The sequence below is a fragment of the Prinia subflava genome, chromosome 5, assembly GCF_021018805.1.
Source record: "Prinia subflava isolate CZ2003 ecotype Zambia chromosome 5, Cam_Psub_1.2, whole genome shotgun sequence".
Lineage (NCBI taxonomy): Eukaryota > Metazoa > Chordata > Aves > Passeriformes > Cisticolidae > Prinia > Prinia subflava.
The window spans coordinates 1,808,883-1,949,382 of record NC_086251.1 but is presented as its reverse complement, the minus strand read 5'-3'; the positions used below and the strand labels follow the sequence as shown (position 1 = coordinate 1,949,382).

Below are 140,500 nucleotides of genomic sequence, written 5' to 3'. Positions count from 1 at the left end.
GGCTCTGCACTTTCTGCAGGCCGACAGGTCTCATGGAGCTCCTCTGGCTCAGGCTGGGCTCCCATCTGGACTTCAGGGCTTTCCCTGGCCACGTCAAGGCTCAGGGTTGTGCCCTTCAAGTCCGTGAGCCCAAGGGAGCTGGGAGACCTGTCCGTGGGCTCTGCACCTTCTGCAGGCCGACAGGTCTCACTGAGCCTCTGCGAGGGATGGAGGCTGTCAGAGATAGCCGAGGCTCCTGGCAGGATGGAGGGTCTCTGACAGCCTGCACCTCCTGCGTGGATGGCGGGTCTCCGCTGCCGTGCCATCCTCGCAGGGGTTGAGGCGCTCCCAGGGATGGAGAGTCTTGCTGGGAGCAGCCTCTTGCAGGGACGGAGGCTTGTGGAGGATCTGAAGGAGCCGCAGCAGGGCAGGTGGCCTCGCTTCCCCAGCTCCTCCAGTCCTTCCCACAGTGCCTGCCACATCCCCGCGTAGAGCGGCACACGTGTCCCGGTGCCAGCCCAGAGCAGCAGCATCAATTCCTGCAGCTCGCGGGCCACTGCCGTGCAGCGGCGGCAGCTGCAGGCGCTGTGCGTGGGGCTGGCGGGAGCGCGTGGCCGCTCGCGAGAGGTGGCCCGAGGCCCGGGGGACCTGGGAGCCGCGGGGGCTCCTCGCTTCCTCCGGGAGCCTCTGGGCCGAACGCGGGAGCGCTTGCTCCTCGTCGCTGTCCGTGTCTGCCGCCGCCGTGGCTGCCAGTGGCCCATGGCCCAGCAGACAGCCACGGCGGCCAGCAGCAGGACAAGTGCAGTCAGCAGGACACCGCCGTCACCCATGGCTCCGGCACGTCCCATGGCAACCGCACTGGCGGCTGCGGGGGCTGGCCCGGCTTATATAGGAGTGGCGGGTGATGTCACAGTGCTGTGGCCAGGACACCGTGTGACATCACAGCCCTGCCTCACACCGGCGCGAGGCCCCTTTGTGCCGTCACTGCCCCACCCGCCTGACCCCAGTGCTCCCCAGTGCCACAGGATGGAGAACGGGCTCCCTGGGGGCACTTTTGGGCTGTGTGGGGCAGAGTGGGTGGAACATTCTTGTCTAAGTGGTACACAGGGATGGGGACGGGAATGGTGATGGTGTCACCTCCTTGCTGACAGAGCAAGGGACATGGATTGTCCGGTGGGACACTGCAAAGTCCTTGCGGAGAGCAAGCCCTGCTCAGCTACATCCAAACCATGTGTGCTATCCACCACATGCCCATCCTGAATCCAAACCCAGCTCTGTGCCACTTACTGGGAAGAAAATGGATCCTATCCCATTGAAAACCAGTACATCCGCCAGTTCTTCACCCAGCACACCCTTTCCCTGCTCATCTCACACCTGGACAACTGCTCCAGGATTCTGTGAGGGACAGGATCAAAACTCCTCTGAAAATCCTGGAACTGAACCTGCATTCCCTTCCCATCAGCCATGAGCCGGGTGACCCTATGGCAGCGGGACAATCCATCAGACAGACAGGAATTTCCCTCTGTTATCTCACGCTGCCCATGGCTGATGCTGGCACTGTCCTTCCATCACTTCCCAGTAGTGCCAAGTATGACTTTCTCCACCATTTTTCCTGCTATCAAGATTAGATTAACAGGGCTGGAGTTTCCTGGAAAGTCCAAGCCCTTCCTTTCAAGTCAGGTACAACTGGAGAAATGGAGCCAGCATGGCCCTCCTCGTCTTTCAGGAGTTTGGATAGATGTTGTGGGTTAGGTTTCTTTCCTTTTGTTCCTCTACTTACAGAATTTTTTCCCATAAGTTGATAGGAAACACTAAAAACTTGCTACTTAAGAAAACAAAAGAAGTGACCAAGCTCAGGGGAGGAGGGTATCTGGTTGCCCTTCTTTTACCTGGGGGTTTCTCTCTAAGGAGCAAAGATACCACAAGAATTGGTCAGGTAAAAGCTGGGGCTGGGCCAGCTGCTTGCTCGCTCTCTCTCGCCCAAGGGGAAAGTGCCTGCGGCCGAGAAGGGGTCACTGGGTTCCGGGTTCTCTTTGCTGTTCACACCATAGATGTTGTTTGTTTGCTTTATTATACATTCTAGTAAAGAACTGTTATTCCTATTCTCATATCTTTGCCTGACAGCTCCTTAATTTCACAATTACAGTAATTCAGAGGGAGAGGGTTTACATTTTCCATTCCAAGAGAATCTCCTGCCTTCCTCAGCAGACACCTGTCCTTCAAAATAAGACAGCAGATGATTTAGGGGCTTCCTGCTGGGATATGTTGGGAGAAATCCCATCCAACGCTACAGCCTCATGGATATTGTCCTGGTCCAAGTTGTCCCCAGAAATCCCAAATGGAAGATCACTGTCCCTCGCACCAGTGTGCCTCCCCCACTGGAGGGAGTCCGCCCCTGGACACCCTTCAGCACCCAGAGAAGCCGGTGGTACTTGGCAGAGCCAGAGTCTGTGGGACAAGGACACTGGGAACAGCTAAAAGCAGAGAGGGTGTCCAGAGAGCCGAATTCCCACAGGATTCTGCCTCCCTGAGTAGGTCAGTCTGTCCTGAGAGGATGCTTGGGCATGGCTTTGGGCATCGGGGTCGTGCTGGCCCTGGTGGGCTGCACAGCCACAGAGGGCTGAGCTGAGTGTCAGACACCCACAGAGAGTTGGGAGAGACTGTGGACAGGACAGGGGACCCCAGTGAGCTCCCCAGTGCCAACGTGGTGGCCACACCAGTCCTTCCAGTGGCCCCACAACTGGTCTCCCAGTTGCTTCAGTGCCTGGAGGGATCCCTCAACCCCGACAAGGTGCCAAACCCCAGCATCCAGCTGGCCATGCAGCTGTTGGGGGCTATGGCCACTGAGGGTCCATCCATAAGTGGCTCCTGCAGGAGGTCAGAGAGGAGGCGGTGAGGAGAGCCCAGCAAGGCAGGGAGGGGAGGAGATGAGGGAGCAGGGGAGGGAAGGCGCTCGGCCCGGGAGGAGCAGGCACTGCAGGCCTGGCACTGCTGCCTCTCAGCGTGTCCTGCATGGGCAAGGTGGTGCCAGGTGCCTTCCCACCAGGGGCCACAACTTTCCTCTTGTCCCCAAAGCCATGACCTTGGGACAGATGGCTCTGCACATCCTTGCCCTCCTCTTCTGCCAACACGGTCCAGGAAAAATACTTCCACTACCACAACTGGTAAATGTGGGGGACAGGTTTGAAATGCACGAATTTCTGTTTGTTCCTAATTGCAATTGTAATTTACTGGGAAGGGATTTGATGGCTGAACTGGGAGTGTAAATTATTATTGTGAAAGCTGATAAGGAAGCTATCGCCATTGTAACTTTGTGTCAAACATCTGAGAAGGCCTAGGGGGAAGTAAACCGAGAAGTGTGGGCAGTCCCACAGAAATGTGGAAAATTAGATATGGAACCTCTCCAAATCACTTTGAAGCCACCAGGACAAGTGGTGTCTAAAAAGCAATATTTCAAGGAAGGGAGGGAAGGGGTTACAGCCTGTTACTGAGATCCTGTTAAAGGCGGGTCTTTTGGAGCCACAAATGTCTCTGCTATCCCTGCCAGGTAAGAGCCTGGCAGAATTTTGAAATGTTAAAAAGCAGATGAACTGAGACTCCTGCCCTAGCCCTCCCACACAGGGAAAAAGAACTTGAATTTTATGTGGATATTGAACAGGAGCGTGCCAAAGGAATTCTAGTGCAAGAACACCAAGGGGCTGTACTTGAAGAGCAATGGCCCATTTTTCTAAAATGTTAAACCCCTCAGTGAAGTGTAGCCCCATTGTTTGCAAAATTGTGGGGCCACAGCTTTAATTGTGACTGAGGACAGCAGGAGGATCTAGTATCCTTAAAGCTTCACACCAAATTATGTATTTGTTGACCAAAGGAGCCTCTCCTGGAATGGAAGGATTTAGAATTAAGAAGCAGGGAAGGGTTTAACCCTACCTCCTGTTTAACTGGTCCCAGGGGAGGAGACCTGAAGGAAACTCATGGCTGGATTCAGGTAATAGATCTCCAGATGCCAAGGAGATATTCAATTATCCCCCTTGGGATTAATGTTCGGGATTTTGCTTTTTCTGGAGCAGTAAATTAGGATGTTGATGGAGATGTCTGGTTCTGTTCACAACAAGGCAGCCATTTGGTGCAGCCCATGAACACAGCATTGGAGTCCATGCAGCTGTAGGACAGATCCTTGTGTTTTCTTTGCCTGTCCCACTCCACCCTGCCACCAGCTCCCGCTGGGCACTGAGGGAGTTCCCGGCTGAGCAAGGGCAGCGTGAACACGCAGGAGCTCCAGGATCCGCTCCCTGTGCACTGCCCGGGATGGGGCTGCCCTGGGCCTTGGCATGGACACAGGGTCCCCCTTCTCTGCTCGGTGTCACCCTCCTGCCACAGCCTCGCTCAGTTCGATTCGCGTTCCTCCTGTGAGAGACACTCTCCAGACAGATCCTGCTTCTCATTCCTTGGACCCACAGCACTGTTTTCCTGGATTTTAGCCACGGCCTCCCCTGTGGAAGAGACAGGGATATGCAGGAGTTTGTTGGGCTGCCCCCACCATCGTTAATGGTTTCAGGCCCCTAAGAGCTCTTGTGTCTCCCTTTCCCCACCAATATCCCTCTGTCCCTTCTTTCCCGACGGTTCCCCTCAGCAGAGCCGAGCCTTTTCCCGCTCTTTTTCTCCTCAGCGCTGGCCCCGCCCCCTCAGAGAAGAGCCCTCACAGCGCCGCCGAGCTGAGACCAGCTCCGCGCTCTCCCCTCCTAATTAATGCCTTAGTTTCTCCTTCGTTAATATCTCACTAATTAACACCCTGGCGGCCAAGAGCAGGGGGCTGTAGGAGCCCTGGCTGCGAGGGGCAGGGCAGAGATGCCCAGTGTAGTCCCCCAGTTCAGGGCAGGGCACCGTGACTTGCCGGGAAAGATGCTCCGTCCAAGCCCACACCCTCACGAAAGGGAGAGGGGGAAAGCAGGGTGCCAGGGACACAAAACCCCTCAAGAGTTCCCCAGCTGTGTGTTCTCCCAACCGCCCCACCCCTTCCAGCTCCATGCCACATTTACAGGAGCTCAGAAAGAGAAAAATAGAAATAAGCTCCACAGCAAATTCCTGGAAGAAAAAAATCCATCAATGGCCACAGGAGGCTCCTGTGGCTTCATTGTGAAAATCGGGGCTGTGGGGAACACGGCACAGAGTGTCAAAACACAGAGCTGGACACTAATCCCTCCTGGATCTCCTTGGCACCCCTGTCCTAGGCAAGGATGGTTCTGGATATCCTCCTGGATCTGTCCCAGGAAGCTCTCTGCTCTCTGGTGCAGGGGATGAGGGGTAGAGGTGGCCCTGTCACACTCATCCCACTCATTTCCCCCTGCGCTGGCTTTGTCCCTTGAGTATCACTTTGTAGGATATCCAGCCTTTTTCCCATGGGGAAGGTCCTTGGCAGCACCCATGGCATAACCAAGCTTTATGGGGGGCTGGCAGCACTGCTGAGGGAAGGGCTGCTCCTGGTGACCTGGAACTTGGCTCCTGCTGTGTGCCAGGGCTTTTCTGCCTGCTGGGCTCAGCCATGACCTCCCCCAGCTCCTTCCAGACACCATCCGCTGTGGACACGGCCCCCGCTGCCATCCCTTGGCCACGGGCCTCGTGGCTCATGCCAGACCCTTCTTCCTCCCCAGGGAACCTCCTCCCAGTAAGGGCAGAGCCCCCCATAGCCCAGGACTCTCCAGCTCAGCCCCCCAGAGCCAGGCTGCCGGCTGAGCTCCACGTGCCCCAAGACAGGCGGGGATTAGTGGCAGTCTTGGCCACAGTGACCCCAAATAAATGGAGTTTCAAACCTCTGACAAGAGGAAAAGGGCAAGTAAGACCTGAGCTCAGAGCATGAGGAGAGCAGGTTTCAGACTGCTCAGGGAACTGGGAAGCAAGGTCCCCGAGGAAAATGTTTTTGAAGGTGCTGGGGTACATCAGTGTTGCTCACTTTTGAAATATCACCTCCAAAGGGCACGGGTGCAGGTGATTCCCCAATGTCAGCAGGCAAGCAGGTGAGGCAGAAGGCTGGCTTGCCTGAACAGGCACCTTCTCTGGGAAATAGGATGGAAAAGGAAGCCGTGTGCCCAGTGGAAAGCAGGTCACAGATGCTTCTTGCCACTGAAGGGAGAAATCTGGTGTGCTGAAAGCACAGCTGGAGAGGAAGGTGGCCAGAAATGTGAGGCACAATAAAACCGGTGTTTTCAAATACATTAAAGGGAAAAATCATTGTAAAGGTAACATTGTCCCCTACCAGGATGTGGATGGTCACCTCACAAACAGGGGCAGAGACAGGGTACAGGTGTTTAATGCATTCTTTGCCTCTGTCTTCAACACTCATCCCTCCCTTCCCAGTGGAAAGCAGTGCATTGTACCAAGGGACACAGCAGAGTTTTGGAAGAGGGCAAGCCCTGCTCAGCAGAAACCAAACCACCCCTGTTAGATTCACAGCATTCCTATCCAAGCCCAACACAGGCCAGCTTCTTGGAAGAAAGGAACCCTATCCCAGTCAAAACCAGAGCGGTGGGAGCACCATGAGCGGTCTTTGGCAAATCCTGATTTATTTAGAACAGAGGCACTGCAGAAGTCAGAGAGCTGCAAACAAAAAACTGTTCCAGCCCTCGACCACCATTTCAGGAGAGCTCCCCAGAGACAGAGGAACTTCCTTTCTGTCTGGAGGGTCTTCCCAGGCAGAGAGGAGTGGGTATTGCCAGTTGGTAACGCTGCAGGGTCCTGGGAGCTGTGGACTTGACATGGCTGGCACCAGCACTCTTCCTGACGTGCCACCACTTGCTGCAGGAAAGGATCCATTGGAACAGGCTGACCTCTGGTTCTTACTTCCAGGCTTTTTCTGGCCATGGCCATCTTCAGGGATGAGCCAGTTCTGCCGATCCCTGAGGCGGGTGGGGCAGTGACGGCACAAAGGGGCCTCGCGCCGGTGTGAGGCAGGGCTGTGATGTCACACGGTGTCCTGGCCACAGCACTGTGACATCACCCGCCACTCCTATATAAGCCGGGCCAGCCCCCGCAGCCGCCAGTGCGGTTGCCATGGGACGTGCCGGAGCCATGGGTGACGGCGGTGTCCTGCTGACTGCACTTGTCCTGCTGCTGGCCGCCGTGGCTGTCTGCTGGGCCATGGGCCACTGGCAGCCACGGCGGCGGCAGACACGGACAGCGACGAGGAGCAAGCGCTCCCGCGTTCGGCCCAGAGGCTCCCGGAGGAAGCGAGGAGCCCCCGCGGCTCCCAGGTCCCCCGGGCCTTGGGCCACCTCTCGCGAGCGGCCACGCGCTCCCGCCAGCCCCACGCACGGCGCCTGCAGCTGCCGCCGCTGCACGGCAGTGGCCCGCGAGCTGCAGGAACTGATGCTGCTGCTCTGGGCTGGCACCGGGACACGTGTGCCGCTCTACACGGGGATGTGGCAGGCACTGTGGGAAGGACTGGAGGAGCTGGGGAAGCGAGGCCACCTGCCCTGCTGCGGCTCCTTCAGATCCTCCACAAGCCTCCGTCCCTGCAAGAGGCTGCTCCCAGCAAGACTCTCCATCCCTGGGAGCGCCTCAACCCCTGCGAGGATGGCACAGCAGCGGAGACCCGCCATCCACGCAGGAGGTGCAGGCTGTCAGAGACCCTCCATCCTGCCAGGAGCCTCGGCTATCTCTGACAGCCTCCATCCCTCGCAGAGGCTCAGTGAGACCTGTCGGCCTGCAGAAGGTGCAGAGCCCACGGACAGGTCTCCCAGCTCCCTTGGGCTCACGGACTTGAAGGGCACAACCCTGAGCCTTGACGTGGCCAGGGAAAGCCCTGAAGTCCAGATGGGAGCCCAGCCTGAGCCAGAGGAGCTCCATGAGACCTGTCGGCCTGCAGAAAGTGCAGAGCCCACGGACAGGTCTCCCAGCTCCCTTGGGCTCATGGACTTGAAGGGCACAACCCTGAGCCTTGACGTGGCCAGGGAAAGCCCTGAAGTCCAGATGGGAGCCCAGCCCGAGGCAAGGGAGCTTTCCCAGGAGCGGCTGGCGGAGCAGCCAGTGTCCTGGCACCAGCAGGTGTCATCCCGCAGGTCCCAGGACGCTGTGGTGGCTGTGCCAGCTGGCAACAGCCCCAGCCTGGTGGTGGAGCCCATCCTTGAGACACCAAGGGGACTCCTCCACCTCCAGGAAGCTGCCGCACCACAGGCCTCGACTGCCTCGAAGGCCTTTGTAAGAGGAGGTGAGAGGTCCTGAGGAGCTGTCAGAGGCTCCCCCGGGGCTCCTGACGGGCATGCCCAGGCCAGGCCGGGGCCCCTGAGAGCGGCCTCGTCCCTGGCTGCTTCCAGCGCCTTTGATGCCACGGCTTCAACACTCCCTCTCTGCTTTGCAGCTGCTCCTGGGACGCCCCCGGGCGAAGCCTCGGGCTGTAGCCCCGGCGGGCCACACGAGCCGAGCGCGGCCCACGACGCCGGGGATAGCGACGGTGCCGCCCCGCCCCGCTGCCCTGCGGCTCCCGCAGCCGCCTCCGCGCCCTGCCCCGGCCCGGCCGTGCCGCTCGCCAGCCCCGGGGCTGCCGGGCGGGGGCCGCTGCCCGGCGCACAGCACGAAGCAGGTCAGAGCAGCGGGGCCCGCGGCGGCTCGGCCCGCTTCACTCGCGGCACTCGGGGGGTTCCTGTGCCAAGGCTGACGGCTCGCTCTCGGCCGCAGGGCGAAAGAAGGAGCTGCAGGAGCTGTACCAGCTGGGCCCGCAGCTGGGCAGCGGCGGCTTCGGCACCGTTTTCTCGGGCGTCCGCCTCTCGGACGGGAGGCCGGTGAGTGAGCGGGAAGGCCGGGCGTGCGGGGAGGGGCAGCGGGGGGCAGGGGCAGGCCTTGAGCTCAGCCCCCCGTCTCGACGGCTCGCAGGTGGCCATCAAACGCGTGGCCCGGGAGAGCGTCCTGCAGTGGGTCGAGCTGGTGAGTGAGCGGGGCCGGCGGCGCAGGGCGGGGTGTGCCCCAGGCGTCCCCCGGGCAGGAGGAATCCCCATCACCAGGGAGGCTGCCCGAGGGGCCACTGGGGCATCCCAGGCAGGGCTCGGCGCAGCCACAGGGCAGCGTCAGGCCCGCTGGAGGCTGTGTCTCCTCCTCACAGCCCGACGGCACCCGCGTTCCGATGGAGATCGCGCTCATGGAGAAGGTGGGCTCCGGCTGCCGCTACATCATCCAGCTGCTGGACTGGTTTGAGCTGCCCGACGGCTTCGCGCTGGTGATGGAGCGTCCGGAGCGGTCGCGGGATCTCCTGCAGCTCCTGCGGGAGCACGGGTTCCTGAGCGAGGAGGTGGCGCGCTGGCTGTTCTGGCAGGTGCTGTACGCCGTGCAGCACTGCGCGGCCTGCGGCGTCCTGCACCGGGACATCAAGCCGGAGAACCTCCTCGTGGACCCGGAGCGCGGAGACCTGAGGCTGATTGACTTCGGCTGCGGCACCTTCCTCCAGCAGCGAGCCTTCACGCGATTTGCCGGTGAGCCGAGAGCCGCAGCCGGGCCCTGCTGCCGGTGCCGGGCACTGCACGGCCCCGTTCCCTCCTCGGCCGTGGGGGGCGGCGTTCAGGCGGCTGCCGCCTGCCCTGCGGCACGGGGCGGACGCCGTGTCCCAGGAGCCGCTGCCGGCCCTGCCCGCACAGGGGCGCCGCCAAAGCCGGGCCCCGGCCGCTGGGCTCGGCAGGCCCGCGAGGGCTGGGGCTGCCCCGTCGGCCTTCTCTGCCTTGCAGAACGGGTTCTTGGCTTTGGCCGGAGGGCGCGGAGCGGCCTCGGGGGGGAAGTTGTGGCCGGCGGTGCAGCCCCTGCCTCTGGCAGGAGGCTGGCGCCAGGCTCTGGAAGGCAGCAGCCTGCGGCTGGACAGCGCTGCCTGTGTCCCCTAGGAACACGGGCGTACAGCCCGCCCGAGTGGGTGGCCATGGGCTGCTACCGCGGCGATTCGGCCACCGTGTGGTCCCTGGGCGTGCTGCTGTACGAAATGGTGTGCGGGAGCCTCCCCTTCACGGACGACCGCGCCATCGTGCAGGGGCAGCTCTTCTTCGGGACGCAGGTCCCTCCAGGTTGGTAGCCGGCCTCAGAAGGCGGCTTTGGCAGACGGCAGCGCGCAGCCCGGCGCGGCCCTCCCGCGGCTCCGCGGCCCCTGCCCTCAAGGGCCGGCCGCGGGCAGGAGGCGGCCCGTGCCGCCGGGCTCCGTGGGGCACACGCCGCCTGAAGGAGGGGGCCGTGTCCCGCCGGGCCGCCCTCCCGCACGGGGCCCCGGCGCTCTGAGCCCGGCGCGGCTCTGAGCACACGGAGCGCGGCCCGGGCCCTGCGGGCGTCGGGGCGCGCCGGGCAGGAGCCTTCTGCCAGTGACCGCCGCTTTCTGCCTCCTCTCCGCAGAGTGCCAGCATCTCATCTGCTGGTGTCTGTCCAAGCACCCCGCGGACAGGCCACAGCTGGAGGAGATCTTGCGCCACCCTTGGCTGTGGGGCTGGCGGTTTTGATGCCTTGCCAGAGCCTCTGCAGCACCCAGGTACCCAGGCCCAGGCAGGACTCAATAAAAAAAACCACCAAACCAACCACAAACCGAAAAATAAAACAACCACCAACCCATTCTGGGCTGTCAGGTCTGGTGCTATTTCGGCCCATTTCCACTCCTAGCCGAGCCCCAATGTCCCCTCATAATGACCGCCAGCTTGAGGGAAGAGCCGCCATTTTAGGGCATGCCGTGAGGGGCAAGCAGTCACCCCACAAAGAATTGGGGATAATCTGGGAAAATACCCACACATCTCAAACACCCACAAGCTTCCCGAGTGAGGAGGGACCCTGGCAACTCCCAGAGTGACACCAGCTCATCTGGACACTTTTGAAACATCACCTCCAAAGGGCACGGGTGCAGGTGATTCCCCAGTGTCAGCAGGCAAGCAGGTGAGGCAGAAGGCTGGCTTGCCTGAACAGGCACCTTCTCTGGGAAATAGGATGGAAAAGGAAGCCGTGTGCCCAGTGGAAAGCAGGTCACAGATGCTTCTTGCCACTGAAGGGAGAAATCTGGTGTGCTGAAAGCACAGCTGGAGATGAAGGTGGCCAGAAATGTGAGGCACAATAAAACCAATGTTTTCAAATACATTAAAGGGGAAAAAAAGTCATTGTAAAAGTAACATTGTCCCCTACCAGGATGTGGATGGTCACCTCACAAACAGGGGCAGAGACAGGGTACAGGTGTTTAATGCATTCTTTGCCTCTGTCTTCAACACTCATCCCTCCCTTCCCAGTGGAAAGCAGTGCATTGTACCAAGGGGCACAGCAGAGTTTTGGAAGAGGGCAAGCCCTGCTCAGCAGAAACCAAACCACCCCTGTTAGATTCACAGCATTCCTATCCAAGCCCAACACAGGCCAGCTTCTTGGAAGAAAGGAACCCTATCCCAGTCAAAACCAGAGCGGTGGGAGCACCATAAGCGGTCTTTGGCAAATCCTGATTTATTTAGAACAGAGGCAACTGCAGAAGTCAGAGAGCTGCAAACAAAAAACTGTTCCAGCCCTCGACCACCATTTCAGGAGAGCTCCCCAGAGACAGAGGAACTTCCTTTCTGTCTGGAGGGTCTTCCCAGGCAGAGAGGAGTGGGTATTGCCAGTTGGTAACGCTGCAGGGTCCTGGGAGCTGTGGACTTGACATGGCTGGCACCAGCACTCTTCCTGACGTGCCACCACTTGCTGCAGGAAAGGATCCATTGGAACAGGCTGACCTCTGGTTCTTACTTCCAGGCTTTTTCTGGCCATGGCCATCTTCAGGGATGAGCCAGTTCTGCCGATCCCTGAGGCGGGTGGGGCAGTGACGGCACAAAGGGGCCTCGCGCCGGTGTGAGGCAGGGCTGTGATGTCACACGGTGTCCTGGCCACAGCACTGTGACATCACCCGCCACTCCTATATAAGCCGGGCCAGCCCCCGCAGCCGCCAGTGCGGTTGCCACGGGACGTGCCGGAGCCATGGGTGACGGCGGTGTCCTGCTGACTGCACTTGTCCTGCTGCTGGCCGCCGTGGCTGTCTGCTGGGCCATGGGCCACTGGCAGCCACGGCGGCGGCAGACACGGACAGCGACGAGGAGCAAGCGCTCCCGCGTTCGGCCCAGAGGCTCCCGGAGGAAGCGAGGAGCCCCCGCGGCTCCCAGGTCCCCCGGGCCTCGGGCCACCTCTCGCGAGCGGCCACGCGCTCCCGCCAGCCCCACGCACAGCGCCTGCAGCTGCCGCCGCTGCACGGCAGTGGCCCGCGAGCTGCAGGAATTGATGCTGCTGCTCTGGGCTGGCACCGGGACACGTGTGCCGCTCTACGCGGGGATGTGGCAGGCACTGTGGGAAGGACTGGAGGAGCTGGGGAAGCGAGGCCACCTGCCCTGCTGCGGCTCCTTCAGATCCTCCACAAGCCTCCGTCCCTGCAAGAGGCTGCTCCCAGCAAGACTCTCCATCCCTGGGAGCGCCTCAACCCCTGCGAGGATGGCACGGCAGCGGAGACCCGCCATCCACGCAGGAGGTGCAGGCTGTCAGAGACCCTCCATCCTGCCAGGAGCCTCGGCTATCTCTGACAGCCTCCATCCCTCGCAGAGGCTCAGTGAGACCTGTCGGCCTGCAGAAGGTGCAGAGCCCACGGACAGGTCTCCCAGCTCCCTTGGGCTCACGGACTTGAAGGGCACAACCCTGAGCCTTGACGTGGCCAGGGAAAGCCCTGAAGTCCAGATGGGAGCCCAGCCTGAGCCAGAGGAGCTCCATGAGACCTGTCGGCCTGCAGAAAGTGCAGAGCCCACGGACAGGTCTCCCAGCTCCCTTGGGCTCATGGACTTGAAGGGCACAACCCTGAGCCTTGACGTGGCCAGGGAAAGCCCTGAAGTCCAGATGGGAGCCCAGCCCGAGGCAAGGGAGCTTTCCCAGGAGCGGCTGGCGGAGCAGCCAGTGTCCTGGCACCAGCAGGTGTCATCCCGCAGGTCCCAGGACGCTGTGGTGGCTGTGCCAGCTGGCAACAGCCCCAGCCTGGTGGTGGAGCCCATCCTTGAGACACCAAGGGGACTCCTCCACCTCCAGGGAGCTGCCGCACCACAGGCCTCGACTGCCTCGAAGGCCTTTGTAAGAGGAGGTGAGAGGTCCTGAGGAGCTGTCAGAGGCTCCCCCGGGGCTCCTGACGGGCATGCCCAGGCCAGGCCGGGGCCCCTGAGAGCGGCCTCGTCCCTGGCTGCTTCCAGCGCCTTTGATGCCACGGCTTCAACACTCCCTCTCTGCTTTGCAGCTGCTCCTGGGACGCCCCCGGGCGAAGCCTCGGGCTGTAGCCCCGGCGGGCCACACGAGCCGAGCGCGGCCCACGACGCCGGGGATAGCGACGGTGCCGCCCCGCCCCGCTGCCCTGCGGCTCCCGCGGCCGCCTCCGCGCCCTGCCCCGGCCCGGCCGTGCCGCTCGCCAGCCCCGGGGCTGCCGGGCGGGGGCCGCTGCCCGGCGCACAGCACGAAGCAGGTCAGAGCAGCGGGGCCCGCGGCGGCTCGGCCCGCTTCACTCGCGGCACTCGGGGGGTTCCTGTGCCAAGGCTGACGGCTCGCTCTCGGCCGCAGGGCGAAAGAAGGAGCTGCAGGAGCTGTACCAGCTGGGCCCGCAGCTGGGCAGCGGCGGCTTCGGCACCGTTTTCTCGGGCGTCCGCCTCTCGGACGGGAGGCCGGTGAGTGAGCGGGAAGGCCGGGCGTGCGGGGAGGGGCAGCGGGGGGCAGGGGCAGGCCTTGAGCTCAGCCCCCCGTCTCGACGGCTCGCAGGTGGCCATCAAACGCGTGGCCCGGGAGAGCGTCCTGCAGTGGGTCGAGCTGGTGAGTGAGCGGGGCCGGCGGCGCAGGGCGGGGTGTGCCCCAGGCGTCCCCCGGGCAGGAGGAATCCCCATCACCAGGGAGGCTGCCCGAGGGGCCACTGGGGCATCCCAGGCAGGGCTCGGCGCAGCCACAGGGCAGCGTCAGGCCCGCTGGAGGCTGTGTCTCCTCCTCACAGCCCGACGGCACCCGCGTTCCGATGGAGATCGCGCTCATGGAGAAGGTGGGCTCCGGCTGCCGCTACATCATCCAGCTGCTGGACTGGTTTGAGCTGCCCGACGGCTTCGCGCTGGTGATGGAGCGTCCGGAGCGGTCGCGGGATCTCCTGCAGCTCCTGCGGGAGCACGGGTTCCTGAGCGAGGAGGTGGCGCGCTGGCTGTTCTGGCAGGTGCTGTACGCCGTGCAGCACTGCGCGGCCTGCGGCGTCCTGCACCGGGACATCAAGCCGGAGAACCTCCTCGTGGACCCGGAGCGCGGAGACCTGAGGCTGATTGACTTCGGCTGCGGCACCTTCCTCCAGCAGCGAGCCTTCACGCGATTTGCCGGTGAGCCGAGAGCCGCAGCCGGGCCCTGCTGCCGGTGCCGGGCACTGCACGGCCCCGTTCCCTCCTCGGCCGTGGGGGGCGGCGTTCAGGCGGCTGCCGCCTGCCCTGCGGCACGGGGCGGACGCCGTGTCCCAGGAGCCGCTGCCGGCCCTGCCCGCACAGGGGCGCCGCCAAAGCCGGGCCCCGGCCGCTGGGCTCGGCAGGCCCGCGAGGGCTGGGGCTGCCCCGTCGGCCTTCTCTGCCTTGCAGAACGGGTTCTTGGCTTTGGCCGGAGGGCGCGGAGCGGCCTCGGGGGGGAAGTTGTGGCCGGCGGTGCAGCCCCTGCCTCTGGCAGGAGGCTGGCGCCAGGCTCTGGAAGGCAGCAGCCTGCGGCTGGACAGCGCTGCCTGTGTCCCCTAGGAACACGGGCGTACAGCCCGCCCGAGTGGGTGGCCATGGGCTGCTACCGCGGCGATTCGGCCACCGTGTGGTCCCTGGGCGTGCTGCTGTACGAAATGGTGTGCGGGAGCCTCCCCTTCACGGACGACCGCGCCATCGTGCAGGGGCAGCTCTTCTTCGGGACGCAGGTCCCTCCAGGTTGGTAGCCGGCCTCAGAAGGCGGCTTTGGCAGACGGCAGCGCGCAGCCCGGCGCGGCCCTCCCGCGGCTCCGCGGCCCCTGCCCTCAAGGGCCGGCCGCGGGCAGGAGGCGGCCCGTGCCGCCGGGCTCCGTGGGGCACACGCCGCCTGAAGGAGGGGGCCGTGTCCCGCCGGGCCGCCCTCCCGCACGGGGCCCCGGCGCTCTGAGCCCGGCGCGGCTCTGAGCACACGGAGCGCGGCCCGGGCCCTGCGGGCGTCGGGGCGCGCCGGGCAGGAGCCTTCTGCCAGTGACCGCCGCTTTCTGCCTCCTCTCCGCAGAGTGCCAGCATCTCATCTGCTGGTGTCTGTCCAAGCACCCCGCGGACAGGCCACAGCTGGAGGAGATCTTGCGCCACCCTTGGCTGTGGGGCTGGCGGTTTTGATGCCTTGCCAGAGCCTCTGCAGCACCCAGGTACCCAGGCCCAGGCAGGACTCAATAAAAAAAACCACCAAACCAACCACAAACCGAAAAATAAAACAACCACCAACCCATTCTGGGCTGTCAGGTCTGGTGCTATTTCGGCCCATTTCCACTCCTAGCCGAGCCCCAATGTCCCCTCATAATGACCGCCAGCTTGAGGGAAGAGCCGCCATTTTAGGGCATGCCGTGAGGGGCAAGCAGTCACCCCACAAAGAATTGGGGATAATCTGGGAAAATACCCACACATCTCAAACACCCACAAGCTTCCCGAGTGAGGAGGGACCCTGGCAACTCCCAGAGTGACACCAGCTCATCTGGACACTTTTGAAACATCACCTCCAAAGGGCACGGGTGCAGGTGATTCCCCAGTGTCAGCAGGCAAGCAGGTGAGGCAGAAGGCTGGCTTGCCTGAACAGGCACCTTCTCTGGGAAATAGGATGGAAAAGGAAGCCGTGTGCCCAGTGGAAAGCAGGTCACAGATGCTTCTTGCCACTGAAGGGAGAAATCTGGTGTGCTGAAAGCACAGCTGGAGATGAAGGTGGCCAGAAATGTGAGGCACAATAAAACCAATGTTTTCAAATACATTAAAGGGGAAAAAAAGTCATTGTAAAAGTAACATTGTCCCCTACCAGGATGTGGATGGTCACCTCACAAACAGGGGCAGAGACAGGGTACAGGTGTTTAATGCATTCTTTGCCTCTGTCTTCAACACTCATCCCTCCCTTCCCAGTGGAAAGCAGTGCATTGTACCAAGGGGCACAGCAGAGTTTTGGAAGAGGGCAAGCCCTGCTCAGCAGAAACCAAACCACCCCTGTTAGATTCACAGCATTCCTATCCAAGCCCAACACAGGCCAGCTTCTTGGAAGAAAGGAACCCTATCCCAGTCAAAACCAGAGCGGTGGGAGCACCATAAGCGGTCTTTGGCAAATCCTGATTTATTTAGAACAGAGGCAACTGCAGAAGTCAGAGAGCTGCAAACAAAAAACTGTTCCAGCCCTCGACCACCATTTCAGGAGAGCTCCCCAGAGACAGAGGAACTTCCTTTCTGTCTGGAGGGTCTTCCCAGGCAGAGAGGAGTGGGTATTGCCAGTTGGTAACGCTGCAGGGTCCTGGGAGCTGTGGACTTGACATGGCTGGCACCAGCACTCTTCCTGACGTGCCACCACTTGCTGCAGGAAAGGATCCATTGGAACAGGCTGACCTCTGGTTCTTACTTCCAGGCTTTTTCTGGCCATGGCCATCTTCAGGGATGAGCCAGTTCTGCCGATCCCTGAGGCGGGTGGGGCAGTGACGGCACAAAGGGGCCTCGCGCCGGTGTGAGGCAGGGCTGTGATGTCACACGGTGTCCTGGCCACAGCACTGTGACATCACCCGCCACTCCTATATAAGCCGGGCCAGCCCCCGCAGCCGCCAGTGCGGTTGCCACGGGACGTGCCGGAGCCATGGGTGACGGCGGTGTCCTGCTGACTGCACTTGTCCTGCTGCTGGCCGCCGTGGCTGTCTGCTGGGCCATGGGCCACTGGCAGCCACGGCGGCGGCAGACACGGACAGCGACGAGGAGCAAGCGCTCCCGCGTTCGGCCCAGAGGCTCCCGGAGGAAGCGAGGAGCCCCCGCGGCTCCCAGGTCCCCCGGGCCTCGGGCCACCTCTCGCGAGCGGCCACGCGCTCCCGCCAGCCCCACGCACAGCGCCTGCAGCTGCCGCCGCTGCACGGCAGTGGCCCGCGAGCTGCAGGAATTGATGCTGCTGCTCTGGGCTGGCACCGGGACACGTGTGCCGCTCTACGCGGGGATGTGGCAGGCACTGTGGGAAGGACTGGAGGAGCTGGGGAAGCGAGGCCACCTGCCCTGCTGCGGCTCCTTCAGATCCTCCACAAGCCTCCGTCCCTGCAAGAGGCTGCTCCCAGCAAGACTCTCCATCCCTGGGAGCGCCTCAACCCCTGCGAGGATGGCACGGCAGCGGAGACCCGCCATCCACGCAGGAGGTGCAGGCTGTCAGAGACCCTCCATCCTGCCAGGAGCCTCGGCTATCTCTGACAGCCTCCATCCCTCGCAGAGGCTCAGTGAGACCTGTCGGCCTGCAGAAGGTGCAGAGCCCACGGACAGGTCTCCCAGCTCCCTTGGGCTCACGGACTTGAAGGGCACAACCCTGAGCCTTGACGTGGCCAGGGAAAGCCCTGAAGTCCAGATGGGAGCCCAGCCTGAGCCAGAGGAGCTCCATGAGACCTGTCGGCCTGCAGAAAGTGCAGAGCCCACGGACAGGTCTCCCAGCTCCCTTGGGCTCATGGACTTGAAGGGCACAACCCTGAGCCTTGACGTGGCCAGGGAAAGCCCTGAAGTCCAGATGGGAGCCCAGCCCGAGGCAAGGGAGCTTTCCCAGGAGCGGCTGGCGGAGCAGCCAGTGTCCTGGCACCAGCAGGTGTCATCCCGCAGGTCCCAGGACGCTGTGGTGGCTGTGCCAGCTGGCAACAGCCCCAGCCTGGTGGTGGAGCCCATCCTTGAGACACCAAGGGGACTCCTCCACCTCCAGGGAGCTGCCGCACCACAGGCCTCGACTGCCTCGAAGGCCTTTGTAAGAGGAGGTGAGAGGTCCTGAGGAGCTGTCAGAGGCTCCCCCGGGGCTCCTGACGGGCATGCCCAGGCCAGGCCGGGGCCCCTGAGAGCGGCCTCGTCCCTGGCTGCTTCCAGCGCCTTTGATGCCACGGCTTCAACACTCCCTCTCTGCTTTGCAGCTGCTCCTGGGACGCCCCCGGGCGAAGCCTCGGGCTGTAGCCCCGGCGGGCCACACGAGCCGAGCGCGGCCCACGACGCCGGGGATAGCGACGGTGCCGCCCCGCCCCGCTGCCCTGCGGCTCCCGCGGCCGCCTCCGCGCCCTGCCCCGGCCCGGCCGTGCCGCTCGCCAGCCCCGGGGCTGCCGGGCGGGGGCCGCTGCCCGGCGCACAGCACGAAGCAGGTCAGAGCAGCGGGGCCCGCGGCGGCTCGGCCCGCTTCACTCGCGGCACTCGGGGGGTTCCTGTGCCAAGGCTGACGGCTCGCTCTCGGCCGCAGGGCGAAAGAAGGAGCTGCAGGAGCTGTACCAGCTGGGCCCGCAGCTGGGCAGCGGCGGCTTCGGCACCGTTTTCTCGGGCGTCCGCCTCTCGGACGGGAGGCCGGTGAGTGAGCGGGAAGGCCGGGCGTGCGGGGAGGGGCAGCGGGGGGCAGGGGCAGGCCTTGAGCTCAGCCCCCCGTCTCGACGGCTCGCAGGTGGCCATCAAACGCGTGGCCCGGGAGAGCGTCCTGCAGTGGGTCGAGCTGGTGAGTGAGCGGGGCCGGCGGCGCAGGGCGGGGTGTGCCCCAGGCGTCCCCCGGGCAGGAGGAATCCCCATCACCAGGGAGGCTGCCCGAGGGGCCACTGGGGCATCCCAGGCAGGGCTCGGCGCAGCCACAGGGCAGCGTCAGGCCCGCTGGAGGCTGTGTCTCCTCCTCACAGCCCGACGGCACCCGCGTTCCGATGGAGATCGCGCTCATGGAGAAGGTGGGCTCCGGCTGCCGCTACATCATCCAGCTGCTGGACTGGTTTGAGCTGCCCGACGGCTTCGCGCTGGTGATGGAGCGTCCGGAGCGGTCGCGGGATCTCCTGCAGCTCCTGCGGGAGCACGGGTTCCTGAGCGAGGAGGTGGCGCGCTGGCTGTTCTGGCAGGTGCTGTACGCCGTGCAGCACTGCGCGGCCTGCGGCGTCCTGCACCGGGACATCAAGCCGGAGAACCTCCTCGTGGACCCGGAGCGCGGAGACCTGAGGCTGATTGACTTCGGCTGCGGCACCTTCCTCCAGCAGCGAGCCTTCACGCGATTTGCCGGTGAGCCGAGAGCCGCAGCCGGGCCCTGCTGCCGGTGCCGGGCACTGCACGGCCCCGTTCCCTCCTCGGCCGTGGGGGGCGGCGTTCAGGCGGCTGCCGCCTGCCCTGCGGCACGGGGCGGACGCCGTGTCCCAGGAGCCGCTGCCGGCCCTGCCCGCACAGGGGCGCCGCCAAAGCCGGGCCCCGGCCGCTGGGCTCGGCAGGCCCGCGAGGGCTGGGGCTGCCCCGTCGGCCTTCTCTGCCTTGCAGAACGGGTTCTTGGCTTTGGCCGGAGGGCGCGGAGCGGCCTCGGGGGGGAAGTTGTGGCCGGCGGTGCAGCCCCTGCCTCTGGCAGGAGGCTGGCGCCAGGCTCTGGAAGGCAGCAGCCTGCGGCTGGACAGCGCTGCCTGTGTCCCCTAGGAACACGGGCGTACAGCCCGCCCGAGTGGGTGGCCATGGGCTGCTACCGCGGCGATTCGGCCACCGTGTGGTCCCTGGGCGTGCTGCTGTACGAAATGGTGTGCGGGAGCCTCCCCTTCACGGACGACCGCGCCATCGTGCAGGGGCAGCTCTTCTTCGGGACGCAGGTCCCTCCAGGTTGGTAGCCGGCCTCAGAAGGCGGCTTTGGCAGACGGCAGCGCGCAGCCCGGCGCGGCCCTCCCGCGGCTCCGCGGCCCCTGCCCTCAAGGGCCGGCCGCGGGCAGGAGGCGGCCCGTGCCGCCGGGCTCCGTGGGGCACACGCCGCCTGAAGGAGGGGGCCGTGTCCCGCCGGGCCGCCCTCCCGCACGGGGCCCCGGCGCTCTGAGCCCGGCGCGGCTCTGAGCACACGGAGCGCGGCCCGGGCCCTGCGGGCGTCGGGGCGCGCCGGGCAGGAGCCTTCTGCCAGTGACCGCCGCTTTCTGCCTCCTCTCCGCAGAGTGCCAGCATCTCATCTGCTGGTGTCTGTCCAAGCACCCCGCGGACAGGCCACAGCTGGAGGAGATCTTGCGCCACCCTTGGCTGTGGGGCTGGCGGTTTTGATGCCTTGCCAGAGCCTCTGCAGCACCCAGGTACCCAGGCCCAGGCAGGACTCAATAAAAAAAACCACCAAACCAACCACAAACCGAAAAATAAAACAACCACCAACCCATTCTGGGCTGTCAGGTCTGGTGCTATTTCGGCCCATTTCCACTCCTAGCCGAGCCCCAATGTCCCCTCATAATGACCGCCAGCTTGAGGGAAGAGCCGCCATTTTAGGGCATGCCGTGAGGGGCAAGCAGTCACCCCACAAAGAATTGGGGATAATCTGGGAAAATACCCACACATCTCAAACACCCACAAGCTTCCCGAGTGAGGAGGGACCCTGGCAACTCCCAGAGTGACACCAGCTCATCTGGACACTTTTGAAACATCACCTCCAAAGGGCACGGGTGCAGGTGATTCCCCAGTGTCAGCAGGCAAGCAGGTGAGGCAGAAGGCTGGCTTGCCTGAACAGGCACCTTCTCTGGGAAATAGGATGGAAAAGGAAGCCGTGTGCCCAGTGGAAAGCAGGTCACAGATGCTTCTTGCCACTGAAGGGAGAAATCTGGTGTGCTGAAAGCACAGCTGGAGATGAAGGTGGCCAGAAATGTGAGGCACAATAAAACCAATGTTTTCAAATACATTAAAGGGGAAAAAAAGTCATTGTAAAAGTAACATTGTCCCCTACCAGGATGTGGATGGTCACCTCACAAACAGGGGCAGAGACAGGGTACAGGTGTTTAATGCATTCTTTGCCTCTGTCTTCAACACTCATCCCTCCCTTCCCAGTGGAAAGCAGTGCATTGTACCAAGGGACACAGCAGAGTTTTGGAAGAGGGCAAGCCCTGCTCAGCAGAAACCAAACCACCCCTGTTAGATTCACAGCATTCCTATCCAAGCCCAACACAGGCCAGCTTCTTGGAAGAAAGGAACCCTATCCCAGTCAAAACCAGAGCGGTGGGAGCACCATAAGCGGTCTTTGGCAAATCCTGATTTATTTAGAACAGAGGCAACTGCAGAAGTCAGAGAGCTGCAAACAAAAAACTGTTCCAGCCCTCGACCACCATTTCAGGAGAGCTCCCCAGAGACAGAGGAACTTCCTTTCTGTCTGGAGGGTCTTCCCAGGCAGAGAGGAGTGGGTATTGCCAGTTGGTAACGCTGCAGGGTCCTGGGAGCTGTGGACTTGACATGGCTGGCACCAGCACTCTTCCTGACGTGCCACCACTTGCTGCAGGAAAGGATCCATTGGAACAGGCTGACCTCTGGTTCTTACTTCCAGGCTTTTTCTGGCCATGGCCATCTTCAGGGATGAGCCAGTTCTGCCGATCCCTGAGGCGGGTGGGGCAGTGACGGCACAAAGGGGCCTCGCGCCGGTGTGAGGCAGGGCTGTGATGTCACACGGTGTCCTGGCCACAGCACTGTGACATCACCCGCCACTCCTATATAAGCCGGGCCAGCCCCCGCAGCCGCCAGTGCGGTTGCCATGGGACGTGCCGGAGCCATGGGTGACGGCGGTGTCCTGCTGACTGCACTTGTCCTGCTGCTGGCCGCCGTGGCTGTCTGCTGGGCCATGGGCCACTGGCAGCCACGGCGGCGGCAGACACGGACAGCGACGAGGAGCAAGCGCTCCCGCGTTCGGCCCAGAGGCTCCCGGAGGAAGCGAGGAGCCCCCGCGGCTCCCAGGTCCCCCGGGCCTCGGGCCACCTCTCGCGAGCGGCCACGCGCTCCCGCCAGCCCCACGCACAGCGCCTGCAGCTGCCGCCGCTGCACGGCAGTGGCCCGCGAGCTGCAGGAACTGATGCTGCTGCTCTGGGCTGGCACCGGGACACGTGTGCCGCTCTACGCGGGGATGTGGCAGGCACTGTGGGAAGGACTGGAGGAGCTGGGGAAGCGAGGCCACCTGCCCTGCTGCGGCTCCTTCAGATCCTCCACAAGCCTCCGTCCCTGCAAGAGGCTGCTCCCAGCAAGACTCTCCATCCCTGGGAGCGCCTCAACCCCTGCGAGGATGGCACGGCAGCGGAGACCCGCCATCCACGCAGGAGGTGCAGGCTGTCAGAGACCCTCCATCCTGCCAGGAGCCTCGGCTATCTCTGACAGCCTCCATCCCTCGCAGAGGCTCAGTGAGACCTGTCGGCCTGCAGAAGGTGCAGAGCCCACGGACAGGTCTCCCAGCTCCCTTGGGCTCACGGACTTGAAGGGCACAACCCTGAGCCTTGACGTGGCCAGGGAAAGCCCTGAAGTCCAGATGGGAGCCCAGCCTGAGCCAGAGGAGCTCCATGAGACCTGTCGGCCTGCAGAAAGTGCAGAGCCCACGGACAGGTCTCCCAGCTCCCTTGGGCTCATGGACTTGAAGGGCACAACCCTGAGCCTTGACGTGGCCAGGGAAAGCCCTGAAGTCCAGATGGGAGCCCAGCCCGAGGCAAGGGAGCTTTCCCAGGAGCGGCTGGCGGAGCAGCCAGTGTCCTGGCACCAGCAGGTGTCATCCCGCAGGTCCCAGGACGCTGTGGTGGCTGTGCCAGCTGGCAACAGCCCCAGCCTGGTGGTGGAGCCCATCCTTGAGACACCAAGGGGACTCCTCCACCTCCAGGAAGCTGCCGCACCACAGGCCTCGACTGCCTCGAAGGCCTTTGTAAGAGGAGGTGAGAGGTCCTGAGGAGCTGTCAGAGGCTCCCCCGGGGCTCCTGACGGGCATGCCCAGGCCAGGCCGGGGCCCCTGAGAGCGGCCTCGTCCCTGGCTGCTTCCAGCGCCTTTGATGCCACGGCTTCAACACTCCCTCTCTGCTTTGCAGCTGCTCCTGGGACGCCCCCGGGCGAAGCCTCGGGCTGTAGCCCCGGCGGGCCACACGAGCCGAGCGCGGCCCACGACGCCGGGGATAGCGACGGTGCCGCCCCGCCCCGCTGCCCTGCGGCTCCCGCGGCCGCCTCCGCGCCCTGCCCCGGCCCGGCCGTGCCGCTCGCCAGCCCCGGGGCTGCCGGGCGGGGGCCGCTGCCCGGCGCACAGCACGAAGCAGGTCAGAGCAGCGGGGCCCGCGGCGGCTCGGCCCGCTTCACTCGCGGCACTCGGGGGGTTCCTGTGCCAAGGCTGACGGCTCGCTCTCGGCCGCAGGGCGAAAGAAGGAGCTGCAGGAGCTGTACCAGCTGGGCCCGCAGCTGGGCAGCGGCGGCTTCGGCACCGTTTTCTCGGGCGTCCGCCTCTCGGACGGGAGGCCGGTGAGTGAGCGGGAAGGCCGGGCGTGCGGGGAGGGGCAGCGGGGGGCAGGGGCAGGCCTTGAGCTCAGCCCCCCGTCTCGACGGCTCGCAGGTGGCCATCAAACGCGTGGCCCGGGAGAGCGTCCTGCAGTGGGTCGAGCTGGTGAGTGAGCGGGGCCGGCGGCGCAGGGCGGGGTGTGCCCCAGGCGTCCCCCGGGCAGGAGGAATCCCCATCACCAGGGAGGCTGCCCGAGGGGCCACTGGGGCATCCCAGGCAGGGCTCGGCGCAGCCACAGGGCAGCGTCAGGCCCGCTGGAGGCTGTGTCTCCTCCTCACAGCCCGACGGCACCCGCGTTCCGATGGAGATCGCGCTCATGGAGAAGGTGGGCTCCGGCTGCCGCTACATCATCCAGCTGCTGGACTGGTTTGAGCTGCCCGACGGCTTCGCGCTGGTGATGGAGCGTCCGGAGCGGTCGCGGGATCTCCTGCAGCTCCTGCGGGAGCACGGGTTCCTGAGCGAGGAGGTGGCGCGCTGGCTGTTCTGGCAGGTGCTGTACGCCGTGCAGCACTGCACGGCCTGCGGCGTCCTGCACCGGGACATCAAGCCGGAGAACCTCCTCGTGGACCCGGAGCGCGGAGACCTGAGGCTGATTGACTTCGGCTGCGGCACCTTCCTCCAGGAGCGAGCCTTCACGCGATTTGCCGGTGAGCCGAGAGCCGCAGCCGGGCCCTGCTGCCGGTGCCGGGCACTGCACGGCCCCGTTCCCTCCTCGGCCGTGGGGGGCGGCGTTCAGGCGGCTGCCGCCTGCCCTGCGGCACGGGGCGGACGCCGTGTCCCAGGAGCCGCTGCCGGCCCTGCCCGCACAGGGGCGCCGCCAAAGCCGGGCCCCGGCCGCTGGGCTCGGCAGGCCCGCGAGGGCTGGGGCTGCCCCGTCGGCCTTCTCTGCCTTGCAGAACGGGTTCTTGGCTTTGGCCGGAGGGCGCGGAGCGGCCTCGGGGGGGAAGTTGTGGCCGGCGGTGCAGCCCCTGCCTCTGGCAGGAGGCTGGCGCCAGGCTCTGAAAGGCAGCAGCCTGCGGCTGGACAGCGCTGCCTGTGTCCCCTAGGAACACGGGCGTACAGCCCGCCCGAGTGGGTGGCCATGGGCTGCTACCGCGGCGATTCGGCCACCGTGTGGTCCCTGGGCGTGCTGCTGTACGAAATGGTGTGCGGGAGCCTCCCCTTCACGGACGACCGCGCCATCGTGCAGGGGCAGCTCTTCTTCGGGACGCAGGTCCCTCCAGGTTGGTAGCCGGCCTCAGAAGGCGGCTTTGGCAGACGGCAGCGCGCAGCCCGGCGCGGCCCTCCCGCGGCTCCGCGGCCCCTGCCCTCAAGGGCCGGCCGCGGGCAGGAGGCGGCCCGTGCCGCCGGGCTCCGTGGGGCACACGCCGCCTGAAGGAGGGGGCCGTGTCCCGCCGGGCCGCCCTCCCGCACGGGGCCCCGGCGCTCTGGGCCCGGCGCGGCTCTGAGCACACGGAGCGCGGCCCGGGCCCTGCGGGCGTCGGGGCGCGCCGGGCAGGAGCCTTCTGCCAGTGACCGCCGCTTTCTGCCTCCTCTCCGCAGAGTGCCAGCATCTCATCTGCTGGTGTCTGTCCAAGCACCCCGCGGACAGGCCACATCTGGAGGAGATCTTGCGCCACCCTTGGCTGTGGGGCTGGCGGTTTTGATGCCTTGCCAGAGCCTCTGCAGCACCCAGGTACCCAGGCCCAGGCAGGACTCAATAAAAAAAACCACCAAACCAACCACAAACCGAAAAATAAAACAACCACCAACCCATTCTGGGCTGTCAGATGTGGTCCTTGTCAGCAGCTTCAGCTGAAGAAATGCCTTGGGAAAAGGGTAATCACAGTGTTCTCCTCAGGCTTTTGATGTCTTTCCTGCGGGATGGTGCTTGTGTGTGTCCAAGCACAGGCTGTAGTACAGGCAGGAACGGCTTTAACAAGCCAAGAAATGCAACAGCGAAACAACAGCTGCCATTTCAAGCTGCCACAACGGTGTCTCCCGAATGGAAACGAGGGCTGTGTTTGAATGGGAAGGCCCAGTGGGTGGCAGGAACAGAGATGTAGCTCCTCTCCAAAGCTGTGAGAACAGTCAGATGTGGCAAAACTTCATTTCAGGTTGAGCTCTAACAAAACTCTTCCTCTTTCCTTATTGTAGTAATGATTCTCCAGTCACTCCATACTACTTTATGGGGATGGAGCTGTTGCAGCATAGACTTATTAGGTATTTTTTCTGGTTTAGATTTATACTATGGTAAGATGATAAAACATGTACATTATCTTGGACTGCAAAATATTTTTACATTTTAAAGGAAAAATATATTACAAAAATTTTGGGTAATATCATTAATAAAACCAGTTTCATTACCTGTCCAGTAGCCATAAAGTAGATCTGTATCCATCATCTAAAAATAAAGCAAGCTGTTGATTTGACACACACATTTAGACTTTTTTCATCGTGTATGAAAGAAAGTAGAAAAAAGATGCTATTAGAGTTTTATTGTCAACTGCCCATCACTTTAACCTTGAGTGAAGACTCTGCATATTGAAGAGAACCAATTTAGCCAATGCAGCTCTAGATTAGCACATGATCAGAAATTAGACTGCTAATTAGAAGCAGAAAATATTTTGGTTGCCACTGTGAGGCACCAGCACCTTGTCCTGCTGTCACTCCCCCTGTCACAATGAAACTGGAACCGAGCAATCCCATCCCATTGCAGCCATCCTTATGGTGCAGAGGTGGAGCCCTGACCTCAGAAATGCCGTTTGAGGCAGAGGTGCTCCGTGTGTGAAGGCATCCTCCCTGCCCAGAGGTGCTGCAAGCTCCCCTCTGCCCACTCCATTCCATCTGTAAACTGAACACTGACAATCCATAAACGTTACACAGCGCTGGGATAGCTGTAGTTACTGGAAGAGTTTGCTGTGTTTCCCCATTATGTTTTATTTAACCCAAATTACATAAGTACCATTTTGAAAATATTGAAACTTATATATTTGAATTTTGCAGCATACTGCAAAGATTGCATAGGTGATCTTCACACTCGATAGGTGATATTGACCACAGAGTATCAATAAATGGGAAATATCAAGACCAAAGTTAATCCAATATACACCTCCAAAAATACTTTTTTGTTTGTTTTTGTTTTGAATTCTGGAAGAAACAAATTTAACAGCCCTGCCCTGCATGCAGCGAAGTGACCCAGGCATGAAGATGAGCAAGCTGATGGTCCTTCAGCTTCCAGTTTTCAAGGGTCACATTAGTGGGACACTGCTTGGAGCACTGCTCACACAGTGCTTATGTTAGGATAAGGTTTACAGAATAGATGATGGGTTTTTTATTGGTATGGAAGGGGCAATTTCTTCCACAAAAGATCCAAGATTACTCAGGGAACAGAAGGGACCACACTGTGCTGTGCAAGGCTACCATGATTTAAGAGTGCAGATTATCTTGCAATATTTAAATAACCTTGGCATTAACAGCAATGGGGCAGTGCAATTTCCAAGGCTACATCAGAAAAGGATGAGTGTAGATCTAGCTCTGAAACAAAGCCCAGCTATGAGATACATTTGTTTTCTAGGTCTGCAGAGAGCCTTTTCCTCCTGCCCAGATCATCCTCTCCAGGATGACTGCAACACAACTCATCCAAACCTGCCATGAAGATCAGTGCATTCAGCTGCTTCTTCAAAACATCCATTTACACTTTTCTACTTACTCTAAAGGCTAACAGCATATTTATATGCAATTAATGATAATTATAATTATGATTATAATTATAATTTTTAAAAAGTGGTTTAGCTTGAACGTAATACCAAGCTTGTTACAAACTGCATAGTTCATATTATGATCCCTCTTTCTTTTTATTTGGTTCACCTTGAAAAACACAGTTCTAAGGAGATCTTGAAATTAAACTTTTTGAGGAGCTCCTTTTGTATCCTTTAGTCACTCTGAAAGATAACCATGTAATAAAGAAAAGAAATAGCTGAAGGAAAATTAGCAGTATTTTATTTGTCCTTGACCTAAGAATTTAGAACCTTTAATTTTTACAGACATGATTTTGTACAAAATCCAGGGAATGAAGTTTTCCACCCACACTAAAGAAGGGGATGTGGCCTTACCCACAGCTGCCGTCCCTCCAAGGCTGTAACTGCTCTGCCAGGGGTTTATCCTGGCCATGCTCCGAGGTGCTCCAGCACATCCCCACGCACAGGCACTGATGTTTCAAGGGTACCTGCTGAGCACTGCCTTATCCACAGCCACAGAGGCTTCAGGGTTATCCTTGGGCCACAATCCCTTCCTGGGCACGGGCATAAGCACGGGCACAGCTGCTCTGAGAGGTTCCTGCCCTGCCAGGGGCTCACTGCCAGCCCCTGCTGCCTGGGGCTGTCCTGTTCCCATGTGGGCTCCTCCAGGGCTCACAGCTCCCTCCACTCGAGCTCACGCTGGATTCAGCAGCGCTGAAACAGCAGCGCTGCCCGGGCCCCTGCCAGCCCAGCTGTGCCACCAGGGCTGTCACCCGTGTCCCCACGCACTGCACAGGGAGAGGAGAAGCCCTACAGCCAGCAGCAAAATCCAAAGGGAATCCCTAAGGAGCAAGCACAGGAGCCTGACAGCTCAACAGCACCCACAGCTCTAAATCCAACCCAGCACATTCCAGCCAAGGCTGCTGTTATCTCAAACCCTTTGAGAGGCACCACAGAGGACTGCCATGGCTGAACCCCAGCTGCCAACCCAGCCCCACACAGCTGCCTGCTCACTGCCCCACCGTGGGATGGGGGCGGGATCAGGAAAGGGAGAAAACTCATGGGTTGAGATAAACACAGTTTAATAGGTAAAGGAAAAACTGCACACAAGCAAAGCAAAAGAAGGGATCTGTACTCCCCATGTGCCACCTGCAGGCAGATGCTCAGCCATCTCCAGGAATGCAGGGCTCTATCACACATAATGGTGACTTGGAATGACAAAAACCATCTCCTGACATCCCCCACTTGGTTCTTCCTCCAGCTTTATGTGCTGAGCACGATGCCGCATGGCCTGGATATTCCTTGGGTCACTTGGGGTCTGCTGTCCTGCCCCTGTGCCCTCCCAGCTCCTTGTGCCCCTGGAGGATGGGAGGAGATGCAGAGGAGGCCTTGATGCTGTGTAAACACTGCTCAGCAATAGTGGAAACATCCCTGTGTTATCAACACTGTCTCAGCTCAAATCCAAAACTAGGCCCACAGCAGCTACTATGAAAAAAATTAACTCTACCCCAGTGCAAGCAGCACAGCTCGGTAGCTTCACAAAGTCTGGTTTCAGTATCAAAATAATACTCAGTTGGTCACATTCCCTATTGTCAGGTGCTGAAAATTGCACTAATTTGTAACAATTTTCACTTTTGTTTTTGATTATAACAGTTATTTCAGGCCAGATTCTGCAGTTCAGTATCTCCACTGTTCATCTCTTGACAAGCAACCAACAATCAAACCTCCATTGGTGTTGCTCACAATTGTAGGTTCTGATGGTCACAAGCAACTGCATCAGAAAACTTCCTTCCTAAAGAGATGACAGAACTGTTTTTCTTCTCTCCTGAAGCACTGCAAACTGCTCCCAGAACCCTGCTGCTATCAAGGGTAAGGCCACCTCCCAGCTTTGGGATTTCTCAGGAGTCTCAACACACGCATCTTTTCTTAAGCTCCAAGTTCATTTGGAAATGGGGAGATTCAGAGGGGTATTCCAATTAAAAAAACCTTCTAAAAACGGGGCAGTTCAGTGCCTCACTTCAGTGACTTTAGACACGGCACACCAGCACGTTTCTCCTTGTCCCTTTGCCTGTTAGCCTCAGAACACGCCGGGCAGGAGGCGGTAGGGCACGGCGGCCGTGTAGCGCCGCCAGTCCTTGCCGTACTTGCTGCCGCAGCGGTGCTCGTCCCTGCCGCAGCGGTGCGTCAGCAGGATGGCCATGTAGATGATGTAGAAGTAGGGCAGGATGTGCTGGAAGCCGCAGGCCAGGCAGTAGGCCAGCGAGCCCATCAGGTCTCCCGTGTAGTTGAAGTGGCGCGCCCAGCCCCAGAAGCCCGAGGTGAGCAGCTTGCTGTAGTACTTGGCGCCGTCCACAGACGTGTAGGAGCACTCGATGTACCGCGGCTTCTTCCCCCAGATCCGGCAGTTGCCGTCGGTGCGACGGAACAGATCCTTCTGGTGGTTGGTGGCTCTGAAGATGTAATAACCCAGCAAGCCCAGCAGCAAGACCCCCAGGGCGTGAGCTGTGCACAGCTGGACAGGATGGTAAACCAGATACAGACCCTGCGGAGCACAAAAACAAGCAGCCCTTTACTTCCAGCTCAGTAAGCCAATTCCTTGACTACAGTGACCCACAACAGAGCAGAAGGAGGAGCAGAAAAATCTACTGCCATGGTAGAACTGCACAAAACTTTCAGAAGACTCTGCGTCCTAGAGTTTCCTTCTCTATTTCTCTCTCCAAAACTGCACTTCTTTGTGAAACAAGGATGCAAACAGGACAGAATGAAAAACCCAAGCGACAAAACCCAAACAAACCACCACTAAACCAAAAGACCCTCAACAAGCAGGAATAAAAAGGAAGGAAACTGAAAGGATTTAGAAAAGCAAGCAGACACAATGGACAGCGACAGAAAGAGGCACAAAAGAACAGCAGGAGAGGAAAAGATGCCAAATTCATGCACAGACGGGAAGCCTTCCTGCAAGAGAACTGGTACAAAGAATGGTGCACTGATTTCTCAACAGTGGAACTACATAGAAACATTTAAGGTACAAATTAAATTGCTAGAAAGAATATTTCTGGAAGGTTTCATTCCTGTTAGCCCAAATACACAATGTACCCATTTTTACCTGCAAGGTATAGAGGTAAGGCAACCAAACACAGTCTCCCCAGCCCAAATACCATCCGAAATGATCGTGGCAGATGTCAATGGTTTTCAGGTACCAGGCTTCATTCCAAAAGAAGTCCACAACATAAATACCCTGCAAAGCAGTAATATTTTCACATTAATAACACAGCACTGTCACCAGTTACCCTGTTTAACAGCATCAGCTTAATGTCTGTGCTGCCTTGTGATGTGATCTCAAAATTCCTTTGGCGTTCTCATGCTAGCACTTCAAAGCCAGACATTTCTGAACATGGTTAAAAGAACTATCACACAAATACAACCTAGCTGGATGCACAACATCTACCTCTCTAGACAGATAAAGCAGTAGTAGGATGACTAAGGCAAGTGTACAACCCAAGGACAAACCCTGGGGAAGTGAACTCACAGCTGACCACCCTGATCTCTTCAGCTTGGAGTCACAGGGTTACAAAGAGGAGGGACAGAGCTTCAGGGAATAAATCCAAACAAGTCCCATCGCTGAAGGAGCTTGTTTCAGACCAGGACAAGATGCCTCAGTTTCATTTCCATGGAAGGAGTTTTATTCCTATTTTCATGCTAATTTATTTCCAGACTGGTTTCTTAATTTGCTCCTTGGAACTTACCTGGAGGACATTGACAAGGATCATGGAGTTTGTCACTTCACCGTACAGCTCCCGTTGTTTGGCAGCAAAGGAAAGGTTGATCAGAGTCCAGGCCACAATCCCAGGGCGCCCATTGAAGAACAGCTTGAAATCAAACCACTTCCCTATCCGAGGGTTAAACTCAATCCCCATCATGTAGTCATAGAAGAAGTTTCCAGTGAATTTGCTGTAAAACATGAAAAAAATTAGAAATGTAAAGGGTTATACACAAATACAGGTAATTGCTACTGTAACAGTTCAGATTCATTTGATGTAGTAATAATAAAAACCATAAAACTGTGTAACGTTGTGCAAGGTAACACAAACTGACCCGACTGAAGTATTAGATTAATGGACATAAATTGTAGAATTTCAGAGGTTTACTCTTGGAAACACCTCTGAACAGTCTAACTGTTTTTAGGATGGGTGTATGTGTGACCCTGAGGCTGCCAGTCCCATGGTGTGCAGCATGAAACACAGGCAGTGGTGCTGGTGAAGCAAAGAACCGCTGCTGTGCACTGGCCTAGCTCCCTGTGCCAGTGAAATATACTCTGTCACACAATGGAGATATCTGATTTTTATTGAACTCTTTTCATCTCTCACACTTAGTACTCTCTCATGACTGAAATTCACATACCAGTCTTTGGCGTTGGTAGGGAAAAGGTAGCCTTTAATCATTGCAAACGTGGACACTGCGTATCCCAAGATATTGGCACACCACAGGAGAGGAATCCAGTTGTCAAAAATGATGGTAGGTGAGAAGAAGTGGAAGAAAGAAGCATTTGCAAACCAAAGCACATGGGTAATGATCCAGGCCTGAAGTCCATTGATTTCATATTTATTCACAACACCTAAATATGAAGAAAAATGGAGAGTTAGTGACCCTGCATTAATACAGCTTTTCATTAATATGGGGATGCACAGAATACACAAAAGCTCAATTAAGTGTTCATGAAGTGACCTCTCCCACCTAATCCTCCCAATTAAATACCCTGAGGCACTTTTCTGAGTGTACCCATTAGGCTTTGTTAGGCTGAGCTTTTCTCCTCACAAAGCTGAATTCAGACTTTCCCCAAAACTGACTCGAGCAACAAGCCACAAGTATCAGTTCACATCACACATTCTGTCCCTTGGCTTAACAGAGCTTGAGCAGGTAAAACTAGCTTGTCAAATATCAGCAACAGTCCACGGACAATTTTAAGTGCCAAAATTATCAACCAGTACTTTTCCACTGATGGTGTGGTGCCTACCAGACCAACAATTTTACTAATTATAAGAGATAGAAATGCTATCACTTACTCTAAACGATGACCAAGATTGCTTTCTGGTTTTGTTTGAGCTGAACATGTGAGGAAGGTGAGAGCATTTATGTCCACGTTTCCTCTGGCTACACATGGGTTGTTAAACACCCAAACCCCAGAAATGCTGCAATTTCAGAAGATTGCATGGTGTGCATGTATTCCAAGGAAGACCTTACCAGCAGGGGTGATAGCACCTTCTTGTACCCCTCCCACATAGCCAGGGAGAAATTTATGGCAGAAATCAGGAATGGCCATGTACAAAAACACCTACAAGAGAGAGAGTGTATTCACAATAAATACAGACAACACAAAACCCCTCAAAACACTATCCCTGACATACTTATACCAAATATAAGATCTCTGTTAAGTTTCCAGTAAGTACTGGGGAAGCAAATATAGCAATTTTTAGCTGTTGTTATTTTAGACTAGTAATACATCTAAGCTATTCTACAGCTCTAAAGATGTATTTCAGGTAAGGCTGTCATCCTTTTTTGGTGGGGAGGCAGGACAGTTGGTAACTACATTCAGGTCCTCATTCTTTATTTTGATCTATTTCCTGTGTATTAATTTAAAACAAATGGGCATTGTTGTTACATAGCTGCTTTTTCTTAAAAACCTCATTAAGGAATGTGTCACACAGAGAATATTTGTGTGTATTTCCATCATACTTATTTTCTAGGCTGCATTTGGATTCCAAAAGGCCTTAGAAATTGTGAAACATTGAAGAGTCAGTGCAACACTGCACCATCCTTTGTGCAAAAGGATTCACCCACAGCCGTGTGAGAAAGCAGACCCTGCACCCAGAACTGAACCGTGTACCTGGAAAGCCACCCAGAGGGAATAGATGGCAGCAGCCTGAGCGGTCAGCATGGGAGTCCTGTCCCAGATGTCAGACAGATGTTTCTTCCCCGTCAGCAGGTCCAGGAGGGGGTCAGTCAGGGAGCACTGGTACTGGGCACACGACATGATGAAGTAATACACAATCAGGGGTGCGAACATGAGCAGGAAAAGGATGCTCGCCAAGGAAAACCAGTCCACCTCCCTGCAATCCAAAACAGAGCATTTTGTTCCCTCAGGTTTCAGAGAGAGGAGGTACATCAGAGAATTTTTTCAGTGGATCTTCTAGACTTAACTGGATGAAAACTGAAAATGTGTTCAGGGCATGGACATGTCTGGGGATCAAACAACCATAAAAACTCAGAATAAGCTTTGCCACAAACTGCTCTAAAACTATGCTAGTTGATCAGAGCAAGAGATTAGACAAAAGCTCCCCTCCAAAAAACAGATTATTATTACAGACTTCACGTTTTTGACGGCAATCATGGCTCTAACTGCTGGAGTATTCCATTGGAAGTGCTAAAGGAATCCCAAGAACATTATGCAAAGCTTGGAAACTTGGAAAAGACAGAGCTTGGACAGGCATATGTTGAACTGTGCCATTGTTGCTGTTCCTAGCTGCAGTGCAATGCCCTGCTAATACCTGTCCAGCCCTTTGAGAATGGGGACATGAGTCATGAATCTTGCCACAGCAGCACCTGTCAGCTGGGAATGCCACAGATGCCAGGATGTCTGTTTTCCAAACCTCAGGAAATATTTCTTTCCTTGAAGGAACCAGAAATGTTACCAATTTTTATGATTTGCCTTTCTTTTTTGCGAGGAGTGTGTTTTAACCAAAAGATGTGGCAAACTGTCAGCCTTCAAAAACTTGCAGGACTCTTCTTCAGCACCTGTCGCTACAGCAAATTACCCATGAGCTTTCCAGAGCAGGGCAACACAAAAGTTCCCTTCCACAACAGAGGGAAGTTTAAAAGGAACACAGCATCTCTAAGGGTAAGAATGAAGCAATTGGAAATACTTAGGGTCATCAGCTTCTCTCACCATGCTCTTCCCCACTGGCCTTGAGATGGTTTACTACCATTTTGCATGTTTTGGTGTTTTCTTTCTTCAGCAAGTTTTTTCTCCTGATGGGCTGCCATGATGTCCTGGAGGAAAGAAAACAGGAATCCTATTACTCCAGCTGGTTCTCAGTAAGCCTTATGCTTCTGCAAGAGAATCACAAATAGAAGTTACTAAAATTGATTATATAGCCTTCAGACAACATGAAATTTGGGGGAGGAGACAAAGCCAAAAATGTTCACCAATTAATTCCCTATGAACTTACAATCAGTGAAACGTAATCAAAACACTGATATCAAAGGAATCTGTTAAACTTCTTGCTAACTGGAAATTTCTTTTAAGATGCGTAGATAATGTATAGCTTATTACTTACATGTAGATGTAAAAGGAAAAAAAAGTTTCATCACATTCTCATAAACCTTTGTAACTAAACTGCCTTTCTTAATTTGAGAAATTGCTAGTGCTGTAACATTATCAGTACCAGACCTTGTCTATTGGATACTTTTGCCCAGAGTCCTTGCTCCATAAATGTCATTTACACCATAGAAAACAAGATATAGTCATACCTACGTCAAAAATCAGTGAGAATGGAGAATGATTTACTTGGCACCACCTAATTCTCTCTGTGGAACATGCACTGTAGCTTTCTTTCAGACTCATCAAACGCTTCCTATGTTAAAGACCATCATCCTAAGACCTGAACAATGGACTGACTTCCCGGCTCTAAGTGCCTCATCAAGGCGAACCTGATGCATTATCTGGACATTGAGCCTGGCCAGACCCTCTGCATCCACCCCCCCCGGGCAACCTGTTCCAACGCCTGACCACCCAACAGCGAAAATAATATTTTCTTGCATCTAATCCGAATCTCCACCACCTCGCCTAAAGGTTTTCAGAAGCGATCTGAGGAGAAGGCGGCTCGTCGCTCCCCTTTGCCCACACGGCTGGCTCCCTTCCAGGCCCGATGCCAGACACGACAAGGAAGGAACGCACCCACCTGGGGGTCCGGGGCCGCTCTGTCCCGCCGGGGGTCACTGACAGCGGATCACTTTCACACCGGAGCTCGCTCCCGAGGCCGCCCCTGCCGCCGCCGCCGCTCCGACTCTGCCGCACCTGCGGCCCCTCGGCCCGCCCCGGCCCCGCGGGCCCCGCCCCGCCCCACGGCCTCAGCCAATCCCCGGCGCGCCCCGCCCGCTCCGCGGCTCCCCATTGGTGGCGCGCGCTCGTCCCATGGGCCGAGGGGCGCGCGGGGCGCAGGCTCCGCCCCTGCTCCTGCCCCGGGCCCCGCCCCTTCCCAGAGCCCAGCCCCTTCTTCTGGCCCCGCCCCTGCCCCGTGCCCCGCCCCTTCTCATGGCCCCGCCCCTGCCCCGGGCCCCGCCCCTTCTCATGGCCCCGCCCCTGCCCCGGGTCCCGCCCCTTCTCATGGCCCAGCCCCTTCTCCTGGCCCCGCCCCTGCCCCGGGCCCCGCGCTCCTCCAGGGTCGCGGGAGAGGCTTCGGCGGCCGGGCGGGAGCGAGCGCTGAATAAACCCGAATGTTCTGGAGGAACTGCTGTCCAGGGAAATAGTGTACACCTGCACAGGGTCACAACATCCCCCTCTGCGCCCACAGAGCCCCTAAGCCAGACTGGGCCGCCTTCAGTCGATATTAAACTCTCCACATTCCGCTAACATTCCGCTGTGCAGTTTCCCGTGGCCCCGCAGAAAAAGACCTGCGGGTGCTGGTCGAGAGCTGCCGAACACGAGCCCAGGTGGGCCCCGGTGGCCAGGAAGGACAGTGGCATCCTGTGTGTCAGCAATAGCGTGGCCAGCAGGAGCAGGGCAGTGACCGGCCCCCTGTCCTGGGCACCTCTGAGGCCCCAGCTTCAATCCTGGGGTCAGTTTGGGGCACCTTAATCCAAGACACTGAGTTGCTGGAGTGTGTCCAGAGAAGGGAATGGATCTGGGGAGGGGAGCGCGGTGGGGAGGGAGATCTCATCCTGGAGAAAAGGAGGCTCGAGGATGGGATCTTACACTCTGCAACTCCCTGGAGGGAGGCTGTAGCCTGTAGGCTCTTCTCCCAGGTGACAAGAGACAGGAGAAGAGCAAATGGCCTCAAGTCGCACCAAGGTGGGATATTAAAAAGTTTCTTCATGGAAAGGGTTGGCAGGCATTGGAACAGACTGCCCAGGGCGGTGGTGGAGTCACCATTGCCGGAGGTAAAAGCCGTGTACCTGTGGTGCTTTGGGGCATGCTTAATGGTGGGCTTGCAGTGCTGGATTAGTGGTTGGACTCAGTGATCTTACAGGTCTTTTCCAACCGGAATGATTCTGACTCTAGTACAGAAAGAACAGCAGCCAAACATGTGATGAGGGACATAAGAGACGTGATTGTACTTTGAAGAAGTCATCCTCTGGGGGGGTCAGCACCCTGAGAGCTGCCGGGATGATGGTGAAATGAGAACAACACACAGAACGTTGCACCCTGTTCCAGTTACTCTGAACTCAGCTGGAGAGACACCTCTTGAAAGAAGCTGCACGGCTGCCAAGAGGGCTAAAGCGGCATTCCCGTTATTCAGGGCTCTGGGGAGAGAAAACTGCGGAAAGCGCGTAAGGGTGTGCAGCCGGAGGAGCCACAGCGCGGGTGGCACCGGGTGTGGGTGCAGCCGGTGCTGCTGCCGGGGCCGGAGGGGGGACCGGGAGGAGGGACCAGAGGAGGAACCCAGAGGAGGAACCGTGAGGAGGGGCCGGAGGAGCGGCCGGAGGAGGAACCGCAGTCCCGGCCCGGCGCCGCCCCGGAAGCAGCGGGGAAGGCGGCGGTGCCGCCATGGGCCGGGCAGTGACCGTGGCCACCTGCGCCCTCAACCAGTGGGCTCTGGACTTTGAGGGCAACCTGGAGAGGATTTTCAGAAGTGAGTGCCGAGATGGCTGGCTGCCCCCGGCCATCCCTCCTTCCCTCGCTCCTCCCGCGGGCGGGGCAGCGCAGCCCGTGCCTGTTTCACGCACTGCGCTCCCAACACTCTTCCAGGTATCGACATCGCCAAGAGCAAAGGAGCTCGGTACCGGCTTGGGCCAGAGCTCGAAATCTGGTAAGGGCGCTTTGCTGGCGCTGGGTTTGGTGCGATTCCAGCTAACTGTGGAAGAGCAGTCCGGAAAAGCTCAGCCCCGTGGTGCTGCAGTGCACCAAGCCGTACTTACAGCATGCGGCCGTCGGTGCAAGGAAAAGCACTGTAGAGAGCACAGCATTGGGTCTCTTGTCTTGGAAACCTGACTGGTAGCGATAATTTTTGACCTGTTTCAGGGAGTTTCCCTTCAGGGGAGCTGTAGTGCTTTGATTTCTGCCTGGGCTCAGGCTGCTGTTCTTGGAAGGAGTATCATGGGGTGATACAGAACGCCACAGTTTTAAATGCCTAAGTGGGGATGGTGTCGACAGCATTGCTTCTTCATTTTCCCTATAGATTACCTGTGTGGGTAAAATGTTCCCTGTCTGAAGTAGTTTTTGTTCTTGGGCTCTGGTGCTGATCTGGCTGAATTTTTGATTTCTGCTTGTTTCTATACACAGTGGTTATGGCTGCTCAGATCACTATTATGAGTCAGACACACTCTTGCATTCGTTTCAAGTTCTGGAAAAGCTCTTGCAGTCTCCAGCTACCCAAGACATTATCTGTGATGTGGGAATGTAAGTTTGTGTTTTTGTGTACCTGTGATGAAGGGGTAAGTCCTTCGGGCATGCTGCTTGTGGCATGCTCTGGACAGCAAGAGCTCTGCACCAAACTTTCAAACGCAGCTTAGGAACTGCACGACTTTTCTCCTTTTAATTATCATGACCAGGACTGCAACGTACAGAACACTTTCTGAAAGGTAATCCTTCCAAAGATTGCCGGTGGCTGAGCCCTTCAATGGAGAAAAAGGATAATTACAGTTAAATATTGGAAGCCTTAATGTCTGCTCCTTATTGCCATGGGTCAGACTTTGTGTGAGGTGTAACTCAAAGGGCTTTATAAATCGCCTGTCCTGTAGGAATTTGTGGCTGCTTTCACTGACAGACATCTCAAAGCAACGTAAGTGTATGTGAAAATCACTGAAGGCATTGTAAGCCTTGTGCTGACACAGAAGGGGGATACATTACATCTGTAAAATTAACGTGTTAGTACTGATGAAAATGTGTGAAGCTAGTTTGATTTGGGACTGGGTTGGCAGTATCACGGGAGGTCATGTTTGATTAAATAACCTGGCCCAGCCATGGGGAATCTTCTGGTCTGCTCATGTTCCTAAGGCTCAGGTAGGAGGTTGATATATCTAAGATTGACAGCACAGTCAGTAACTCTGATTTTTTCGAACAACCACTTTAACTAAAAAAATTACAAGCTAAAACTTGATGTATTGTTTTGCTTGATTGCCTCTAGTGAGGTCTTATGACTAGTAGTAAAGTAGATTCTGTCACTTTTTATAATTTCATTTGGTGAGTGTAGTCACAGTTAATTTTGTTTCTTACTTTCACAGGCCTGTTCTGCACAGAAATGTTCGTTACAATTGTCGAGTGATCTTTTTAAATAAGTAAGTAGTTCTTGATGTGTTGTGAGGTAACACATTTTTTCAGATATCTATTTGGCCTTCAAGCAAGATTCTTCAGTGCTATGTAGATTGATGGATTTATCCTCCTATTTGCTAAATTTTGAGAGAGACAACTAAGGTTTTCCATGATCTATTTTTTCTGATTTGTGGAAACTAAATTCCCACTGCTCTCTGAAAGAGTTCAGAACAACCCCTTGAGTCTGCAAACAAAAGCTTTAAAAATGTTACATTATAAAAGAAAAAAAGGAGTTGATATTACTCAATGTTCATATATAGCCTTGTTTGGCTGTACATCATGTGTTAACTGAGCTTTTCTGTTTTGTTTTATGATTTAAGGAAGATTCTTCTGATCAGACCAAAAATATCACTGGCAAATGCAGGAAACTACAGGGAACTTAGATGGTTCACCCCATGGAGCAAAGCAAGGTATGCTGGCAACTGTTAGACTTGAGTTAAAAAACACAGCTTGCTGCTAGCAGCCACAGCAGCAAGGCTGAAATATCTCCAGCAAATCATCACTGGCTGCTACAGGGAGAGCAGCAAGACAGAGTCTTGCCAAGCCAAGCAATGTGGTTGCAGCTCGGTTGGGAAGCTTATTGAGCAGTCTGAGTTGCTGAGCTGGAAGAAACAGTGGGGCTGCCTGATCCTACAGCCAGTGTAAAGTGTCATTTTCCTGGTGTGTGCTTTCTAAGAACACCCAGCTCAGGGCTGGAAGGGGCTGTGTTTATCTGCTGGGTTGCTGCAGTACTGAACTGGCTAACGTTGAGATGGAGGAGCTCTGTCAGAACTTCAACAACTGCAGAAAATAAAAGCTGCCTGCCTTATGGTGCTGCCTGGCACTCATCTCTGATGCTGTGCACTCACCTTGTAGTCAGGGAATGTTTCCAATTCGTGGGTCTCAGTGAAGCACCTCTGGCCTCTCCTCTGAGCCCCGGTCAGTTCTGTGTTGCTCGTGCAGTAACCTGCAAAAAGAGAAACTTCAGCTGGCATTGGGCTTGCAGGGTGTGCTTTTGTTAGCTCTGCATTCCAGCCAGGATGGGGCACTGCTGGCCATGCCTTTCTGAAGCACAGAGGTGCTGTCTTGAATTGTTAGCGTTTCTGATTAATCCCACAGAGAATATGAGGGGATTTTCTCATTTTTTAAACACACACAGCCCTCATAACTTCAATATGGTTTTTATAACCAACGTCAGACGGTGAGATGAGAACCAGTTCTTATGCTGTGATTTATGTAATGATGTATTCATCTATAAACTTGATTTAGGCATGTGGAGGAATATTTTCTACCCAGGATAATTCAGGAAGTGACCGGACAGGTAAGGTGGTTTTTTTGTTGGTTTTTTTTTTAACTTTAGCACTTCCAGATTCAGCACTTAAAAACTGTAGTCCCCAAAATTCTTCTGCCAGTCATGTTGTAGATTCATATGTTTCACTGGTAGTTTTAAGTGACATTAAATGAGAGCATAATTTAATATTTTTTATGTTAGTATGTGGCAGCAGAGGTAGTAAATTTTAAATCTGCCTCAGCTATTTGTACATACGGAACATTGATTGCCATATTTTGCACAATTTTAGTACTGAGTTTATCTGTGCTTGAGACTAGAATTGAATATGTGTTTTTAGGTTAAAAAATTAAATCAAAAATAATTTAAACCTTCTTAGTTTAGAAGGATCTAAAATTTATGTTAGTTCCCACTGAAGCATAAGTGTGATTCCTAGCAAGTCAGACAGTCTCTGTTTTGTAGATTGTTTAATTCCTGTCCTTAAGCAAAGCACTGGATCTGAATACTACTAAAACTGAAATACAAAAATTCAATCAGTCCAGAAATTTGCATTTCAGAATTTTTTTTTTCACTCAGACTTGATGTAAAATGAAAGAAAGTATAATGTGATTGATACTATGTCACTAATTTCACATAAGTGAGCACTCAATTTTTATATTTTTTTAAGATTTGTAGTTAGGTTTTTGAATTGAATAGCTTGTTCTACTGCATGTGTGTAAGAATGTTCTTGTTTTTCCTCAGGAAACTGTTCCTTTTGGTGATGCAGTGCTAGCAACCAAAGATACCTGCCTAGGGGCAGAAATATGTGAAGAACTCTGGGCACCAAACAGGTAAAGGAGAAGACAAAATAAAAAGTAAACTAAAACATAGCCTGGAGCTGCCTGAAAGAAATGTTTGAAAAGATCTACTTATTATTCTTCCATGTAATTTACCTTTCAGAAAGTGCCAGTGAGGTAAAATGTAATTAGGAGCAATAAATGCATCATGGAAAAGACTTCACTAGGCTAGGCGCAGGATGGCAAAGAAATGTAGATGGCTAGGCTAAATCAATTCAAAACAGAAGGTTCTGAAGGGAGAAATACCAGAAAGCAGAGTGAAAAGAGTGACCAAGGAAACAAATGACAGGTAGCTCTAGCGCTCACATTCCTGATATTTTTCCAAATCTCCCAGTTACATTCATTTCCTTGTAACAGCAGAAGGTGTGGTTTATCAAAGATGGGATTTTTTCCCAGTATTTCTTTCTTATGACTTTGGAAAAGGAAACAAAGCAGTAAAAATCCTCTCCTTGTGATTCTATCCTAAGAGACAGAGAAAATGGGTCCATGTTGCCCTTTCAGACCAAGATGGTTATTCTCTGCTTCTTTGAGACCTGCCTTCCATAGAGTAGAAGGGATTTCATTTAGAACAGAATGAACAAAAGCCCTCCTGACCTCTGCAGCCACTGCTGGTCTTTGACAGAGGAGCTGAGCAATGCAAGAAAACAGCTATTTTTGAAATATATCCTCATTTGAGCTAAGGCATGCAGAAAACTGACAGTGCCATAGATGTTTCTGTTTGTCAGTGATTTTTCATGATACTTGCACTTTTCACAGCACAGCAGTGATTTATTTTTGTGCCTTTTACTTTGCCAGCCCTCACATTGAGATGGGACTGGATGGTGTGGAAATTTTCACCAACTCTTCCGGGAGTCACCACATGCTGCGGAAGGCTCACGCCCGCGTGGACCTGGTGAATTCTGCCACAGCAAAGGTGTGCACTTTTCTGCTTGGGAAGTTCTGTTTGCTTTAATAATCAGAAGGCATTAAGTGTTCGGACTGCAATCCTGTCTAACAGTGGTGGGGGACAAAAATAAAGCTATGAGTGTATATTACACTCTGAAAAAGCTGCTTTGTCATTGTAGTTTAATGTGCTTTGCTTATATTTAACAATATCTGCTCTCTCCTCTGATACCCATATGCAGGTTCTGTCATCACCTTCCTGCTTTTCCCAACCTCAATTTGAACTCAGAATTTCAATTTACAAGTGCAGCTCTCTCTGTTTGGGTTGAGGGAATGACTCTTGCTACTAATAGAGACTCCTGTCAAGAGCGAATCCCAGCCATAAATCATTCACAATGTAAAGGAAGAGGAAGTTTGTAAGAAGGGCAGGAACAGAGAAATAACATTTTGATTTTTAACATCCTGTCAGGTGCTATATTCTGAACAGCGTTTTGTTTTTTTTTCTGCATGTTTGTTTCCCTGGCAGAATGGTGGAATATACATTTTAGCAAACCAGAAAGGCTGTGATGGTGATCGTCTGTATTACGATGGCTGTGCCATGATTTCCATGAATGGAGAAACAGTTGCACAAGGAACCCAGTTTTCACTCGATGATGTGGTAATGTATGCACCTCATAGCTGCTAGGACATTTATGCTCAACACTTCCCAGACATTCCAGACTCTAGGTCCACATCTCTAGACTAAAAAGGGTGTATTTAAATTCTGCTATTCAACTAGATCTCTGAGTGTTTTCCTAGTCAGATTACCTACAGTAGCTCTCCTGCTTTTGTGAGGAGGGAACAACTGTCACAGTGGAAGAACTCCATGAAAACATTTTTGTATGCAATCACCATGAGCAGGAGAGACCATGTTAATTGAGATTCCCTTATCTAAAGGAAGAAAGATCAAAGGCTGCAATGTTCTATTTATGACCCAGTTTTGCAGACACAAGATTGCACTCTGATTTCAGAAAAAAGTAGATTTGTCATCTGTGTTTCCTCACATTATGTGCCAGACCCATCTCTTTCCCTAGTAATGTTTCTTTCCTTTTCCATTCAGTTCCTGATGCTGAATCTTTTGCCAAGCATTGTTTATCTGTCTGTGTAGAGTGATCTAATGTTGAAAGTCTTTCCATAGGAGGTGCTGGTTGCCACCCTGGACCTGGAGGATGTTCGAAGTTACAGAGCAGAGATCTCATCTCGTAACTTGGCGGTAAGAACTCTTTGTGTTGGTAAACTGTGCCAAGTTTGAGTAGTTACTGAATATAAAAAGTATTTGCATGTATTGATTTTCACAGTATCTTATAAAGCTGATGTTTTATAGGTATATGTTACATTAAAATTGGCGTCTTCTGATTTCTTCTGTACTATTGCTTAGGCAAGTAAAGTGAATCCTTATCCCAGGGTCAAAGTGAACTTTGCTCTGTCGTGTCCTGATGATGTAGCTGTTCCTACCTGTATGCCAATCCAGTGGAGACACCACAGTCCTGAGGAGGAGATCAGGTAATCAAACACTGAATTTGTTGCTTGAAAATGATTTTGATTTAAATAAACAACCAAAACTCAAAGAAAGATAAACGTAAGATATTGTTTACATTTAAGTAAAGGAAGTCTCTCATTGGAACACCACAGTAAATATGTTGTTCGGTGTTATTCCCTAACCTTCTTAGAACTGTGATGTTCTGTAATTTCAGCCTTGGACCTGCATGTTGGCTCTGGGACTATTTAAGGCGCAGCAAACAGGTAAGGACAACTTGCTCTGTTTTTCCCTTGGCATACACAGCTTCTGTATCTGTAACAATCCAGCATCTGTATTGTTATCCTGTGCTGCTGGTAACCCAAACTGCTGTTAGCCCAAGGTTCAAAGTTTCAGTTTTGAGGTAGCTCATTCAGTGTGCTCTGTGCACCTTTCCTATAGGAATTGTTCTTTCTTGAGTGCAGCAGAGTGACGTGGTCATTCAGTGTAATAGTAAAGTATATATGAACAATGTAATCCTTATTATTAGCTTTTCTGTCTTACTAGAGGGTGAAGACAACTGGAATTTTTTCTAGCCAAAGGGTTTTACACTGACTACTTGATTGATTATCCAGTGGACGAGAGTTTCAGAGGATTTGCTCTGGGTGGTTTGTTGTTTTTCCCCAGCAGAATATAAACAGCCTTGGGCAATGCACCTGTCATTCTTTTACAGGAGTGTTTCTCAGTGGTACAATACGCTTTTTTTTTTCTGATTTTGCTATGTGGAACCTTTTCTTTGCTCTGTTTTCAAGGCAGGGTTTCTCCTACCTCTGAGTGGTGGAATTGACAGCTCTGCCACAGCTTGCATAGTGTATTCCATGTGTCACCAGGTTTGCCTGGCAGTCAAGAATGGCAGTAAGTAGATCTGTGTGTCTGGCCAGCTGTGTTTACTGATGGTTATGTTCAGGTTAATATTAGCTGGGTGCAGTAGCTGCAAGAGCTTATGAATTGCAGACCCTTTTCCTGTTGTTTTAATGGAGTCCTTTGTGTCTCTTCAGAAATTCCAGTGAAAAAATGTGTCCAGATTCAGATTCTCTGAACTGGCATAATGGTTTTCATTTTGGCTTTAAGAATTGGATGTGGAACTCAGACTAGTTTCTGTCTAGACTCTTGTCTAGACAGAAATCTAGATGTAGTCTTCAGTTTATTCTGAAAATCTTCCCCTTCTATGAAAACCAGCAGTACAAAGCATGATTAGGAATGGTCTAAGTTCTTAAACTGGCTTCAGGCAGACTTCATGCTTTTAGCTAAGTCTTTGTACATACTGGATCATGTTTTCTATGAAAATTCCTTAGTAGAGCAAAAGGATATAATATTCCTGTGCTCAAAATCAGGGGCAAAATCAGTAATTCTTTTATTTGATAGATTAAAATTTTGGTGGGGGGAGTTAGATGTAGTCATCTTATTTATCATGTAAAGCTCAATTAGAATACAAGGGATATGCAAGATATTTGCATTTCCTACAAATGGAGGAGCACAATAATTTCCACTCTTGTTCTGTTTGGTTTTTTCTCTGCCCTCAGATGCAGATGTGCTGGCTGATGCACGCAGGATTGTGAATGATGAGACCTACATCCCTGAGGATCCTCGGGAATTCTGCAAGCGTGTCTTCACCACGTGCTACATGGCTAGTGAGAATTCCTCCCAGGATACCTGCAACAGGGCCAAGCTGCTGGCTGAGCAAATAGGCAGGTACAAGTTCATGATGTTCATGATGTTCAGGCAAAGACTTACATCTGAAATGTTCAAGCACAAGAATGGGAAAAAATAAGAGGAATAGGAGATGGGTTAAGTAGGAATGACACAGATACTATTATTTAAGTGGTAAAGTGAGGTAAACTTAGGAGCATTTGGCAAAGGACATGGAATTTTGGAAACAGACTCTGAAAGGTGTCATTCTTTCCTAAGTTTCTTCATACCAGATCTGAGATTTCAGCAGCTTTGAAACCTCATTTGATGGGTGGATTCTTGTGGGTTTTTTTTTTCTCTTTTACGTAGTCAGATTGTGCTGGGTGAGTCACTTGTGCTTGAATTCTTCTCAGCTACCACATCAACCTGAACATCGATGCGGCTGTGAAGGCTGTTGTGGGGATCTTCAGCGTGGTGACAGGTCGAACTCCACGGTTTTCTGTCCATGGAGGGAGCAGCAGAGAGAACCTGGCACTCCAGAATGTGCAGGTGAGTGTCCTATAACCTGAATCAGCTCACACTCTTTTGATTCTGTGGGTTTTGCTGTGATTTTTTTTGGTTTTCCAACCTAACCAGCCACTCTACTCTAGTTCTGAGTGTTGCTTATCCTGTTTGATAGTTTTTGTTAATTTGAGGACTTGATCTTTCTGTTATTGGAGAAATCCAGCTGTTTGCTCTGGAAGCAAACATTGATTCCTGTATCTGCTTTTGGGCAACAGGAGAAGCTTAAGTCACAGAGGAGTGTGGGTGTTTGCTTAACATCACCCACAGTTGTGGCTGGAGCTGGAGGCTGGATGCCAGGTTGGTTTGGCGTTACTGCCATCCTTAGAAAAAGCTGAGTTTCAGACTGGGGACAAAAGCAAAGTGGACTTTTTACAAATGATTTCTGTTAGACTAGAGGGATTTATTTGCTCTATAAAAGGATGTGATTTATCTGCATAGTTCATCCATCATGGATCCTTGTTAGTGCTGTTAGAGGTAGCAAATGGCAACTACTCCCCAGTTTGCAGCTGGCCAGGAGAAAGCTCCTCAGTCTGTGGCAGTAGCAGATACTGAACCTGGATTTCCTGAGTGTGTTCAGTAATTTCTCCACAAAACCATCCTCGCAGCTGCCCTTACCCTGCCTGCATTTTGTTCTGCATGAGTTTGTTTAGACAATTGATTACTAAAAGTGACTGGGGAGAAACCACTCTGCTATGTAAATTTTGCTTTCCTTTTCATTTTGCTTTGCAGGCTAGAATAAGAATGGTCCTCGCCTACCTGTTTGCTCAGCTGACACTGTGGGCTCGTGGCATGCCAGGGGGACTGCTGGTGCTGGGATCAGCCAATGTGGATGAAAGGTTGGTGACAATTAGAAATCCAAACCCACATGGAACAGGCACTGTCACTTCCTAGCAACTCTACCAAATCCCACTGTGAATTATTACTCAGAAGAGGTAACAACCTAAGAATGCACTGGTAACAGTGAAGTTAATGAAAATAGTTAAATCAGCCCAAATGGGAAATGGTGTATTTTTCAGAGGTACTGCTATAGCTTTCCCATAAAATGCTGTTTTCAGTAGAGCTTACCTGTGCATTCACTAGCCTAACCTCCCAATTTGTTGAATTTTCAATTACTGTATTTAGCATTAAGATGTGAACTTTGAGCTGAAAAAACAGACTTGAAAAATCTAGAATACTGTTATTAGAGCTGAGTATTCAAAGATTAAAGCAATCCCTTTAAGACTGTGGGAGTGGTAACCTCTAAAACTGTGAGAGTACTGTGTGCTGGTTATGTGGGTGTTTATTTATTGTTTTAATTGGTCAGCACAGTATTTTAATTGTTTTGTACATATTGCCTCAGCATGGACAGTTTTGCAGTGCTTTATGACTGTTCAAAGTATCATTTTCTGGAAATTTCAGGGCATTAGGGTAGCCCTGTTGCAGTTCAACGTGTTTTCCCTTTAGGTATAAATGTTACTAACTTGCAGTCTGTTTCTCCCTTTCTTCGTGCTACATATAAATTCTCTGTAGTGCCAAGGATTATCTATTATGCTGCAGTTACATTGTTATGAACTGCTGCTGTATAAAATTTCCTGTTTTGCTCAGTCTCCGTGGTTACTTGACCAAGTACGACTGCTCCAGTGCCGATATCAACCCCATCGGTGGCATCAGCAAGACTGATTTGAAGAACTTCATTCAGTACTGCATTGAAAACTTCCAGCTCACGGCCCTCAGGAGGTGAGCAGTGACTCCGTGACTGTGTTTGTTCGTTCTGCTGGAGGAACGGTCCCAGCCAGGGGCTTCATTTTGGGGATGAGGCGCTGTTTTAACGAACCAACACTCCTAAGACTGCATAAAAACCATGTTTTTCCTTCTCCCTCTCCCTTACAGTATCATGTCAGCTCCACCCACTGCGGAGTTGGAGCCCCTGGTGGATGGACAAGTGGCTCAAACTGATGAGGTAATAATGGGCAGTGCCTGTAAAATGCTCTGATAAATCTTACCCCAAAATCTGGCGTTTCTCCCGTAACTGTTGTTTACCCTTGTATGTACATTTTTGAATTATTGTAGATTTTTGGACACTCGAAAGGATGGATGTTGTAAAATGCAGTTTGTTTTAAGTTTTTTTTAATATCAGAAGAAAGTCAGGGCCGTACTGCTATGAAAATGACTGGTGGCAAAGCCCTCTTCTCCCCACATCCTTCTCTTTGCTATCCCTTTGGAAAGGACTGATAAAACTACCTCTGTGGCCTCCAATCTCCCAATTCAGAGAGATTCCAGTGGGGTTTTTTATTTCTGCTCATAGTGTTACCCTGTCTTTTTGACATTGACAATTTCATTTTGGTGTTTCTTTGATTTAACTGGGTTATTTTAATTGCTTCATGAAAGTATTCATTAAAATTCGAGTAGTTAAGATTTTCAGTGACTTTTTGTGTGTCTGTTTTCAGGCAGATATGGGGATGACATACGCAGAGCTCTCAGTCTATGGGAAATTAAGGAAAATTGCAAAGGCTGGACCATACAGTATGTTCTGTAAGCTGATTAATATGTGGAAGGAAATTTGTACTCCGAGAGAGGTAATATACCAAAAAGAAAAAAAAAAAATCAAATATTTGAATGCTTTTACCAAAATAGAGTGTGTTTGGAGAAAGTCAGGTTTCTTTTAACTGAAAGGAATGGGTCCATTGTTTTGTGTTCAGAGATTATTCTATAGCTGCAGCAGAATATGCTGGGAAAGCTGGTCTGCATCTCTTAAATGGAGCTTGGTTTGTGCTGCAAATTGTTAAAGCAGTTGTTAATTGGGTAATTTGAAAATAATTACTTCAGAACTATACCTCGGGGAAAATTGTTCTCTGAAACAGAGACGAAGCCTGAACTACTGCTGAAGCCTTTGGTTATGTGTTCTGAGACAAAAAATGTCTCTTGCTTTGGAAGAATATCTAGGCTGTGTAAAGGTAGAAAACAGTCTCCAAATTAACCGTGCTCCTCTAAATTTTTAAAATCAAATGCCAAGAAACTTAATCTGATGACAAGCTCCATTCTTTGTACACCAGGTGGCATCCAAGGTTAAGCATTTCTTCAGGATGTATTCGGTGAACAGGCACAAAATGACCACCCTCACCCCTTGCTACCACGCTGAGAACTACAGTCCAGATGACAACCGCTTTGACCTGAGGCCCTTTCTCTACAACACCTCCTGGTCCTGGCAGTTCAGGTGTATAGACAAACAGGTAAACACCCTCTGCTTCTGGAGTGGTTTTGGATTGAAATTATTTCAAGTGGGTCAAGCCTGGTTCCAGTGAATCTCCAGCAAATGACAGCTAATATTTAGGGTAGCAGTTATTACAGAAATAATTGTGATTGTTCTTGTCACATAACTGTGAGGCTAAATCCTCTGATTTCAGCCTAAGCTGTTTAGGCTCTTTTTTGTTATACTGCTATGAAAACAAGAAAAAGAAAACAAAATAATACATGTATTGAGGACAGAAAGCAATAGGTGTACCCAGACTCATGAAGTCCTGTGCTAATGGGAGAAACAAGCCTTTGTGTTTTTGGTTTCAACCTGTCTGAAGGGATCTGCTTAACTGCAGAATTAAGATTTGACCTACATCAGCGTGGGGAAAGCCAGTGTGAGAGGCAGCAATTCACTGTGAGTGCTTCTCCCACCTGCTTCTGCAGCAATTCCTTTCTTGAGTCTCAAGTTAGTTGACTCACAAATTCATGTTTGCTCAAACACACAGCAGTAATGGTACAGTGCTCTGTTTGAGCACTGAGATGGGGAGAGGCTCAGGCGATTATTGGAACCATGCTTAACTTTTTATAGTTTTTAGCCACCCCTTCAAACTTATTTTAATGCCTCTTTTATGGTAGAAGTGCTGGGGTGAAGAATTTTAGCACCTTGAAGTTTTTTCTGCCAGAGATTTTACATTCCAGTTGCTTTTAAGAATATGTTTATACATGTAATAAAATGTTAATTCCTTCATCTGTGAAATGCCAGACATGTTGTAATAGTATTTTACTACCTTGAAACCTGGGATAAAAGCTACCATGTGCAGTACTTTATTGTAAAGTATGTATGGTGGGGGATTTTCTACATCATATTAGACTTTTTCCCACTGAAGTCCAGGACAAAAGTTCTTTTGGCCTCAGTGGGAGTCGGGCAAAATGTTTTTGTAGGGTCTGGACCAAAATGTAATTATTTTATGCTTACAGTAAATGTGATTAAGATCTTTTAATGATGCAGGATGTTGTTACACTCTCTAACTAGATTTGTATGTAACAGCAGCTGTGCTTTGGAGGGGTAGTGGCCATTGCAACTTATTCCTGGAAGATGGGAGACAAGTTTGGGCAAGATTTTATTGTGTAGATAAGAGTGAGCTGAACTGATAACTCCTGCAGCTCTTTGCAAGACTGGAAAATAATAACTTGCAGTGGTTTGAGTCAGATCTGCCCTATTCAAGAACAGGAATACAGAGTGAGTTTCCTCTTATTGTAAGTGTTCAGCACAGTTGTAATTCTGAAGAGAATCACTTTCTAGGACAGTGTCCTACTGATGATTCTGCTCCCGCACTTAAGATTTTTCTGGTGTAGTAACAAGACTGTGAAAATATGGCATAAACCTGACATAAACCCCACTTTCAGTTAGGTAATGCCAGGTTTTCCTGTAGGAGAGTCAGGTTACAGCTCGGGCTCATTTGTGAATGGAAACAATTTGGAGTGCTAATGACAGAGAAATCTGGTGGATTTGTAGAGAGTACTTTTCTGCTCTGAATGTCTGTAGTCACTTTAGTTATCCCCTCATTTTTAGTGCACAATTCCCTTCGTATTTGCTGCAGAAGGAACAGGGGTAAGGGGAATTTGAGATCACAGCATTTGCTGGGAATTGCCAGACTTACTCTTGGAGTCTGTATCATTCAGCTCTGCCTGGCTGAGGGGGTTTAGAATGACCCTAGGAACTCTGGCAGCGCTGTCTGCCTGCACCTTCTGCCTTGGAGCTGTGTCTCAGTAAAGGATTTGTGCTCAGAGCACAACTGAGGCACTTCCAGGTGCCAAAGTGTCACTGGGATTTTAATAACTGCCATAATGTGAAGGAGCTGTGATGCAGCTCAGAAGGAAGCTGGCACACCTACCCACAAGGATGAGTTATCTGCAGGCTGGCTTCTGCTTTTTCCAGTGCCGCACCACAAGATGAGCTGCATTTGGTCAAACCAAATGATTTATACACTTCATAAAAACCTGATCTTTGTGTGTGTGTCTTTTACAACCAGTAGCAGATGTTTATGGAAGAACAAGCTTATTTCTGCTACTGAAGTGGTTTCCTTTTTACTTGCAGGTATCCAAGCTAGAAAAAAAGGAAGGAATTTCTGTAGCTGAGGATGTGGACTGACTTCTTGTCTTGTTTAACTCTGGTAACTGATTTGCCAAACAGAATGTTCAAAACTGGATTATACTGTGATAATGAGCAGGAATGACCTGCTTAACAGTTCTTTAGCTGACCATTGTAATCAATTTTTTTAAATGACTCCCTGTTTTACTCTCAACATACTTCAACAGTAGTTTGGGTAAGGAAAAATTTATTAAGGATTTTCTTCAACTTCTTGAGTTAATTGCCTTTAATTTAAAAGAATTGGATAATGATAAATAAATCCAGGGTAGTCTTTTGTTTGGTTCTGATAATTTGGATATGACTTTTGAGTAACATTCAGCTGAATGTGTAAAATTTTAACAGTTCTGGCATGTGCTGTTGAGGGGGGAAAACCTTACTTTGCAATAAACTCATAATTTTGTCATGCTAATTGCCTCAGTTCTTATTCTACGTGTTTTTTATTTACCTGGCACTGGCTCTGCAGACTGGTCCAGTGTTTTGAGAGGCCACAAGGTCTAACTCAGCAAGGTATTGGGAGAACGTCTATCTTGAAGCAGATGGGTCATGTTCATGTTAGTGGGATTGAATCTAGAGTTCAGCTTCTTGTTTTGTTTGAATGAATACAAATGCAGAATGAAGTATAAAACCAGTATCCTCTGAGCTCAGTTAGAATGTTACTCACATCCCACCTATTGTTTGCAAAAACATGATTTTTAACTTCATGACTTCAACTGATCTTTTAAATTTGTTCAGTGCTGTGAGCAATAAAAAAGGATGGGCTTGTTCCTTTGCCTGAGGCCCTTTTCTGCCTGTTCATTTAATGTTTGGCTGTTCCCATTCCTTTTTTAAACCGTGATTTGAGAGGTGCACTTCTAATAGGTAAAACCAGGAATGCATTTCTGCAGTTCTGGGTAAACAACATTCTTAACTGCAACAACAGGAGAGCTCAGGTCCAGTGAGATTTCTGTTAAAACAATCTTACCTTGTGCTAGTGGAAAATGTCTGCTAGAAGGGGCACATGCTCCACATTTGTTTTCCACAACTCGGGAGTCGATTCACTTGGAGGTAAAGATGCTGCATTGTTCATTGTGTGTTTGTTATATGGTACTAATTTAAATACATAACTAACTTACCTTAATGAGTGCTGCTGGTAGGAAGGATGGAAAACCCCAGCTGTGATTTGCCTTCCTGCACAATTAGTTGGGCACTTCCACTTCCCATTCCAGCCAGAGGGAGTGGATGAATTCCGAACAGAAGTTCAAGAATTTGTTGTATATCTGAAGACTTCTCACTTCTTTGTTTCCTCCAGAAGTTACTGGTTTCTCTTTCTGGACAATCACAGAAGAGGAAAAAGGAGATGTTTGGTTTCATTCAAATAAAAAATAATAGGACAAAAATACAATATTTACACACATCTCCTGTGTTATTACAGTTACTGTCAGTGTTGTTACCCTGACTATTTCAGACACTTGTCCTTCTTAGCAATGGCATTTGCAGCACGTGTACGAATTGCATTTTATTTCTTGCCTGCTAATGCTGACTACAGGTTGTACCAGGTCTCTCCTATTTTCCTTTTACTATCCAGAAATTTTCACTGTGTCTGTTCCATCTGATGCCCCTAGTTCGACTGTTATCAAGAGAGAGGGCTAGAGAACCAGGAATAAATTGAAGCCCAGGAAGAAGGGAGGGCTGGGTTGTTTTTAGGATTTGCTTTATTTCTCCTTATCCTGTTTCAATGTGATTGGTAATAAATTCAAATAATTTTGCTATGTGGATTCAGTTTTGCCTGTGATGGTATTCAGTTAGTGACCTCTCCCTGCCCTTATTTCATATTTTCTCTCCATGTCCAGCTGAGGAGGGAAGTGATGGAGAAGTCCAGGTCAATCCACTCGAGAACCATTATAGTAAAGATAACATCAAAGCATTTTGGTTTTTATCTTCAGCTGCATCTTACTTGGAAGTAAGTTTTAAACTAATTTTTGACTAAATGGTGCAGATGAAAGCAAAAGCTACGCCATTGATATTTATCAAATATATACAAAATTATACATGTTCCTCTTCACAGTTAAATGAAGGCGGCCCATAGAGACCCATCAATTTTTTGTCATTTGGCTGAATTTGTGACACATCATGAATATGAGCCTGTTGTTATCCCTACGTACCACCAGCTAGAGAGCTGGCCTATGGCAACACCATTGTCTACAGCGAACACTGCTCTCTGGTCCGTGATTTTATTTGCAATTCAACTAGTTCTTACAATTAAGAGTCACCTTATAACAGTCTTGACTAGTAAATGTAAAATATTCCCAGAAGTAAAGAGCGCCCAGTTTGATAAACGTGTAACATTCAATTAAAGAGCAAAGCATTGGTCTGCTTTTACTTACCGGGTTGGAAGGGTAAAATGAGGGATTGATACACTCTTGAGTTCATCATTGTGCTGCCACATCTCACATCTCTGCCACAGATCCCAGTATGTGGCAGAGAAGCCTTGTCAAATTGTCCCGGCGCCTCTTTTGAAATTGCAGCTCTATGAACCTGAGCAGTGGAAGGGCGTGTGGACGGGACAAGTGGCAAAAGCGGGCAAGTAGCACAAATGAAGCATCTTTTAACAGTAAAAGTAATATGAGTGAAGTTTACAATTGCTTATGGAATGCCTAAGTGATTAAATACAAATGAAGTGTTTTCTGCGAACAGGGATGTAAATGTCATTTAGGACTGTGATGTATGCGGGAAGCGGCCCCGCAGCTGCCCCGAGGCACCCAGCCAAGAGCCTGCAGCTTCGTGAGGCAGAAAAGATGCAACTCCTCACCTATTCTTTAAACCCGTAAATGACGTGTGGGATCCCCCCTCGGAAATTTAGGTGAAAACGCCACACTTTCCCGCCGCACACCACCACGTCTCTCGCCTCACCCCTCCGCCTCAGCACCTCAGGTAGCGGGCGGGAAATGGCGCCCGAGGGGCGTGAGGGGCAGCGCCGGGCCGGGCAGCAGCTTGGTGAGGCAGAAAAGATGGAACTCCTCATCGGGGATCTATTTATTAAATCCGTAAGTGACGTATGGGATTCCCCCTCGGAAGTTTACGTGAAAACGCGACACCTTCCCACCGAACACCACCGCGTCCCTCGCCTCACCCCGCCCGCCTCAGCACCTCAGGTAGTGGGCGGGAAATGGCGCCCGGGGCCTGAGGGGCAGCGCCGGGCCCGGCGGCAGCGGCGGGAGGAGCCCGGCGGGCCGGTGGCTCCCGCCCTCCCCCGCAGCCGGTCACATGCGGCGGGCGGAGCCGCCCGGGCCGGGCCCCGCTGCCGTCCCGCCCCCTGCTCCCTCCCCTCACCCCCGTCCTGCCTTAACGCAGCCCGGCGGCGGCGCGGCCAGAGCGTGGTCCCTGGTGCCGATGGAGGCCGGCGCTGAGGCGGAGCCGCTGCTGCCCCCGCGGCGCTGGCGGGCGGGCCGGGGGCTGTGGTGGCAGCGCGGCGGTGCCCGCTCGGCGGCCGAGGACGGTGAGTGCCCGGGGCCGGCGGAGCTCTCGCCGTTCCCGCAGAGCTGGGGCTCTCCCGGGAGCGGGAGGGGCAGGAAGCCCCCGGGCTGCTGAGGGGCTCGGCGGGCCTCGGCCGCCCTGCCCGGGCTGCTCCGCCGGGGACGGCTCTGAGGGAGCCGCCAGCGCTGGGCTCAGGTGCGAGCCTCGCACTGCTGCAGCAGCCCTAGGCTTCTTCAGCTCCTTATGTAAATTCAGGGGTTTCCTCTAAAGTGCGGACAAGTTTTTCTCGAACTCGGTGACTGTCGTAGGTCTCACATCTCAATTTCCCCGGGATGGGCTCCTCTGGGGGCCTCAGGTTCTCTCTTTTCAGGGTAGCGCATCACCTTAGGGAACTTTCACTTTTATTGCTCTTTTGTGCGGTGCCAGAAGTGCAGTGGGGTCTGGATGGATCCTGTGTGCCCAAAGCGAGCAGTGCTTTAATCATCATTTGTGACTAAGTGTCACTTGCTGTGACTAAGAGTTGCAGAATAAGTTGGATATTCATGGTAGAATGCATGGAGAAATTGCTAATGTAAACGTTTTTGGCTAATTTCCCTGTTTTATTTTTGTACTATGAACACTCACTGAGATTCTGCCCTTCCAAAATCCTTGGCATCAACGCTAGTGGCTTGCTGTGTGCTGCAAGTACCTAAAGCTTTTGCTGGCCTTGCAGTCCTTTTAGCTAATGGTTCCTTCAAGCAACTTTTATTTTTATCTCACTAGTGTGAGTTGTCATGAAAAAAATAATGTCTTCACTGCGTGAGCCTGCCTTCCTCCTGTTTATGCTCAGCTCTTTTGTGCACCATGGTTCATATCAGGATCAGTACAAAACTGTTGTTGCTGATGCTCAGATAAAGGGTGACATTTAAAAGCAGTTTACAGTCTTTGTAGGAGGTTGATGCTGCTGAATCATGTGGAACATGAAATTGTCTGCGGCTCTGGTCCGTGGTGTTTCTGGCATTGCTTGGTGTCTGGAGGAGGGCATTGTGCTGCTCCTGGGATGGACTCTTTCCTCTTGTATCCCAGGCTGTGATTGTTGTCCCCTTGGTGGAGTATGAAGTGCTCCTTGGGACTCTTCCCCTCTGTGGGAAAGTTCCACTAGCATATATTTTTTGTATTTTGACTCGCCTCAGTTTTTTATCTCTTTTTCTATCTCTCTTTTTTCCCCATATTTTGACCTTAACTGCCTTTATTTCTCTTTTTGACTTAATTGCCGGGTTAGCTCCTGAAAGGTCTTACTTCAAGTAAGCACGAGTGGCTGACACATTTTTTATGTGTATATCTTCACATAGACTTCTTAATAATGAGTTTTGAAAAGTGGCATAGTAACTAATTTAGTGGTATTTTATTTCAATTTGTGTTCTTTCACCCCTTGCTCTGTCTTGAACTCTGAACTGTTTGATATGGTAATAGTAACTCTCAGAACAAATTTAAAAAGCACTTTATTTAGTTCTCATGACTGGAGATTCCTGTTGGTTTTGGAGGAACAACATTACTCCAAACCACAGTATCTTTATTAAACAAAAATAAGAATTGCTGCAATAGTAGTGCCTGATTTTTCTGGATTCACTTGCCTGTGCACTCTCTCAAAGAACAATTTGAATCTCCATCATTTTGCCTGTTAGGACTTGTCTCTGTGTAGTTTAGTGATACTTAATTACCAGTGTTATCTGGCTACTTGTACCTTCTAACAAAGCACAGAAAGACGGTTTGATATTATTATAACTTATTTAATGGAGTGCACAGTGCTGCTGACAGAGCAAATGTGGCTCTCTCTTTTTTTGTGTTTACAGTGTCCTTTGTCATGGGGACCACAATTGCACACCTCGTATTAACTGATAAGCTGTTTTATCTAAAGTTTGTTTGTCCAAAATACAGCAGGTGATTCTTATTTCTTTTCGACTTCGTAGGTGCTGGACCTGATAATGACCTTTATATAAACCAAGCCATAGTATTTATTGAAGATGCAATACAAGTAAGTAAAATTTCTTTTTGTTAGCTGTTATGCTGGGTGTTTGTCACACACTCTGCTGGTTTTTAAGGTTTTTTTGTGTTCAGGCCATGTTGGTAAGCCACCATCTGGATTCACAAAGCACAATCAGAATTTCAAATTCCTGTGGTATGCAAGTCTCAGTGAACTTCTGCCTAGGAGAAATACATTTTTCCCCACAATGAAGTAATCTCTTTAAGGATTTCAGAAGACATGCTGGTTTGTGGAGTCATTTTCTTGGTGGTTTTTTGTTTGTTTATTTGTTTGGGTTGGTTTGATAGTGACTAACCTACTGCTGAGAAACTATTTGAGCAAACGCTGTAATTTGCTTCTCAGTCTAACTACTTGCACTTCCTGAGAGCAGGTAAAAGCTGAAGAGTTTAAAGCTGTCTTGGAATGTGAAGCTGGAGCTCCTCAGCTGAACTTGGTGCCTTTGGAAGCCTTGATTCCCCTCTTTGTGTCTCCTTTACTGGCCATTACTGCAGGTTCCTAGAGTCTGTTTTCTCCCAGGCAGTGGGGATGCTGAAGGGCAGTTCTTGAGCTCTCTTGCTGCATCGAGATGGCTTTTGAGAGGTTTCTGGGGCTCACATGTATTTAAGGTGTGGCCCCCTTTCTGGAAGCATCTACTCAGTGGGTGCAGGGTAAGAACAGCCCATTTTGGGGATTCCTGGAGAATCACGGGCACTTCCTCATCTGAAAGCATATTTTATTCAAAGACATAGGTTAAAGTCTCTTCTGTTCAGAATTAATTTGTTTGTATTGTATGGCCTGTTGGAAGAGCAAGACAAAAGAAGATCCATGAGTGGAATGAATGTTGGAGAGGGAGGATTAAGTGGGTGGACCATTTTGGCTAGTTATTACACTGAATTATCACTGAATTGTTACAAATGCTGTGATTTGAAATGGCAGTGCTTGCTTTAGATGACTGGCACGCAGTTCAATTATCTGAGCAGCCGTGTGCTCTTTAGATAGCAGAACTTCATTAAAATCTTTCCCTTTTCACACATGTAGAGTACCTCTGTGGTTAGGTGTGACCTGATACTGCCGTAATTAATAACGTGTACTAACTTGGTTTGCTTTGGTCACTTGTTCTTTGTCTTGGAGACAGACTGAATGCAATGTTTGAATTAGTCTTTTTGCTTGCTGCCTTCAGTATCGATCTATAAATCACCGTGTGGACTCTAAATCCCTGTGGCTTTATCGATGGTACTATTCCAGGACTTGCCAGTGGTAAGAACTCCATTATTCTCTTTGCTTTTTTGTGTAGGAGTCAGTCTTTCTGAAAAACTACTCATCTTTCTTGCTTGTTAGATTATTAGATAATTGTGTTTTTATTTTTGTAAGAACTTGCTGTGGGAAGCAAGGGGATTGACCACATGTGAGCATAGCAGAAGTGGAAAGCAGCAAATTTACTGGGAGTGTGATGATGTAGATGGCTCTTTGGAGGACTGTTGCATGAGTGGTCTGATTAGCCTGATTTACAGCACTGTGCCTGAAGAGTTTTCAAAGTGGCTATTTCTAAACATGTTGGATACCAGCAGAACTGTTTGCTGCTGTTGGTTCCAAAAGGACACCACCTCAGGTTATTCGGTGGTCAGCAGGGCAGGCAACAACATGCTAGTCAAGTGCTGCCTTGTGGTCTAACCCATTTGAGTGAAATATGAGCTCATAAAGCTTGCTTTGCTTCAAAGAAAATTGCTTTACTGTAAGTATTTTGTTGTTGTTTTGACTCCTTTTGTGGCTATTCTTTGGGGTTTGTTTTGGGGCGGGTTTTTCTCGGTTTTGTTGGCTTTATTTTTCATTTCTGCTCTATCCCAACAGGATTTTGGGCTTGACCATTACTGTAATCCTGGCTTTGGCGTTCATTGAGGAGCCATCCTCGCTCACGGTCACGTCGGACGTGCGGTACCGCCTCCCTGCCTGGAGCCCTCCCTGTGGCCTCACCCAGAGCGTGGAGCTGCTCTGCTTCCTCGTCTTCGTGCTCGATGTGTCTGTCAAGGTCAGCACCTCCTGCTGCTGCTGCTGAATGAAGCACAAGGCGTTTGCAGGATGAAATTTTCTTGCTCTATTACAGTCTCATTTCAGGAAAAATTAGCAAGTGTATATTTACTAAATTAAGACATTTATTCCTCTTTTTTAACCTCATTTTCCTAATTGTGTGAAATACAGTGAAATAATTTTTTCTAAGAGCGAAAGTGTTTTGGCTTAGCTGCTTGTCTTAAGCTATAAAACCATATATATTAAATATGTGTCAGTTCATTTACACAAAATCAAAGCTGTCAGAAATTGACCTTTCTTGGGATACTTATTTTTGGAAAATCCCTGTTTTTGCTGTTAAGTGGAGAATTTTCTTGCATTCTCTCGCATGGCCTATGTGCACCTATCACTTTCACTGACCTTTATTTAGTTCTTGTAGAAAAAAAAAATCTCTCAAAATGTATTTTTGTTTGGATTTGAAGGCGAGCTTTTTAAGAGCACTAATGTAAAATTGCAAATACCTGTTAAAAAAGTGGTGCTGACTTATTAGGGTATTGGATTTCATTATTCAAGTGATGGTTATTCTTTTTTTTTCCCTTGTCCAGAGTTACTTAATTGGATGGAAAGAATTTTGGAAAAATAAATGGCTAATGGCTTACATACTGACATTAATTGTTTCCCTTGCCGATTGGATTGTGTCACTGAGTTTTTTCTGCAAAGAGGTAAGAACAGCTTTACTTTGGTCTTTGATAATGCACTGAAGCACAGAAAAAGTTTGGTGTAATGTAGCTTGACAAAGAGTTCTGTTTGATTCTTAATGTAAATTATATGGTTGATGGCAAAATTAAATAGCACTCATTCCTTTAGTCTGTCAGCAGTGGAAGAGTGCAGGGAAAACTCATTGCCTGGCACCAATTTTTTTGTGCAGTTGGAGAATTATATGCTTAATTTGATTGAATGGAAAAGCTTCTATAGTGAAGTATAAGAAAAAGATAATGATGTAGTTTAACAGCTGCTTTCTAACCCGGAGCTGTGCTGTGTTCAAAACAGTTGGGTCCTGATGGAGGAGAAGGGAATACAGGTGATAGCTGATAAGGAGCAGCTGTGTTAATGACCTAATTCAGCCTCGCCCCTAATGAGTCACAGCTGTATCCAATAAAGATAAATGTGATAAAAGGGAGGGGTGAGCTCGTGAGGGGAAATCATGAGGGAGGATTTTGGGAAGAGAGAATCACTGCTGTGAGGTCAGTCTGGGTGTGCAGTTAGAGCCTGGTGTTGGAACTTGCAGTCACAGTCTAGGTGAGTAAAAGCTGCAGTCACAGCCTGCACACCAATCCCTGCAGAATTTAGCAGGGAATAAGCAGCAGCCAGAGGCTGCAAGGGAAGCCCACAGCAGGAGCCTGCTGCAGCCAGAGTCAGGGAATGGCTGGAGTTAGGATATCTAAGCCATGAAAAGGAATAAACCAGCTTTTCATGCTGTGATAAACAAGTCTGTGTCTCAGCTCATTTCTACTCTCTAACAAGAGGGCTGCTGCAACATTCTGAGAGGAATGTCAGGTTTGGAAATGGTTCCAGAAGTGCCCTCCTTGGTGTAATACTGCACTCTCCTAGTTGGCTTTATCTGCCCCAGATTTACGTTGAATTAGTTGTTGTGCACTTCCAGTCCTTGTTAAGAAAATAGTAATGTGGCAAAAATGCTGGAAAGTGAATCAGAGAGATGTGATCTTAAAATGTAAAATCTTGAGGTGTGATAGTGGAGAGGTAGTTTGAACAGGAGCCTCCCCACACAAAGCAGTGGCAGAAGGAGCAGTTGAACTGCTGGGGTGGATGAACAAGAGAATAGAAATAAAGAAAATTATTTTTATGGGGTTTTTGCTAAGTGACACATGCCAGAGTGATCCTAAAATGCAGGATGCTGAAACACTTGAAGTAGCAAATAAGTGACAGGAATAACTTGAAGGCTTGCAGATGTCTTGAGTGCAAGAATCAAAAAGATGATTTGCTGTACTGTTGTGGGGAAAAAAAGCAATTGCAGCTTGAGTCTTGACAGAGACAGAAACTGCTAAGTAATAAGCAGGCCCTGTAGTTACAAAACAAACAGTCTGAGAATTGAATTTAAGCACTTAGTTTTAGAGTATATATTTGTTTTTATTGCAAGTAGCTCTCTATTAATCTGGTTCTTGAGATAGACCTTGGCAGAGAATAGAAAAATGCCATCTCTTGCCAGATTATATCTGAGCAGCAAAGCTGGATTGTTTCTAATTAGTGGCCTGATGAGACTCTTGATATGTCAGTGTATGTTTGTAAAGCCATCTCTCCTCATTTTAATGAGGTGTGGAATCTTTTCTTGGTGGTTTGTGTGCTCAGAAAAGCAGAGCTCATATCTTTTTCTGTTCTGTTTTGCCAAACTTGCATTCAAAGCATTTGTGCTGCCAGTCTTGCAGCAACTCATTGTCTGACCTGTTGTTTTCTGCAGAGTGTGAGAATAAGAAGAATCCTTCGCCCCTTCTTCCTTCTCCAGAATTCCTCCATGATGAAGAAAACGTTAAAAAGTATCAACAGCACATTGCCTGAAATGGCCAGGTGGGTTATAGCACAGAAAAGCTCCTTTCACGGGATGGTTGTTCCCCTTTGTGTTCTGGTGTGGGACAGCTGAGCAGCTGGATTGGGGAGCTAAGTGCTCAGTGAGAGCAGGTCACAGAGGGTGAAGGTTGTGGTGACTTTTTGATTCCCTTTAGTCTGTACGGGATCTCTAGATTTTAACATGACTGTCTATGTGACACAGCTTTTCTAATGCTGCCTGAGTGGAAGGTTTTGATTCTGCTTTTCTGAGCCCTTTTGTAAGGGAAGAACTGAGGCACATAACTGTGATTTATATTTTGTATCCAAACTCAGATCTCTTCCTGTTATCTCCTTAGAACTTCTTAAAAACACCCCTGGTTTTCTTTACATGGCAACATTTTGCATTTTTAGCAGAGGACACTAAGAATAAGATGAAGTTACTGTTACTCCTTTGATATATTTTCTTTCCAACAGCGTTGTCCTACTGCTGGCTGTTCACCTGTCTCTCTTCACCATGTTTGCCATGCTGCTCTTTGCTCGAACAAAGGTAATCAATCCTGTTGCTGCTTTGGTAGCTCTGGGTGTCCTTTCTCTGGGCTTGCACAGCTGCTTCTTGTCTGCTTTTATAGTCCAACTAGTGAAACTCGTTTTCCCTGAGAAAGGTCACGTTGTGCTGGGTTTGAAGTCCATTTGGAGAGCTCTAACATGTTGATAGTGTTCATGTATACAGGAGACTTCCTTATCCATTTACCCAGTTTGATCCCTAGAATTACTTTCCCTGCTTTTGTTGAAACCCTCTGTGCTGTTCTCTCTCCAAAGCTCTTGTCACTTTTTCATTTATATTGTCACTCATTTCTTGTTTTCTCTTCCCTATCTACCTCTTTGCTAACTTTAGTTTCTTCTGTGTTTTCTCACCTTTCAATACTGGTGTCCTTGGCCGTGCCCTGGTAGGTTTTTGCCTGTACTAGTTTTGCTTTCAGATCCCTTTGGGTTTTCCTCTCGTTTTTCTCTTCCTGCTTCTGAGAAGCAAAATTGAAATTTTGTGGTTAAAATAATTTCTGTGTTCCAGTAATTGTGGTATGTTCCTTCTCTTCTACACTTTCTGTATCTTAATTTATCACACTCAGATTATTTGTTTGGTTTTTCATTCTTACTTTTTAAGGTCTTTCATAAATAGGTTACTGTGAACACAATAATTTCTTGAATAATTCTCCCAGTAATTTTGTCCCTTTCCTTAATCTCAGTTTTGCACCTTCATTTCTACTACAATTTGCACTTGAGCCAGCTTCTAGTCTTCCTTATCATCAGCAAATTCCCTGAATTCCCATGTTACAGAATCTTTGGAATCAGAGGCTGAGATCTGTTTTCCCACTGTTAGTTGCCTTGTGGACCTTTGTGTTATCTTTGTCATATCTAATTTCATCTATGAGCTTCCCCAGCAGATGTATATTTATAACTTGTATACGTAAACCAGTCACTTTTGTGTACATCGAGGTAAAAAATAACAAATTAGAGAGTGGACTTTGCTATTTTGGTGTGCTGCTCTGACATCCATGCAACTACTTTTATCTAACAACACTGCAGGCAAGTTCTAAAAGTAGGTTTATTAATGAGATTCATGACTCTGCATTTTTGCATTGTCTTGTGTATGTCCTCTAGGGTTACATATTCCAGACTTTGCAGCAGATTCAGGAGCTGTTTGTCCTGTGCTGCCTGACTTATGTTGGTGTTCTTTGCACTCTGCATCTTTTTTTTATCTGTCTCTTCTTGACCGTTGGGAAAAAATATGTGGAGGATCCAAGATCAACCTCCCGGTGTGTTTTTGGTGAAGGTTCTGAGTCCTGTACTGTCAGTTTGTGACTTGATTCTTCTTCCTAGGTCTGAGGTGCTAACTAGGCATAACTGCTATATGGAGCTTCCTCTTCTTCCTTGTGGTTTTTAATTGCTGTTAATAAGTGATTGCTCTGTATTTATACACATTGTCTTAATTTTTATGTTTGGCTTTTGCTTTTTCCACGGGGTAAATTTGCTTATGCATGTAAGAAATTGAGCATTGACTGATGTTAATTTGAAGAAGAAAATTAATTTGTTTCCCCCCCTTCCTTGGTAAGAGAGTGGTTCTTTGGTATTTCTCTTAACAATGAGCACATCTCCTCTGCCTAGGATAACCAGCAGGATAAGGAGTGGGTGGTGTATTTCCGGAATTTGCCCGATTCCCTGACGTCGCTGCTGGTCCTGCTGACGACTGCAAATAATCCTGATGGTGAGCAGCCTTTCAGAAATAACTCCTGTCACTCCTTTTGAGGAGCAACAGAGCAAGATTCATCTGTTCAGACTCCTGTAACAATTCTTTCAGCTGATAGTTCTTCATGCACCCAGAGGAAGGTTGTGTAAAGGTTTTTCATACCTTAGGTAACTTGATTCTTGCCTTTCTGTGGTGTAATTATATATACCCCTCTAAAGTCCAGCTGTTATGAGAGCTTTTACCAATTGCCAAGAGTTCATAGAGGTCTCTACTGTGCATCTCAAGCATTAAAATATTATTTCCCATTTCTGTTAAATTTGGTACAGTGATGATACCTGCATATTCGAAGAATCGAGCATATTCCATCTTCTTCATCCTCTTTACTGTATTAGGTAAGTTACCTCTTGTCTTCAGCAGTGTAAATGCACTTCAACATTGACACCTGTGCACGCCATCTGCAGTGTTTCATTCTTCTAGGAAAGTTTAATCATGAGTTTCTCCATTTTTGTGGTTCTTCCAGTTATTGAGTAGTGTCTGTGAGATCATTCTCATGGAAGACACTTAGTTTGGAGTATTTTGGTAACACGTCACAGGGGAATGGATACATTACAGTATATTCAATCATTAAAAACATTTTGGGAATCAAACACAAGGAAACGAACTCTCTTTAAGTTGTGCATCTGATTTTCTGCGTACATTGTTTTTCAATAAATTGTACTGCCTGTTTCTCCAACAGGCAACTTGTTTTTGATGAATTTGCTGACAGCAATAATATACAACCAGTTTCGAGGGTACCTTCTGGTGAGTAAAGCATTCCTAATTTCTGTGTTCTGCCATAACCTTAAACCTTTGAAGAATTAAGTTTCATCTATGTATTAAAGGAGCCCTCCCACTCTGGTTGCAGATGCAGTTTTAAGGTACTAAATGTTCTTTGATGCAGATACTTTTCCCTTTATATGCTATTACAGCTTGTCCCCTCATGTGACAAAATGACCTCCTTGCTTATTTCCAAATATGCCGTGAATCTGCAATTTTGACTATTATAGGGCAAAAAAAAAAAACCCAACAAACTGTTGTATGACTGAATAAGGCCAAGTGGCTGAGTAACTTCAGCTTGGTTTGTGTGAGGGAAATCTGCTGTGCTGTTGAAATAGCTGTTGTTGCAGATCATAGAATGTTAAGGGGTTGGAAGGGACCTTAGAGATCCTTCAGTCTCAACCCCCACAACACCTCCCACTAGACCAGGCCTTATCCAGACTGGCCCAGTAGCTTTTCTAGTAGAGTTCCAGAGAGAAGGTGAAGTTTTTTGGATAATAAGCCCAAGGCAATATTTCTCAGAAGGAATGGCCCCCACCCTCCTGTGGCAGAGCAGTGCGTAAACAGAATAGGTGCAGAAGGGATTTCTGGTCATCCTTTCCTCCTCCTCTCTTTCATCCCTTCTTGTTCAATCTTCTTCTTTCTTACATGACAGCATGACATGATCTGACTACTAATGAAGTAACTGAGTTTGAAAGTGATTACTGTAATTAACAAAACCATAGCTCTGGATTGGTGCTTTTAGGCAAGAAGCTGGAGTAGCACAAGCTCTCCAACTCTTCTCTCTGTACACTACTGTGAATTCCTGTGAATTCCTGTGAACAGCTTTGCTGTTGCAGTGTCTCTGGAAGAGGCTTGTGCCTATGCACTGCAGAACTGAAAATAAGGCACAACCTGGATGTTTACTTGAATTCCAGGGACTTGTTTGCTTACTTGCTTCCTTGCTCCTCGTACACGGAGTTCTTGGAGGGAGTGAGGCCCAGGGCAGTCTCCTGTTCCGGTCCCTAATCACAGATCTGGGATGTGTGCCCAAGGATCAGGATGTTATCTGGCCATAGGACGCAGTAGTGCCTCGAGTGTGAGTAAATTGTTTCCTCTGTGGTGTTTTTACTGCCCAGAAATCAGTTCAGTCCTCCCTCTTCAGGAGGCGGCTGGGAATCCGGGCTGCGTTTGAGGTGCTGTCCTCCCTGAAGGAGACTCCTGCCAGTGCACAACAGTAAGTGAAGGACCTTTGCTAGTAGATTATCTATTAAATAAAAAAGAGTAGGTTTTGTGGTTATCTTGTTTTGTTTTAATATATTTACTGAGGATCCGTTGTCGAAATTGGCAGTTTGTTGCACATCTCATTTATGTGTTTTTTCTGTAACTGGGTGAACGTAATACTTATGGAGTCTGCTCCCTTTTTTCCTACTTCTGGTTTGATTTGCTTTTCAAAACAAGAAAAAGGCAGGAACACATTCGGAACAGCTCCTTTTACCATCTCTAAAGTTACCTGCAGCGTGGCCCGTTCTGTTTTCTTTTAAATAGATCCTGTGTCAGTGTTGGGGCCTTACTGCAGGTGCTGCAGAAAGTTGAGATGGATTCTCGCTGCAAGCAAGCCATCATGAGAGTAAGAACTGGCTTTTCCTAGCCTTTACCTTGGTGACTGTCAATGCTGACTGGCAAATCCAGAGAGCTGCCCTCTGTTGCAGCATTCTTTGGGTCATAACAGGATAGTGGCACTACGACATGGGACTGAAAATTGAAGTTATACCAAAAGAGCATGTGATCCCAGAAAGGGAAAACAAAAAAGGCCAGATATGTCCTGCATGCACTTGGCAGGGTTGTGTTAAAGCAGGATGATATTGAACCTTAGTCAAACAGCTTGAATTACATCTTTATTTCTAGATTTCCCACGTAGTCTGAGGGGTTTTGGCAACCGTTGCAGATGTTCCTGTTGCAGATGTTGATCTGAATGTTTCTCTTTCATGCGAAGTCACTCAAAATGTGTTCCTGTGACCAACTGTCAGCTGCCCAGTTCCAGAAGCTCTTTGAAGAACTGGACAAAGATGCCATTAAGCAAGTATGTATGTGATCATCATTTCTAAAGCATCAGAAGCTGTCTAATCTTGTGCAAAAACAAGTGAGAGTACTCTGGTATATAAAGTGTATCAACAAACTTTGCAGCATGTGAACACAAGGTGTGATCACATGGCCTTGATTTTTTTTTTTAAGCTTTTTGTGAGCTGCTTTTATAGCCACAACCAAAATTGCTCCGGGGGCTTTTACAGCATTAGTTTGGAATTGCTGGTGGTGTTAAGTGTACAAAATGCATCTTTGTTTATTCTGTCAGCATTTTAAAGTGAGTTGGTCGGACAAAATAGCTCGAAGTCATTTTTCTCCAATCCTTGAATGAAGAACAAAATGTGGATTCTCTCAGTGTTGAGGTGAAGGTGGGCAGAAAACAGTGTTCTCTACTTGGGGAGAGAGAAAAGATAAAACCCACTAAACTATTTGGAAAATGTTCTTTTCTATGTTTGCATGACTAAGACTTCTGAATTAAACACTGGGAAGGGATGTATACAAATAGTAGCTTGGTGTTTAGTTTATCTGCTTGTGGCATTGGAGAGAGGTTGGGTTATCTCCCTTCTTTGCTGTTGCCTTGTGTTGTGCCATAATCAGGAAGGATTTCTTGCTGCTAATAGCCACAGCTGGAAAACATTTTCCAAATGAAATGTCAAAATTAGCCTGTGGCCCTGAAGTTTTGCTTTGAAGCTCTCTGGGCTTTTTAAATCTGAGATGGGGTGTGTTTCTAAAATTATTTTATTTTTTTTTAAATGCTTATGCTTTGTGACTCAGCAAATCCTTTGTGTTCTTTTCAGCACCCTCCCAGTCCAGAGTACCAATCCCATTTTATGCAGAAAATGCAGTTTGCCTTTGGCCATCCCTACTTTGGCTACTTGGGCAATGTGGTAGCCCTGGCTAACATTATTTCTATTTGTGTAAGTAAAGGTTTTTTATTGTGGGGTGATTATTTTCTTTCTTTCTCTATTTGTCATTGTTTTTTGGTTTTTCTCTGCTACGAATTTAATTTCTGCTTTTGTTCTTTAATTTTCTCTTTAACTAGCTGCTTTTTCTAGCAGTTGGGTTTTGGGGATGGTTTAGTCATGCCAAGTGTTAAGAGGGAATACTTGCCGTTAAAATGTATTTTGAACTGCTTGAAAAGGTCTATGCAAAGCATGACAGACTGTTCTTGTGCTCTAAAATCTGCTGAATGTAGCAGTAAAGCAGTAGATTGATACAATATTTTTTGTTGAAGGTGGTTTTGGTGCTGGATGCAGATAAGCAGCCATCTGAACGAGATGACTTCTTCCTGGGGGTAAGAATGAACAATATTCTCTGCAGTTATTGGTGTTCCCTGAGATGTCAGTTATTCTAACTGTTGTTTTTCTTCTGGGGGGTGAAGGCCATCAACTGCTTCTTCATCCTGTACTACCTGCTGGAAATGCTGCTGAAAATCTTGGCAATGGGCTTGAAAAGATACTTGTCTTACCCAAGCAATAGATTTGATGGACTTCTGACTGTCATCTTGCTGGTAAGTGCTTGGTTAGCTTACACATTCCTGGATTTGTTGGCTAGGGAGGTTAGGGAACTACAAGAGCTGGTGAGATTGCTTTTTTCCCTGCACTGATCAGCTGAGCTGAACAACATGAGCCAGTGTTTTGGGTTTCTGTGGCTGGCAAGTTTAAATGTTGGTACATGGTTATCTTAGGGTCTGTGTTCTGAAGATAGGCTTATTTAAATCCGTAGAAAAGGTGTTTTTCCTGATAAGAAGCCTTTAAAATTTTATTTGGAAAAATTCAGCTCTTGGAATAACTTCATGAGACACCCTGTTTAATAATTTAAAACCACTTCTCTTTTTCAATTTAAACAATCTTGTCAGACTATTGTAATGATGATTTGGTCAAAGCCTGATGCCCCTGTGGCAGATGAGGTCAAATTGATGTTTAATGGTTTCCACTGTATATCCTTCTATGAGTCACTGTTGGATGCTCCATGTACATTTGGTTAGTTTGGGGAATAACTAGGCAAATATAACAACTCAGAGCTTTAGAGTGAGTCAAATTACTGGCTTAAAGCTCTTGAAAATGTTTCCAGTCAAGAAACTTACATAATTCCTGGAACTCAGAATGACAAAGTAAAGTTTTGACTTTATTTTGTTTTTCTTTCCTAACTGAAGATCCTGGAGATTGCAACTTTTGCTGTGTATGGATTTCCTCACCCTGGCTGGTGAGTAACCTCAGTGACCCGCTGCCCTTTGCTCAGTGGCTGGGGTGAGTCAGGGGAGCACACACACTGTCATGATGCTGTGCTTGTCAGCCCAGTGTTTAATTTACCAAATCTGATAGAATTTCACACCCTTGGAGTCATTAGAGGCCGTGCACTATGGTTAAGTGAAAGAATTTTTCTTTTTTCCTAATGTTTTAGAGTTCTCTGTAGCTCTTCTGAGAAGGGTGCATTTGTTTTAATTGTAATCTGATGTAAAATTATCATCTTGGCAGGTCTCTGCTTACCAGGGGTGCAGGAGTGGGAATTTGGTGCATACACAAGCTAATATTTGAGTATCAGATTGTCCATAAATCCAATTTTATGAACTCTCAAGCAGCTGATAAAACCTCTTCAATCCTGTGTGTAGATTAAAGGCTAAGGTTTTTTTCAAGCTATAAAGTGTATTAACACTATTTGTCTATATTGTAATAGCAAGCAGTTGTGTTTTAATTTTCTTAAGTTCAAACTGCTTTTGGATAACTGTCCTGATTGCTTTTTTGTTGTAAAAAACATGAAAATCATTGCATTATCTTAAAATTTGAAAACTGTCTCCACAAGAAGGGAGGAAGGCAAAGGAGTTCTGGAAGATTTCCTGAATCTTCAGGGGTGATTCGTAACACATTGTTTATTTGTGTCTTCATGTAAGCTTACTCTTAAGACCCTGGCACTCCCTGATTTTTCAGGGTATTTGTTACGTTGCCATCAAGAGGTTCTCCTAATTTACACTAGATTTTCTGAAGAGAGTTAGCCAAGTTAGACCTTATGGTTTTAGAAGGGTTTATAGTTGAATACTACTTCTATTCCTGTCTCCCAAAGGTGGTGGTTGCCAGAAGAGTAATTGCTACAGACTAATGATGTTAATTATTGATGTTATCATTATGTTTGAGTGTGTTTCTGCCCTTTGATTGTTAAATGTAGGCAATTGTTTGCTCTGTTGTCTTGGAGCACCAGTAATTCTTGTTAGGGCTTTGTCACTCACTGCAAACAGATCACAACCCAGATGAGTCCTAATGTGTGCTGCTGTCACAGCCACAGACCAAGCAACCACCCCCTTCAGGGCAGCACAGTGGTGTTGCTGCCACCTAGAATATGCCTTCTATGCAGTGTTATCTTAATTAATTTCTTTCATTATTGGAGATTAATACATTTGAGTTACAAATCATGGTTTAGTATCAGTGTTACCAAGGACCTTTGTCATTAGTAGCTTTAGGTCCCCACCAGCTGCTCTCATTGCCAGCTGAAATGCATTCAGCATGCTCCTGTAAAAGCTGACATTCAGAAGTGCATGCCCATCTCCCATGGAATGTCAACACATAAGGAGGAAGGTTGACAAGACAGGCCTTTAACCCAGTGCTATTTTCAAAGCCCTTCAGCCACGCATACCCTGAAGGATTAATCCCATCTCGGTGCAATTTCCTGGAGTGTCTCCCTCTGGCAGTCCTTTTGATGCACTGTGTTTTCTGAAAGGACCCTCTTTGGTGCCCCCTCCCCAGCAGAAGGCATAAACATGCCCTTCAAAGAGCTCTCTGTACATGTTGAAGACCCCAGGCTAAAGGGATTCCTTCCTTCACCATTTATTAGTTTACTGCAGCTGAGATTGCTAAGTAAGTCCATGTATTTACAGTGACCTGTAGCCTAGCAGGTTTAACTGTGTCTCCTGTCAGGGGCTGTTCCTCTGATGTGTTCCTCTCTTCTCCCTTTCCCAGGAGACCTGAGTTGATGGGTTTGTTGTCCCTGTGGGATATGGTGCGCCTGGTGAACATGCTCATCGTGTTCAGGTTCCTCAGGATCATCCCCAACATGAAGGTGAGTGCCTGGCTCTCCACTGCTTGGGTTTCTTTGTTGGTCAAGCTGGAAATTCTGTTAGAGCCTTGCAGAATTACCTGTAGCTTGTGGTTCTCTTTTCCCATAAGTGGAATAGCTCAGCTTTTACTGTCCTGGCTTTTGTACAGCCCCTCACAAAATCACTGTCTCTTGAGCTGGTTTTCTCTGGTGAGGGAGCAGGCAAGTTCTCTTGATGTGATTCTTGGTCCTTTTAGTAAAAATTTGATGTGGATTGGAAGTGTGATGGATGTCATACATCCCAAATTCTGCTCTGTTTCAGTTCATGGCTTTGGTCGTTACTACACTGCTGGATCTGGTGAAAAACTTAAGAGCCTTTGCAGGACTCCTTGTGGTAAGTCATGATGCAAGGTTGTAATTTCCTTTGTTACAGTGTAATGAGGGTATGTCACCAACAAAGTTAACAAGGTTCTTCTACAAACACCAGGAGCAGTAACGTGTCATCTTAACCAGCCAGTTCTTCTCCGGGGCATGTCTTGGAAAGCCACAATAAACTGCTGGTGTGTGATGGCCAGTGGCCAGCACACAGTGGTGGGGCCTCTTTCAGCAGGAATATCTTTAAAAGATTCATTAAAGCTTCCTTTGAATGTTTGCCTTAGCTTTGGGTACTGTGGCTTCAAATAAAAATGTATCCATGCTAGAACTAGACCAGTTTTCCTTACCCTGATTTGCTTATTTTAAATTAAATAGCTACAGATACAAGGTCAAACATACAATTGTAAAGATACAACTTTACAATTGTTTTTGGCTGAGAAGGTCTTGAGATATGACGTGTTTGGACATGCTTGAGAGTCTCTGCCATCCTGTTCTAGGTGTGTCTGTGTAAAACATAAACTCAACAAACATGTTTAAAGGGTGGATCACAACTGTGGTGTCCATTACATAAATTCCCCCAACTCTTGAGTTCCTGGCTTTGCAACCACGTCCTCCTGGCAGGGCAAAGGAAGTGCCTGGCTAGGTTTGGTTTTGCTGTTGAAGATCAGTGATTTGTTGTTCTAGTCTAAATACCTGCCATGCAATTTAACCAGAACATCTATTTTTGTCATTATTAATCTCTGCTTTTATCCGTAGAGGACAGGCCTTAAATTGGCTTGTGTTGCACTTTGAAATAAAGATACTGATTGGGGCAACTCTAAGGTGGTAAAAACGTTGTTGTGCTGTACAAATTAATTTTATTGCCAGGCCAGATACCCCATCTTCTGGCAGGCTGTGAAATGTCAGATTCAGTGACACTCCAGTGTGTTCTAAGTTTGTAGCCCAGGGCAGTTCTCTTCTCTTCTCTTCCTTCCAGACTTCCCATTCTTGGATTTGTTTCACAGCAAAATACAAAAAAAAACCAGAAAAATGACAACAACAAAAACCCAACCAAAACCTTTTTGTTTGAAGACTCAACTTGCTTCAGGCTTTCCTGGGATAACTGGTTTTTTCTCAGAGAAGCAAAGCTGTAGGTTATTTCTTGAACCATCTTTTTAGGATAGAAATTGCAATATTACCTAGGCAACTGCTAAAGACTGGAAGATGTCTCTTTAAAAAGAAGTTTTCATTTCCAACAATTAAAATAAAAAGTTCCCAAATTCTTTTAGTTATTGAAAACTTTATTTTTAGACTAATGACCATTTTAAGGAAGTTGCTGATGGAATATAAAATACATACTTTTGCCTTTCAGGTAAGCTCACTAAAAGCTTATTTTCATTGGCTCTAGCAGAAAACTCCTCAGCTATTTAGATTGTTTGTAAACACTGGCACTGAGCTTTGGTTTTAAGTGGCTGTTTGCAGTGATGTAGTTCAATATCAGCATTCTGAGACACAGAAATAAAATAGATGAGAAGATTATTTAACGTATTTTAACAACTGAAAATTAGGTAGAATATTAAAAAGTAAGAGCAAGCAGTTGAGAAGTATATTCACTTTAAAAGCTTCAGGCACTGTTCTTGATGCAATTACCTCAGCTGTGGTACTAATATAAATTCCATGTTAATTGCATTTTGCTTTCTTATTTTGTGACATAAATATTCCAAGCTAATAGTTGGTTGTATTCCTTGCAGGTGGTTTTCTATGCATTTGCTATAACTGGCATAATGCTGTTTAAAGGTGCTGTTGTTCCCTTGGGAAATACCAGGTAAGATTCTAAACATCCCCACTCAGAATCTGTTTTTCAAAAGCATCTGCAGCTTTTTACCTCTGAGCTGTTTGTGGTCGATTTTGTTGGGTTTTTGTGTTTTTTCTTGGAGCCACCCTACTTTTAATGTTAAATTACAAGGCTTCATTATCTGTTACTCCTTCTGTTTCTTGTTGCTGCATTGAAATTGCATGAATGCTTTATCTGAACTCTTTTTTTGAACAGTTTCCAATTTTTTCTGTGTTTTTCTGTATTTTTCCAATTTTTTGCCTGTATGAGGTACTCTAACTTTCTACAAGGGGCTCAGAAGAGTTCTAAAGCAGAGTTGTGAGGGAGCTGTGTTCACACCAGCCTCTCCTCTCTTGCAGTGCTGCCAACACAACACAAGGCAATGCCACTCTGCAGTGTGGCACCTATGAGCAGCTGGAATACTGGCCCAACAACTTCGATGACTTTGCTGTGAGTCTGGTCACGGATGAGATCCCTCCTGCTTCCCCTCCCTGCTTGTCTCTCCTCATTTTCTGGGGTTTAAATCTGTGGTACAGCCCCTAGAATGCTGCTCTGCCCCCGTTATTTAGGCAGCAGTGGTGACCCTCTGGGATGTGATGGTGGTGAACAACTGGCAAGTCTTTCTGGATGCTTTTTCAAGATACTCAAGTCCGTAAGTAGCTGTAATAATCTTGAAGAAATCACGTGTAAATCTGGCTTAAAATGTATCTGGACAAGAATTATACACACAGCACACACAGATATCAGATATTCTTCCTACCATCTGCTCAGAGGGGGGCTTCTTACCTTCATTTTGCACCAATTCAGACATAGAGGAAATAAACCTAATGCTTCTGTGTTTTCTCTGTGAGTGAAAATTTTTTTTTAGCTGTAAAACCTTGGACATACCTTTGGTTTGTATTTGCTGACTTCATGGGGAGTGTTTGAATGACCTGGATTGTTCCAGTGACCCTTGGCTGGTTAACCCAGGAGAGTGAGCCTGTTTGGCTAACTAAATAAAAAGCAAACATTTCTAATTATTATTTTTTGATCCAGGCTTCCTTTAGGAAAGTAGTAGTATTATATTTCAAGAGAAAAAAAAGTGCTTCCATGGTGCTCTCCTCACTTTGAGGCTGGGCTTGTTTACTGCCTCCTTTATGTATTGTCTGCTCCTCTGATGTGCAGGTGGTCAAAGATCTATTTTGTAGCCTGGTGGCTGATTTCCTCTGTCATCTGGGTCAATCTCTTCGTAGCTTTACTCCTGGAGGTAAGGAAGTGTGTTCATTTGCTGTGAGATCCTGAAAATGGGTTTTGACTGGTGCAGGAAATGAGAAGAACCCAGACAACTTTGTTGGGTTCGTGTGTATGCTCACTTTACCTTTCTCCTTGCTGCCCTATGCCCGAGGAGCTGAGGAATTGTTTTCTTTTTCCTAAAAAATGGTATGGTTTTTTTGCAATTTTGTCACAAAACTGGTTGTCTCATTGGGTATGTACAATTTCATTGTATCACTCTTTATTATAAAGATGAGAAATATTTAAACTATTATGAAATTGTTTGTCTCTTGTGCATTGCCATTTAAATTCAACTTGAGTTATTCAAGCTGCAGGCATTTTGCATTTTAATTTGTCAGCAAATGAAGTGAGCAATTTAAATTTTTTTTTTTGGTTCTCCTGAGTTTCTTCCCACTCCAGTTTGAATTACCACCGTTGTTCAGTGCCACACTAGCAGAGTGGAACTGATTACTTACTTTCAAGAGATGATATTCTGGAGTTTTTCAGAGAAACTGTGGGAGTGCAGTTTCCTCAGCAATGCCATGAAGAACACGTGGTTCTGCTGGTTACTCACTGCTTACTTGGCTGCAAATCTGAATTTCTGATGGAGAAGGGAGTTGTTCACCATTGTAGATTCTTCTTTAGGTAGTGGAGGGAACTGAGAGCCTGTAGAGGGCACTTCACCCCATCTCAAACCCTATGAAAGTTTCTTTTGGAGGTGTTCTTGATGTTGCTGTACTGAGAATTAAATTTACTCTAGCAGGAAGAAGGGCAAACGTTGAGTCTAGGATATCTCGGACCTGCCTGTTTCTGCAGGGCTGTGGCCAGAGGTTGCTGTCAGAGTCGAGATGCAGCATTCCACAGCAGGAAAGCAGGATGTCACTATTCCCCCTCCACTTTTTTTTTTTTTTTTGTCTGAGCTGTGTGTCTGCTCCTTAGATATTAATTTATCAGTTATTCATAATGGGTAAGGGAACATGACAAAACCTGGACTAGCAATTTATAAATTGTTGGGTTTTTACAGAGGAAGAAATTCAAATCAGAGTAAGTTGTCTTGGGGAGGCAGTCCTTGCTAGGAACTGAAGGCAGCAGGGCTGTCTTCTGCTCTGCTGTTCTTGGAGTTTGTGATGAGAAAGTTGTTTTATTGTTGAACAAAGGCCTGAGTAAAGTAGTGACTTGCAGCAAGTTAATAAGCTGGTGCCTAAATAAATCAGCTAAATAAATGTTCACCATGCAAAAACAAACCTCACCTGCCTCCCAAACCTTATCTGCAAACACAGTGACCAGATAGAACCTCTTTTCTGGTGCCATCAGAAACATCTTTTATGTCTTTTGCTGTTCCTTTGCATTTCAGAACTTTATTCACAAGTGGGACCGTCGCTGCCAGCGAGAGGCTCTTTCAGGAGTTGAATACCAGAGGACAGTTGAACTCATGTTCAGGTGAGTTGGGCTGCACTTGATAATCAATGGAATTGGTTTTTTTTCCTTGTCAGTTTTAAAGACAGTGTGCTGGCTGCAAGATGTGTTTTGTTTCCTCTCTCTGAAGCAAGCTGTTTCATCTGTTTGGAGAAATCCAGCTTTGAGCTGCCTTGGTAGCCTAACCTTTACATGCTTTGTGCTCGTAGTAGGATGGGAAAAGTGCTGGGAGTGAGGGGAACAACTGCTGAGGGAGGAAAAAACAAGGGAAAGAAGAAAAGGGAAGCTGAGGGAAGTGATGCATGTTCTTGGCTGATTATGAAATGGTGGGTGGTGAGTTAATACTTGATCATCGTGCTTTAGTGGAACTCGTGGTGCATGTTGGATACTCAATAGTAGCAGTGGGAGCATGTTCTCATTGGGGAGTTCTTTCAGGAAAACAAATCCACTGACCTTCAGTTGTGTTGTACCGTGTGCAGGAAATTGCTTCCCTGCTTCTTGTGGGAAAACAGCTGCTGGTTTCCATGACACATCTGTAGAGGATGGATCACTTGCAACTAGATGCATCTTTAGGGAGCATCAGCTTATTGTAACTTTAATTCCTTGTTTCGTTCCTGAAACGAGCACAGTTCCATCTCAGTGTGCACATTGCAAAAACAAATGCTGGGAAGCTCCCTTTGCTACCCCTAACAGCTCGTGCTTTTTCTTTGTAGAGATGTTTTGGAAGAACCTACAGAGGAGGAGTTGATGGAAAAACTGCACCAGCACCCACACCTGCAGTTATGTAGGTGACTGGTGGGAAGGACTGACTTATTTAGACCTCTGTTTTCTTGAGGTTGTCAGCTGGAAGAAACTCAATGGATTTTCTGTGAGGAGAGGGGGTTTTAGGACACTATGTGAGGTTTTCTTGGGAGTTCTCTGCAGAAAGGTTTTTTTTATTTTGGGTTCACATCTTTTTTTTGAAAAAGATCTGAATCTTGCTAACTCGATTTTAAGTTGCAATTTTAGAAGGAGTATTGCAGCTGTTATTTTTATAAGGTGTTGATATCAGAAGGTTTTATTTACTTTTTTTAATAGGGGAAGACTGTATAAAATGATGGTGCACTTTAAAACATGAACTTTATAACCACTAAGCCTGCTACTTTTTTCAGCACACGAAAACAGAGCTGCCTTTGCTGGCAGGCGAGTGTGGCAAGGGCTGTGCCCTGCAATTCATGAATGGATTAGGCAGGACCAGAGCAAAATCCTTAATCTTCTTGTAGTGAGAGCTGAAACACTATTTTTGTCATGTGACACCAGCATATCGTACAAATTTGTGGGAGTTAATCACGTCGGGACACAATCAATTCCAGCTTAGTAACAGGGACTGCCTGCTTGGCACATCCTCTGTTTTTCTTTGCTTTCCATGGGAGGGTTCCTGCTTCTTGTGCCCTTGTGGTCACTGAGAGCAGTTAGAACCTGCACTGCAGCAATTGCACTTGTGGTCTTCAATGTGGTAAAACTGAGCTCTCTTTCAGAGTCAGTGTTCTCATGTTGCTCTTTACTGAACCTCTTCCTTTTACTTTCTTCCAAGTCATGTTCTGCACTGTGTTGTATTCCATGAAAAAGCTAAGGGGGATGAACTTCATCTGGAATGTTCTACCGTGATCTCTGGAGTTGCTCACTTCAAGGGGAAAGGGGAAAAAAAAGGTTCCATGGGATAATGGAAGTGCTTAGCAGCTGAAATTTCAATTTGAGCCTGTGGGAATTGAAGGTGCTCAACCTGCATTGCAGGATGACATTTTTTTGTGGATGAATGACCATATGATGTGTACCACTAACTTTCACCTGGGTAAAACTTGGAGGGTAAAGAAGTTTCTCAACAAATCCAAAGGGGAGGATTCACAGTAAGCTGTGTCCACATGCTCTTTGTTATCCCTTAGTGTTCCTCTAAAAAGGTGTTTTTGCTTGAATCTCTGCCACATAACTAGTGAACTGCTGTGAGGAATAGAATCTACCACACTATGGTTTTTATATGGGAGAAATGAAACTGCCCTTTGGAGCACCACCTTCTCATTGAGATGCTTGTCACCAAAATAGACATTGTTGTGGTCACCTCTGTATTGACTAAGGCTTGGGGAGGTAATGGGCTACTATTTATAAGTCTCTTGATGCTTTTTTTTATTTAAAAACCATTTTTCAGAAGTGCCAAGCCGTCATCCTCTGTACCTTTCCTCGTCTTCTTTCATCATTTGCCATTTCTCTCCGTCCTGCTGCTGGTGCATTTGAGGTCAAAACCTTATTTTTGCCTTGTCGTCTCACTGTTCAGAAATTACTTAATTATTCTTGTCTGTTTCTTTACCTTTTTGCTTGTGTTTTCTTTGTGTTGTGGAGCAGAATGTGTTGTTGCTTTCCTATGTTCAGAACAAAGGTGAGCTAAATCCTGAGCTCCTCCTGCAGTTGTTCTTGGCCTCTGTGTTCCTGCCTCTCAAGCCATGCCCGTGTCTGTGTGCAGTCTCTTGTCTCTGCTCCAGATTCAGCCGCCCAGGAACTCACTTGCACTGGTTTCAGTGGCACCATCGTGCTGATTTTCCGTCATGCTCGTCAAACACTCATCATGGCAAGCCTGTCAAGGCATCAGCACACGGTTTTTCTGCTTTTGATTTGGTTCTGTTCAGTGTGGCTTCGTGTCAGGATGGCTTCTGTTCCTTCTAGCATGGTGTATAATCCTTGCCACCGAGGTATTGGGACTTGCTACACAGTGCTTTAACACTCTTATTTTACCTTTTTGCTGAAAAAAACCCTTTATTTTTGTGTTCCACTTCTCTGAGCACTTGAGTAGCTTTACCTTGCCAAGAAGGAGGTATCCAGTTCTTGTCAGCATACAAGTTGGATTATTTTTTTGGCCTCTTGAGATTCTTTGGGGTTTTGTGGTTGGTTTTTTTTTTTTTTTGCCATTACATTACACTACCATCTTACCATCTACCAAAGCAACACAGATCGGTGTGGGATTACCATCAACATCACAACTGTCTCCATTATGCCTTCTTTACACCTGGACAAACGTGGAGAAGGCATTCTGAAGGGAATAGTCTGTCTTGTTCTTGTTTCACACTTGTGTAATGGACTGCAAGTTGTAACCAGAATTTAATACAAAATTGTGCTACCTAATGTCACTTGAACTGGAAGATGTAAATGACTACCATAAGTCTTATGCAATAATTGTACAAATCATGAAAATGAATGTATGTCATTAGGTAAAATTTGAGTTTGCATTATTAAAAAAAAGAATGTTTTCTTCTTGAGCCGTGACAATAATTGGGGTGATAAAATGGTTCTTGTGGTTTGTTTTTGCCTTTCCCTTGGTACTGATTTCTGCAGTGCTGGACATGTCTGTTCCTATTGTTTTTGCTGGGCCCATGGAGGAGGTTACATGCAAGTTGGTATCAAAATGGAGACCTAAAGGATGCTGCTCTGTTATTTTTCAGCTCTAGAGGCACACATCATCCTCTGTAGGTACTTGGCACACTCAGTTTTAAAGGTGAAACCTCATTGGAGCTGAGCATTGATGGTTTTGGGCACTTGCATTTCCATCGCTACAAACCAGATATTCTTTCATCTCTCTTTTCCCCAAGACATCACTGGAAAAGCATTGTCATAGCACTTGAGCTGGGGCAGTTCTTGCATGTCATTTAGCAGAGTCCATGGTATTCTTTGGTAGTGTGTTCGTGTTCTGGTTTAGAAGATTGTGGGATTTTATTAAGGACAAAACAAAATCAGTTCTGGAACGAGGTGATGCCTCTGACCATGGTTGTTGCAGGTGCTCAGGTGGAGCGTGTGAAAGCTAAAGCAAAGAGAAGATCACCTTGTGTTATTAAATCAGGATCACATTTTTCTAGCTTCTGAAGGAAGACCTGAATCATCTAACTAAGTTTAATATGAGATTCCTCAGGTATTTTTTTTCCTTCCTGATTTGCTATGAATTTTTATTGCTTAAAGATTTAGGAGTGGAGGGAGAGGAAGGATTCAAATGAAGCCTTCTTGATTTCTTTAGTAAAAGTAGAGAAATGCAGTGGTGAACCTCACAGGCACACTCAGCTATATGAATTTGACACATTTTGGGGAATATTGCTTTGCATCCCTCCAACACTATTTAAAGTGCAGAAAGAAAAAAGAAAAAAGGACATGAAAAGCTAGAAGAACAGAGAGGGCCTACAGGAAAATGATGCAGGGCATTGATCAGTTATCTTCACCTCATATTTCAGAGCTATTTCTTACCTTGCTAGATGGTTTGTCTTTTCACCTGCCTGTGTAATAGGAGTAGTACTTTTGCAGTTCTAGCATTGCAGTTCAACACTGTTAAACTGCAGTTTAACTTCTGCAGTTTAACCTTGTGCTTTTGATAGATGCAGTCATTCCAGTGCTCTGTCTTGAGGTTTTATTGAAAACAAAAATAGGTGTTTGCCTATACTGTTCACGTAGGTGTCAATGATGTTTTTCTTTCACTAGCTTTTTGTCTAATTAAAAGTGTATATAACTCTTGGGAGTGTTCTAGAAATCAGCTGGTTTTGACTTAATTTCAAGTCATTATAAACATGTAAAGCCATTTGTTTTCTGAATTCCAGGTGAGAATAATTGGGGTTTGAGGGTGGAGGGGGTAAAATTGGCTTTGTAGTCCATCTCTAAGGAATACACTTGATATGATACTGTTTGAAAATGACCTTGATGAACTGGGGGAAATTGGCAGAATTAGTGTAGTAAAATTTAACAGCTAAATATGCACTGTTACAACTTACCAGTACAGGGCAGGGGAAAAGTAGTATTAGAAGACAAATATGGGACTGATAGGGTACTGCAAATTGAAGGAGCTAACAGCATCTGAAAGAGATCAAAAGAGAATTGCTTTGCTGTAATTTCTGATAGTACTTCCCTTTGTGTCTGACCATTTTGGGCCCTGCATTTTAAAATAAATAGTTGGAGGAAGGTGTTCGTTACACAACAATAACAGACATCTTAGGTGTGAGTTTTGAAGGACTTTAGAGGAAATAATTTGTTGAGATCAACAAGAGACAGGCAAATATTTTGAAGAACAATATTCAGATATGTCAGTGGTTGAGAGGAGTGAACTATTGATGCTGTGCAATCCCTGTGTGCTGGCTGTAGGAGAAGCTGTAATTTGGATTTGGGGGCTGCTCCCTAACTCTGTATCTGGGAGGTGGCAGGCTCCCCTTTGCTGCAGAGCTGTTCAGGAGGGATTTGAGTCACCTGCCTGAGCTTGGGCTGGATGTTTGTGAAGCTGCCCCTGCGTGCTGGTGGCTCAGCTGCTCCCCGAGATCCTGTCCCGCCCACCTCTCTGCTTTCCCTGGAAAGAATTCCTGTGGCTGTAACAAACCTAGCTTTTGTTGTTACAGTGTGTTCTGCTGGATCCAGCTAATGGCTTACAAATGTTTACAGTGTGTAAGGGTAGTACAAGCACGGACAGCAAAACCAAAATGGTGCTCCTTCAGCTTCCCATTAGTTGGCTCACTGAGAAGCCAGCTAGGTCAGGTAATTTGATTTTTCTCTTGATGAGGATGTTAATTTTGGGCTCTGCTCTGCCTGCTGCCAGGTGTCACAAAATGCATGACACTCATACCTCTGACACTTCAGCTCTTCTTTCACACTTGGTTTGGTGAATGAATTCAAAAGTTATTACTAAGGGACTGGTGCTGCATAAATCCTAGGAACAACTGGAAAACCTTACAAAAAGCCAAGTTGTAGTAACTGCCCTAAATATTACAAAACCTTACCTTAGCAAAGGTAGTGATGAAGTAGTTAACAAAATTAATTTTCTTAGCTGAAATAGGTCTGATGTTTCCCTGGATCCAAGGCACAATAGAATGTGAAGCCTTTCTTGATTTTTCTCCACCCTCCAGACACACAATCTCTTTTTAAAAAGATAAAATAGATTATGAAGTATCTAAATGATGAAATTAAGGTCACGGGAAATCTCTTGCTATATCAGGAATAAACACCAGATCATCAGACGTCCTTAATCTTCAAGTTCATATTTCATTATGAATTCAAAACCTCTTCTATATTTATGGAGCTACAATTTTCCCAGCATGATGTGAAAGAAGATGGTCAGGGAAAAAAAACCCTCAAGGCTGAGCTGGCGTTTTCCAAATAGTAAGTACATGGGGATATGTTCAGCAAGCCACTGGAAGAGCCACCTATAATTATCTCCCACAGAGAATATGAGAAGAACTTCAACACTGTATAAAATGGAGTCAGGAGGTATAATAAATGCTTTTCAAAAGTGTCTTAGTTAACTAAAATTGTTGCAATCCTGGAGGAAAAACGGTGGTGTGCATTTATCTCCATCTGTGCACTTCTTGGCCGAAGGAAGCAAAAGGATATTTTATGAACTATCCATGTTACCCACTATAAGGGAAAACCTAAATCTTGTCTTTGATGTGTAATTCAGGCACTGATGTAGTTTAGTTGCATTATTTTCTTATCTAGTCCTATACTTGATTTTTTTCCACAGTAATTGGATAAAAGAATGGTTCACTGATGGTGAATTTCTTAACTGTGAGCCAGAGGCAGTTGCAGCTTGTCCTTTAATGCTAGAAATTCCTTGTAAAGTCTCAGTCATCTTTTTCCCATTAACCAGCAGAGCAGGTGTTGTCTTTGTTCTGTGCAGAGACTTTCATGGACCCCATCACTGCAGTGAGTGCCTCCCAAACACTCCTCTGAAAACATCCTGCTGGGATAGGAAAATATTGCTCTCCTTATTGTGTAGATGATCAGCTGAGAGATTTGGTGATCTGCCCACAGCAGAGAGAAATCCGTGGGAGAGTTGAGAATAAAACCTGCAGTCCCTGCTCACAGCCTTTGCTAACTCATAGTGCTTCCTTTTTTGTTGTTTTTGTTTTTTTTACACCAGCTGTGAGCTTCAGTTGCATGTTTAGAAGATGATGTTGACTTTTCCAAATCAATTGGTTTATAATTTTGGTGCTGCCTATTCCTGTCTATAACTTTTTTACTTGGTTTAAAAGTTTTTTAAAATTCCTGGAACCTCTAAACTTCTCAATCTACGTATTTCCTATCTTATCAAAACAGGAGGGAGGACTATTGCTGATTTGCCATCTTATTTGTAAATATTTAGTAGGAATGAGCTGAGGCTGGCACATGTGCTGGGAGTTTGGTAAGTGTAAGTAAACTAATAGATTCTAGTTAGTAAGTCACCACTTCTGTCAACTGTACAAACTAGAGGAAAAATACAAGATGATGATCCTAAACAACAGCCCCAGCCTTCTGTCAGAGCTGAAACACCCTTCAAAAATGTTTTTAGCATCATCTTCCTTTGTACTTCTTGTATTTTCTTCTTGGAGGTGAGTGAACAGCCTGAGTTTTCAGAGCTGGTGAGCACTGGCAACATCATACTGAGTTTGGAAAACTGCCCAGGAGGCCATTTGCCCTGCACAGTCTCACTGGCAGAGGAGCCTCAGCATTTGAGAGGGTGGAGATTCATGTCAAAATAGGAAATTCAGTGCGTTTCTTAGACCAGGTCCTGCTGTGTGGCAGGTGTGTGTGTGTCTGTGTAATGTGAAATCTGACCTCTAATACAGCCACAGGTTGCTGGGCTGGATGCAGAAATGAGAGTTGAATTGTAAGGACTGTGTTACACAGCCTGTCACATTAGGTAAGACCAGAAGGGATTTTGATTATTAGGCTGAAAATTTAGGGTTGTTGTGTAGGCATCTGGCCAAAAGCAGACTGGATTTGTTAGCTCCCAGGAAAGAACTGCTGTTTGTGTCTGCTGCAGAACTGTAACACTACAGTGTGGAACTGGGTGGTGGTGAAACAAGGAGCATCCTGAGGTGAGCTGGGGAGCCAGTCTCACCTGTACTCTGCTATTGTCTTAGGTTTCCCTGCCTTCACAAATGAATTGGTTCCTCACATCATTTGCTGAGCTGCTGGCAGTGCTCTTTTTTTTTCTCTTTTTTTTTTTTAATAAGTACTGATCTTAGAAAGTAAACCTTGAGTCTTTAATGTGTCTTCCCATACCTGTTTAATACCAGTGAGAGTAATCTTGTATTTGACCACAACTACAAGGGTTTAGTTCCCAGCACCCTGCATAATTGGTGGTTTCTCTGAAAAGACTGGGACAATTGCTGTAGGAAAAGGCCTCCAAAGAAGTTCCCTGTGAAAGCCAAGGTGAAGGTGTCAAGCCCAGACAATAAAACTGAGATCAAAGTAGCCAGCAGGAGGGGCCACGGAGGAACAGGTTGTCCTTTAAGCTTCACTGCATTGTGTGAGGTGTCACCCCTCTCTTCCTGTAATCAGATCTCATGAAGGAAGCAGAGCTGTTCTTTCCTGATGTAATTTTAGCCCTCAGCTAGATGATCAGCAGGAAAAGCACCTGCCTTGTTTGCTTCAGATTTGGTGATGGACCCCAGTTTCTGATAGGAGTTGGTTAATCCATAATCCACGCATGTGCTCACAGCAACACCTGCCATGCAGGTGAGCTTTTAATCTTGTTAATATGCCAATATAATATAGATTTTTTTTTATTAGCCTCACACACATACACACCCAATAGTAAATGTTGTGAGTAGGAAAATTTAATAAAATGAGATTATAAATGTCTAATGTACGTTTTGTTGGGCAATAAAGTTGCCCACGTGTTGTAATTGATGTCTGAAGTGGACTTGCTTGCTGAGGCCTCTCTAGGGTAGATTACACAGACTAAGAGAGCAAGTGAAAAAATGTTTTTCATGCTCTGCTTTTCTTCCTGTTTTGTCCACTAGCCTTTCCTCCTTAGCTCTGTCTTGGGTTGGTGCCCACTGTAATATCTACTGCCATCAAACTCAGCACTTAAAAATGAGGCACATGTTTGAAACATCTGCTTATTTGAGACCCTCCACAGTGACTATTAACTTGTGCCTCTGATGCTTTCCAAAGCCCTTGGTTCTCTTCTCATCTCCTGAGTGGTCCTGGTGCAGTCCTCTGGAGGTCTGTAAAGCAGGATCCTCTGCTTCTTGATTGTGTAGACATTGGAAAGTGAGGTATGAGGAAAATTTGGGTTCAGGCTTAAATATTCTAAGGCTCATATGCTTTGTATAGGTGGATCTTGGGAAATGTAGGTCTGTGGCACCTCATATGCAGTTCCGCACCAAACTTGGATGTTTGGTGTCATTTCTGATCTGCACAGAGAGGTGTTACCTGGCTTTTCAGCAGACACTCATGAACAGATGTCTGGGGAGGACCACGTTCAGCTCAGTAAATGAGGAAGAGCTGAATGAAACACCAATCCAGGTGGTTTGGATTGAAAGGTTTGTGACCCATCTATGTATGTCTGAATCCTGCTTGGGGGGTGTTCAGTCTTAAGCAGAAGATGTGTTAAAGATTGCCATTTGAACTGGGTCACTGCAGAGCTGGGCTTAACGGGGTTAATGGGACAGAGCCCTCTGAGCAGCAAAGGCTGTTTTGCCATTTATGCTGCAGGTCCATTTTGTAGGGGTGCTGTCACAGTCCTTCTGGCTGTTCAATATCTTCTTGGCTGCTTAATTGTGATGTAGGAATGAATATTCCCGTGCAAGGTAGTGGTAGGCCAGACACAATGCTCTCAAAACAACTTTGAAATAAGTTTTAAAAAACTGGAGTATGTGACCTATGACAAAAGGCACAGAATCTGCTCTGTAGGCTCCTTGGGGCAGAAATTCTCTCCCTGGAAATTGAGATAGATGAAGAGCAGGAACACTTGCCGGGGGAAAAAAACTGAGCCAAAATGTCTTGAAGCACAAAATATTATCTTAGGATAGCAGACTGAACCCATTTGCCACCCCATTACCTCTAGTAGACCTTTCTCCCCAGTTGTAGTTTTGGTCCTTGTCAAGTACATCTTAATTTACCACTCTGATGGTGTGATTTTTTTCTCAGCAGTTCTCCAATCTTTTTTGTACAGACTGGTTGGTTTTTTATCACAGTTACTGTCCTCTTTGTGGTCTGTTGGCAGTGCTTAAGAAGGAAATTGTGCAGGACTCACCTGCAGAGCTTCCAAGTCACAGGCCAGTATTCTGTGGGAGCAACAAACAGGGAAGGTCAAGAGTTTTCTTTTCAGGTACTGCAAAACTGCTTTGAGATGCTAGCAACTAAAAAGATGAAAATATCTAAGGAAGAGGTAAATATTATCTTTATTTTTTTTTAATGTAGGTAGGTTTTTTTCCCTTTTTTTGAACATGAGAGATTTTTATTAGCTTTTCAGCTGTGTTTTTAGCCAGCAGAGGGAGTTCAAGCCCGTATTTTACACTGACCTTGCAGGCTGGGCTGTGTGATCAGCACTTCTGGATGCACTTAATGGAACATTCTCAGCATAGTTAAGTGCTGGGGCCTGAATCAAGGGGGTTGGAATACAATCAGGTTTTGTTTTTTAATGGCAAAACATAAAAAGGTGTGTTTTGAGGCAGTGAATTATCAGTAACACACGTCTGTTTGCACCAAGATTTTCTTATCTGTTACACTTCTGCAGTGTGCTTGGAGTATGAAAATGTAAGCCTATCAAAGTGGCACTTGTTATAAAGTGCTAAATCCGGGTTTTTTTGCCTTATTGTTAAATACCATTAACTGTTAATGAGACTCAGAACAATCTCTGGTCTTTCAGAACCCCGGAGTGCAGCAGTGAACAGAATGTTTTGGAAATAACTTCTGTCTTTTAATGCAGTGATGAGATTTTCTGGTAGGTGGTTATTGGGAAAGAAGTCAGTTCTTCCTTCCTTTAGGTTTTTAGTGTGTTATTCTACAACCTGTATGCTCTGGTGAGAGGAACGTGCTGCTACATCTTGTGTGCCAAAATAGAATAGAAAGAAATAGAAATAGAATAGAAATTAAATAGGTGAAAGTAAATCAAGTGCTGATGCTCTTCCTTTAAACCTGTAATTGTGATTCCACTGTGACAATAAACTCTCAACTGAGCCTTAACTCCTGAGCAGTTGGGGTCTTTTATATCAGCTCAAGCTGATAACTGAAAGTGTGAACCACATTTTGAAGTAATTCATTGTATACTCTGGGCTGACAAATGTTAAATTACACTAATTTGGGCAGATGCACATGTTGTTGCCCTAGGATTCTGGACAGATTTTTCTTGTGTGCAACTACATATTGACAAAAATTACCTGTCTACTTTCTTGGGTTTCCTTAAACTGGCACTACACAAATGTCTATTTTAACTGCAAGGAAAGCTGAACTGTTTGAACTTTTGAGAACATAATTATAGGTGGGGTAAACCCCAAGTTCCACATTACTGCATTTCCCCTTCTTCACTTAAACCTGACAGGCTACCACTCGTGTTTATACACCATTGCAAACTAAATTTAGAAGTAGTAGTAAGGACTAAAACAAATTGTGCTTTGTCAGGAGAGCAAAGAAAAGAGCCAGGCAGTGAAAACAGCGCGGGGAGCCTGGCATTGACACAGCGCTGCCAAATCCAGGCTTTGATGGCCTCTAAAGCATAATACCAGCTGTGTGAAAGGTTTGCTGTGCTTAGCTGGCGTTATCTCCCGTGCAAAGGGAAGCACGTTGTAAACCAGTAAAAATTAACTGCTGCAGCACAATGCTGGGTTTGTGGCGGGGAGCTCAGATCAAGGTGTGCCGCTGCTGGCGGGACCATGAAAAGGACCGGGGCCATTTGCATACAGGTGAGGAGAGGCGCTGATGTCCTGTGCTCCCCAGAGGCCTGGGCACCACGGCTATGCAGAGTGCTGCAGCGCTAAATGCTGCCCCTAATCTGGGTTTTTTTGGTTTTTTTAACCTGGTTGTAGAGTAGGAGAAAATAGACAATCCCGGGAAACGTCATTGGGTGGCAGCAGAGCATTTAGCACTTGCCGTGGCATCCCAGCAAAATCAAGCTAGGAAGAGCTGCAGTTCTGCATGTTTGTGATATAGGTAACTGCAGATGTCATCTCAGAGTGGTATTTATGGTGAGACAGCCTTTTATGTTTGAGACACAAGATTTCTCCCCAAAAGTGTGTTTGCTTGTATGTATGTGTCTGTGTATATAAGTAAAAATACATATTTATATATAAATATGTATATGCACATAAACATAAAAGCTGTGTCTCTGCAGGTGATGCTTGCACTGTGATAGTGAGCAGCTTTAATGTCATGACTGCACCTAACAGTTCCTAAATGAGTTTCCATATCCTTGGCAGACCAAGCTTGTTCCCAAAAGATACATCTTGGTGCTGGTGCAAGTAAAAGCATGTGGAAGTTCTAAATTAATTTTTCTGCTGGGAAGAATGAAGTGGGTCTGTGAATGTGGCAAGAAAAAGTGATAGTTTTTATGAGTAATTTCTGGTTTTCTGTGGTAAAAACATGACAAGCAGGACAGTATTTGTTATCCTTTTAGGAAGAAGTTAACCCCTTCATATTTATTCTGCAGTGTGAGTATTTGGCCTTTTTGGATAATGTAGATAGTGCCTGAAAGACTTGGAAAATCTGTCCTGTATTTGGAACTCAGACTTAAGTGTCTTTTGGTGTGTTCATTTCGGTCAAGAGATGGAGCATTTGGTTTTCTTTGCTTTGTGTTTAACACCTCACCAGTAGCTAACACCAAGGGTTGTGTCATGGCTTTAAAGAGAGCACAAACTGCAGCAGGCATACATACAAACGTGCCTGTTTCCTTTAACCAGTTACATCCTCGTTTGCTAGCTTGTTAAAAATTGTGTGTGAGTTGCTGCTCCTGTCAGTAAATGTCTTACCTTCCACTGCCCGTTCTGCTGTCAGCGCCGTGGAAATGCCATCCATCTCCTACTTAATGGGCAGTGCCACTGCAAATGTGGAAACTCAGTGACTGGAAGGAATTTAACATCTTTTTTTTGCTCCTTTGCCTGGGAATAAGAAAGTTAACACTGTCCCCATGGCTTCTTTCAGGCAGCAGGGACAGGCTGCCTTTGGGAATTGTTTGTCCCTGAAATAGGGAGGGACCTCTGTGGTTCACTGCTCCTACTGAGCCCTGAATGTCAGGTGCCAATCCCTTCTAGTCTGGCACGAAGATCTTGCCCTAGTGATGCTGAGGTTTTTCTGAACTACACTGGTTTCTCTTTGGTTCAAGCCCAAAGCCCACACAAACAAGAACAAGCTCTGAGCAAGAGCTGCCCTGTTCTGAAGCACTTACCAAGATCAGGATTCAATGCTTGCTTCTGTATCTCCAAAAGTTATGATCTTGCACCAGTAAGAGGCAGCATTTTGTGGCTCCCAGGGAGCCCTGAACCCTTGTTTGCTGGTGACATGTGGCCTCTGCAAGGGATAGTGGCATTTGGCTCCTGCAGAGCTTAATAAAGCCTATTTTTATACCACATGTGGATTCTGTTGGGAACTCTCTGAGGAAAGGTATCTCTAAAATTACATTGCTCTTTTGTTTGTACAAATTACTGCAAGAGATTCTCAACTCGCGTCTCTCAGCTTCTAGTATGTAAGACATCAGGTGTCCCTTGTTTTGAAAAGCTGGAAAACAGGCAAGAATCAACGTGAGAAAATAAACCTGTTCAGTCACAGGAAGGTTCCTTGTATCTGGACCAGATGTCATGAGGTTATTTCATTAGATCATCTTTGTTCTATCTGCCGGGATTTAACTACGCTGCACTGATGTCATTCCTGAATTTTTCTCTTATTAGTTTAAATAATTCCCCTGTTAATTGCTGCACCCACACAGCTCTGAGATTGTCTTTATTTGCCTATACACCAATGAAGTGTTGCTTTATGCAGTGTTTCATTATTTGTTTCCATGCTTTGTGTGCCTTTTGCAGAACATTGAGGTGGTGGCCTGGAAATGACAGGAATTGTTGTACTGAAGGTCAAATGTGCAAACTGTTAGGATACCTCACTAACCTAGGAACACAGTCATCAGTGAGAATGTGATGGTAGAAACAACACCTGAGCTTTTGATCTGCAGACAATTCATAAAAAGCTGCTATGGGGTTATGGTGGAGGAAAATGTTGGTGACTAATGGGAATATTCTCGTTTTTTCATTTGTGGTACATGTACCAGAATTTTCTTGTTTTCTTTTGGACAAAGACACTGCTTGAGGAAAGAGGCTGATACTGGAAAAACTTCTTTTATTGGAGAAATCCATTATACCTGTTCTAATACTGAAGTTTCATGGTCTTTTCAAGACTCTGCACTGCTTCTGTCTCTTTGAGGAGTCAGCTCTCTAAATCTCAGCTTTATAACCCTGAGTTAATTAATAGTTCTTTGGAGCACACTGCCTCTGGCTTTCATTTTCTTCACATTCAAGGATTTGCCAACCTGACTGCAGAAAAATCATGGTGCCTGTTGTCCTGTGCCTATTTTGCATGCTGCCAATGGGAAAAGTTGCTTTTCCCCACAAGTTTGCAATGACATCCTCATCTTCTCTAGGGGTTACTTCAAGAGGATAACCACCATTTCCTTCCAGTTCAGCTTCCCTGTGTCCAAGACATTTGATGGTTTCCAGTGGGTGGCGAAGGGCAGTTTGCAGGCTGCTAATTCCATGTGTACCTGTTTCAAAGGATGTATCTTAGGGCAAATCTCCAAGAGGCATAAAACCATCAAGTTAACAAAATAACACGAGGATCTGTGAGGTCAGCACTGACTGTAGGGCCCTTACAGCCTCAGTGGCTGCGAGGCCACTCCTGCTAGTAGTGCTTGCAGGAATTTCTGAGGGTTCCTTTGGATTTGCTGTGGATTCAGCAAAAGTGCTGAATTTAAAAGGCTGAATTTTGGGATCATTTAAACAAAAGGTTGTTTTAGCTAGAAAGCTTCAGAATGTGCAATTATGAAAGACCTACACAAATTCTTGAGCAAACAAAGAGGAAGGAAGGTGCTGCTGTTGTGAAGGAGGGCGCCTGAAATCATCAAAGCCTTTGTGCATTTTTGGGACACTTGGTTACAAATCAGATGTTTATGCCTCTCCCAGTGTACCACAGACCTTTGGAATTTAATGTGGCCCTATATAGAGGAAAAGATCATGTATTACTCATAAAATAGTGTATGTCTGTTTTTCTCAGTTCACCAGTGGTGGACTGAAGGATTGATCACCTGTTTTAGTTTGAATTCACAGCTGAAGTCCTCAAACTATGCTGTTCCTGCCACAAACCTGGGTTTGTCAATCTGTGCCATCTGAGTGCACGTTGTGGGTTGCAAACCTTGCTGAGCCTCGAGATCCATCCTCTCCAGAGCTGAGTGATATTCACAGCAAAATTGTCAGATGTCCCTTCTCAAGGAAGTGTGGCATTTTGAAGCATTCCTGCTTTTCTGCAGAGCTGCCAAGTGCTTGTCTTTCTGGAATGTGCAGTTTTAAGCTTTTTAGATCTGCCTGATGGTTTCTGGTCTGTGTGAGGGATGATAATTAGATAATGTGGATGTAATGACCCATCTTGATCTGGAGCTGGTGTCTCTCCACAGAAGCAGTGGCTGACTGCTCACTGCACACTCAGGAAAGGTCTCCCACTCCCCTTGTTGCATGCCCTGCTGAGTTGGGTTCAAAACACAACTTGGTATTCTGAGAACGTAGTCAAAGGTGGAAACCTGAGCTTCATGGGAAAGAAAAGAGATCCTTTTGGCATGTCAGAATGGGTTAGTTCTTGCAATAACCCCATGCTTTCCCACCAGTGGGAGCACTGAGATTCTGAATTCCCACTTCCTTAGGAGGGGTGGAAATTCAGCTCCTACCCTGCCGAATTTGTGGTTGCCTTTGAGCTGTTCTGCACAAGAGTGAATGTGTTCTCTATTCTATCTCCACTTAAAGGTCTGAAAGATTTTCTTCTGTTTTCAGTGGCCTTTGGACAGTCCTGGGACAGTGGAAGGTATCCCTGCTCCCAGCAGGGAGCTTGGAATGAGATGATCTTGAAGGTGCCTTCCAACCCAAATTATTCTATGACAAACACAGATTAGCAACATACCTATAGCCTGACCTCTTGGATTTTCCAAGAGCTTTGCCATTAAGAAAATGAAGTATGTGATTCCTGTAAAATTATCAGTTAAAAAAAATATTTACATGTGAAATGTGTTCAGAAACAATTGTTTAATGTTTTTGTGGGTGTCTTCCTGAGTATTCTGAAATTTTTCTATATCCAATTCTGGCCTTTCAAAGGAAAATTTTTGCAGTTTGAATGTTCTTCTGCCTGTATTCAGGCAGCTCAATGAAGAGAAAGGAGTAATTTTGAACAGGTAAAATTTACTCCTAAGTATCCTGAAAAGATGCGTGAACAACACTCAGAAAGAAAATATCCACCATGATTTATTATTTCACGGATGCCTAGAATAAATGTGATTCCATTTCATCCTACTGAAATTGTTTAAAATAAGTATTTTCTCAAAGAACTGGTGATTTAGGTTCTATAATGTTTGGCATGTTTGTTATGTGCTTTCTGGGGTTCCTTTTGCAGAGAAGGATAAGTATGATTGATATCACTCTGGACAGCATTAACCTAGGGCAAAAGCAGTCTCTTTCTAGTCTCAATTTCTTATGGTAGTGTCTTGAAGTTGGTTAAGATCCAGCCTGTGTTGTATGAGTACACAGAACAGCAAATAATCCCTGTCGTAAAGAAACTTGAACCAAAAAGGCAGCGTGAGGAGAGGGGCATACAATTATATAATAAATTGAGCCCTGACTTGGGAATGATTCCCTTCCTGTTGAGAAGCACAGAGTGTTTTACACATAGATTTATGTGTACTCAGGAGCTGACATCTCCATGAGCTCCACTCGAGGTTTCTCAGGAGGAATACCTGTTTGAGTATTTAGCAACATTCTTACCACTTTTGATGCAAAGGTTATAAAGCCCCTTCAGGTTTTCTGTTTCTCTGTTCTGGAGCATAGCAACAGCTCTGGATTCTGAAATCCCCAAATCCTTTTTAAAGCTGTATGCATTTTGTGTCTCTTTTCAGACATGAGCTGTTTCCTGCACAAGGTTCACCATTCAGAAACCAATTTGAGCTGTGTGAGGGTTCTTGTTTTCAGTATATCAAGTGTTACCATCTAACCCCAGAATTTTGACTAATGCCCCCTTCATTTGTTGTTGGGGAAAAAGAGCAGGAAATTTGGGAGCTGCCTTGATTTTTAAAACCCAAAGCACACAAAGGCCTATTCTCTTTGCAGCAGCATCTCTGCTGAAGCACTCAGGAAAAAAAGCAAGGTGTGAAACACTAGATTTCTTTTTTTCTCTCCTGAAGGTTGGAGATGGGTTTGGAGAAGATGTTGTTTTTGTTTTTGTTTTGTTGTTGTTTTTTTTTTCATTTAGCCAGGCAAGTTGATCATTGTTAATAATGCTACCTCTACTGTTTCATTCACAATCTTATTTTAAGGAAATGTTTGAGCATTGAGCATTTTTCCCACAGCAATGAAACAATGTACCTTTCCCTGCCAGAGATCCCATTCACGTATATCCTCTTCATTCCTGTAGCTGGAAGGTGCAGCTTGGAATTCTTCCAGTAGCCCTGCTGCCAATTTGCCATCATTGATCATTATCAGGAGCCATTTGGCTGAGGTGTCTCAGGTGTAGCAAAGCATGTTCTTGCTGTGTGTGATGTGTTTATTACCTGTGTCAGCCCTTGGGGTCCTGCTTGTGCTGGTTTTTGGAAGGTTTTTCCCTCCATACCTGGCTGTAGTTTGCCAGGAGGTGGCTCCAATGAAATCCTTGTCATAGTGCAGTGATTGGTGAGGGGGGTGTGTGATGAAGCACACAGAGTTTGCTGGCACCCACACTGTAAACAGACCTGATTCAATCCCTTGGCACTCCATGGAAGTTCAGCTCTTGAATTCAATGAGAGGAGGTGCCTGCGTAGTGCTCTTCTGATGTAATAGTCAGTTCTGAGCCTCCAAAATAGTGTAATGTCTGTTAGGAGAGTTATGAGATGGTGTCATTCACATAGATTTGGTATAATCCTCAGTTAAGCAGAAAGGAAAAAAAAAAAAAAAGGAGGGAGGTGAGGGTGGAAAAAGGAAAAGCCTCTCAGCAGCTCTTACTTCAGTTGCAAAGAAATCAGCTTTTTGTCATGTGAAGGTACCTCACAGTATTTACTGCTTTAGGGTTTACCAGTAAGTGACACAGCAAGGACTCAGCACATGCAGATAATTCACAAAATGCTGTAAATGCTTTGCATGCTGATTTATTTCTAAACCCAAAATTTCATCCCAAGTGGGATTTTGTTTTTTTTCTGTGCCAGCTAAGCACTTAGACTTGGTGTCATGCTTTGTACCAGTGCCTTGTTTGATCAGTGTAGCTATTTAAGCTGAGATACAAAAAAAAAAAAAAGGAATTTTAAAAGTTCAATTGATCTTAGTACTTTATGATCCATCTAGTGATGCTTGTTGTATTTTGAGTTTTTCAATTCTGTGTTATTAGCATTACCTATGCCATATGAGATATTGTGTAAAGATACTTTTATTGAAAGTAAAATAGAAACTGGAAATTTTTCTGTTAGTCTAAAGTTTTATAACAGCTTGTTTATTCATAGTCTAAATTCAGAGACAGATTTGACTTGTACTTTAAGAATAATAGTCTCAGAATACTACTAATAAATGCTGGAGAACTTGTCAGTGCTCAAACAAGCTTGGAGATATTTGAATTGTTTGCCAGACTTGGCCTTCACACTGATGGAATTGGAGCTAGAATGTATGTTCTAGGTGGCTGGTCACTGCCAAAGAGTTATTCTTAGTGTTTGTGGTTGTCCATGCCTCTTGAACATTTTCATCATCTATTAATCATTATTAACCCTTTATAAACCATTTATAAAAGTACCCTGAATAAAAAAGTGTGACCATTCAGGGTTTTTTTCCTCAGGTTTAATATTAAAGGCAAGTCCAAGGTCAAGATGGGCACGGGGAGGCTTTGGGGAGCTGATGTAGTTTATATTTTGGCCAGTCAGCTGAAGAACCACGTGGAACTAAACTTAGTAAAGTGCGGGCAGTGAAGAAAGTTCACACGGTGTAATATGCTGTGGGCAGTATTAATGTTGATTTACCCAATCTGTTAATGGCATAGGCTGTCTGGACCTTTGGAACATTCCTCAGCTCCTTATTTAATGTAGGAAGAATCATTTCTGAAATTAGCATATAAATTGTCTGGAGTCAGCAGCCCTTTCAAGCAGTGTTCTACCCTTGTGTCATGGCACAGTAGCTGTTCTAAAAAAAAAAAGATATTTCCCAGTCAGGCACGTTCTCATGAAGAACAACTCTTGACTTGATGTTGTATTCTGAAAAAGTGCATTAAACCTGAGGAAGTTCATTAAGTTTATAATGGAGAAATGGTCAGAATTTGGTTTGTGCATTTAATCACAGTAATAAGGGGAAGTGGATTATGATAAGGAAACCCCTGTCCATGTAGGTTGATGGGTCTGTAGGTGAAACTGGGGGCTTTGCTGACTTTGACATCAAGTTTTTTTCCTTTCCTTGCTCTTCCACTTGAGTACAAGCCTTGCTGTGGGGTGTGCTCATTGCAGGGCTCCCTCTGACTGGCACGCGGGTGAGAACAAGTCTGCTGCTGGTACCTGGCACTGGGATGCTGCCAAAACAAGGTGCCAGGACCCTGATAGAGGCAAATCCTCCTCCCTGGCTCTTGTTCTTTCATTGCATCTTCTGAAATCCTGTACTTACTCCTTTCTACTTCACTTGCCAAGGGTAACATGCAGCACTATCTTCTAGGTATCATCTTCAAGGAAAGATGATAAAATATGCATTCAGCCTGGGAATTCCTGCAGGAGTCAAGAACTTGCCTTTTAGAAAGAGTAGGTGTAGCCAGAGGTGAAAAATAAGATGTTCAGTATGATGTGGAAGGTTTATTTGGCATCAATCTGAGATGACTGCACTGAGCAGTGAAGCCAATCAAATCTTTGTACTAGGAAATCATGTGTTCTGAACATGCCATGCACTTTACAGAAGAACTATTCCAGGAATGTTGCTTGGGAGTTTTATGTGTTGATTTGGTATTTATTTTTCTTCTCCCTTGCTCCAAAAGCCAGGTGCTTTAATCACAATGAAAATCCACTGCCCAGGTCATGGAGAGGAAAAAAAAAAAAGGAAATAATGCAATTACAGCAAGTCCTAAAAATGATCTAAAATGACATTTTTAAATGCAGCTGAATAATAATTTTAAGTTGGACTATTTCCTTACCTCCCCAGAGTTAAATAGTGAATTTCTTACTGAAAATGCCTTAGTGAAAAGCTTCTTTCCATTCCAGAAAGGTTTGGCTTGTGGCCAGGAAAGCCTGCAAGGTGCTGGATCTTAAATTTGTCATGGTCCCAGTGTCCATCCTATATTTTGCCCTAGTATTCTGAAGAAAACACGTGTATCAGAGGAGGGTGGAGATGAGGTTTTTTTTCCTGATTAAATAGTGAGGAACTGTTCAAGGAGGTAAAAAAACCCTGACAAAACCAGCTCCCTCAAAACAATTTTTGAAAAAAATTATTTTACAAAAGGAAAGCTGGTGTCGGTGAAACACAGGAGTGCTGATGGATGCATACTACGTGCAGCAAGCAGGGTTGGTGTTGTGTGCTAGAACAGGGAGGCCTTGGCTGGTGTCTGTGGGCCCTGAGCGTGATCCAAATCAAAAATCCCAGTACAAGGTGACAGGCAGAGGGTGTGGCTTGTGTTGGGTGTTCCAGCCGGGCTGGGATGGGCACGCGGAGCCTTCCCCGCAGAGCGAGCGATAGCAGCTCTTCTGTGATGGGAGCTGAGCAAGCCAAGGCTTGCGTGTGTTTGACAGGTTTCAGGGTGGCTGACCCAAAGATAACTGTGCTCAAAGGTGTCAGAATGTTCCAGAAGAACCAGTGCAGGCCCCTGGGGGTAGTGCTTTGGGGCAGGCAGGCGTCTGGGGAGGTGCTCTGTGACATCTCAGTGCGCTTCTCTGCCGTAGCTCCCGGCGAGCTGCCTCTGGCAAGCCTGGGGTGGTAGCTGTGCTTTTGACAGGTACCTCTGAGGGACCAAACTTGGGAGTACCTCAATGAATTTGTGCCCAAGTCAGCCCAAATTCTGTGATGTGAAAATGTGGTGTTTGTGGGGTACAGTGTTGTGTTCTTACGGTCTGCGTTTGTTTGAATGGTCCCCAGAGGAAAAAGGGCTTGGAATTTTCTTATCTGCGCTCCTCTGATATTTTGTAGCTTGTGGTAAAAGATGTGTGCTTGTTTTTATGTTTTCCCCTAAAAATATTTCTGCTTCAGTGACACTTGAAATGTTTCAAGGGTTTCCCCCTCCCTTATTCCTCAGTTTAATTGGAATTATGGTGCCTATCAAAAAGTATTACTGCGAGGTGACCTGGAAATAATAATTTCCTTTCATCTAGACCAAACATTTGTAGATCATTAAAATGTCACAAATAAAAAGAGTCTTAGTCACAAAGAAATGGTTTTATATGAGCACAGTAAAATATGAGATTTCATTATATATAAAAAGGCCATGTTTTGTACTCCTTGTTCACAGAGGAAACCTCCAACACATGTGGAATGCATGGCAGGATGTAGGACCCTCTAAGGGCTCTATACAGATATGTGAAGGGGGAGAGAGGGGAGGAAAAAAAAAGGCACAGTGGCCATGAGGAAAGGACCCCTTTGAGTAACAACTGGAGCATGTGCTGTGGGTCTCGGGGAGGATTTGTGCAGGGATCTGGCAGCGCCTGTGCGCGCATTCCTGCAGATCAGACAGGTGTTAAAGTGAAATGGTGCCCGGGGACGCAGAGCCCTCCCCGCTATCAGCACCCGGCCACATGACGGATCCTCAGGCAGCCAAGCACAACTGCTGAGGCCTTTGCCAAGGGCTTGAGATGCCAAGTGCTGAGAGGGAGGATCCTTGCCAGCTTGGCACCTTTAGGCCATGTGGCTGCTGCTGGCATGGAGCTGTTGTAATGTGCTGGGGAGAATGGAACCAGAAACTGTCTTAATAGTCCCGTGTGAATGAAGCGCTCTTATTGTTGTGAATATAAAATATTAATGACCTTACAAACGTGTTAGAGTGGTTGTACATGACTTTGGCACCTGTCCAGACTGGCAGTGGTGAAATCAGAGGATTGCCTCCTGGCAGCCAAATTTATTTATCCCCCTGCCCCTCCCCAGCATCACACTGGAAATAAGAGGGGAACTATTTGAAAAGAGTTGACATCTGGAGGAAGATGTTCATTGGCTCCTGGGATTTGGATCAGTCCCTGAGCTGGTGCCTTAGGAGTGGATTTAACCAATGCTGTAATCTTCTGGCACCTGTTGCAGTTTTTGGCAGTGGCACAGGACAGCTTGGATTGCACTGGGACTGGAGCAGCAAACATATGCCTAATGCCCGTCCCAAAAAGAGTGACTTAGTGCCCCTAATGCCTTTGCTGTTGTTTTCCACTTTCTCTTCTCTCATTCATCAAGCTGCTGTTAATGGTTATCATTACATGCAGGCGAGCACCCACCAGCATCTTCAGACAAATCAAGGGTAAAGCGAGAGGCAAACAGGAGCTGGGAGAGTTCTGTCTTGTCAGAATCCAGCTACTGTCTGCATTTGTTTTTCAGTTGTTTGTCTGGACCTGAATCTTTAGGAAGTGTGGTAAATTAAAGATTCCTGGAAAAATGATACATATGCCAGCATCTGAGATGTGATCAGAAGAAGAGTATTTGGTTTTCTAAACATGCTAATTGAAGTAACCAGGTCTTCAGGAAGAGGTTTCAGAGGACCCATTGAAGGAAGTCTCAGCCTCCGTGTCTCTGTACCAATGGTACATCTGTAAATGGCTGGCATCCAGCAAAGCTCTTAAGTGCATGCTCAGCTCCAGCACGGCTTGGCTGCAGTGATGTTGGCATGTTTGGGGCATTCACATGCCTGGGGAGAGGCACATGCCCGTGTGCCCTTGTGGATAACTCACCCTTCCTTGTGTCCTACAGGCCTGCAGCCAGGAGTGTGGGTCCGGTGTGCAGCTCCCACAGAAGGTATTGAAGATGGCAGCAGGGTGGCGCTTCATCTACAGCTCCGGGGTTTTTATCCTGCTCTTGGACATCACTGGAATGCAGAGGTGAAGACTCCTGGAAAAGGGTATGAAGCCTACCAGCAATGTGTGTAACTTTACCTTGCCTGGTGCCTGTGCAGAATTTAGTGGTGTTTGTCTAAAGTGACTCCAAGTAACCCATGCAAAGTTGTGGTGAAGACTGAGAGCACAGAGGAAAAACGTCACGCTCAGATTAATTAAAATCCATGCTGCTGCATCCCGCTTGTGGGTGTTTGTACAGAGGGATATCTCAAGGGGTGCACGTGTTAAAATTTATCACTGTGTTTGGTGCCTTGCATACAGTCAGTATTGAGAGCTGAAGTGATTAATTAGGTTTGAAGAGAAAGTCCTTGTATACTTATGGTGGGTCTTAGAATTAGACCATGGGCTTCTCATCTACCCACAGATGAACAGTGGTAAAGACTTTTGAATTATAAACGCACATGATTGAGTTAAATATAATACTCGTGGAGTGCCTCTGTGTACATCTCATTAAGTATCTCTGTCAAAATACCTGATATAGGGAAAAAATAGAAATTCAAAGGAAAAATTCCATGAGTAACAAACAACTGTGCCCATAAAGTGCAACTCATACAGTAAAGTCCAAGCAAGCAAACTCGGTGAAATATTCTGCTGTGTGCAGTTCAGAGTCCACTCAGATATTTTCCAGACTACCATCTGCATCAGAAATTTGCTGGACAAATAACTCTGATTCTGTCCAGTAGCTCCTTGGTATGCCTGAGGTGGAATTCTGAAAGAGGAATAGCTGGCAAGTTGTGTTTTGTTTTACCAAAGCCTGTTTGAACCACAGGGATCATAGTGCATCTCTGGTTGTTGGAACCTGCACTCCTTTATTTTAAGAAAGTTAATTTCTTGGGGATCATAAAAAAGCCAGATGGAGAGAAGCTATCCTGTTGTGGGAAAGTTCTTAGTTGCTTCATTGCAATAATTGAAAATGGCTTTTAAAATAGTCTAAAGAAGTTCACTTATGCTAAGACCCAAATTTCTTCAGGAGGGGAAGGAAAAAAAAAAGGCAAGTGTGAGAAATACTTTAAAATAGCTTTATCCAGCTTTTTGCCCCTGGAGGAGGAAGTGAGATATTTAGGAAGCAGCACATGTGACAGATGCTGCTCAAGATGCTCAGCACATTACTTAAAGATGCTCTGTGACCATCATGTTGCGAGGAATAAAAGAATGTGACTGCAAGTGGAACAGTCCACATTTACTGTAACCACATCTGTAGCCTCGCCACTCTCACGTGATGGCCAACAAATTCCTGCTGGCTCCTGCAGTATTCCTGAATGTATCTGGGCAGTGCAAAGCAGCCCTGGGTCGGGGAGCCCTCTGCTTATCTCCAAGTGAGCTGGCACGTCTGGAGCAGTTTGCCACACAGGGACAGCAGCGTTGGTGCCAGAAGCAGTAAAGCTCTGTTACTGCCATCCTTGGTTAATTAGCTCGGGTGTCACAGCGAGCAAACACGGCTATATTGCTCCTGGTTCTGCAGCAGAGTTAATTGAGACTGGCTTGGGGATCTTTGCCCCTATGTGTGCTGCAGACATACCCAGGAATGCACTCCTATTGTTGGCTGAATACTGTATTTTCACATAAATGTGGCAGGAATATAATTGCGGGGTGCAAAGGGAAGGCCAATATACATTCGCTTCACTTTAGAAACTAAATTAAACCTTTGACTTGCCTCACTTCTATACCAGCTCCCTGCAGGCATTTCTACAGGCTTCATTAGAGCCAACCTAGAGGCCATGGAAAAGGTCTTACAAAAGACTAGCCAGGAAGCCAGTCCCAGCCCCAGATCCTGCTGCTACAGAACACAATCTGCCTCTTGGCACCTCAGCCTTGCAGCTGCCAGCCCCTCTCCTTATGTGGTCACTGGTGCTGGCTCGGAGGCCGGGGCAGATAGACGAGCAGGGCTGAGGGGGAGCACATTCATCACTGCCAGCAGCCAGTGGAGGCAGTGCCAAGTCACTGTGTAACCAGGCACATGTGCCAATTTGCTCAGTAATTGGATTGCTATTTGAAAAATGGAAGCGGTGTCTAGAAAATTCTAACCTCCGCGTTTATGCGGCGTGAAGCTGGCGACTGAGGGGCCGGACAGGAAGACTGGAGGGGATCAAGCAGAGGTGTTTAAGGAGAGCAAGTGTAGGAAGTAATTTGATTGCTTTCCAGGGTGTTACAGCAGCCTCAGGAGCAGCCTCTCTGTACCAGAGAGACAAAGAGCAAGACACAGTGCAGGGGAAAACTGTGACATTATGGCCAAGCTGTAACCCGTTGTTGACTAGGGAAAATCAGTGAGGACTTGTCAGCTGAAAGCCATTTGTACAAAGAAAACATCATTGGAAGGCAAGGCTGGATATACTTCTGCAACTAATTTTTTCCCTAAAAAGAAAAAAAAGTTCTTAAAGGGGATTATTTTGTGCTTTTAGGGTTTTCTCAGAGCCTGTGAAGTGTTGATTCTGTCTACTGTGTACATTGCTCTCAAATGCATTTGGTGCACAAATTCCATTAATCATAAATGATAGTGAATTATCCATCTACAGAGAGAATTTGTGATTCATAAGTATGCTTCTGCCACAAATTATTTCTGCTCCTTTTGCAGTCAAATTCAGACTTTGCGTTGACTCCAGTAGAAGCACCATTACATACAAAAATACAGTAACACAAGTAGTCCTGCAGGCATTTCATTATTCTTTTTAGTTGAGCTCACTGGTCACCCTTATTCAGCTGAAAACTTTGACCATATGGGGATGATGGATTATAAATTGTTCCTATGATAATATTTGAAGTACAGTCCAGTTGCTAGCAGATGTATAAAAGTAGTGCCTTGGTTCTTCATCACTGTGAGCGGAAACTCAAGCTGGAAGCTCTGCATTTAAAATAATAACAAGTAAAAATCTATGGACTCATACTGAGGAAGAACTATTTGGAACCTCTGTGAAATGTCTGATTATTTATCATGCACTCAGACCTGGTAGAATGAGGTTAACACATGTCAAAGCAGAGGCTAAGGAAATTTTGAGTCACATTTCTGCCCCTAGATGGAGTATTCTGCATACTGACTTGTTTTTTTATATATATATATTGGGAGAATGGAGCTGTGTTAGAAGACTTGAAATGCCTCTTGTTCTGAATTCTCTTTACAGTGTATCAAGTGCTGCCCGTTGGGACTAGTCTAACTGGGTCCCAGAGACCATTTAGAAGAGAAAAATCAAAATAAGGTTTGTTTGTGTAATTAATTGAACACTGCACTTTCTTAGCGTCTCCTATTTGTTGGTGATAGATACGTGTGTTAAAATGCAGGAAGCCTATGCTTTACAGAGCATCACTGATTACTATGAAACATCTGATATTTGCAGCTTGCAGTGCTGGATGTTTGTGTGATTTTCGTGGTATTCTCCTTCTATGAGTATGCTGTGAATGCCATGGTAACCTTAACTGCTTGTAAAACATTTTAATAGTGACCACTGTAATATAGTGGTTGTGTGCAAACAGCATGCACCACTGCTTCAGAGGTGTTTGGAGCACTTTGTTTGGGTCACAAGTGGAGTAAAATGTTGCCAGACTTGGAGAACTGAATCTAAACTTGCCAAACAGGGAGCTGAAAGTCAGGTTTGCTGTTCTCCAGCTCCTGTCTTTGATCATCTCTGGAGTTTCATTGATACATTCCTGCCCAGCACTCACACGCTTAGCCAACCATGGCTCCAGAAAGCTCCGAGCTGCTTGGGAAAAGCACTTGGCTGCAGGCACTGCGTTCGGAGGGGGTGGGTGTCAGATGAGAAGGCAGCTTGTGAAAAAACCTCGCTTGTTTTGTGTGTGTGAATGAGAATTCAGCTGCAGGCTCTTAGCCTCAGGTATGTTTTCATGTGGGCTTCTGGTTTAGCCCAGGAGGGACCAGCTGGAAAGTTTGTCCCTGGACTGGGAGCTGAATTCCTGCGGAATCCGGGATTTTCATTTGGACCTTTTTAAATATGATGTCAATGCCAGCAGCTTCCTAACAACTGTTCTTGAAGCTCAGAGCAGAATTTAGAGCAGACCCTTGTGAGTTAGGGAATTGCACAAGACATCCCTTCTCAGAAGAGAAAGAAAAGGCCCAACAAAACCTAAGCCATCTGACCGGAGTCCTGAGAAATGCTTTCCAGCTTTCAAAGAAAGAAAGGGTCTTAATTCAGATTTGCCAGAATCGTCTAATTAGTCCCTTTAATGCCGTGCACCTTATAGTCTGTGCCACCGGATTCGTCCCATAAACGAGACGATGGGCTAATTCATCTTGGCAGCAGCAAACAGACCTTGCGATTGTCCTCCTCACAAACACCGGCCTGATTTTAGGGAAACGCTCTGCCCGAGCCTGTGTCCCTGCTCTCCCTCCCCCGCGACGCCCCCTCTTTCTCTGAGTGCTTCTTGCCCTCCTTCTTCCCCACCACCCCAGCCCGGCCTGTGTCTCGCACACAGTGACATACCTCACACATTTGCCACTGCTAACAACAACCTGTCAACTCTTTCTTTGCACCGTGCTAGGCGCCTTTTGTTTCCGCGGCCCAGCAAGCCTTGCAGCTGTTGTCCGAGGCCTGCTCCGACAGCCTGTGATCAGTCAGCTGCAAAATCCTCCCTGAACAACTCGGTATTCACAGCTCTAATCGGGCCAGCGGACTGTTTCCTCCTCTCTCGCAGTAAATCTTGATCACTTGCGCTCTGCTCGTCAGTTCGTGGCGCCAGCCCTTTGGGCTGCTCTCTCCCTTTCCCATACTCAGCCGGGCTGTGTGCTCGGAATGCTAACTCCAGCCTTGTTTAGGCTCGGGGCTGCCTCGCTGCTGCCATCCACATGTTGGGAAGGTCCCCCACCTCCCCCTTGGAAGCTGGACGTGCGTTGTGTCGCTCTAAAGGTGAAGATATCAGAGGCTCCCTTCCCCTGCCTCGGCCCGTTTCATACTTTGTCCATATAAGTTAGTTGTGCAATGATCTTTCTGTTTGCTCCCTTCTCTTTAAGAGCTGTCTTTGGTGAGGAGATGAGGGTGAGCTGCCCAGCCGGGGGAAGCTGCTGATGGCGAGGGAAAGCCTGGGGGAACTGGCACGAACCTTAATTTGATCGCATGCCCAGGGCTATTAACCCTCCTCCTAATGGTCCCCCCACAGAGGAGTCGGAAACACATTTCTCTCTGTGACTTGATGCCATCGCAGTCTTTTGAAAGATTTACATCAGAGGTGTTGAATTGTGAAGCAGATTTCTTAAAAAAAAAAAAAAAAAAAAGAGAGGATCAAAGTTTGTTTCCTTAGTATCCTCAGCTGAGCTGAGGAGAGTCCTTGGAGAGTTTAGGGTGGAGGTTTCTGTCAGCGTGGAGTTCCTGAGGATTTATACTGGTGGAGCTGAAAGCACAACTTTATCTGTGCCTGTTGCCTCTTAGGATACAGCGTGAAAACTCCTTCTGCCTCCTTAGGGAAAATGCTGTGCGTTTTATTTCCCTGTATTTGGGCCTGGGGTTGTAGATGACAGTCTAGTTAAGCCTCAGTTAAACAACACATTTTGCAAGAAGACTCAGCTAGCTCTTAGGTGAGGCTTACTGGAGACCACTTTTAAAAAATACAAATTATTCAGGAGGGTTATTTCAGTTTATAAGGAGCCTGGGAAACTTTGGTCTGAGCACTGGCATGAGGGCTGAAAACTGATGGGTTTTAATTTTCTCTCTGAGACTGAGTCCACCTCTGGCACTGGAAAACCCATTTCTCTTTCTTCATCAGCTTTCCCCACCTTTACATCTCTGTTTCAACAGTTCCAGGAGTGTGCATGTGCACATGTGAGCAGGGGTGAAAATTAACCTAGTACAGAAATTCCTTCAAGAGTACAACCTGAACTGGCTTTAAAAATGTTGTTTCTCTTAGCTTTATGAGGCAGCTCTAAAATAGATGCCCCTTGGAAAATCTGGGTTCATTTCACATTTGGACTTTCTACACATCAGTTTTTTGTCAGTACTTGATATCTGTTAAACATCCTTGTATATCCTAGTTTTTAAAATTTGTTTACTTTTCAGGAAACTCATCAGTAGCTAGAATTTACATGTTACATGATAAGGTGGAAGCAAACATTTTGGCTTTAAGCTACAAAGGAAGATTCTGGGAGTCTGAATCGAAAGTGAATGGAACAAGGAGAGAAGACTTTCTCAAAATTATTATTTTTTTTAATGAAAGCAATACAAAATACAGACAGTATGCTGAGTCTCTTCCTGCAGAAGTAAGCAAGGATGTGCACAGCTTGTCTCCACTTTCCACAGTAGGTTGCCACATGTCCTGGTTCTCATCATGTACTGATGTTTGTGCCCTGAAGTGAAGGGGTTTTTTTTTGGAGCATGTAGCTGGTGCTCACCTTGGCATGGTTGTAATTTCATAATTGGTGGTTGGTGATGTGGGCTTGGAATGGTTAATTGAGAAAATGTCTGGAAGTTGTGATGTGAAATTTTTATCTGTTCTTCTCCTCAGAGCTTTGTACCATAGGGAAAGACGCACAGGGGGCAGATATTTCTCATGGGGGAATGCACTGCTGTTTTGAGAATCCTGTATGAGTTCTTCTGCTTTGGAGAGGTAAGTTCAATCCTCATTTTTACCCAGACCACAATGAAGGCTCTGTACCTTTTTCTGTTGAGTGGCTGCTGGAAGAGGGCTCATCCATGGCTCTGGGATGAACAGGATGAACACAATTTGGGATCAGCTTCTCTGTTCCAGATTGAAACTGGACTTGTCTCACTTTTCCTGATGCATCTGGAGGCATATATTGGAGCAGGATATTTTATTGCTCTGCTTCTTTAAGGAGCAGTGTCAGCTGTTTTTTCCTACCTGCTCCCAAATCTGTCTTCTAAGAAAATTTCAGATGCCAACAATTTTCTATTTGATTTTTGTTTTACAGAGTTGTTGATAGTATGCTTGCACAGTAATTCCATGTGAAAATAGTCTTCTAGGCTAGGAATTTTCTTGTCTGATTTGCCTCAGACTTTCCAGAAAAATTCTACTTTGACATCAAGTTTGCACCTGTGAAAGTTCAAGGAAATCAGTTTTGCTTTTGCTGTGTGAGGGAGGGATTCTGTCAAAACTGAGTGTCTGATGAAAGACTACTGTAAGAATGGATAGACTGCTTCCTTCACTACTAGGTAACATTAATGTATAATCAATCTCATAAAGGAAAAGGTAGGACTGAATGGTTTTATATCTCCTCTAAAAATGATTTTTGCTCAGGGTAAAATGTTTACAACAAACCTATCACATTTAATTTTGTGAGTGGCTTTTAGTGTGCACATTTCCTGTACATCTTGAGCAAGACCATCCTAAAGATGAGCAGGGAATAAGGGGAAAAATGATAAATGGATCCATGTGACTACCTCTTGTACAGACATTTTTTTCTCCCCTTGCTTGAGAAATTAGGAGGGAATGCAGGGCCATGCAGTGTTCGTTAAAGCTGATGGAATATCTTTCTCCCTCTGGGTATTTCTTTAATCAATGTTTCTTTATACCATTAGGTCATCTCCTCTTTTTTCATGGCTTTTTTTTTTTATTCTGAAGAAGCCTTGTTTTGTGCATTTCCGTACATCTTGACGTTTATTCTAAGAATTATGGCCCGATCACTTCCTCTCTTTTCCTCAAAATTTCTCGTTTTATCTATTTTAAGTGCCAGAGCACAAAGATAACCCCATCATAGTTCTCTCATTTTCCCCAGCAGTTCCCCCCCTTCTCCCTCCCCGCAATGAAAAAAATGAAAGGTCTCATGGTCTTACAGATTTTCTTTATGCTTATTTTGGCCTACTTGCAACCCAAATACATCATCATGCTATAAGACGGCTCTCTGAGGCTCTTGGATCAATTAAAGGTAGCCCCATTCATTGCCAGTACAAACCTTTGCCTATTAACTCTTTCAAAGGGCGTTTGTCATCACAAAAAGCTGTGAATGCCGTCTGGGTACATTGATTTAAAAAAGGTATTGTTTTAAGGCTGCTGAATATCTTAATTAGCTGTGATCAGAGGGTCGCTTGTGTCTGTAAAGTGATACAGTTACCTTTCACCTACTTGCTTTATTTTCTGTGCTTTTTTAAAGAAGAAAAAAAAAATCTCAGCTGTTTGCAGGGCACAAGAGGAGTGCACTTGCTGATCAGGCTGGAAATTAGGACATGATTTTGTAAAGCCAAAATTCAATGTGCTCACCCAGAGCGCATCTCCTTGGCCTGCAACCAGCCACGAGCGAGTGAGCGGAGCAGCCCTGCTCCTTGCCAGCAGCCATCCTCCTTCTCTTCCCTCAGAAACCCAGGCTCTGTGTCCTGGAAATGCAGAAATCCTCCCCAGCTCCTGAAGCACTTGCACGTGTGCTCAGCTGGAGCCCGTGAATTGTCCTTTAATGCAGAGTACACACAGCCCTGTTTGGCAGGTCGAGGTAGAGCAAGGGAACATCTTTTACACCAGTAGTTCATCTGCCACAATTGTTGTCTCAGATGACTTGCAACAATTTATTGATGTGTTCTCAGTCTCTAGGAAAATGTCCTTTTTCTGCTGTTCCCTGAATCAAAACTTTTCTGTCAGTAGTTAATAATAAAAGTTTGGTTTGTGTTCAAGGAGACCCTTTTGAAAATGAAAATCAGCACTTTGCCTTGGTCTTCATGCAAAGTTTTGTTTGTGCTTGTTGCTTTTCTTGGTTTGTTTTTCTGAGCAAACAGCATAGTTTATATTTAATTGAAAATATTTTGTTCAAATCAAATATTTTTAATGTGCATTTAACAGAGGCATTGAGATATAGACAGAACCCTTCCAATCACATGTCTTGGTGGTACAGCAATGGCTTTCATCATCTGACCCTCACTCTCTGGAGGTGCAATTCCAGAAAAGAAGATTGGGGAATAAATGCTTTTCTTTTTATATTTATACAAATATCTTCTTACAGGGAGGAGAAAACACTTGACAAAAAGATAAAATGCCAGTCACACTTGATATAATAGTAGATACAATAAATAAATAAAATACTGGATACAGTGGTGGTAGTAAATAGCATTTAATTTGTTTCATTATGGGGAGGGGAGGCAACTGGTGTCTTTCTGGGACAAAAATGATTTAGAAAATACCCAGCACACCAGCCATGGATGTGAAATGGCTTGTGCAGTTTGGTCATTTGGAAAGCAGGGCAGTGTCATGGCAGGGAACCACCAGGAAAATGAATCCCAACTCTCACACTCAGCTGGTGGTTTGCTCCATGAATTTTGGTGCAGGAAATCTCTGCATGCTCAGATGCTCAGGGAATTATGGCAGAGTCACGTAAATACAAGTGGTATTGTCCTCAGTCTCTTGTTTTCCAATGAATATGTACTGGACAACATATGGCTTGAAGTGAGAATTTGTTTCTGTTTACCTAATTTTTCCAGAAGCCAAGATGATACGTACACTTTTATTACAGGAAGATTTCCCTCTGTGTGTCCAGATTCTGCATGATGTACTTCCTGTGAGTATTTTACCTCCTTTTTAAAATTCTGTTGTTACAACAATGCTTCAAAACTTCAGTTCTGTCTCCAAATTACTGTACAGTTAGAGCACATTATAAACTCCATTTCACAGATGAGGAAAACCAGTCTGATAAAGATGAAAGCTCCAATTCAAGGAGTGGCAGGAACTTAAGCAGGTCTTTTAATGTTCCTGTGATTTTGGTGGAAGCTATTATGAGGAGTTTCTCTGGGTTGCTGTCAGAGGTAAAAATAGAATATTCTGAGTTGCAGATAGTACCTCAGCCACAGTACTGCAATTTTTTCTTGCTGTACTTGATAAAAAATGTGATGCAATGTGATTGTCATGGAGTAGAGAGATTTATTTTTGCAGTTGGTTGTTCAGTGTCTATACTATGGCATTGAACCTCATTTGAGCATGGAGGTCAGTGAAGTTCTGACCTTTTCTTTCAGCTGCGTAGATTTTCACAGAAGTCTGTAGCATCTTTTCTTTGGTCAGGTGCCTTGGAAATAAAGCCAGAGAAATAAATCTGCACATTTCTCCCTTGGCTGTGGTAAGCATATGTATTTATATATAATGGCATTGTGTGACTTGCTCTATGTAACATTTTGAGGTGTCTGTACAAGTGGGAGATTTATGAAGTGTGACTCATTTTTCCTTCTCCACACTGTTCCAGTGGAAGAACTCAGACTGCGATGAGAAAAAGTAGTACACATTATTAAGAATTCTGATAAAGTAGGCTGAATAAATTTGTTTTCTTTGTAAGCCTTAATCCTGTGTTGTATTGGCTTCTTGGACATGGCTAATTTATTTGGAATTCCATTCTGTTCCCGACAGCATTCCTGATTAGCAGTTTGATCACCCGGAGCAAAGTTACATACCAGCTTTCAACTCTTGTAATCTAGCAGTGTAATTTTTTCAAATGGACTCTTTTCTTCCCTTCTTTGCCCCAGCTCCCCTTCTTTTTGTGTGCGAAGAGACTTTAAAAGCAAGCAGGATAACCTGTTACCAGCAGAATGCAAAACTTCTTCAAAACACAATGTAGTTTGCCGAAAGCCCGACTTTCATTTTTGAACAGAAAAAATGAGGTTTGGAGCAGTGTCAGTGCAGCATGTGAAATGTTTGCCTTCCATCACTTGTAAAGGATAACAGTTCTTTTCAATAACTTCATTTTATGAGTGGGGTGATATAATCTTCAGGCTGTTTCCAAGGTCTGTAGTTCGCCAAAGCACATTTTGCTTACGGTTAGTTTGAGAAAGTTTGCGTTTTCCTTTAGTTGTTAAGTTTGTCACAGGGTGGACCTTGTAGGAAAATGGCAGCTGTGTCATTGTTTGCTTCTATCTGTACTGACTCTTGCTGTCAAAACAAAGGATGACCAGAACACTCAAATTTAATTGTGAACCAGAGGAAGGTTTGGGTCTCAACTCTTGTTGATACAGCACAGGCAGAGCATCCTCCAAGTGATCTGGTCTGCCAAAGACATGGAGCTGCAGATGAGAGGGAAGTGAGCTTTCCATCCTGTGACATTTCTGAAAGTCCCAGCCTGGTTTGTGCCCCATGAAAAGGAAACAAGGATTTTAAGTGAAGGGAGGCTTGGGAATAGCCCAGAGATAGGTGACCACAGCACTCGTCAAAAGGCTCACACTGTGGTTTTATGCATGAGTGTCTTGACTGCGTAATGTTTGAGGGCTGTGATCTGTCTGGTTTGTGCTGATCTGGAATTTTAGGGATCTGAAAAGCAGCTCTTGGCAAATACTTTGTCAAAATCCAAGCATGTTTTGCCAGTTTTCTGTGTTGGAAACACTGGCGTTTTGTTTGAAATATTGTTTCATCAAAAATAGTACTCATTGAATTCTCTGCTGTATTGATGGGAATTCTGTTAATTCGGAGGGGAAAAAAAATTACTGATGGAACAAGAGCACAAGGAAAGGTTGCTTTAGGGCTACATCATTGTTCCTGGTCCAATTTGGTGATAATTCCCCAATTTCCTCGGAAAAAAACCCCTGAGGGTCTTTCTACCCCAAAAAGTAGGTGTCTAGCTGAGTGTGAAAACTTAGCAAATTGTGTGTGGTCTCTCTGATCACAAAGGAGATGATAATTAAGGTGATAGTAATTGATAACAAGCTGTTCTGAACTTTATAACATCGATCTTAAATATGTATCCCTGTTTTTTTCATTGAGGTAATGAAGTCTTTTTGTACTTTTATATTTGTTTACAATTAGGTGGACGTTTTGGGCATTACTGATGTTTTAATTGATTGGTGCAGTATCATGGCATGTATGTGATCTGTTCTGCTACTGCTGGGTCATGTTCTGATCACATTCCTGGTAAGAAATTCCCAGAAATGAAAGGGGACCAAGGTGTCTCCTGCTGACCATCGCCCCATCCAGCATGGAGTGACAGCAGAGGTCTCATCAAGTCTTCTTGGAAAGACAGATAATCACTTTCAAGACTGATTTATATGGTTCAGTTTCATTTCCTTCTAGTCCTTCACTTTGATTGCTGTTTTCTGCCATGTGTGCCCTTTTATTGGTTTAAATCTCACTTTCGTCACCTTTGAGGCTGAGCTGGAGTTTTACTAACACTTCTGGTTTTATGGAGGCTGAAGTTTTAAGGGATGAAATTTGTGATAAATGAAGTATCTTCTTTCTGTCCTTGTTGTCCTTGATGGTGGAAATGGGCAGACTGAGCTGACTGTAGTGGCAGGAGTGTTTTACTGGGGATTTTCCAGGAGAAAACCAGTGGGGCAGGTGTTGGCTTTGCTTTCACTCAGTGCAACTTGGAATTATCTTGATATAGTTATCACAATTAGTGCTGCACCTAAGTTATCACAACAGCAGCAATAATTGACTCTGAATGTCAGATTTTTGTCCTCTAAAGCGGTGACTGCTTGATCTGGCTCTTGTTAAGAGGTGTTTTGTTTTCAGTGTGATGTAGAATGCTTGCTCTGGAGGTTTCACACACGTAACCTGCAGCAAGGTGCCTTTTTCACTCTGATAACTGCAGGAGGAACGTGATTCTGACAGATAAGTGCTGATCTTGAATTTTCCCTTTCTTTCAAACAAAGCACTCAGAACTTATTAGCCTTGCCAGCACCTCCAACTCTTTGCTGGTTCCTTTGGTAGATGCCCTGACTTCTGAATGTGTGAAAATGTAGTAAGTCAAATATCCTATTTCTTAATTCTAATTTGCTTATGTTTTGGCATGTATTTCAAACTGATCCAAACTGTGGGTGGTTTATGATTATTGCTACATCGTCTGCTTTGCTTCTAAGTTTACTTGATATTTTAAACTTACGGGAATGCAGTGATATTTTAGGGGATTGCTTTATAAGGGAATTGGAAAATGAGATTTTAAAAGTCAACAAGACTGCGTAATATGTACATTTTCCCCCCTAAACTACCCTTCAATGGGCATTTACCAGGACAATTAATTATGTGATAATTTAAAAGCAAAATATGACATTTGTCTTGGAAATAGTTACAAATTAGAGGATTTTAATAAATATTTATAGCAGAATAGGGTAGTAATATTGCTTATGTGATGAAAACATATGTTAGTAATAAAATATCACCCGTCAGAAATACTGTTCTATCATGTCATTGTTCCCTGGAGAGATGACTAGTTGAAAAACCATTTTAACAAAACAAACTCTGAACAGAGAGGATGCTTTTATGGGTGATACAGCACACATTCTTCAAAAAAAGCACATCATTAAAAACGGTGCCGGACATTAGGAACATCTGTTGTGTGAAAAAGTAAATTTGGGAAAATCCAAATAGCGATGCTCAGTGCATGGGCTTTACTCAAGTGCTTTTCCTCAAAATACTTTGCAAAGAGGGGAAGAACTGCATTTTCTAAAATCCAGCCACACCAGTTCTCATCTGGCGTTGAAATCCGCCTTGCTCCTGCCGCGCCATTCATTTTCCGTGGGAGGAACTCCGTGCCGAGGAGCGAAATGCCAGCAGGAAGAAGCGCTGTGCTCCCATCGCGGGCGGGATTCCTGCGGGTGAACAAACGCAGGCTGCCAGCCAGGGAGCTGCCATTGCCCGGGCAGCCGGCGGGGAAGCTCCCCCGGCTTTGTGTCAGCCCGTCCCGGGCACATCCCGCTGCCAGGCGCCAGCCCTGTGCCACCTCTGCTCCGCCCTGGGCACCTCGCAGGGAGCCTGGGAGCCCAGGGAGGAGGAGGCACCTGTTGTTCCCTTGGCGCTGGAACGAGCCCCCAGTTCAGCCCTGGTGTGCCCTTGAATAGCCACAGGGCTCCTGGGAGCTGACAGAGGGAGCTGGAGCTGGTGGCCAAGGCGTGGGATGTGCGGGAATCGGTGCTTTTCAAAAGCAGCAGCATTGCATCATGTGGGGTTGCATTTTACATCACACTGGAGGACGAGGGCTGTCACACAAGATGCACTTTCCTTGCATCCATGGTACAAAAATAGATGCTGCTTCTCTAAAAAAAAAAAATCAGGTATCCTCGCCTGAACCAAGAATTAATTGTGCAGGTATGAAATGAGCCAGCTGCCCAAGGGAGTGCGTTCTGTAGAGCCTCTGCCTTGCAGCGGTTGTGTTGCAGCAGGTAGAGCCCCTGAACAGTCTGTCAAACTGCTTTTCCTGCTGAAATCCCTTTCAGATGATTTCTTCTCATCTGTGTGGGTGCAGGTCTCTTAGAGCAGCTTAGAGAAACAGCTGTCAGGAATGATATAGGTCATTTTATCTTAGAGCAAGCTGGTAGACCTTTAGGGCCCCTTTTATCCTTCTTCCTGTAGCTGTAGGTGACCCTAACAACATATATGTGTGTATTTATCTGTTCTCTCCATCCAGCCTGCTGTGTTTTTTCAGTGAAATTTTTGCTAGGCAAGGAGCAGTCCCTTTAAACTCAGCAGCTTTTGGGATCTGTAGGTATAAAAAGACATTGTTTGGTGCACCTCCTCAAAAATTCCTCCTTAATCCTGATTTTGTGTACTCATCCCTTGGTTAAGCCTTCCTGTCCAGAGGAATTTGAGTAGATTCCCATTCCTTCATAAATGCACACAGGGCAATATGTCAGACTTTCTGCTTTTTTTTTTTTTTTTTCTATTTTATTTTTTTTAATTGCAGTGTAAATGTGTCCCTGTTGGCTGTGTGCAAGCCCACATGTTGGTTTTCATGGGGTTGCCCCAATCAGGGACAAATTTGTGGTTCTTTGAGAGGATACTGACAATCAGTATTTTGGTATGACATCTGATTTAAAGCAGAATTTTTAAAAGTCAAGGAACTAGCTCTGACGCTGGGCTATTGCTTGAACCCTGTCCCAGTCATTTCACTTTACTGCTGATCCTTCCCAGTTGCCTTCACAACTCTACATGTCCAAGCCCAGGCAAGGAATTACTTCAACATCAATAGAAGTTCCTTGTTTTCTTCTGAACTGGCTGCTGGAGTTTGTGCTAGTCCTAATGAGGACTTGGCACCTGCAAGGACCTCAAGGTATTACTGTGCCCTGAATTGAAGGGAAACAGAACATAGAATTCCCAAAGCTTCGTGTCTCCAAATCGGGCTTTAATTTCCTTTTAGACAGAAAGTGCGGTTTCTGGGGAAAGGAGCTTGCTAGTTAGTAAGTCTAAAAGATCTTAGCAGTTCCAGTAATTCCTCATTTCATCAATCCATCTATATTTAAAGTGAGCTAAACTGAGTTCTTTCCTATAGTGTCTACTTCAAATAATGCTGCTTTACATTTGGAGAGCCAAATAAGGAAACAGGGCATAATCTTACAGGAGTTTGGTTCCCTTTAAGTTTGCACGGCTCAGACTCGCTGTAACAAGAGCACTTCTTTCTATGAAACCTTTTTAACATATTCCACTAAACAAACCTATCTCCTAAAGAAAGCAGGAGCATTTTTTGTGTGTGTGTGCACGCTTTGCTCTAGCCTCGGCCGTAGAGGACATTTCTGCATTTGTCCATGCGCTAAATGAGCGATGCATTTTGGACAGCCTCTGTGTTCTGATTTGTTTTCTCGTGCTTTTTTTGTCTCCCCCTCTTCCCCCTCCCCTTCTTCCCCTTTTCATTTGTCTAGGGGAGAAAAAGAAAGAAAAGCTCCTCCAGTGTTGTTTCCTGCAAAGACCATTCTTAAGAGCTCGTTGGACAGCGCAGGACTCTTGAAGTGATAGCTAATTGGTGAAAGAAAGGCCCTGATTGTCTTGAGGGAGCTGGAAAGTGCTGCGTGTGCTGCTGAAAGGGACCAGGGAGAAGGTGCCTGGTTTCGCTGAGCAGCTGCTGCTGGAGATGTTTGGAGATTACATCAGCATTGGAAAAGAGGGGCCAAAAAAAAAAAAAAAAAAGAAAAAGTCCGACTTCACAGAGACAGAGTTTATGGAGGGTTTTTCCCCCCTTGCAAAGGTCTTCTGACAATACTGTCATTGTCAATATAAGAGTTGTTAATTCTTTATGAATAGCACATGGGGCCTCTTGACTAAATAGTACGTTACATGTCCCAAATCTGTCAGCTGGACTCTTCTCTCACATGCTAGTGAGATCACTTTGATTGGAATGTTAGAGGAATTGCTGGGCTGGCCGTGCAGAACTGAATACTGCATTATATAATTAGATCTCCCAGAGTATTTTTTTTCACATTACCTCATTATTCTAGCTTAAATATGGAATCAGTGCTTTTGATGGTTTTACTGGTTGTAATTATATTAATACGATTCATTTTGTGGTCCTGTGTTAGTGCTTATCTGGATTATAAACTGTCCCAAACGTTTCCTGACACAAAAAAAGAGGACTGAGAGACTTCAAAAGCCTCGTTCAGATTTGAATTGACAATGGGGAGAGCTGGATAAGGTAAATGCAGCTCGAGCAGCTTTTACCTTGGGGTCTGATGAGAGAGAAATGACCTGTTGAGACCGCAGCTGAGTGAAGATCCTTCAGAAAGCCTCACACTGACAGAGGGGAAGCAGTGACAACTGATGGAGTCCAGTCAGTTCCTATCCAACCTGGGCATGGATTTGCTGTTGGGAACAGACCTGTGGACTTGTGCCAATGATGTGCACAAGCTGGAAGGAACCCTCTTGCTGGGCAGTCCAAGCGTGCTCAGTGTCCACGTGCCACGCTGTGAGCTGGCAGGAGCAGAATTTACCTGGCTGCTGGATTTGTTACCACATCCCTCATGGCTCTTCCCAGCCAGCCAGCTCTGAAACTGGCTGGATGGTTTTAGCTGACCATAACCTGCCAAATATTCACATTTCTTAGCAAGCAAAGTGTCTGAGTGCCGGTACAAGGTGGATACCACTGGGATAATCTGTTCCATGGGAGGCAGATTTGTGTGTCAGATTTGCTGATGGACTCTGGCTGTGCTTCAGCACCAACAACGGGTGGGGTGACAATGTGAGTGATTTCTGACACCAAAGCCCTGCAAAGGACCTTCACGTCTGGCCTGAAATAAGCACCCTACTAGGACACTGGAGGATTTGACTACTTGCCCATGGACAAAGCGGTTTGGGATTTCTCGGTTAACTTACCTGGCAAAAGGAAATAAATTTTTCCAAGTGAACTGTCTTCTTTAAAATAGGTGTTGGATTAAGTCAAACACCCTAAATCTCACTGCAACTCAGTGTAACACTGTCCTTTAAGGACTGAATTTTTCTGCAGTAAAGATAGGGAAATTGTATTTCCTTGCCTGAGAAATGCACTATCCTTGGCCCAGTCACTCTTAAAAAATATTTTTTTTAAAAGTCCTATTTTTTTTCTTTGATAATTTTCTATCTCATGTGAAACTGAAGGTTACCACTTCGTGTACTTATTTCTGTATCTCATGATAGCTCACATGATGATATCAGAGTTCAGCTAGGTAAAAGCCTACAGTATTCCCATACAGAATTTCTGGCCCATTTGTGGCTCACACACTCCTACAGGCTTGTCATTACTAACTGCTCATCAGCCCTTATCATTTTGTCTTTTAAAATCTCCTAAAAATCAGATATGAGAGCTGGTGTGTGTGTGTTCAGGCAGTGAAACAGGGTAAATGTCAGGTCAATTGATTTCAGCCTCAGATTTTATTGATGGTGGAAGACCAACCTCCAAAACAGCCTGTAATGCTTGAAGGTGCATGTCATGGGATTGAAATCCTGCCAGATGACAATCAATTATCTGTAGATGTAACTAACCCCTTGGCTGTTTCTCTGATTTTTAATTTTAATGATAATTCTGTCCTTTTTTTGCATTTCCCAAGCACCAGCAAACCACAAAGGGAGAGTGAAATGACATCTATTTGATGTACAGACATGCCTTTTATAACGAGCAACTGGAAAAACAGTGACAGTGATCCATTTTTCTTCTTTCAGTTAATCATCTCTATTTGGAGCTGTTGTGTGCAAAACAAAGCTTGTGGAGAAACTGACAGTGCCTTGAAGAAATAAATCTTCTCATTCTTTATTGCAGTCACACTGAAACTGCATCTGACAGTGTTTGTAATAATTGTTTAGAAGTGTGGATGCGATGAGAAGCGGTCCAGATGAGGTTGTGCTTTACTGCCTTTAATGTTTGGGGACATTGGAGCTGACACTTCTCTGGAATTCACACCTTTGATTTGTTTATCCCTGCAGGGCAGCATTTCAGGTTTTCCCTGTAAACCAGAGCGTGTGGTCTTGTTGTGGGCCATACCCTGTGGACTGGTTCTGTTGGTATTTGTGGGTCTAAAACCTTTGATTTGGACCTTAGATGAGTCACGTGAGTTACACTCTGATTATAAGAGTGGTCTGGCCAAATGTTATTTGGCATAATCTTGCTCTGTGTCCTACAGTGGTAAAACTGGTTCCAACCCCAAGCAGGTTATTAGAACATCCATGTTTTGAGGCATGTTTAATTAATTTAATAATTGTAACATTTTTGACTGAACAGTTCATTTAGATCTTGTTGCCTACTGAACTCAAAAGCAGTTTGAACAGCAACTTGATTAATTTCTGCATTCATATAGTTATCCCATCCTGCAGGATGTGGGAAGCCATCCTGTTTAACCTGCATTACAAAATTAGGGCTATCACACTTCTAAGAGTGCAAAAAATAAAGGAGATTGAGATCTTCCTCTTTATTCCCATAGGACTTTGCCCTCGCTCTTTTCATGGAGATAGCAAAAATCTAAGCCCTTTAAATGTGTTATGATGTGAAAGTATCCACTGCTGACATTTAGATATTTAAAAGATATTTATACCCTGTTGATTTTTTTGCATTTAAGGATGTATTTAAAAATAAACAAATGTTTAATGTCAGTTTTGAGCTGTGGACAATGAAGATTACAGGGTGGAGCCCCCTTTCAAGACAAGAAATGAAGGTACGTGTAAAAAAAAGAAAAACGAAAGTGAAATACTGCAATATTAAAATCCTTGCTAATGTAAAATTATTTGAATTTTTAATTGAAATAATATCTACTGTAAGTAAATAGATTTGGTACATTTTTAGTAATTTACATCATTGACATGCTAAGCAGTGGCCAAAATCACCATGTAATCTACTGAGAAGAAATCCTGCTTTGTCTGAAGACATTATTGTGAAGAACATCTAAGATGGGGAGATATATATGTATATGAATATATAGATTAAAAGAAATCCTATTTGTACATCTAAACCAAAAATAAAACTGTGTGATGTATGGATGCAGAACTTGTCTGTGTTAGGACTGTCCTACTTTATGGTGATCTTTTTTGTGGTACCAATAAAACCAAATTTGCTCCCGAAACAGTCATTTTCAAATTCTACAACTGATACTTTTTTTTAACCGGGGGTAAAAGATTTTTCTGAGCTGTAAAAACTCAACTGATTGTAAATATCCTGTCTGTCTGCAAATACAACTCCCATCCCATGTTGTGTAACGTGCAAAAAGTTGGCATTTTGCAGACTGCATGTTGGTATGGAGAACTAATTACAGACAAGCTCATGGTCATCTGAGCATGTAATTATATTTATTGATGAAAATAATGCCACGATTTCATTTTGCAGTGCCATTACACTGGTACCCCCTGAACAATTCCTGTCAAACCGTGTAAACCAGGGAGCTGCAGCACTCCTTTAACTGGATGTGGCGATGCAACAGGTGGCCCGATTACTTTAGGTAGGTCCATTACAGCCAAATTCAGGGAGGAGAAGCTGAAGGCACAAGCAGGGATTGACTCTTGCAGGGGGAATCTGGGCAGCTGGGGGCCCAGCACCAACTGTTTGCACTGAGCTGCCACCCCGTAACCCAGGGCTCGGGGGAAATCCTGGAACCCTGTTTGTGTTCATGTCAGGGACCAAGGAAATGGGGAAGTGTTGTGGTGAGGGTCTCCCTGGCTGGGGAGTGCCAAATTGTTGGGCAATGAACTGGCAGAAGCCCTGCCCTGGTTGGGTAGCAGGGAGACAGAGTCACTGCAGAAATGCTGTTGGGTTATGCTTGATTGTCACCAAATGGGTGACATGAGAGCGTGGCCCTTTCACTGCAGGCAGGGCTTGTAACAGCATCTACTGCGAAGGCTGCCAGGCACTTCCAGCCCTCAAGGGCTGTTCTCAGCTGTTCACAGCTTTGTCAAAGTAGCTTTTCAAACTCACTTTTTCCATGTTTCATTTGGTGTCCGCCTCCGTCTGAATTCTCTTCAGAAGGTTCCAGCCAGAACAGTTTAATGTCTTCCAAGAACAAGACTAGAGAAAAATACATCGGTTTTTTATGCTACAAAAATATTGGAAATAGGTTTTTTTCTGAAAAGATGTAGTTGTCCCGCTCTGAGAGATAATTTTTACTCAGCCCTGTCAGGGATATGTAACTCTTGTTCACATCAAGAAAATTATGTAGCAACCTAGCGCAGATTCAAGGATTCAAGATCAGATATGACGTGGGGAAATGAGGAAAGGGAAACTGGCAGAGACAAAAAGAAACTGCAGTGAGGTTTCAGTTAAAGAGGATAATTGGGCCATGAATAGTTAATGAAAGGCAAGCTGGACTGCAGCATGGAGGAGGATTAGCTCCAGGAGTGAGTGAGAGTGGAGACACGCTAGATGAAATTAGAATAGTTTGGACTCTCGGCAGACAGGACAAAAGCAGAGCTGGAAATATATGACCTACAACATTCTCTGAGTCCACGACTCAGGAGGCTAAGACTTATTTAGCAATGTGCTTTGAACTTGGAATAAGGAACTCCAGGGAACTGTCAAAGGGATAAGAACTGGATAAAACATTTGCTGGATCACTATCCCTTGAAAATACTGATATAAATCCTGGAACCTAAGTACCATCCTTTTTTTGGCTGTCGGAAAATTTCTGGTTTTGCTGGTGGAGTGTTGTATGCTGAGCATCTACAGGGCTGTATGAACAGGATGCAACAAAGTTGAGCACTGACATTAAGAAAGTAATAGAATCAAGGATTTATATGGAGTTTTTGCTCCTTCCTTGAGTATCATGACAGCTTCTTTTGCTCATTTGTTGCATAGGATGAAGTGCTCTGAGACTGAAGCTTGCAGGAGCAATGCTTTGAATATCCCAGAAATAGTGATGGACTATGAAATACAAAGCTCTAGGAAGACTTTAGGTTTTGAGTGCACTGACAAGGAAATTAATTCTGTCTTTGTCCGTCACTGAGTTGTAAGTGAAATCACTTAGAGATATTTATTCTTTGCTTTGTGGCTGTTTACCTGAAGATCCTGGGTGTAACTTGCTTGTTTGCTAATTTGTTGTTTCCTTTTGCCATAAATCACCATAAACTGCAGATTGTCAGTTTAACGGGTAAAGTAGTACCAGTTTAACAAACTAACCAGTGCACTGAGAAATCAAATTCTGAGAATCTGAAGTAAGATGTGTAAAAGAAGTAGATTCAAAAGGAAGAATTCTGTAGTTTGGTTTTTTTTTATTGCAGAATGAAATAATGCAGATATGGCCAAAGTGTTAACCAACATCTGCAACACACACACACATTGTGGAGGCAAATTAGGAGGAAATTAATTATTCTTGCAAAGGGGACAAAGTGCTGATAATGAAGAAAACATGAGAACTTATAAGGCAGCCACTGTGCATTCTGTCCAGCAAATGTGGCATTAATATCGTGGAAAAAGAATCTCCTTGGCATAACAGAATGGAGGGAAAGTTTTACCTCTCCATGTGTATGAGAAGAATTCACTAGTTCCTTCTCTCTAAAGTGCCAGTGAGTGCCCAGGTATGTGTAATCCCAATTAGTTTCCAGACCCTTTTCACAGCTGACTGTCCCACAGATGTGGAGCTTCCAGCTCTGAGATGTGAGTGCTGTGGGTGTATGAAGAATGTAAAAAAAAAAAAATTACTTAGAATGGAAACATCCTCAGCATTTAAGTATGTGTGGGAGACTTTTAATTTGGTGTGTTGACCTTAGATCCCCAGACTGCATATCAGTGATACATGTCTAAATTTTTTTATTTTTGGAAGGCCCAGGTGAGTTTGAAACCTGGGTCCTGTATTTAAAGGAATGCTTGAAGCTAGGTCTGTCGCACGTGAGTTTAGACCCATTTCCTGACTGCCTCCCCTCTGAGAATTGGCAGCCTTAAAACTCTTCATCCAGGTTTCTAGCTGATACTTATGAGGTGGAGACTCTCTATTTTGTGCTTTCATGACTACCTTTTTCTTTGCCACTAGGTTTTTAAAAACTCCATATAGTTAGTGCTCTTTTCTGGGAATTATTACCAAATCATAAAGTCTAGAATTAGTTGTTCCTCCTCCCTAGTCATTGTATGAAGACAAATTCATGGAAGAAGGATTCATCAAGGGCTATTAAGTGCAGGAAATCCTTGTGCTACGGAGTGCTGAGAGCTGGAAAGGGCCTTAAAGAAGCACCACTAAATGCTTGTCCTATTCTTAGTCTCTTTGGAGACATCCCCTGTCATTTTGATGGGGAAGGGTGCAGAGTTAGCTGATTCTGCAGGGTTCTTCTCTGCTGGTCCAGGAGACAGTCTTTCTCTGAAAAATAAGAACAGATCACTGGGACAAATGTTTGCTGAGGGTTGGAAGAAGTGGCTGTGTGCTGGACAAAGCTGGAAGGATGGAGAGGAGGATGACACACGACTCCAGTGCTTTCTGTGCTGCTCCCAGAGCAGCTGCTTCCAGGAGCATCCCTGGAGGTGGGATACCTGGCTTTGTGTCTCTCCCTCCTCTTTCTCCTCAGATGTGCTTTCCTTGGTGGGTGCCTCACACCGAACACAGCGACTTCCAGGATTTCAGTCCCTGCAGAATGTCTCCCACCACACCCACGTTGAAAAGGGCACAGGATCCAGCCAGCTCATTTGTTCCTAGGCAGTTAAACTGCTTTACAGGAGCTCTGGAGTAGCTTTAACCTACTATTTAAAGAACATGTGAGCAGTGCCGTGTACAGGGAGGGATCTGTATCTGTCTTAGAGTGATAATCTAATTGGAGGTCGTCCTTTGTGTAACCCTGTCAACATTTTAGACTATTCTGGGAAACCCCATGGCCCAAGTGCTGTGGAATGCAGTCAGGAAAAACAGTGTTTTCTCAAATATTTCGGAGGTGGAATATTTATGTTGTAGCCAGAGAAGCTGGTTACCAAGCGACTGACCATGAGTAGGATCCTCTGCCAACTTGAAAAAAAGGAAAAAAAGCCTACTTCTGCTCAGGCTGCATGTGAGAATTTACAATTCAAGGAGGAGAAATTTGTTACAAAATATCCATTTGACAGGATTCATGGTTCCTGGTCTCAGGTCAGTCAGGTCTTTTCCCTTCACCTGCCCCTGAGTCATACAATTGTCAGAAGAAGCCACTAGTGAAGGTATCAGTGCAGGAAAATGAGTCACTTTCAAATCCATCCCATTTTGAAGACTGTTTCCTCAAAGCCTTGGATAATGGGGTTTGATTGTTCATTCTTTGCTGGTCTAAAACCAGGCAAGGACACAACTCAGAATTCTGCGCAGATTATTTTAGTCACTGGATATTTTTGCTTGAGCAGGCTTCCACAGACTCAGGTATTGTTTGTTTTTAGAGTTCAGGCACCCAAGCTGTTTTGAAGAGGAGGTAAAGCTGCTCGGCTGGCATACAGTGAAGCTCAAAATAAATTAATAAATTTTTAAAATTGTTGTGAAGGAGTAAGTGTTCCACACAAGCAAAGCACAAATCTACTGAATGGAGAGTGTCTGACTGGGGAGTTGTTGGTAAACAAAGCTGCCCATTTCACTGGATGCATCTGGAGCAAAAAGTCATTCTGGATTGGTTCTGATGTCATGGAGATTCATTCCCTGCAGTGGGAATGGTTCTGATCAATGCTTCCACCTCTCCTTCTGGGCTGAGGCCTTTAGCAACCTTACTAATAGGGGAAAATGTTCATTAAGTGCTGTTTTGAAGGACAAGTGGCCTGTTTGGCCACAAGTGGGCACAGTAGAAAATGCCACCTACCTGAGTAAAGTGGAAAAGAGGAACATTAATGGTGCTTGATACAAGAGTCAGGCTTGTAGCCAAGTCTTATAGAGAAGCAAGTCACAAAACTCTAAAAAGAATTGTGAATGTGGAGGGTTTTGGAGCAGTCTCTGTGATGTTTCAGGACTCACAGGATAGCTGAGCCCTGTTTCTCCAAGCATGGATCTTGTGGGCTTTCCCAGAGACCCCCAGGAAGCCGCTGTTTCTCTGTTTATGCAGCGTGTCTGGTTTATCTGCCCTTTGTTGTGTGGACACTGCACTTCCATGCTTCACTGCCTGCTCTGGAGATGCTGCTTGGGTTTCTCCTAGCAGAGGTCAGATGGTAAATTCCTTCTGTTCCCCAGCACAATGGAAGCTTGCCCGTGAGGCTGCTGCTCGGCCTCCCCAAGCTTCCTCTCCACCCTTGGCCCTTGTCCCCATTTTGCCCCCCTCCTGCAGAATCAAGCCTGGCAGTTGACCTCATTCAGCACTCCAGGCCCCACATGGTGGCATCACCTGTTCTGCAGCTTGGTCTTCAACTGCTGGTGGAGATTGTGTGCACACATGGTGGCTTGGTCAGCTGCGGTGACCAGAGAGGATTTTGAAAGTTGCATCAGGCGTTTCTGTGGCTCCTGGCAATTAATTGGAAAGTTCAAGTGGGGGATTACTTTATGAAAAAAAAACCCCAAAAAAACCCCAAACAAAACAAAAAAAACCCCAACCTACTTCAAATTTATTTCAATTTTTTTTCAATCATGCAAGAATGATTGTTCTTCAGTAAGACAGGAACGCATTTACTGGACATGAAGATAAAGATGCTTACCACATTTCTGGTGTACTTGGGGAAATTAGTCTCCCACAAGTTCTACTCATGTTGTTTTTCTCTAGCTAAGATTATGTGTAATTTCTGTGCTGATTAGTTTGAGATTTTTAGTAATGTAGTTGTATTTTGGCAAAAAACTTTGAGGTTTCAGGCTGGATTCCAAAAATGTAGATTTATTCGAAGTATTGTTCTCTACCTGAAAACCAGATAAATTTACTTCTGGTGCAAAATAGTGCATGATTATTAGTGCTGAATTCAGTTTCTGTCATCTACGTGTTAGAGTAATATTATTACAAGAAAATAAGGCCTACAGGTAACGACACTGAAATGTATAACCTTTTTTGATATAATTATGTGTAGAAATGGATTTGTTCTGAGAAGTCTGTGTCTCTATCAGTTTCTGTAGGTCAAGACTATAAAGACAGGTTTGGCAAGTAAAAGATTTTTTTTTCTCATCAATATTAACATTTTTTTCAGCAGAACTGGGGTGCTGGTTCTTTCCCAGCTCTCTCTCAACCTGGGGATTTTATATCCCAGAAATTCCTCTCTGGCTAGGATCAATGCTGCTGGTGGTGTGTGTGGAAAGGGAGAAACCTTTCCTGGGTCTATTTGCTTCCTTGTCTTCAGATCACCCTGATTTCATTTATAGGAGAGCTGGATATCCTTGAGTTCTTACTCAACTCATAGCTCACTGCATTCCATAGGTGAGCAAAATGTCTAAAAATTGTGGTCTCCTCAGCTGTCAGGTACTTCCCAATATTTACTTCCAGCGGTGGAAATAATAATTTTGTTTGTTTGTTTGTTGATTTGGTTTTGTTTTGTCTTGTCTTGTGGTACAGGGGTGATAACTTCCCAGATGATTAAATCAAGTGTTGACACAGCTGTGGTTTTTACTAAATATCAGCATTTCAGCTTAGCCATTTAGCACCTTAACCTCTACAGAGTGGATGTCACATTGCACTTGGTACCTATTGATTAATCAACCTGTTTTCTCCTTTTGCATAGACTTTAAAGTTAAGTGAATGCTAAAGAACACAAAATCAATTTTTTTGATGATTTCAGTTTCTTTTCTGCAAACTTTTTTTTTTTTAATCACCAAGAGCAGCAGAAATCTTCATGATAATCTGCAGATACTGCCTGGCTAAAGATCCAGCCTGGAAACACAGTTCTGCCATCTTGCTGGCATCACAGAGTGATGTGAGGAGGGAGCAGGGGCAGTAGGATCTGGTGTTACTGTCCAGTCACAAACAGGGATAACAGCTGAGCCAAGGTATGACCCAGTCCAGTGCTTTGCCCAAATCCACGCTCAGGAACGTGGCTGCACACTGGTTTTATTTTCACAGATAATTCTGAGTAACAGCACAGGTTTTTGTAACACTGGGGGCTGCACGTTGCCTCTTTTGATGCTAGCAGCTCCTGCAGGCAGTGCCAGCTGAAGCTTCCCCAGCTCTAGCACGGGCACAGTGGCTGTGGTGCAATCTGCACTGTTTTGTTTGAAAACCCTCTGTACTCTCTGCTCTCCCTACGTGCAGTGGCTGCACAGAAAGTCTTTATTTCCCATCCTGCCCACGGCTCCTGGATGGATTTGCACCACAAAAGTCACTCTGTGAGTGAGGCAGTGCCCTGCTGCCCCTCTGTCCCTCTGCTCCACGGGCTGCAAAGCCACAAGAGTGGCCAAAACATCCCAGCAATGCCTAAACCTGCTCCAGCTCCGAGCCCCTGACAGCTGATGGGAAGCAGAGCAGCTCTGAAGATGCTGTGCAGGAGCCTGGCAGTGTGTACCTGCCCTGGCTGCACTCTGGGATGTTTCTGTGTGGTTTGAGGGCTGCTCAGAGCCTGGCTGGGTGGCAGTGTGCTGCCTGGGCAAGGCTCATGTTTGCTGAGTGTTTTCTGAGTGCTGGATGCACGTTGGGGCTGCAGTGGAGATATGTATAAGTCACAGCTGGTAAACAGAAAAAACAGAAGTGAGTCACTTGGCAGAAATGTCTTTGCATGCTTCTCATGATTTGCAGTTAAATTTTATTTATTTGCAATAAAATGCATTGATGCACCTTATGCAAAACCAATACTAAACCATGTGTCGCTGAAATGCTGCTTCTGCTTTTTCCAGGATCTGAAAGTACTGAAGTGTTTTTTATTTTTCACAAAACATAGCGTTTGAGGGCACTGCTGGGTCATTACCAGATACTTTGAATTACTTCTCTTTGTCCCATTTTTGACTTTTTCTGCCTGTCTTGAAAAAATGGGCTGTGCAGCCTGTAGTCACCTGTGGAATATTCAGAGCAAAGTGTAATATTCTGTGAGGCTTCACTTTCCCAAGGCTTCCTGAAGGATTCTCTGTTTATCATTCAGCCTGCAGTACCTGTATTGGGTTACACCAGGAATGTGGGAAGCTAGATGGGAAAATCTGTCAGGCTGTGGAAAGCTCTGAGGCTTTGAAATTTTATGGAGCATGCCTGCTAATGCACATTCCATATTCCAGGGTGTCTGGCTCCCCTTGCTCTGGCTCAGGATGTGACGTGGAATGTTGTGGGCACGGTTTGTTACGAGCACTGCTGAGCTGATGAACAGGGCAACGGAGCTGGGGGAGCCCCAGGGAGGAAATCCCATGGAGGAATAAATTCCAGAGACACCTCCCAGTGTTGGTAGAGCTAAAGGTCAGCCCCCATTTACCAAACATCACCTCTAACACAGCGAGGAACACTGGTGTAACTCCTTTTCCACCACAGCGTTCCAGTAAAATTCCAGCTCAGGACTGGGGCCCACATTTTTCCCATAAACAAATATTTGAGAGACCCATCTACAGCTTAGAATTTTAGCTGCTGTAAATCAAATTCATGCTCATAAGAGGGTTTGCTTTCAGGTATTTCAGCAGGACCTAAATTTGCAAATTACCAAGTGCGGTAAATGGGACTTGGATCAAATGCATGTGTCAGGTACAGTGTATTTTTCATGTGCTTTGTAAAATAAAATAGAAAGAACATTTTTTACCCTTTGCACACACAGTTTCAAGAGCCTAAACCTGTGGATTGTACAAAAGAGTGGATTGTACAAAAGAGAGTTTTTTCCCTGCTTTTTAACTTGAAAATGCCCCATAAGGTTACCTGTCAATCCTGCTGTGATTACTTAAAAATAAGACAAACAAACCAAAATCTTGGGAGATGGAAGAAGCTTCCAAATTAAAAAGCTTCAATGGAAAACATCAAAACACTTATTATTTTCCCCTCTCTGCTGAGTGTACTTGCCAGCAAATCCATCTTCCTGACTACCTCTCTAAAAGGTGGGATGTTTAGAGCAAATCTATTGGTGTGTGGTTGACAAATGGAATTTTGTCTGTGCGTGGGCTTAGGGAAAGTGAGGCACAAATTCCAGAACTGCGGGAGTTTGGCTTGATGCATTTGAGTCACTCTGTTGTTGTCCAGTAGCTCCCTATTCCAAATACCAGTAGTTCTTTATGGTTGTATTCACCAAAATGAACAACAAAGAGAAATGCTGCTCTGGGGCAGCCTCTGCTCGCTTGGGAAGAGCATCCTTAAGGTCTGGGTTAAACTTCAGCCCTCAGGAGGGAGATGGATCAGTGATGCTCCTGGATAATTGTTGGGCAGCCCAAATCCCTACACCCACCTAACTTTGTGCATGTGGATTCATGGATGCACCAAGGGTGATGGGTTATGCACATCTTCCCCTAATGTTTGTGTTGTTTTGTCAGGCTTATGTCCAGACCTTAGCAATATTCAGACCTCATCCTTTTTTTTGTTTCAAATCTGAAGCAAATGCATTGTGAAACTGATCTATTTCCAAATAATTTTGTCACCAGGCAATTAAAATATCATGTGCTATAAACATCTCCAAGACGTTATAGATGGGAAAGTTGCCAGTTTCACGAGTCACATTGCTTTCAAAAGTACAATGAATGTACAGTTCTCTGAACAGTCTGGAAAGAAAAGTCATTTTCCAGCTCTTAAAATCTTTTTTAAGCTTTTTGCAGTGCTCTGAAGTCAAATTATGATGATTTTAAAGACAGAACTGTTAAGTGCCAGTGATTTGTCAGTACTGGCACGCTTAAATTCGTAATGTGGTTGGGCCCATGCTTAATATCTTAATTGTGCATATGAAATTCCTTTTAAGTGAAGCTGGCCAGAAAATGCATTCTTCTTATATTAAAAAAAAAAAAAAGTTCACTTTTTTATATTAGAAAAAACCCTTCAAATAACTTACACCTTTTTATTTCAGTGTTGCTGGTTTTGGCTAAGAAATATGAGTGTTTAGACTGGGAATTTAAAGAGGAGTCTGTAAGGGTTGACTCTTCTGCCATCATTAGGCACCAGACTATTTTCCTGTACTTTAAAAATTGCATTGCTTGTGGCTTGATCAAATTGACTTCAACTTATAAAAGGTGAAAAAGCATCTCTTCAAATTATTTGTTAGCTTTAATACAAACTGCTGTGGACCTGATGGCTTAGACATTTAGTTGGAGTTCTGAGTGTGATATTGTTAACTGAGTTCACTAAATGAAAGATCATGAGCTAATTAATTGTCATCTTCATGTGGTCAGGAAATATTCGGTGCAGTGGACTAAGAGAAAAAAAAAAAAACAAACCAAAAAACAAAAAAAAGTAATAACACTCCACAGCCTGTAATTGCTATCTGAAAAGAAGGAAAAACAATGTAACAGCCTTGATGACCAGTCCCAAAGTAGTAAAATTTGCTTTAGTCCATTGTTGGTCTTTAGGAACAAGAATTCCAATGGGAATACCCCAGAGGAGTGCTAACAATTGGAAAAATTTACCTGAACAATGAAGAGTGTCCTGAGTAATAGAATTAATTAGGAAGTCCAGCAGACTGGGGGTGCAGGAGGTTGGGGCTCTAAAGACACACATTTATGGATATTGTGCTCATGTCCAGCGGGCTCCAAGGAGTCTGGCTCAGCCCAGGAAAGGGGAATTGTCTCTTCATTCTTCTGTACTGCTGCACAACCCGCAGAGATTCAGGCTGAGTTTGCAATCCTGACTCAGCTTCAGGAGCTCTCCTGATGTGGGGAGGGGGATGAAGCAGGGAATTGCCTTGGGAGAGGCAGGGGCACAGTGAAAAGATGCAGCAGTGGGCATCTCTTCTCTCCTTCTCTTGGTCCATGCAGGCATGCAGCATAATTCACTTTCAAGGTGAATTTTGAATGTTTTCTCAGTAAAATGGGCATATGTAAAATGAGAGTATTTCCAGACACATGAAAGACAGCTCCAAAGTTTTTGAAGAGGAGATGCCTTCTGAAGAGATGCCTTTTTGGAATATAAAGCCTTTTGTCTCCTTTATCTTACCTAACTTATCATTTTACTCTGCTTTGGCAGTGGGAAAGGACCCTCACAGTGAGGCTGTGGTGTTTATTTTGATTTAATTTAATGCTGTTGCTCCTACACTGCCTTCAGGAATGATGTCAGGAGAAATGGGTAAAACTGAGAATCACATAGGTATGGATGCATGCTGGAGGTTATTATTGCTTCCTGGTCTGCAATATTTTTGGAAAACTCTCTCTCAAATCTTTGTTGGAAATTGTATGTGGAAAAAAACAAAGCAGTTATTTCTTCTTTTCTGATGCTTAGTAATGTGGTATATAAATATGGCCAAAGCAATGCTATTTCACTGCAAAGTGCTGAGGGAGTAATAGATGGGAATTAGCAAAAGAATAGGAGGAATGAATGGGGATATGCACTGAGAGTTTATTCTCTTTGAAAGATGATCTCTTCCTGAGTTACTGAATAGCTAATGGCTGATACAAATGCTTGCAGATAGGATAGATTGCCTCAAGATTGATGGCTGACTGTTGTTGGTCTAGGTTTTTAATCCAGGCTTCTGCTGGAATGCAAAATTCCTAGCTCAAGATCAATTATACAAGGACATCAAGAAGAAAAAGACAGTCACGGTGTTTGTCTGCTTCTCAAACTGCCCAAGATGTGAAACTGGTTTTGCTTGCAGCGACATGCCTGGTAATGCAATGTAATACTCGCTTATTACAACCCTTTGCTTGCAGTTAAAAAAGAAAAAAAAGCTTCTGAAACACAGCACATTCCTGGTGCTTTTTGATGCCTTGTGATGGTGTCTCCAAAGATAAATCCTGGGGACCTGCGAGGTCACAGGAGCAAAGCTGAATGGCCCTGAGTGGCTTGGGGTGGGCAGCAGGTCAGTAGCTGTGCTCTTCATCTGAATTCATGTCACCACACTGCAGAACTGGCAGCTCCAGCAGGGGACAAAGGCACTGTGGGCAGGCAGAGATGGGCCTGAGTGGCTGCGAGGGAGGCACTTGCACTGAGTTTGTCTCAAACAAATCCCTGCTCTTCACTGGCGTTAATAAAACAGGCTGGGGCAGGGAATGGAGCTGGGTGAGAAATCCAAACCTTCCAGAAGCCAGATAATGACCATGAAGCTGTTGTCTCAAGGGTAAGTGGTTCCTTACAACAACACCTGTCAAATTTCCTTTCATTTTCCATTAACTAAATACCAACGTGGAGGTACATGCGTAAGGAAGGCTGGGAAAAAGATAAAGCTGTAACATTTTATGGGGAATTCAAAAAAAATGGCAACTCCAAAGAATGTGGGCTATTATTTTTATCTGCCTTTAGGTTCTGATAATTCCTCTAATATACAGAGCATGAAAATTAGATAAATGCTCTGTGTACAATTGCATGCATCAAATTTTGAAAATGTTTACTTATTTTTCTTCTGTGAAGAAGAAAAAAATTCTACTCAGGTGAGACAGAAGACAGCTGATGCTGATAATGTTAAGATGATGAAATCAGCAACAGATAACAAATCAGATTAAATTTCCACACCAAATAAGGATATTATTTTAATAATTTCCTGCTAGTGGTGAAAGTCAAAAATAATTGAATCAGAGAAGGGAACTAGATCAATTGAGCACATAAATCCTTAACTACTGGGCCAGTTTTAGTACATGACAATGGTGGTTATTAATTTTAAATGAGCCAAATATCAAGAGCTGTGACTTGCTGTCCTTCCTTAGACAACCAGCTATGGTCAGAATTCCGTACAGCAGGGAACTGAGTTTTTAAGGATAAAAGTAGAAGAATTTTAAAAATTTATATTACTTATTTGTGGCTACTGAAGAGTTCTCTAATACAGCTCATTGTGTTGATGCTTTTTCTGTTTTTCTACTCCCCTTTCTGCCCAAACAAGCCACCACAATAATCCTCTATACGTGTGGCCACTGGACTTGCAGGTGATGTGCATAACTTGGGAGGCCATCCCCGCTCTCTTCTTGGGAATAAAAGGCACAGCCCCCTTCCTCTGCTGTGTCTCCCCCACGGAGGTTCCTTAATTGGTGAGTGTGAGCTGTGGGACAGGACATCCTGTGTGAGTCCAGCCAGCCCAGCTGCTTCTGCAGTGCTTTTCCCCAAGGTGAGGATTAGAGAACATCAAATGCCGCCCGGCGGAGAGAGGAAATCTTGTGTAATGCTTTTGTTCTGCGAACATCCATGTGAAGAGCTGCCTGGGAGTTTTGGAATGGAATCTGTCATCGCTGTAATGCTGTTCTGGAAAATTGTGATGGAGACAGCGCAGGCAGTGATGTCATTGGCTGACACAGGCACTGCCCACAGCAAACTCATCTCCTCCCCAAACTTTGCTTTGTCTCCGACATTTGAATGCCCAGTTGGCAAAGCTTAATGGTGGGGCTTTTATTTTTCTTTTTTCTTTCACAGCTGTACTAAAATTCACAACACAGGTATGTGAGAAAAAGGCTATTACAGAGAAGGGTCTGTTCAATGCTCTCTGCAGACTTCAGAGGGATTTTTGTGCACTCTGCCTTCAGTGTCATATGGCGGAAATTCTCCTTTGGTCCATACAGTGCAATAAACAAACCTCCTGTGTATTAGCTTTAGATTTTAATACTTCTACTCACAGTCTGTGGCAAGTGGTAGAACTCTAAGAAAGAAGCAGTTTGCTTTGTAAGGGTTCTGGCCTTCCCTTCATTGTCACAGACACCTATTTATTAAGGACCTGTTCTACGCAGGGCAGTGGCAGTTGTGTGACATCATGCAGAAATGCTATTTATACACTGTGTGCCAGCAGTTGTGTTGGACAGTCACATTTGGTCATTATCATTCCATGCCTTTGTGAAGGAAGTGAGAAGAGAGCCTGTGTTGTAACCTTGTTTTAGTGGTGGATTGCCCTTTTTCCCAGGTAAGTTACCTGTTTGTGAGGCAGTGTTGCAGGTTGTGCTTAATGAATTCTACATTTGCATTTGGATATCCTTAGATATGCACTGAGCTATTGTTTTACAGATTATAACTGTAAAACTGCATAAACTGTAATCATATAAAACTGTATAAACTGTAATCCCCCCTCATTTTAAGCTGGGAAGTAGTAATGAGGCTGAAGGATGACACAGTTTATTTAAGGGCTTACATTTTCCAGGTTTTTTGTCAATTACATTCCAAGAATTTTCCCTGAACCAGAGATTTCTATTCATGAGATGGGCTCACCTGTGACTTCTTCTTTGTCAATTCCCAGGTAAGTTACCCGTTTGTAAGGCAGTGTTCCAGGTTGTGCTTGATGAATTGTACATTTGTATTTGGATTTCTTTAGATATGTACTGAGCTGTTGTTTTACAGCTTATAACTTTACACATAACAATGTTTAGAGAAGATAATCCCAGAATGGCATGATTTTGGTTATGGCTGTGAGTGCTCAGCATCCCTGAGCCTTAGCCCAGGGAGACTGGGATTAAATGTTTCAGGAATACACTTTATCCCCATAAGAATTCCTGCTTGCATGTTATACAAGTAAAGAACCTACAAATCCACATTTTCCCCTTTTGTCACCCTGCTTTCCATGAGCATGAGCTGGATGGGAATGGAGGAGGGATGTGCTGAAGCTGTGTCCCTGCCCTGGGCAACAGGAGGCCTCCCATGCAGTCCCCCAAGATACTTATTTGACTGATCAGTTGGATTTTTTGCCTTTTGCACTTTATTTTCTAAGTGTCACCAAAAGGTATCACTTTGTTTTGTTTTCTTCTGTTGCTGGCTTTATGTATCTTTAATTAGACCTTGGAGTGACACTAGAGGTGTGAGGGAGAGAAGAGTGAAATGTTCAAATTTGTTCAAAGGGCCTGTCTTTTTTCCACTCAAAGAAATATTAATAAATGGTCAAACTCAGTTCAGTGGCTGAAATGATATGGCTCCTTTGCACAATGAGGAGTTTAACTGTGTTTAGAACCCACAACTAGGGTGTCTGCTGGTTTGGTTTGGTTTAGAGAAAAATTAACTGGGTGGATTCTTTGGATCCATCAGAGCTCCAACACAGAAGGAGAAGGACAAATATTATGCTCATCACTGCCAGCACCACCTCCTGCAGGGGTTATTGCCAGCTGGGTGGGAAGAATCCTTGCCAGAATCTGAGCACTTGGAGTCACTGTTACTTCCCAGTGAGTCTGAACAAGTAAAGGAAGTTTTTCTGTTCCTGAGAGCTGTGTAAGTCAGTCCCAGAGCCTTTCTGCTGGGGACTAGGAAAGCTTGGCTTTAACCCAGGCTCAGGCAGCATCCCACAGGGTGAATTTGAAAGCCAGCTCTGCTTTGGAATGAAGGTGCAGGAAACTTTGTGCACCTGTGGATGAAAAATGCTGCATCAGTGTTTCCTGTGAGACAAATCTTGGTTATGTACTCAGACCAGAAAATACCACTTCACATGCTGGCACTCTCTAAGTGATGGAGTTTTTCCTCTGCACAGTTTTTCTGTTCAGGATAAACTGGAAGCAGGCTCCACAGAAGCAGCTGGAGGCTGAAAACTAAGGTGGATCTGATGGCAAGAATTTATCAAAAGCAGGACTGACTGTGTTTTTAAATGGGATATCCAGAGAGCAACAGATTGCCATGTAAGTCTGCTGGAAACACTGTACAAGATTCCAACTCTTTAATTTTTTAACCTTTGCACAAATCCTAAAATCCTTCATGGTTTCCCTAATTATTTGCTAAAAAAAGAAGTGCCTGTTGGTAACAGGTTTTTTAAGCAGCTTTAACACACTGTGTGTGTTTAACTCCACATGGGCACGGTGTTTTCCTGCTTTGGTTTTGATGCTCTTGGGGAATACTTCATGGTGGGGGGGAAGGGGAGCACAGCTCCCAACTGGGAATCTTCAGCACAGAAACTGTGAAGGGGTGATAAATCACTGGAGGCCCAGCATGTGATTAAAAGCTGTGGCCACCAGCAGTGCCCCATGGGGCTGCAGGTATCAGTGACAGGGGCAGGGGGAGGTGTTTGGCATTCCTGCTCGGAGGCCTGAGCGGGGCACCGGGGTTTGTTGATGTTTCTGTTCCACCCACTCCTGTGAAATGCCCTCTGTCTGTGCAGGGAACACACATCGAGCCAGGGAAAGGATCCTTGGGATTTCTCAAAACGGCAAGGCACGGTACGTGAAGGTAACTTGTGAAGAGAATTTGCAAAGTGCAAACCAAACACTCGGTTTAGGCCGCTGTGATTCAGCAGCCAGCAGTAGTTATTGCATTTATAGGTAATCTTTGCACAGATACACAGGATATTATAAATAAAACTCCTTTCCTCTAAGCTAAGTCCATTCTTGAAAAATCATGTCTGTTGGACCAGACATGGGGACATCCAATTTCAGGTTCCACTTTGTTCTTGGTTAAACATAAAGTTTAAATAAGAGTTTTTAAACTCTTATTTATTAAATAAGATTTAAAAAAAATGTGCAAAAACCCAATTATGATTTGACCTGATTTGATACCCTTCTGGAGCAATAATGATATGTTTTGTTGCTGTGCACGAGACAGTGGAGATATGGGAATGTGGTTCTAGGAACATTGTTTAGTGGTGAACATGGATGGTGCTGGGTTTAGCATTGGAATCTCTGGTCTTAAAAAAAGATTTCAAACCTTAATGATTCTGTGATTCCATGAAATATTTTCTGTGTGATATTTTATATATTTTATATATATTTTTATATTTCCCAGCAAAAAGATGTTCATCAGCAAGTACAGAGAACAGTTGCAGTTGCAAAGTGCTGGCAAGGAGGAGCAGCAATGGATGAAAGGATGGGTTTGGAAGGCAGTGAAGAGCTGGATGAGTGGGAGCTCCAGGCCCTTACGTGGTGAGGGTCTCTGAGTTACAGCAGTACAGAGCTGTAGGGAAGAGTCTTGGTTTGAGAAGTGGAAAAGGTCTCAAGAAAGGACTTGAACAGAGGAAAAGCCACAATGATGTGGCAGAGGAGGTGCCTTTGAAGACAGAGAGATTTACACTGGTAAAAGGGCTGCAGAAACATCTTTTTGAATGCTGTTTTGATAGACTCTGTCATGTTCAGACATCCTTTTCCCCCTGTGACTTTATCCTACAATGTGGGAAAGACACTTCACAGTATGATGGTGATTCCTTTATGGACATGTTGTTGGATATGTTTGACAGCAGCAGCTCCAGAGAAGAGGCAAGAAACCTCACATCAGGTAGATGTGAAAATACAAGAGACTCCTTCCTATCCCCTGCACACAGACCTCGGCTTAAAGCCTGACTCAGAAGATTTTATGTTCCTTCCTATGCTCCTTTTATTAGCTTGAACTGGATGTTTTCAACTGCCCTGTAATACTAAACAACCAAAAGACACCTCACTGTAAACTTCTTGACTTTTCACCAGCACCAGGAATATCTTCAAAGTTTCCCTGTGCTGCAGATAAGCAGGTGATTATTATATAATTTATTTTTTATATTATTATATCATTGATGCTGCTCCCTGGGAGAAATGTGGGTGATGCAGGCCCACCTTGTAAAGAGAGAACACCACAGGAGGAATCTGGTAATAATTTGATGTAAAAGGACCCTCAGCAGGTTTGGAAATGTGATGGTTGCCAGATGTGCTCTTGCAGATGTCAGGATTTCCTATTAATTCCTGACCGCTCTTCCGGTCAGGAGGAGCGGTGCCTGTGAGAGTGCGTTGGAGCCTTTGAGACATGAGGGTTACCCGACCCCCAGGATTAATGCTGGAACTTGTGCTGCAAATTGTGCCTATTCTTAGAAAACATGGTGATTAACTCCCTGCAGAACCCTTGGCCGTTCAGGAACACGCTGTGCACAGAGCTGGGATTGTCCTGCAGGGATGCTGCTCAGTAACTTCCAACACACCTGCTGCATTTGAGTAACCTAGGATATAACCCCAGATCGTTTCATACACTGCTGCTGCTCCACTTCCTTCTCCTTGGGCTTCCCTAGAACTGCAGCCATGTGTTTGTGAGCCAGTTATCACCTGCTGCAGAGGGGAGTTTGCTGATGTGGTGGAACTGAACTGAGTTTTTCTCATGACCTTGTAGCTCCTCCAGATTCTAAGCACAGAATTGCTTCTTAAACTTGCATTTCTGCCTGAGTTATCTCAAGCCATGTAGCTTTGTAAGTCAGTGCTTCTCTCCATTAGTCTGCCCTATCTGAGTCCCTGGAGTCATCTTTGCCTTAGTTTTTCCCACTCTTTCTCCTGTGAAGGCCACAGGTCCCCAAATCCTTCACGGTGGGGAAGCTCTGACAGGCCCTGGCCCTGCTCTAGATATGGAGATTTGCTTCAGTTTGACCTGTCTGGATCCTTTGAAGGATCCAGGCTTCCATCAGGCTGAGATCCTGTTGCAGTGCCAGCTGTGTTACCTGGGATGCAACATCAACACACAGGCAGCACCCAGGTCTAAGAGTGACTGTGGAAAGGCCTTGGAGGAGTAAGAATCACATACAAGTCCTTTGTGTCTCAGCTCAGTGCTTCATCTGCATAACACACGAAATATTGGTTACAAATCTACTTGGTGATTAAATGCTTTACTTAGTTTCCTATATAGATTAATTTTTAGATTATATTACAGTACCTTGCAATTTTGTCCAGTTGTTTTTCTACTTAAAATGATAGTGAAATAAGGCTGGAAGGGTCAAGAGATGATCACAGGAACAGCCCAGTACTTCCAGGAGCATCAGCCACCCTAAGCCATTCCTAAAAGGTGCTTTTTCTCCTAAGAGTAATTGCACAGGCTCTTGTTAATTAATTCCAAAATAAGCCCTCCTGACAACTTGTGGGTGTTCTAGCAAGGTTTGGGCAATGTGGAGAAGAATTTGTGGGTTGGATGCAATATTATTATGAAAGATACTGCTGCTTATATGCTGTCAGCAGCAATCCAGTTGGATATTTCACATTCTGCCTGGGCTACTGCTGGAAGCACACTGTGCTATCTCTTTTTAGATGGTTATCTGTGGCCACTTCACAATTATTTGGCTTGGTTATTTATGGAGAGACTCCTTAAAACTCATCTGTTTAAAAGCCACCCTGTGCTTATGGCAAGTGGTCCTCTGGCTCTCTGTGCTCCCTCCAGCAAAGTGACTCAGCCTGATTATGGGTAACAAGGCAATGGTGTAGTGAAAATTAGCTTTTTGCAGACCCACTGGGTCAGAGCAGCAGCCTGGAATTGCATTGGGGTCAAATGCAGGGAGGAGAGACCTTTAACAATTACATTTAATTTGACTTGCAATCAAACAGAAGTGGATGGCAGAGCAGGAAATGGTATCTTGAGGCACGACATGAAATAGTATTGCTGTCAACTTGAATAAGAAAATCTGACTTTCCTAAAGCAACTACATACTAAAATAGCCTTTAGGGTCAAACAGCCTTTCCTACAGCCTTCTGATAGCTGGCCTGATAACGGCATCAACACTATAAATATCCTAAATCAATAATCCTGGATCACTGCTGAAAGCAGGCGTGTTCACATATCACAGCAGATGGGAAGAAAGCAAATAATATTTGTCTTGCCTTTCAAATTGATTTCCTGTTTTTAGCAAGCCAGAGTATGTCCATATGTTAATCAGATTGCTGAGAAAGATAGCTCAGGGCAGCAGACTTTTACTTGCCCTGCTGGGAGAAGGGGGGCGAGGAAGGGAGGAGGAAGTCCTCCCTTTAGTGACCCTGGAATACCTGTGGCTGGAAATGGGATGGAAATGGTTGTGCTTCCCTGAGTTTCCCTCAAAGGTGCCCTCCTGTCCTTCCCCAGGGCTCAGTGAGCAGCAGGATCAGACCTGTTGGACAGGGGTTTCCTAATCCTCTTTTTCTTTCCTTTTGCAGAGTGTTTTCCATGGTGGCAATTCCAGCATCCCGCTGCTGGGCAGAAAGACCCCAGGCTCTGGTGAGTGCAGAGGCTGCAGCCCCTCTGCTCTGCACAGAGCCCTGGTGAGTGCAGAGGCTGCAGCCCCTCTGCTCTGCACAGAGCCCTGGTGAGTGCAGAGGCTGCAGCCCCTCTGCTCTGCACAGAGCCCTGGTGAGTGCAGAGGCTGCAGCCCCTCTCCTCTGCCCTGGTGAGTGCAGAGGCTGCAGCCCCTCTGCTCTGCACAGAGCCCTGGTGAGTGCAGAGGCTGCAGCCCCTCTGCTCTGCACAGAGCCCTGGTGAGTGCAGAGGCTGCAGCCCCTCTGCTCTGCACAGACCCCTGGTGAGTGCAGAGGCTGCAGCCCCTCTGCTCTGCAAAGAGCCCAGGCCCTGGTGAGTGCAGAGGCTGCAGCCCCTCTGCTCTGCACAGAGCCCTGGTGAGTGCAGAGGCTGCAGCCCCTCTGCTCTGCACAGAGCCCTGGTGAGTGCAGAGGCTGCAGCCCCTCTGCTCTGCACAGAGCCCTGGTGAGTGCAGAGGCTGCAGCCCCTCTGCTCTGCACAGAGCCCTGGTGAGCGCAGAGGCTGCAGCCCCTATGCTCTGCACACAGCCCTGGTGAGTGCAGAGGCTGCAGCCCCTCTGCTCTGCACAGAGCCCTGGTGAGTGCAGAGGCTGCAGCCCCTCTCCTCTGCACAGAGCCCTGGTGAGCGCAGAGGCTGCAGCCCCTCTGCTCTGCACAGAGCCCTGGTGAGTGCAGAGGCTGCAGCCCCTCTCCTCTGCACAGAGCCCTGGTGAGTGCAGAGGCTGCAGCCCCTCTCCTCTGCACAGAGCCCTGGTGAGTGCAGAGGCTGCAGCCCCTCTCCTCTGCAGAGAGCCCTGGTGAGTGCAGAGGCTGCAGCCCCTCTGCTCTGCACAGAGCCCTGGTGAGTGCAGAGGCTGCAGCCCCTCTGCTCTGCACAGAGCCCTGGTGAGTGCAGAGGCTGCAGCCCCTCTGCTCTGCAAAGACCCCAGGCCCTGGTGAGTGCAGAGGCTGCAGCCCCTCTCCTCTGCCCTGTGTTTCCTCCACGCCTGCACTGACACGTGGCTGCTCCAGCTGCGGTGTGCCCTTCCACGGAGCACAAAGGCCGTCCCTAATGGCTTCCAAATGCACTCCCAGGTCCTGCTGCTTTTCCCCTCAGACAGGAGATTTTAATTAAATTTAACGACAGATAGTTCAGAGATCGTTTGTGTGCACATAAAACCCTAATGATGTTTATGGGCGGCGTGCAACAGGCCTGAGAGGAAATGATGGCACCCATGGTGTTCTGAGCATTTTTTCTGTGCAGGGCATTGGTGTTCCTTCTACAGTTTTAGTCCTGTTTATTCAACATATAAAATGCTTGGTATGAGAGGGTGAAGGACATAATTTCAGGGACACTTGGTCAATACCCCTGGCCTGCCAGAAGCTCACAGGGCAGCTGCAGTCCTGCAGGAGTTGTTTTTGTGTGTTCTGCCACTGTGGCACACTTGTGTTGTCCCCAGTATGAAAATTACCCAATGCAGGTAAGGTATTGCATATCAAATGCACAATAGATGTCACAATTCATTGCCAGTGGCCTGGTTTTGTATCATTTAGTGGTTTAAGCTTGGCTGATATGAGTTAATACAAGGTGGTGCTGGCATCCACACTGAGGCTCAGTTACCTCCTTCAGGCTTTTTTGGATACAAGAGGTGAAGCACTAAGCTTTGAATCAGGAAACTGCTTTCAAAAACCTACCTTCATATCTGACTTTTAGCAGCTTGCTGGTCCAAACCTTTGTTCCCCTTCTCTTGATGAACACCAGTACTTCCCACCTTGTAGATTTGAAAAATTCACCCAAGACTGGGCTGAGCTCAGATTCCATGGAGACACCTGAAAGAAAAGTGAGTGTGCCAAGGATGAGTTTGTTTAATCCTGATTTAGGTTGTTTGCTGTTGGGAGCGTGAAGGGGAAGGAGTGAGATGAGAGTGAAGCCGTTCACTTCTTTCCTGTGTTCAATGTGCATTGGCTGTCCTTGGGAAACATCTAGGAAGTCCAAATGCAGGGAGGACCAGAGCTGGTCATTCCTTATATTCCTGAACTTAAAAGACAAAACCAGAAGACCACCCATTCCTGCAGGCTTTTATTATTAGAAAAGACAAGTAATATTTTTGGAGAGGAAGGAGGATTTTATGGAGCTGGAAGCCAGATGATCTCACTTCCAATCCTGGTGTTGACACAGATTTTCCTGTGTGACCTTGGGAAAATCTCTTGCTACATTCCGGTTTCCAATCATTTCCAAAATGCAACAGTCATTCTTTGTTATCTCTGAGGAGCCCTCTGCAGTTAATGCAGAGTTGCTAGACAGATTTTGACACTTCTGTAGGTGCTCAAAGATGATATTTTTCATATCCAGTGGGTTTTTTTGTGGTGTTGTTATAAAAGCCTTTAAACAAGTTAGGTCTTCACTCCCGTGGCACTTTGGGATCTCTCTATCTTCCATCCACATGTAGCTTAATCCCTTGCAAAATTCTGTCACAGACCAATGTGCTGGCATAATAGAAGATCTCTAGAAATAAATTCAGCTCTTAAAGTGTGTTTTAGCAACTCCATTAAAGAGAAGTAAGCAGTTGTAATCAAGTCATTTTAGCAACTCCATTAAAGAGAAGTAAGCAGTTGTAATCAAGTCATTTCAGCAATTCCATTAAAGAGAAGTAAGCAGTTGTAATCAAGTCAAAGCTGTTAAAATCCTTTGAAGTCCCTTTACTAAAATCTGGAATCAGCTGACCCTCTTGGTTGAGGACCAAGCTGCATCTCCATGCTTGTGCTGCCTCCTCCCCACGTTGCTGCTGCTCAGGAGAAGGACACATTTTGTTCCCCCATCATTTCTGCCATCAGCTGTCATTTTTTATATGCCATCACATCATCAGTGCTGTGTTTTCTGACACGTCCTCTGCCCTTTCTACATCCCCAGAAGTGCCCTCAGCACAGTTTCTGGGTGCTGCTCTTTCTTCTGGCCACTGTTCACAGGGACCAGGGAATCTCTGCTGCTCCCAGCATTTGTGCTCCCCACATCCTGCAGCTCCATGGGAATCATGGTACATAAAGGAGGCAAATATTTTGCCTTACTGCTGCTTTAGGTTGATGACGGTGTTCTCTGGAGTGCCTGGGGTGCACCCTTTCCAAAGAGAAATTTTTGCTACCTGCTTTTTTTTATTTTGCAAGGTATGGGAAATGTCTGAAGGAGTCTCAGCACTGAACCCTCTGTTGGTGACTCCTTCATGTTGGATTAACAGGCAGAGCCTCAACCAAGGTCAGAACATTTTGTAGAAGCCACTAAAAACAGTGTAAGGGAGAAGCTAGAGACAAAGTGACCTGTCTGAGGTTATGGAGCTGTTCAAATCAGGAGCAGCTTGCAGTCTCCTCAGAATAACAGTGCTTTATGCTTTAGCCACCAATTTATATCAGCTCCCAAATATCCCAAGTCTTTCTCCAGATCTTTACTGTATAGCTGAGCCATAGAGGACTTTTCCTTTTTTTTCCCCTTTCCAAATAATCACCATTTAAAACCCATCATCAGCTTTTTTTTTTTTGGTTCCTTTCATTTACTTGGAATCTTCTTAGCTGCACATCCGATTCTTGATAGGGACAGGTACTGTAATTTCTATGCTTTTATCTGATCCATTTGTTATTGTGTGTGGCTGGTTTTGAAAGCAAATAAGAAAGTAATCCAGTTAGACTTTATTTAAATCCGTCCACTAGGAACAATTATCTCAAGTGCTACAGCTTCTGACATTCATCAATCTAAAAAAGAATACAAAGAATTGTGTTAAAATATGACCACTGGACTCAAGTGGTGCTTGAAAGGCACAAGAATAGAATAATTCTGTTGCATTAAATAATATTATGTGGTTAAAATGCAACTAGCAGGTCTTGATTATGGCCATTAATATTTGTGCCTAATAAAGAGGGTCTAAAAAAGGCACTCTGCAAAGGTTACC

The 140,500-nt window shown here is 46.6% G+C and overlaps 3 protein-coding genes and 1 long non-coding RNA gene across 7 annotated transcripts; 2 read left to right on the top strand and 2 right to left on the bottom strand.

Annotated features, from left to right (window-relative positions):
• Positions 1-27,362: 27,362 nt before the first annotated feature.
• Positions 27,363-35,220, bottom strand: DHCR7 (7-dehydrocholesterol reductase). The gene is made up of 8 exons (XM_063397544.1): positions 35,081-35,220; positions 34,066-34,169; positions 33,007-33,229; positions 32,364-32,454; positions 31,524-31,737; positions 30,869-31,073; positions 30,229-30,360; positions 27,363-29,664 (listed from the first exon to the last, which is right to left on the bottom strand). The coding sequence occupies exons 2-8, from the start codon at positions 34,161-34,163 to the stop codon at positions 29,200-29,202; spliced, it is 1,428 nt and encodes a 475-aa protein (XP_063253614.1). The 5' UTR covers positions 34,164-34,169; positions 35,081-35,220; the 3' UTR covers positions 27,363-29,199.
• Positions 35,221-36,817: 1,597 nt separating this feature from the next.
• NADSYN1 (NAD synthetase 1) lies at positions 36,818-51,164 on the top strand. Its single transcript, XM_063397543.1, has 21 exons — positions 36,818-36,970; positions 37,087-37,147; positions 37,621-37,737; positions 38,562-38,615; positions 38,970-39,059; positions 39,898-39,949; positions 40,658-40,746; positions 41,548-41,665; positions 42,161-42,292; positions 42,812-42,886; positions 43,052-43,176; positions 43,368-43,416; positions 43,942-44,044; positions 44,713-44,881; positions 45,232-45,367; positions 46,112-46,218; positions 46,967-47,098; positions 47,252-47,321; positions 47,809-47,937; positions 48,415-48,591; positions 50,694-51,164. Exons 1-21 carry the CDS (start codon positions 36,886-36,888, stop codon positions 50,745-50,747), a joined length of 2,124 nt encoding a protein of 707 aa, XP_063253613.1. The 5' UTR covers positions 36,818-36,885; the 3' UTR covers positions 50,748-51,164.
• LOC134550763 (uncharacterized) lies at positions 37,744-53,963 on the bottom strand. 2 transcript variants are annotated; one of them, XR_010080426.1, is made up of 4 exons: positions 53,111-53,963; positions 51,860-52,054; positions 39,498-39,595; positions 37,744-37,952 (listed from the first exon to the last, which is right to left on the bottom strand). It is a non-coding gene; the product is annotated as an uncharacterized LOC134550763 (long non-coding RNA). The 2 variants fall into 2 exon arrangements; XR_010080425.1 differs by lacking the exon at positions 37,744-37,952 and having other exon boundaries at positions 39,070-39,595.
• Positions 53,964-53,975: 12 nt separating this feature from the next.
• On the top strand, positions 53,976-107,205 carry TPCN2 (two pore segment channel 2). Of its 3 annotated transcripts, XR_010080424.1 has the most exons (29): positions 53,976-54,222; positions 56,150-56,214; positions 57,383-57,459; positions 58,051-58,228; positions 58,812-58,928; positions 60,683-60,789; positions 61,243-61,315; positions 62,932-63,031; positions 63,340-63,405; positions 63,750-63,814; positions 64,948-65,045; positions 65,357-65,438; positions 65,805-65,891; positions 66,691-66,810; positions 67,128-67,187; positions 67,275-67,403; positions 68,049-68,098; positions 69,844-69,943; positions 70,242-70,313; positions 72,025-72,098; positions 72,467-72,557; positions 72,677-72,759; positions 73,272-73,353; positions 74,713-74,798; positions 97,625-97,772; positions 100,884-100,958; positions 103,764-104,002; positions 104,209-104,310; positions 107,124-107,205. XR_010080424.1 is itself a non-coding variant. In XM_063397540.1 (25 exons), exons 1-25 carry the CDS (start codon positions 53,991-53,993, stop codon positions 75,564-75,566), a joined length of 2,373 nt encoding a protein of 790 aa, XP_063253610.1. In that variant the 5' UTR covers positions 53,976-53,990; the 3' UTR covers positions 75,567-78,058. The 3 variants fall into 3 exon arrangements, 2 of the variants coding, with proteins under 2 accessions (XP_063253610.1, XP_063253611.1); XM_063397540.1 differs by lacking the exons at positions 97,625-97,772; positions 100,884-100,958; positions 103,764-104,002; positions 104,209-104,310; positions 107,124-107,205 and adding an exon at positions 75,488-78,058; XM_063397541.1 differs by lacking the exons at positions 97,625-97,772; positions 100,884-100,958; positions 103,764-104,002; positions 104,209-104,310; positions 107,124-107,205 and adding an exon at positions 75,254-75,481.
• The last annotated feature ends 33,295 nt before the right edge of the window (positions 107,206-140,500 follow it).

Excerpts from the sequence above, each read along its gene's own strand:
- NADSYN1 (XM_063397543.1), top strand. The coding sequence starts at position 36,886 with ATGGGCCGGGCAGTGACCGTGGCCACCTGCGCCCTCAACCAGTGGGCT. Across the intron at positions 43,177-43,367 it reads AGTCCTGAGGAGGAGATCAG|CCTTGGACCTGCATGTTGGC; the intron begins GTAATCAAACAC and ends CTGTAATTTCAG. Across the intron at positions 47,099-47,251 it reads CAGCTCACGGCCCTCAGGAG|TATCATGTCAGCTCCACCCA; the intron begins GTGAGCAGTGAC and ends TCTCCCTTACAG.
- DHCR7 (XM_063397544.1), bottom strand. The coding sequence starts at position 34,163 with ATGGCAGCCCATCAGGAGAAAAAACTTGCTGAAGAAAGAAAACACCAA. Across the intron at positions 31,738-32,363 it reads AGGTGCTATCACCCCTGCTG|GTGTTGTGAATAAATATGAA; the intron begins GTAAGGTCTTCC and ends CTTCATATTTAG. Across the intron at positions 29,665-30,228 it reads CTTACCTCTATACCTTGCAG|GGTCTGTATCTGGTTTACCA; the intron begins GTAAAAATGGGT and ends TGTGCTCCGCAG.
- TPCN2 (XM_063397540.1), top strand. The coding sequence starts at position 53,991 with ATGCGGCGGGCGGAGCCGCCCGGGCCGGGCCCCGCTGCCGTCCCGCCC. Across the intron at positions 65,439-65,804 it reads GCAAGCAAGCCATCATGAGA|TCACTCAAAATGTGTTCCTG; the intron begins GTAAGAACTGGC and ends TTTCATGCGAAG. Across the intron at positions 72,099-72,466 it reads GTTCCCTTGGGAAATACCAG|TGCTGCCAACACAACACAAG; the intron begins GTAAGATTCTAA and ends CCTCTCTTGCAG.